The sequence below is a fragment of the Drosophila bipectinata genome, chromosome 3R (genome assembly GCF_030179905.1).
Source record: "Drosophila bipectinata strain 14024-0381.07 chromosome 3R, DbipHiC1v2, whole genome shotgun sequence".
In the NCBI taxonomy this organism is placed as follows: Eukaryota; Metazoa; Arthropoda; class Insecta; order Diptera; family Drosophilidae; genus Drosophila; species Drosophila bipectinata.
In genome coordinates this window covers 10,439,694-10,568,036 of record NC_091739.1, presented here as the reverse complement: position 1 = coordinate 10,568,036, position 128,343 = coordinate 10,439,694, and the positions used below count along the sequence as shown (strand labels likewise).

The window sequence follows — 128,343 nt, the reverse complement described above, 5'->3', positions numbered from 1 at the left end:
CTCTCATCATCGGTGGCCGATTATGGAAGCCCATCTCACTTTCTTCTTAGCCAGATTGCGCAATGCCAACAAAGGCATTCTGGGTGTGAGTGTATCTATCCGCTCAAAAAATAAATAGCCGCCAATAGAAATTTTACGAAGCCGGCGTGAGCTGGCAATTAGCATATTTATGAGTAAAAGTGAAATTAATGATTGGAATAAATGCAAAGAAAAGGTTCGCAAATATTGACAACATCCGAGGCACATTTGTGACCAGCCACAGTGTCGGCGCACACAAATTTGCCCAAGCCTCGAGCTCGGCTTCATATACTTTTTATGGAAACATTGAGATATAACGTAATAGTGTCCAGGGTTTTAGGCACTTATCTTAGGGCTGCCGTTGGACACATGTCAGCTGGAAATGATGGAGGAGATGTTGGCTGTCAGAGGGCTTTCTTTGACATCTTTCGCGCCGTTTTAATAGGCGCTAAATGAATTCGCTTTAAGCACTTTCACATGGAGATGGCCAATATGGGTGTTCGCAAATAATTCAACCATTGTCTGTGCATAGAAGTCGACCCCGTTTTCGGGCGGGTTCGCTTTAGAAAATACTTCTCGGACCATTGTTGCCGGTGATTTGTTACATTGCGCGTGGTTATTGATTTTGCGGTCTCATAAGCTGGCTTTCATTTCGATGTGGCTTTGAGCTTCTCAGTGGTTCACTGATTTGTGGTGCGGCTGGTGGCTTGGCGGGTCGGTGAGTGGTGGGTGGTGCGTTTCCGCTTGTTAGCCACAAGTCAATGGCAAAGTTTGTCACCAGAAATTAATAACAATGTGACGCTTAGTTGGCCAATTCTAAGCGAAGACTTTCTCGGGCGTAAACCGGCCATCGAAACCCGTTCAAAAATCAAACTCCGCACATAAAGTGAAAATGTGCCTGCTGCGTGCGTCAGTGAACTAGTCCAGTTTAAATATTTATAGAAATTGAAACTGCTCAGGCGATGCAGCTGTGCTCTGCATCGGTAATCCCGTAATCCTGCAATCCCAAAGACGACAATACTCTCGACAACTTGAGTGCTGCAAAAGCAGTTTCCTTCAGGCGTTATAGTGGCTTAGAACGGATGAAAATCGCATATGGAAAGCAAACTGAAGGGTTTTCTTAGAAGGCTTTTAGTTAAGTCACTCGACACCATTGGAACTTTAAATGAAAGTCATAGGATTGGAAATACATTAAATGAAGCCACCAATATTTTGCTCTCTCAAAACCAAATCATTTTCCTCAACAATTCATCTTTTATTGTTGTCCCATGCCCCTAAATAAATAAGGGGTTCTGTCAGGGGTCCGCTGGAAGCAAATTGAAACTTGCTTAACAATTTCAGATATTAATTATTTTTAATCGAGCTTAAATTGCGCGTGGGGAACCGCAGCTGCGAAAACTTTAACCAGAGCCGCCGGCCAGGAAAAACACAAACAAAGCCCCAAACAAAAATAAAATGTAGCAAATTGAATAAAGTTTTGTGGCAACTCTTGGCCAAGTTTTTGCAACTCAGTTCCCCCCCAGACTGCAACGCACTTGGGTAAACAAAATCGAAAGTTCGACTGATTCCCCGACCAACTGACTGAGTGACTAAGTGACCGCTCTCCGTTAGTTTAGTACAAGGTGACCACAATATTGCCCCATGACTCGGCGTATCTCCGACGATTCACGATATTCATAAGCATTCACAGAAAAAAATTGACAAAAAACTTCACGGCGACTGTTTTATATTTATTGCATTTTATGTGATGGCCGGAGAGGAGCATTTTTCATTAGCGACTAATTTTCCATGTGCAAGAGAAAATTGCAGTCTTTGGTAGAGTGTAAACACTGTAAAAAAATTACAAAATTAAAAACGGTTTGGATTTTACAAAAGTTAAGCTAATTATGTGATTTTGTATGTAAGTTTAAATTGTTTTGACCTATTTAAGGGATTGATTATTTGTGAAATTGCCTAAGAAATTTTAAAAATGCTTTATTGCTTACGAATATTAGCTGTGGAATCTAATTAAATTGTATCTTTGATTTCATAAGACAACAAAATTCTGAACACTCTTTATTCTCCCTTAATCTTTTTTTAAGAATTAAAATATTCAATTACCAAATGATATTAAAAATTCAATTATAAATTGCATGTCTAGAGTTTCCTGTGCAGTTGTCGACTTTGTCACTCTTGTTTTCTCCGTCTGGTGGAAATGGCTTTGGCTCAGCTCCCGCCTCAATGTCATGGTAACTACCTTGGCCAACTGGCTTGCTCTTAGCCGCTCTCCGCAACGTAAGGTGCTCGTACGTAAGCACTTACGTGAAACGAGGCACTCCAACTCAAAGCCAAACTGGTTGATCGCACCCGCCGCTTGGCTTTCGCCGGCAGTCCAAATCTACGCGAGCTGAGCGATAGACGCAGACGCGCGAGAAAGCCAGGAAAGACACAACAACTGGTTCGACGGCGGCTTCCAGTGCACCCATCGATTAAAGTAACTGCCAAAATATAGCCAATCATTGGCGTGTGCTGCCCCAATTGAAATCGGTGGCCATTCTTCGCGGATGCAGTGTGTTCAGTGGATCAAAGTGCAGTTAGAGTGAAACGAAAACGATCTGTGATTAGCGGAGAACGCAGCAACGGCACCAGCCGCCACAATTGCATTGACAAAGGAAGTGGGCAAAGTGAGTGAACGGGTTTCGGCCAGCATTTTCACCTGGCCAAAACAACGGTGCGGCGGTGAATGCAATTCCGATTTCGAAACACACAGAAACCAAACGAAACGAAAGTCGCGCGAAGAAAGTTCTCCGCGAATGCAGAAACTAAATTACCAGAAAATTGAATGAAACAAAACTCCTAAAGGATTTACGCTCGTCTCCGGTGTGCAAGTGTGCAAAGGTAAATTGAGTTGTAATTGATGGACCACAGCGAGGGCCATCATCAATCACTGGGAAAAGCAAGATGCTCAATAGTTTCATCCACGAGCTTTAATTCAGACAATTAATGAGTTATTGCCAGCGAATGAGGAAAGGTATCCGACCTGCGACGAAGCAAAAGAAACCGATTGTTAACATTTCACTGTCGACACTGTTGTTGTGGCTGCTTAAAGCCATTCATTTGGTTGTTGAACAGTATTTGTATCAGTGTATCTCAGCTTCTGGCTCTGTGTGGCCGCTAAGTTAATAGGAAAGCTCAGACGCTCTGGAGCTCCGTAATTAATTGTCGAGCGGTGTTACATAAGCCAAACAGCTGGCCTACCCCAACTGGCCGAAAGGGAATCGCTTTGAATCGTCTTCGTGGGCAATCGAAGCGTCGCCAAATGTTTAACGATACTTTCTTTTTTCGGCTCACAGTCCGTAAAAATGCGTCGAAGAAAGCCTCTTCGTTTCAGTCGATCAACTGCAAAATTATGAAAATAATACCAGCGGGGGAGTAAACGAATGACACATGAAAATATCTATTTCAAGAGGGCCCTAATGTAGATAGAAAATAATAGTGCTAATAATATTAAGTATACGCATATAATTATCTGACCTGATATATATACAAGAAGTTCCCGTAATCAGGTATTTTTTGCGCCTATACTGACATTGTAGTAATCCCGATCTTGTTTTTCCCTTGAAACTATCATTTCGCTTTTTAAATGCATCACAAACCACATATTAATTTCCAGTGAGCCGTGGAATTGTGGTTAGTGGTGCAGTTAAGTGAAATGCGAATGGGTTGGCAGTTGGGAAATGAAAGATGCAAGATGGGGAGCACATCCTCGTGAGTTTTGATGTGGCACTGCCAAGTCGCAAGCAATCTGCCCGACTCGCACTTTCATTTTGCCAGCTTTTAAATCCCGTTTGCAGACGTTGAAGAAGCAACTTTCTTGTCGAGAGCACTCTTATCATCCGACAGCGGCAGATGCAGGCTCAGACACAGATACATTTAGAGATACGGATGGAGATGCAGATGCAGATGCAAACACGGCCTTTTTCATATTTTCCATATGCAAGAGCTGCCAGTTGACATTCTTCCGAGATGCTCATGTCAAAATGGTTTCACGGCCACTTGAATTCAGTTCGGAGGGAAGTGTGAATTTAATTCCATTTTATGAAAGCACCGATTGCATCACTTTCCGTATGCCAGTGATTTTAATTTGGGTTTACAGCACCGACTTAATGACATAAATGCCCACAGACTTTCTAAAGCACCGCGAAATAACAGCCAAATAGCCGGGCCAAAAGCAAAGCAAACAGCTGGCGGTTCAGGTGCTGGCCACGCATGTAAATCACTTTATTTCGGGAGAGTGTTAGCCAGTTCAAGGGGGACAACGCCCCGAAAAACAATCAGAGCCTAATGGGCGCTCCAACATTCCGCCAAAATTGGCAGCTAATTGGCGAAAACAGCACACAATTAGACGCAACCCGGCGAGATTAGATTGCATTGCTGGCCATTTTGGGGAATCAGCCAAAATCGAAAGTCCTCCCAGAGTCGATTAAAGCCGAAACCATTCCAAAAAGGTCTGAGTCAAGTTCCTCACGTAGATGCCATTATTATGCTTTCGAGAGTGAGAGCAGTTAAGTCGAGAAATCGGCATGTTAAAGCCATTTAGGATTTGCCACAAATATTTATTGTGGGTCGATGAATGGCCTCTTCAAGCTGCCTTCCAAACATTAAAGAGTGAGGAAGGTCCTGGACAAACAGCACACATGAAATCAATACATCGGAAAGATGTTTATTGCCGTTGCCTTGTCTGGAAAACAGATGAGGGTTAATGCCGACTTAAGATCCACCCATTTCAGTGATTGCAAGTTATAAAAATTTGACAGGTTGCTTGAAAATTTATTAGTTATATACATATATACTATATATACGTATATAGTTTGCTCTTGAGACTTCTTCCACTTGAGACATAGGACTGAGCCCTCTCATTGTTTACAAATGGAAGTAGTTGACATTAAGTTTGTAATGATGTTCTGTTTGTCTTAACATTTAATTATTCCAGTCTGGTAATAAAGTTCATTCCAAGCAAAGTAGAATAAAGCTTGACATAAAATTATGAACTGCCGGACCAGCTGACCTTTGACACTGTACTTCATGTTATTATTCCGTCCTGCCACAATAGCAGAAAACATGTTTGGGTGAATGCACCTGCCACCCGGCCGCAACAGATGGTCAACTGGGTGGTGGTTTGTCCATCTCTTGGCCGAGTTGTTCTTGGCTAACGGTTATGTCACTAACAGTTCCCAGGCTGCCATCAAAGCGCGCGTTTACGAGCGCTGGCGACCGTTAGTAATAGACGTTTGTCAACCGGCCACCATCCGAAACTGGTTAAGAGCCATTGTCTAACTTTTGTACTTTGTGGCTTCGCAGTTTCCCAGACGAGCGTGTCGTAAACGATGATTGTCAGCTTATTAGCCGCATTACCCCTGAACCCGAGAGCTCCTGAAACCCAAGTAGGTGCTAATGGAAATCCAGAGCACACACAGACCCGCCCGAGACATCAGTTTGCATTAGATCAAAGGAGCGTGGACGTCATAGATGGGGCCAAACTTTTGTGACTTAATTGAGAAACTTCGTTTCGGATGAGCGCCGCTGTAGAAAACAGAAAACTGAACAGAACAGAAAAGTACAGAACACTGGGGAACAGACAGCATACACATAGAATAATATGGTAAAAGCAGGGAGGCAGAAATCTGATTAAACGCTGCCTCTGCGAAAAGTTGCCTCAACTATATCAGGGCGGAATATTAGAGCATGAAGGTAGACCGAGCAAAAACTATAGCTGAATCTCACTTGCGTGGAGCCCGTGGGGAAGCTGAGGCCGAGGAGGACGCCGTTGAAGGGTTTCAACTAATTGTAATGTTAAAAACTAATTTGCATTTGGTGCCATATTCATGACCCCGCAACCCTGTGCACTCTTTGAATAATTGATGCAGTGTATGTGTTGGTTCAACCTTCGGGGAGAGCATTAGGCTTAAATCGCCGGGCTGTAGATTTTAATGAAATATTTAGACAGTCCCATTGCGGCAGCAGCACAAAGAAATAATAGGCACCGATGTTAAAAAATTTAAGAAAAGAGCAAATGATAAATGAAGCTCCCTAATGGCCGGGCAATGATCTTTATGTTTCCATTAGGGGGTGGCATTATTAGCTTACTGTCTACCCAAATCCCCGGTGCATCTTGATGCATAAACAAAGCAATTTGAGTGAAGCTGCGGAGTGCGCTTTTTGAATAACAATCAACCGCCGCACGTCTTGGAAAATTTTCTTATATTCCCAGCAGTTAAGACAACAATTTTCAATCAGTCAGCTTCAGACAGCAGCTCAAGTTTTTATCGATTGGGCTGGATTTATGAGCTCATGATGGGCGCGAGCCTTGTCTATGGATTGGAAAGCCAATTTACAAATGGGGCTAGAATATGGGGCTAGAAATATTTAATGGGTCGAAAAACGAGAACAATTAACCTCTCCTTCATGATATACCGTTCTGTACTTTGCTTTTAATTTCCCTTCGACTTTAAGCTCATTATTTTGGCATCACTCCATACAACGAATACCTGCATCTGAAACGCTTGAGCTTCGCTCCTTGAATGGCAGCTGAAAGGCGGAGCAATAAAGCATGCCCCGCAGGATGCTCAAGTGTGGGTCGAATCCGTCGATTTTTCAGAACAAAAACATTAGAGCGGCGCGGAGATTAATTAAGATAAAGCACCCGCCAACATGCATTTTTCAATTAAGCGTACAATCGCTTGAACGCTAAACAAAACAAACAATGAAATGGCAAACAAGAAGCCCGCTGATTCGCTTTGTACAAAGCAATTTTCGAGTGCAGTTGGCGGTTTTGCACCAACACACTCGGTTCTGTAATAGTTGGCAAGGCATTCGACTGAGCACTGCTCCCAAAAGCGAAAGTGAAAATGCAACACGAAACTAACGTGATCTGGGCGTTGAGTCTGAAGTCTGCACTGAGGGGTCTGGGCGTAGTACCGACCGACGCATCTGAAACGCCTGGGATGTGTAAACACAAACAAAACTGTGTACATTTTCACTTTTCCCCGGCGAAAAAGCTCTGGAGCTGAAGCTGGAGCCCGTGAATGGAATAAAGCGTTTGGCGTGTCAGAAAAAGCAAGTGCGACGAATGGCAGAGGCAAATAAAAAGTTGGCGACGTGCTTTGTGTGCTGAGGAGAGGCTGCGACTGTTTTACATTTTATTTATTTTTTCTGGTTTCCAAAAGGGAGGTGGAGGTGGCCCTCGGCACGAGCCCTCCAGTTGAGATGCCCGCCAACTGGGTAGCAGCAAATCATTCACATTACCCGGCCTGATTAGCGTCGGGCTTTAAAACAAACGAAATTATTTCAAGTGCACTTGGAAAAATAAGCCGAAAATTCACGCTTCAAATGAGTAAGCCCTACTTATGTTGGGAATATATAATTGTCGGAAACTGGCAAATTATGTTTAGGGAGGTCTAACTTTGAGGCCATGGGCTTCAAATACTAGACATAAGGGCTTTAAACTATGACATCTAATTGATTTTTGGCGTGTATAAATGAAGTGTTTTCGAGTGAAAGCTCCTTTTTATGTAAATTGGTTTCATTATTTTTTTTATCAAGATTTTTAACCACCAGTTGGCATTTTTGGTGCACCTTTTCTTTCGATTGTACCTTTATCCTTTGAAGGACGCACGTAATGCGCTTATCATTCTGTTTGAGAATTTTTTCGGTTGCCCGTCACGTTCCATAACGTTATTTATTCGTGGGATTGGGGAATTGGCCACATTTCCGTGGAATCGAACAAAGGAAGACCCCTTTTCAATGTCGTAATTATTCATTACAGCGTACCGAACTACAACGAATCGGAATTGGGAACTGGGGAATGCAAGTGCAGCTTCAAGGCGCAGGATAATGAAAATGCGGAGCCAGGACATCGCCGGGACGAAATTAAAAGCAAACAGCCACAGAAAGCGTCGATGCAGCACGCTCCTCGTGGGAATTATGTTGCTCTTTAAAGTGGGAATGATTGCATCCGAGACCCCGGAGATTAAGGATGCTTACAGCCAACCCCTCACGACGATGGGGGGTCAGCCTCGTAACGATGACAACACTTTTCGACCCATCCTGCCCATCGACATTAGTCCGGAGTTCATTTCCCGCAATGTCTTCACCAAGTCGGGCCAGTACCGGGTCTTCCAGCCTGCGGAAACAGAGAGTGATCTCCGCCTGACGGTGGCCATGAGGCGCCGCAACTTTAAGCATTCCTCAGAGCCAACTGCCAAAGAAGAACCCAAGAGCTCAAAAGTCACTGAATTCAAGGAGGTCAAAAACGAGGTGAGCAATTCCACAGCCTCACTCGACGCCGAGCTGAAGGGCCTTGAGGATCTGCTGGTGGAGTATGTGGAGCAGTTCTTCAGCCAGGGGAAGTACGAGCCAACTCCGGGCTTGGTTTTGGCCTTGCAAAAGAATCACTCGAGTCCACAAAATCCGGAAAGTGCCAGACGCTCCGCACGTAGCCTTTTGGAAGACACCAACGTCGAGTTGAATATCCCAAGAGCCTTTGGCAGCGCACGTTTGCTGTTCTTCAGTGGTACGTAGAAGATGTGAGATTTAATTCAACACAATAAACTTATAAGCAATTTCTGCAGGCTTAAAGAAAGTAATGTGGCCCATCTACATGGGATTACAGGTGCTGAAGAGTGTGCTCCTGGCCATGTTTTTGCCCACTATCATAGGCAGCGTCAGTCGGCTGATTGGAAAAGGTAGATATTATAAATCAATGTTGAATGCTGACCTTCATTTAAATCCCCACCTCGGCTAGGCATCACATCCGGTTCCGCTGGCTCGGTGCCATTGTTCATCCGCCCCATGGAACCGCCGCAGGAACTAGACTTCCGGGACAACAGCATGAACTTTGATGACGACAGCAAGTTTTCCTTGGCAGACGACGGCAAAACACAACCTGGCTATGAATACAATGCAGGTGGGACATAAATATATATAATTTATGATTATTTTATACTTCTTATATTTATGTTCTTGGTTCCTTTAACAGAGGCATCCCAGCAGCAGGCCCAGTATGCTCAGGTGAACGGAAATTCGCTGAATCAGGCGACGCTGTCACGTTACGGGGGCCAGCAGATGATGCAGGATACATATCTCAGTGCCCTGCAAAGTATTGGGGCAGCATCCTTTAAAAATTCCCAGAGTCTCTCGGGATCTTCCAGCTCTTTAGGAGGTGGTGGAGCACCAGGAATGACAAAGAAGCCCGCTCCGGCTGTGATGAACACCTTCCAGAGTTTTCAGAAAGTGCCCAGTTCCTCGCTTCTCCTCTCCAACTATGATCCTTTCTATAGCCCGCTCCTGTCGCGACTGGATTCCGTGTTCGCCCAGCTGAAGCTCAATCCGGAGAACGAGGCCTGTCGGGAAAAACTCATCTGTTTGATGTACGCCAACCCCGCTAAATATGCTCCATACAGCAACCTTGTGTCCGCGCAACTGAGCAGGTGAGTCCATCAACGACCAAAAAGTATGCTACTAAAAGAATAATAAAATGGAAGTCAGAGTTTCGCATATTTATTTAAGTGTGTTGTGATATGAATATCATATAATTTTTATTATATTTTCATCCCTTCAAGTCTGGTTTCTTTGGTCTAATAAAATAAAATCTGAAACACATCAACAAAAGCTAACATGTTATCCAATCTATTTACAGAGAACTCAATGAACTGCGCAAACCGACCTCCGACAACCCGGACATCCTGCGCTTCTTCAAGTACATGAGGGCGGCAAAGGACGGCCAGGATGGAGTCGACTGCGACCAGTCCTTTGCCAAGTGCACGGAGCTAAAGGACTTCGAGAACCCGGCCATGCTGTCCACCTACAACGACATCAACAAACTGGTCCAAGCACGAAAATTGGCGTAGGGGTGCCCAGGAGAGTTGCGGGATCAGGGAGTAGATTGAGGGTCTTGAGGTTGTGAGGTGACAGCCAGCAAAGTTCGCGGGAGTCACGTCAAAAGTCCGTAGACTAGCTGTCTGTCTGTTGTGTCCTGCTCGGGAATGGGAGCTGTAATTATGCAAATTGTACTTTAGATAGCCTAGCCATATATACATGTCTATATATACTATACAAACAAGTTCGTTAGACGCTCCACCGGCGGCAGCTGTCAGCGGAGGGTTGGGTTTGGGTTTTTTCAAGGGGGCTTCATTATTATGTTGTAAATAGAAAAGTTTTTGGTAGTTTAATTAGGGCAAGCAACAATTACAGGATGATGCTGTTATTTTTAGCCATTTAGATGAATTTCTTTAGGTATTTATTTTTAGCCTATGAATATGTTTAATTTTAACCAATTTATGTTTAATAATTTATTCTGTTGTTGTTATCCAAGTAGTCAGCGAGCGTTGTTCATTGTCATTGAATAATCAATAAAATTATATTGTACCACGAACCCAACTGTCTTTATCCTTTACACATTATTCTTCCTGAGAAGCAGAATCCTTTAATTTCTTGTCCTTGGTCTCGACTTTCGGTTGGCGACACGCTTAGAAGCTCAAGTTACACAGCTTGTGACACACCTTCCCAGTGTGATTTCAAATATTTGCATTTCAAGGAAACCGTATAAGATAATGCAAGGACTAAATTAAAAGCAAACACCTATTATTATATTTTGCAAGCCGTTTACTAATTAAGTTGCACCTCTGGCAAGAATAATTTAATTAAAACCAAAGTGCGTTTATTTACGCATTATAAATGAATTTGTTAGACTTTGTTTGTATTTGGAAATGAATTTCAACTTTATTATTTGGTGATTGCTCATTCAAAGGCCCATTCTGATAGCACAATATATAATTTCCATTAATCTTAATCATGCATTAAATCAATCACGTCCAGCTTTTTCATAAATTATTAACATCTTTATTAAATGTTTGATTCTATTAACCGATTGGCAAGTTAATTGATTTAGGTGCAGATTTCCAATCAATTTGTTAAAAATATTTCAATTTTTTTTAATTTCCGTTTTTTTGTACTGAAAATATGCAGTTGATTCACATTAAACGAGTGTTATTGCTGTTCAAAGCCCTTAAAGCCAATCCAGGCAGATGATTCAATTACTGGCATGGTAGGATTGCGAATGGTAAACCAGACGCGACCCCGGCCCGGCTGGACCACGCCCACTTGGCCTGAAATCTCACAGCCCACAACTGAAATAGGGAAACAATTTCGCCCCAGGGTCCTCTGTTGTGGCCCCTTCGTTAGTTTGGTAAATTGTGCCAGTCTGGCGTTGGAAAAGCCCGCAGAAATGTTTCCCATTGCTTTGATTTTTGTGGCATCTGGCTTGTGGATTTTCCCCCAGTTGCAGCAACACCACTTGCCACTTGCCACAGAAATCCGAACGGTGTGCGAAACCTAATGCATGCAATTGCCCAGTTTGTTCACATTTTGCCATGACTTTAGCCAAAAGAGTGTGGCAGCTGCCTCGTGGGCGTTTCCGCAAACCAGTTCGCAGTAAAAGTAATAAGTGTCTGTGAGGCAAGAGGCCAAAACTTACATAATACCCTTCGGGCTGTGACGTACGTTTTCCCGGAATGACTCACTCACTTATCCAGCGGTGTTGTCTCTTTAAATCAAACTCGAATTAAAGCCAAGGCCTCGACGTGCGCCACAATAATTTTGGGATTTTCTCAAGGCACACGAACGACCGAAAGACCCACTGTCTGAGTGATCGCCTAGCCGGACGTACAGGTCGTTGTCTCTCGCCCACAGTTATAGCCAAGTTAACACCCGATCGGTGGTCGGTGGCGGATCGGCAGATCGAAGCCACAACCTACCGCAATTGCGAGCGTGTTGAGATCTCTGCTCTCGACCATCATCATTATTGTTGTGGGCCAAAAGCGACGACAGCCATTGTGTGCTGACTGTTTTATGTTTCGTGCGTTGTTGACTTCTCCTCTCGCCACTTCTCGAATTTCATATAAAATGTTTGCCGGCCAGCAGCCAAGGCACAGTCGCTGTTGAGCCAGCAGAAAGGCAGATCCGCTCGAAAGGATACCCAAAGTAAAAACCACATCAAGCATTTATAGGAAACAGCAAAAGGTAAACAGCGGAAAAAACCGAAAGCCCAAAAAAAAACCCAAATAAAACAACCAAGTGAAGTGAAGTGAAATGAACTGCGAGAAATTGTGTAATAAGCAAATGAAATGGATGTGGGGAAGACTTTGCCATAATATTGCCATTTTTAACGACCGTACAGTTGTGGCCGGGAACAAATCGACTCAACATGATGAACATGGAAAGTCGTAAAAAAAAGTTCTCCGAAAATAATTTAATGTTGTATCTGTTAATCTTAATGAATACATCAATGGATGCGATAATTAAGTCGGGTTCAAGGCTGTCTGTTTATGTTGACTCCCTAACGAGCCATCATTTCCATACATCATCATGGCCCTTTCGTAACAGCGACCATCGCCAGTCAACATTTCATTGACCTTCAATGGCGAATGCAAATTGGAATGAAAACAAAAGCAAACAAACACGACACAGTGACCACCACTTGCGTCCGCTTTCGAAATCCCATTTGGAGACCGTTGACTGCGCAAAATGTTCGCCATGAATCACTAATAGATTCGATTATTCATAAATCATCCATTCCCGTGTTATTTCGGGCACCATAAATTTGAGGACATTTATTTGTCTGCTTTTGGGCGCACAACTTGTGTTTGCCATAAACTTTCTACTTTCCCGCCATACACCAGTTTTCATTGCATACTGGGCGGCGCTTGAAAAACTTTTGCAATACTTTTGTCCAGTTCTTGTTCAATGGACATTGAACTTCCATGAAGCGGCCACGAATTTGGTCCAAACCACAAGCGGATTGCCAAACAATTGGCAAGCTAATGAGTCCGAATCAGGGTTTGGCCCAAATAGGAGCGAATAGAGGGTAAAAACCACTGGGCGAAAGACTCCCTCGAGCATAACGAACCAAACTATAGGGACAACCACGCATTTCCTTATAAGATATGAACTAGCTTTAATATTTTCCTTAAATATAAATGGTTATTTCGGCATATTTAATATAGAAAAGGCTTCGGATCCAATCCCCTTCCCCACTGTCCATTTATCAAGCACGCCCTATTGCATTTTTGGTGACGACCTTTTTAAAGCACATTAGGCCCGCTGTTTATGCTCTTAAGCTCCGGCACGAGATTCAATTACGTGCCTTTTTGCCGCCTCATTGCTGCCAAAGGGTTAAGCAAACCGGTCCGCCTGCATTTCACTTTGCTCACGAATCCAGCTTCTTGGCGTCTTTTATCTGGAGTTTTCGGCTGCAGAAAGCTCGCCCCGAGAAATTTGAGCAAACTTGGGCTAACAGTAAACACCAAACTGTTAAGAGCGCTACGTGCGGCTTTAAAGTTGGCCTGAAAGCGAGAGTTATTACGTGTGAGCGGCTAATTGCGCAGCCCGGCCATCGATGCCACCTGAAGAGAAGTGTGTCAGTTGCGAGCGCAGAGTCGATCCGTTAGGCCAATGAGCAGATAATGGCCCAATCGTAAAAGTTGCCAAAAAAGAGTTGTCTATAAACGTATAAACACATATATGCTTTTTACATTGCGCGAGGTTGGAATAATCTAGAGACAGAGAAAACTGTGCCATCGGACGTGTTTTAAGCCACTTCTTTTCCTGCTTTTAGCTTTTAGCCATGGCAATGAGAGCGCTTGTCTTACTGGCCGTTTTGACTTTGGTGGCCGGCGAAGGTCTCCGTCTGCCCGACCAGCAGTCGTCCAACAACGTCCAGCAGGTTTATGCGCCGCAGCCGCAGATCCAGCAGATTCCCCCGCCCCAACAGCAGCAACAGCAACAGCAGCCTGGAGTGGGCGAGGAGCGTGGTCGGTCCTCCATCCTGAGCATCTTCGGTCTGGGCAACGACAATGATCCTTACCTGTCAAGGACTAACAGCAACTGCCTGGGCGGCGATCTCTCCGAGTGCTTCAAGACCCAGGCCCTCAACACCTTCGATGAGATTTTCTACAGGGACTCGTACAAGTAAGAATACGTCTTTAACTTTTAATTTTTTGAGCTTAACTTAATTTTATAAACGCTTTATTAATGTTGTTCATTAATATTTCCACCTTGTGCCTTGCATTTTCATAAAAAGGACAACTGTAGAGTGACATTAATGAAATAATCCTGTCCATTTCCAGGCTCTCTGACTTTGCCCGAGTGGTGCGCCTGCCGGAAACCCAGCAGCGGTCCCTGCTCCAGGAGCCTTTCGAGTACTCCGAGGAGCCGCGTGGCGAAGACGATGACTGGAATCAGCTGGTGAAATATGCCCTGCGCCGGGCCGAACGGTAAGCTGTCACAATTAACCAAATGACCGCGGCTCGTGCCGGATGCAAATTAATTTGGGTCCCCCAGCTTATGCATAAAATATGAGATTTTTATGAAAATGTAAATGTCCGTTTTTGACACGTTTCTTGTATGTTTTGTTCTCCCTGCAGCTTCATCAAGTCCACGGCTCTGGAGGTTGAGTGGCCCGAGGAGCTGACCGAGGCTGGTCGTTACGAGGCCCGGTTCATTGGAAACGACATCGATGGTGAATTGGACGGTTTCGATAATGACCAGCGTGCTGGACATTTCTGTGAGTACCCTGTCTATTTTTACAAAGTTTCCAGGAAGCTAATAATATATTCGGAAAAGTTTAAGAAAGTAAATTGTAGCAAGACCATGAAAAATGTTTCGACTATAGAAGAATCTATTTTTATTTATCCTAAATATTTAAGTATTATTTTGACTAAATTGAATTTTTATTTTTATTTCCATTTACAGCCCGCAAGAAGCTGAAGAAGATGATCATTCCCCTGCTGTTGGTGCTGAAGATTTTCAAGCTGAAGCTGCTGCTCTTCCTGCCCTTCATCCTGGGTATTGCTGGTCTGAAGAAGATCCTTGGCCTGGCTGCCATTATCCTGCCTGGACTGTTTGCCTACTTCAAGCTTTGCCGCCCGCCAGGTGGCGTTGGAGGAGCCTTCGGCGGCGGATTGTCCGGACTCTTCGGAAGCAAGAACACCTTCCCCCAGTACAATCCCCAGGGCGTGGGCGCTGCCACCTACTACCATCATCATGAGCACTACGAGGGCGGTCATGGCGGTGCAGGCCCCTTCTACCGCCAGGAGCCTAGCTTTGCCAAGCCCTACACCGACTACTACAGCAAGAGCTACCAGGGCGAGCAAGTGCCACAGCAGCAGGTCGCCGGCAACTCAGTAAGCTTCGGAGATCCCCAGGAGGCTGCTTACAACGGCTACTACGGACGCAACTCGGGCAAGGACATTGCTGCAGAGCCCCAGAAGACGAAGTAAACATAGGGGCGTTGTCCATAACTATTTTGTTATTTATTTGGCCCTCGGCCTTGTTGCATTCCTATAAGAATATTTATTCCTTTAATTGTAAATAAAACAAGCTCAAATTGAAAGTCAATTATGTTTGTTCTACGGAGAAATGGGAGTGGCCGCCGGCCAGAAAAAGACACAGACGAAGAGGAGGTGAGGTGGCCATTTCCAATTAATGGCAAAAATTTCACTTCAAAATGTTTTCCAAATTCTGCACTCGCTCTGCTTTTACTCACTCGGAGCTGCTACAAATAAAATGCAGCTTTTAATTAAGGCAATGAAATGCCGAGGCGAGAAACTGGGAAAAAGTGGACTAGCGTGTTTGCTTGATTTTGCTTTTTCCACACGAGGGTCTCCTCAAAGTTCCCAGAAATGCTAATAAATAAAATTAAAAGTTAAACGTTCAATTAAATTTGATCCAAAAGTTGCTCAAGGTTTTCGCCAGCCTCTTATTGATTTAATTTGGGTTGGAATTGAGGAAATCAAATTTAAATACACGTGCCTAGGGCTTGGCCTTGTTTCCAAAAGGTATTTACTTTCATGGCAAATATTTGGCAAAAATGTTTCCTTTTTGCCAAAAATGAAATATTTATTTAATTTATTAACATGTTATTCAGGTACATTTAAATATTTTCGAAAGGGAAAAAGGAAATAAACATTTCTGGTTATTGTATTGTTTATTCAAATGGTATACTCTTACTAATGGAACTCCCCAGATTGGCTTGGCCAACTTCAAAGTCAATGCCAAAAGAGTGATATGGGAGGCTTAGTGGCTTAGTAGCCTGTGTCTGGCGTTGTCAACACCGTCGGAGGAGTCGACCGGCCTGGACCACATTTTCCGAAAGAAAGCGCACCAGCCACTACTAGTGTTGGGCTTCAGGCGGCTTGCTTGAGATTGAGAAATTGTTATGACTTTGACGGGAGCCAGTTAACCAGCCAAGTAGTACACTGAAAAAAATCGTATATCGTGAAACCTCCTGATCTAAGACTGAATCAAAAAAACTTTCTTAAAAAATGTTCTTTTTGTTTAAGAATGAAGAAATAATTAAATAACGAAACTATTCTAGTCCCTAAATAATAGTGAGAACCAAGACCTACAAACGGTGTAATTGTATAATTCTTTGGTACCATACCTAAAAATTTATATATTTTATTAAAAGAAATTATGTCTTTTTTAGTGTAGCGGTTGCCAGGGCGGACGCAATTAGATTTTGGTGTGGTTTGATTTGGCAGCTGCATTGGTGGAATCGGAGGAGAAGAGGCGCCGCGGATCACAACGGTTTATGGACAGATCTCCTAGCGGTTTTTTTGCGATCACCTGCACACACATACTACCCACCACACACACCTGTAATCCCCATTATACCACTTTCGTGGCCTGGCGTCCCACTTTTGTCGCTCAGTGTCCAGCCGGCTAGCCTACTTCCAGTTCTTTGGAAATTCGAAATTCGAACAGCCATTGCGGCTGGCCTCCAATTTTCGGTGTGTGTAATAACTTTTGGTCTTGGCGGGGAAATTGATTGAATTTCCCCGGTAAATGGCCAGCGGACGTGCAACCTGTTGGGCCGTCACGCCCCAAGAGAGGCGTTTCGGATCCGTAATAAATGCAATAAATTACACTTGCTCTTAATCTGTTCCGGCTGAAAGCAAAAGCCCCGGGACCCGCAAAAGGTAACCCGCTACAAGCCACCATGGTGAATGCAACTTGCCTCGCCGCAACACATCGCGTGTGGCAGAATGAAATTGGCTGGGATGAAAGGGCGTTCCCTTGGCTGTGGGAAAAAGAACACCAGTTTTCACAGCCCCACCGCAGCTGATATCATCAATGGAGCGTTGTCAGCGGGGTTTCCGAAAATGTATTACATATCGCCCAAGAACTTTGAGAAGGGGTAAAAGTTAAGCTTCTCCATAAATGCACATATGAGTTGGTTTTGGAAGTTATTATCAAATTAGAACAAAGGTTTCAGGCTCTAAATTATCAAAAAAGGTTATAGCATTTAAGTTTGAGCTAAAGTTTTTAGTTTTTGATGTGAACATATCTTCAATATTTATGTAAAATTTTAATTTTTCGAGAATACCCCCCTGTTTTCTAGTTTTTTTATGGAATGGAAATTAATTGGAGTAAGTAGAAAAAGCCATCTAGTTTGCATGCGTGTTGTCAATAGCAGTCTACCATGCCAGTTTCCCTACCGATGGCCACTTTTCTATCATCTCTTACTTTTCTCCGCCAGAGTCTGGGAGTGTGTGGGAAAATTGGCCTCTTTGCTGTTGGGAATTAGGTCTGTTGTTTACTTTCAGCTGGCTTTTGTTATTGTTGACGACCCACGCTGCCAAACAAAACAAAGACACGCTACAGGAGAATCAACAGAAGCATATACACGAGTATAAACAAGCCCATGGGTAGAACGGTGGCACTATGGCACGATGGTGGCAAGTTCGAAGACAAGGCCATAAAACAACAGCTTCCAAGGAGGCGACCAGCTAGTAGAATTTCCTGAAACTGGCCAAACGAGTGGTGCCGCTAGTAGGTTGTCTTTTCGGGACCAGTTGTTCCAGGGTGCTGCAGAAAAATCAACTTGAATTGCCTGCAAAAACAACCGCCGACTGCGCGGCCAACGTCGACGACGGCAGAGGCCTGTATTGTGTTTGCTGCGCTTTTGGCCGCTTTTCATATAAAATCGAAATCACTGGCGGAAAATTCGCATTAGGTTTTCTATCAAGACGACGATGTCAACAGCAGGAGCGTAGCATTCAAGCAGAGCGAAGACGCGGGCGTTTGTGAGAGTGTGTGTGTTCAAGTGCCGCAAGGATAAGGCCAGGATATACCAAATATAAATGTGACATTGCTCTAGTGACACCAAAACAAGTTCTTTTGAATAAATAGACAAAGGAGACCAAGCTCCAAGAACTGACAAAGCAACGGCCGAAATAAAAGAACATAAAAATCAACTATGCAAGCGTTTAAGGTCTTCTCGCTTCTGGCGTTCTTCCTCGTCTTTGTTTCCGCCCGCGGCAGCAAGCTACGGGATGGCCCCATAACGGTAAGCAAAAGTCCGAGCTGGAAAAAGTTTGCGATAGCACGGGCATTAATTGCCACCGACAAGGATACGGTCTTTGGCCCACGGACAGAACCTAGTGACCTTTCTCCTAAATGTCCGAATTTATTGTTTTATCCGAAAGTTCATCTTCAATGCTGTCAGAGGAAGTTCTCAAGGATTAGATAGCAAGGAAAAGGGATTGTTTACCTCATTTTCTTTTAACAGCGATTATCCTTCTTATCTAGCTCAGGGCAATTTCTTTACACTGGGTAAACACCTTTAAATTTTGACAGGAATTTCATTAATACCATAATTGCATTTTAAAATGTAGAATCCAATGTGTGTGAAATAAACTTTGCAATTTGTAGCTCAAGGAAGTAATTACTTGGAAATAGTTATTTACGACTTATAAATTCAAGGAACATAGCATACAGTGCCAAATATTAGCTGCTTAATAAGAGAGCATGGTTTAATCACTAAGCTAAAAATATTACTCACCATTCTTCAGATAAGTGACGACGAACGAAGAAATATCGAGGACTTCCTGTTGGCCAAATTAAAACAGAACTGCAGACAGGAGGATGATAGAGCCTGTAGGATGATTAAGATGTCGATTGTTATGAATCACCTGTGGTTGAATACCCGCCTTGACCTCGGCGACCGTGTCAAGGTCACAGAGAACTGGTAGGTAACCATTAACCAATTTATGATCAAAAATTAAAACAAATGTATAAATAAATGCAAAGAATATCTACATTGTTAGAATTCATTACATAATATTAAATAACTGTCTTAAATTTGTCCCAAAAATTCCTTCCGCAGGAACATCTCTATGGTACCCGATGAGCCGGAGGTAAACCAGCTCTTGGCCCGTTCCCTGGGCTCCGACGAGGAAACCTTCGCCCTGCTGATGGCCAACAAGCTGTGGAAGTTCATCCGGTCCCGGTCGCTGCGCTACAAGTTCTCGGAGAACGCCGACTTTGTGATGAACAGCGACCCCGAGGGTGCCCTTAATGTGGGCGTGTCTGTGAAGCCGCTGGAGGCGTTGCAGGAAGGCCGTGGCAAGATGAAGAACATGGGGCCCGTGCTGATGATGATGGCGGCCAAGACGGGCATGGTGGGGGCGCTCCTGCTGAAAGGACTCTTCCTGCTGGCTGGCAAGGCGCTGATCGTGTCAAAGATCGCCCTGCTCCTGGCGGTAATAATCTCGCTGAAGAAGCTGCTGTCCAGCAAGAAGACTATCGTGGAGGTGCCGTCGCACCACGACAGCTACAGCTCCGGCTGGTCGAGGGCCTTCGACGGATTCGTGGAGGGGCTGGTTGATGTGCCCGCCGACGTCCTCGCCAAGGAGCTGCAACACCAGCAGCAGCAGGAACAGGCCCAAAACCTGGCCTACAGCGGCCAGCAGCCGGGAAAAGTGGCGCAATAAACTTGATTCGACCTGTTATGTATGTCATTAGATCAGGAATGAACTAAATTGGGTTTTCCCCTAACAATTTCCTTCTGGCTTGGGGCTCTCACACTTTTTTATCGCTCTTTTAGGATCTCTAGCTGCAGCCACTTTCTCTACTTTCTTTCCTTTTCTCACTTACTCTTCTTCTCTCTCTCTCTCTCTCTCTCTCTCTCTCTCTCTCTCTCTTTCTTAGTATCTTAGGTCTTTAGTTTTCTACTTACTCACTTTCACTTTTCCATTTTCACATCTTAGCTCTTTGTCTCATTTGTAATTTATTTATTCATAAACGTACTCTTACACTTAATTTATTTATTTATTATTAACTATAATATTGCATAAATAAAAAGCAAATTTAATTTCTGAACAACTTTCTGCTCAATTCTTTAATTTTTTTTCACTTTTTGTAGCATTTTGTTTGCTAATTACAGAGACATTGAACTAGACTAAATGTGTGCGCTAGGTTTTACTAAAATAAGAACAATTCAATAAATAATAACAATAAGTTAGCTCATCTGGTTGAGCGCAGCCTGAAGCACTCGATTCCAATTCCGATTCCGATGTCCGGTGTCCCAAATCCGATATCCGATACTCGGTGTCCTTATGGCAGGAGGTGGACCTCCTACTACCCACGGGGTCTTTGGTAGCTGCTAATTGGCTAATCGTCGCCTCAGGAGCGGAAGTACGGCATGTGGGGTTGCACGTAGTTATATATCAGAGGACGCCGAGCTGGGGTTGCTGCAACACGAGATTCATGGTCAATTATTCGTGTCGTTTATCACATTTGGTGTATTTTGATTGGGGATTTGATGCGTTTAATAGGAGTGCCCAGGATGAATGCATACTGAGGGTAGGTAACTACATAGCCCTTTCATGGATTTATAAAATTCACACTCATTACGAATTCTTTCAGCAGAAAAGTATGCTATAGAAATGCTTCAATTATGCTATAAAATTGGTAAGTAGCCATAAAGATTTATTTAAAGATCATCTACCCTGTTGTTTATTCCTAATGACCCTGAGTTTGTATAAATGTTACCCCCTCTTAACTCCTAAGTTAGCTAGAGACCAGTCTTATCCTTTCTAGGTGACAAATATTTGTGCTTTGGCTTAGTGATGGCTGCAACGTGCCACAGACCGAAAACCCACACCACAAGAGTGCGTGCCAGGAGGCAAATCAAAGGCATAAATACTCTGCTCAGTCATCGTCCTCATAGTCCTCTTCAATGGCACCCTCGGACGCCGCTGCCGCCACCGCCAGCACGTTCAGGGAGTTCAACCTGGCCCGGGACAAGTGGGGGTAGGATGGGTGGGATTTGGGTAGTCTGGGTGCCCTATCTGAAAGATCAAGAATGCTGTGTCACTTACACTTACTCTTCGCTATCCAGGAATCCTCACGCTTGATCTTGTGACTTAATCCCCCGAGACCGCCTAGGGCGGCCAGGGCCGCCGTGTTGTTGCTGCCGTCGGAGGCCACTTGGGAAGAGTGCAGGTGGCTCTCGGCGCTCAGGCTCTCCAGGGCCGGATGACTAGGGTGTCCGGGCAATTGGCCGCCACCCGCCATGGCCAGGTGGTGCAGCGATGCGGGATACATTTCGGGTGACATTTCTGCGCCGTGCAGAGGATAGTCCATGCCGTAGGGCATCATGTACGGAGTCTGTTCTGGGAACTGGTACATCATTCTGTATACAAAGGACACAATAAAAAAAACAATGTATTAAGTGAAGTACTTAGCTATGATTTACTTAATTTACTCACTTCTCGCTGGCGTTGTCCATGAGTTTCTTAATCAACACAATGGCCGCCACCACAAAGGCTATTTTAGACAGAATCAAGGCCTTCAGGGTGAGCAGGCCCACTGCCTTTGCCGCCACCATCGTCCAGCCAAAGGTCGTAGCTGCCAAGTACATGGGTATGAACATCTGGAACTGTTTCTTATCCTGGTGCTGGTGGCGCCGCCGCCCGCCAAGAATTCCGCCTCCTCCTCCATTGTCGCCTCCACCACCGCCGCCGCCTCCTAGAAGACCGCCTCCTCCACCGAGTCCGCCTCCGCCATTGCCCTGCAGGCGACCTATAGTTGAATTTAGAAAACAAGACACGTTTTAAGGTTTTATGCCTCTAATGACAATGGTGCGTATACGCAATAGTGTGACACAGGCCGGGATTTGTTCGTCCCGCCTCTTTCGTGTTATGCTATGTTATGATTGATGCGCCACTGCCACGTATATCGAACGACAGATTAAACAAGGATAAATATTGGCAGTTTGGGTTCGACAAAGTCATTGATATGCATCATGTAAGAGATAGAAATGGGGGAAGACTTAAGCGGAAGTGTACACTTTAACTTAAGAACTTCGGGGAAACAAATTAGAGATTTTACAATAACAAAAGACTTCGTCACTCAATTATTAGTGAGTTTACAGCAAAATTATTATATTAAATGGGTCTGTCTATTCATATTCTTATTTTTTTGGCATTCAGGAATAATTTCCGTAGCAATAGTTACTAGTTACTCTATACAAGATGTCCTTATAACTTCGTTTTTTAAGTGTAGTTCAATCAAGACTTTGAGATATGCCAATAGAATTCCAAGCAGGAGCAGCTGGCTTAGAGCTGGGGACAGGATTAAATGCCTACCATCCTGATGTAGAACACATGTTCTTTTCTAATAGGGAACATTACCTGTTCCGCTGGAGGCCTTTTTGAGCAGGGCCACTTCGATGTACTCGCTATCGTCCTCTGCCCGCTGGACACTGAAGACCATAGGCCCCACGGGCACCCGAATAGCGTTCCCCGTGACAAAGTCCATGAAGCTGGTAAGCCCACGGCCTGTGCCCCATTTGTGCTTCAGCTTGGGGTCCACCTCGGGCAGCTTGACCAGATCAAAGAGGCCCAACTTGATGGTCTCTCCCCTACGGTAGGAGGCCATGATTCCGTGGGCCACTCCATAGAGGCAACTGGCATTATTGGCGCACTTCCAGCTCAGTTTGTCCAGCAGGTCCGTGTTTTCCACGCTGGCCGCAGGATTAGGTGATGGCTTGGATTCGGGATCCGATTCTAGGGTGTTGGCCCCACTGCGCTTGTGTATAGCCCCCGCACTAAGGTGGAGACTCAAGGCCAACAGCAGGCAGCTGGCAACTAGATGCTTTGGCATTTTAAATCCTCGTTAGTTGTGGCTCGTTCTGTTTTTGTTTTCTGTTTTTGTTTTAGGAACAACACTGCAGCACAACAACACTGGACAACACTTTCAAAAAGGACGAGAGCGCGGCGTATCCTTTACATGGATGCAATTGAACGCGATTCGATGGCTGCTGATGCAGCGCCTTGTGGAGACTAATTACCAGCCGTTGCATGCAACTCAGTTTTATTGGAGCAGCAACGCTAGCCGCGGCAGCATCCAACATTGGCTGCGTGTAGCACTAGCGCCTGCTGCAGCACCACCACCACCAACGCCACCACTAATAGCAAAAACAATAACATTGCCCAGTTTCTGCCACAGTTTGGATTTCAGTCAACCAGCCAGAGTGACGGCCATCGCTCAGCGGGCAGGCTTCGGTATCGAAGCACAGAGCACCGGAGCATCACGTCACTCACAGCACAGTGGTTCTTCCATATCAATGATTTTTATTTATTGCATTCAGTTAAGAGTAAAAAATGTTTTTATGAAATAAAATCAGAAGATATTAGAAAGTGAGATCAGGAGGATAAAATAAGAAGATGCTTTTCTTAAACATATTATTTGAAAGGTAAAGGTTCTCAAAGGATAAAGGATTTAGGGGAACATTTATCTCTCCTTTTAATATCTCACTAAATGAGGGTAATTCTAAGTAAAACACAATCAGTATTAATAAAATTTCAATTGATTTAAATTTAAAATTATCTTAAAGCCCATCCAAACTTGCCTCACTGTCAAACGCAAGCTCTGCAGCATACAATTATCAAGTTCATTTTGCTTTTAGCCTATTCCAAAAGATTCAAAGGGCGATTTAATTAGCAGTCATTTGATTAGCCACATGACATTAGGACCGAACCTGGTCGTATGCAAAGGTAGGCGGCCTATTCACACGACTCTTGGCCAGGGATGGGATTATGACCATGAAAATTGCAATGGAAATGGCAATGGCACTGACAGAATGGCCAAGTGGCCGTGGTAGTGACTGCAACGGCGCCCGCGGCATGTGGCCATTGTACTAATGCGGCTAATTTACTGCTCATTAATTTGCCCGCAATTTGAAGAAAACAATTTTCGCAGGCAAAAGTAAAAGCAAAGTAAGGCAAAGCACATACTAAGCGCGAGCTGGGGTACAATTAAGCAGACAACCTGGCGGGAGGTGGGTGGAAAATAGGGGCTAAGGCCTAACATGTGGCCACGCCTCGCCGCCTGTTCACAATAAATAAATAAATAATAAAAGAAAAGTGAAACGAACTATTAGCTCTCGTTTTTCATAAATCGCCAGCTCAGTTACATTCTGTTGAGCAGGCGAATGGATGGTGGATGGGGGATTGAGTGGTCGGGAGGAGGCTCTGAATGCAGCCAATAAAAACACTTTTCGTCGGTGCATGATGAGCGGGACTAATAAATATTCACTTTTCCAGCCAGCCGCCAGTTAAGCCAACTATCTGAGCACGCAGGTGGGAGCGGTAATTGTGGCAAATTTCGAGCCAGCGGCAATCAGACCTCGACCGTTCTTTTGCAGTGGCACCGATTCCAAGTGGCCATTCTGCGATCCAGTTGGCGCTCCCGATGTAATCTGCTACCGTAATGACTGTTATCTGGAGGATGGCCGCGGCATTCGCAACTTGACACCATCGGACAGTGGTCAATGCCACAAAAGCGCAAGTAATGCGAGGCGGTTCGCCAAGAAAGCCAACAATGTAACCGCATTGAAAGGAAAGTGGTGACGCGGCCCGAAAGTGGTAATCCGATGCCATCCGATCCTATTCAATCCACCAATCCAACAGTCCACCCATCCATCTGCGCCCCAGTTTGCTTTTGGTCTTTGGCCTACGTATGCCACCAAAGTTTAATGATCCTTGACTGCAACCGGATCCGGAGTCCGGACTGGGTGGAGTCCGAAAAGGCTGCTGGCGGCGACCTTGCCTTAATTGGCTTTGATTTCAATATTTTCGATGCACTTACCTAAGCGAAACTAAAAGTGGACGACATAAATTAAATTATATCGCTCATTGGTCAAAGGCTTTTTACTTTTGGCTGGCTTTCAAAAATGTATCGAACTTTATCAAGTCGAAAGTTCTCGCAGAACACAATAAAGCAGGGCGTGAACGGGGCTTTGCTTTCAATTTAAATCAAATCAAGAAGTTCGACAAGTGCAGACCGTAACTTTAGCATCCGAAAACTTCTTGCTGAGCAGCCTCCAATTGTGTGGATGCTTGTTTGCACTTACAAACTTTGTCTGCAAACAAAAGGAAGTATCAATGTCCTGGAGAGCTTACGAAAGGATGCTACACAATGCTACACTAAAAATGAATAATTTTAAACTAGAAATCGATTTTCAGAACCAATACAACTTTACACCTCAAATGTCAATAATAAAATGTTAAAATATTAATATAATCCATTTATATAATAACAAACCTCTCGTATTTAAACTAAAAGAAAAATCCTAAAAATTCATTCCCATCTAGTTTATGTTTTTCAAAGTGTAGAAACTGCATTGCATGTTGACTTCAAATGAAATTCAAGTTTTTAAAAAGCGAAATTGTTGCAGGCTTAGAGAAATGAACAAGGACTCTCATTTAGAGCTCTTAGACAAGACAAAGTTTGGCTTAATTCCCTGAGATGGCTCTTACCAAACCGTTCACCTGGATGTAATCCCACCCGACCCGGACAGTGTGTGTCGTCAGATAGTCTTAAGCTGGATTTAAAACACTCATCACACCGTGACCACCGGACTTGTCAAAGCTGACAGCAAAATTGACTCTTTGGCAGTCAATCAAAACGGAATGGTCGCGAGTCATGCGATAAATGTAAGTCGCCTGGAAACCGGCGCAATTAAATCCATTCCGAAAAGTTTTATTTACTGCAAGAAAATATAATAATATTATTTATTTGCCGCAAATTACGTGGCCTATGGACCAGCTTAGTGCTCCGGTTATTTGGTTTGTTTAATGTTGATTTTGTGGCGGCTTTTGGTTTGTTTTTTTCCTCCGACTGCCTTATTTTCACCGGCACGAATTTCGCTCGCGTTTTAATCGCACCGCATTGCACCTTGTTTATTTTCTTAACTTGTTTTTTTCTTCACTTGGTCAATCGATTGCCTGAGCCCAGCGATTCGTTTAATTTATTTTAATCTAATTGTTTTATAATTAAAACATATTTCTGTTTGATTTCACCAGTGCGTGTCATAAGCAAAAAAGCATGTGGTTTTTGGTCTTAGTCTCGGTTCGAGTTGCTTTTGCCAATTACCGTAGCCACAGGGCGCTTTAATTAGTAGCCACATTCTATGGTTGAACATTTTCTGCCCACAAAACACCGAAGGATGTCGACTCTGTGAGTTTATGCATTTAAAACTGTGGTCTTTTATGAAGGAATTGCATATTTTATGGCTGGTCTCGAGGTAAATAATTTGTGGCATCTTTTTAGGCTTAGAGCTTAATAGTGAAGCCTCGAGAAAGTAAACTGAGTCTCAGATATTTTTCGTTTAAAAATATTTATGTTGAAAACTATCTACGCGACAAAACGCTTTAAGAAGTATAACCATCCATCAAAAGAATATTATTATATATTATGCATATTTCGATATTTATTGGCAAGTTCTTAAAAAATTATTTCTTAGCTTTAGATTTTATATCCAATTTCTTTAGAATTAATTTCATTCCATGTATAATCTATTACTCCGGACAAGTACAATTTAATGAGGAGACTCTGGTAATATCTCATTACCAAAATCGATTCGATTCGAAATCTATTAGAGCTTTACTCTCACACCTGCTTACTCCCACAATTGCTGGCTCATTCAATCATTCAATCATCTGAATCCAAGGCACAATGTGCCTCAGTGCAGATTGCACATTTCATTGTAGACCTGATTGAAATGAGATTCTTTTATTGCAGAGCAAGTCGGCAATGATGATGCTGCAAAACAATCAATTATAACAAGTTGCAGGAGATTAAAAGACAGAGGCTGGGACTCGGATACGGGTTCCGATTCAAAATCAGATTCACGCTGGGGCAAACAACGGTTACAAAGGCCCCACTCAAATGAATCGAATCGAACTTTGTATGCTTTTCTCTGCCATCGAGATAAAGATGGAAATGGAGACCGAGACAGAGACGGTGATGGAGATGGAGCTGCTGATGATCTGCTGCCAGGGGGAGATACTTTCTTTTTATTGCCGACACCGGCACAAGGCAAACGTAACGAGTTCAGATCAATTTTTGGCTTTGGTTTTGGTTTCGGTTGACTCGATAGTGAACGACTTGTTTTGTTACCTCCGATGCTGCGGAGATGTATTTAATTTTTTTCCACAGTTTGGGGTTTCAAAATTTCCAGAAAACGTGTGAGTGTGAGCCGCAGTCTGTTTGTGTTGGACAACAATATGATAAATATAAAAATTAATACATTGAGAGTGAAAGTTATTGCTTTTGGAGCGCAGTCGATCATCATCGTCATAAGCAGCATCATCATCGTCATAATCAACAGTTTTGTCGATGGGAGAGAAATGGCGATAATGACCAACGAAACGGGATTTCGATGCCACCAAGTTGATTTCTTTCGCTTGCCCGATGGACCCCAGTCACGTTAACTTGATTAATAAGTTTGGCGGTATTACAAAATATCCCAAAACGGCTTACGAAATCTCCAAATACTGTTACCTCTTGCAGGGTCTAATTGAATTATTGGATAGGGAACCTAAATTTTATTTACCAAAAAAAAAAAGTATCTTACACTTTAATTAGTAACAAGCCTTATTAAGGCACTTCAAAATATATCCAAAACTTGTTATATCATTTTATTAAGGTCCAAGACATTCTGTATGCCGGCTCACTTTCAATTGCTAATTGAATTATGGACCCTTTTCACGGTCCGACAACCCATTTGTATGGCTATTGCATGATCTGGCCAACGCAAATTACTACTAAACGTCTTCATCGCTCATCTTTCGGGCAAGGTAACTTTCGCTTTTTTCGGCTTACACGCTTGCCGGCCAGCTAATGGAGTTGTCTGGCTTTCAGGAGAATCACAGCCATGCGAAGTGGCCTAGAAGAGTTGAGGTGTTGGCCGGGCCAGGAACATACCTGTACCTGCGTCACTCTGGCCACTTCTGATTTGTATAATTTGGCAGCGGGCTGTCGAGTTGAGGGATACGATATGCCAAGTGCTTGACGGGGGAATGGAAATAGGAAGGCAGCCAACCAAATCCCACGGCTGTCCCGTCCAACTGACCGTTGAAAATTGGAAAAATCGCAACGGCCAGTGAAGAAGAAAATTGCACAGACAGGGCTGAAACCAGAGAAACGCAAACCGAAAGCATTTTTCTTTCTTTCCAGAAGCACCATTGTTTTAATTTACAATTGTGACAAGTCGGTCTAGAGGATGGATGGTTGACTGCCCGCCAATCCCATTCATTTCCCCCTGGGAAAGTGCCCCCCATGGAAATGTGGTCTATAAAATATGACCAGGTAATTGTCAAGGCCTTTAGTTGAACTTCTACCGTTTTGGCAACATGTTTCGCATTTTTCCGCTTCTTTGTCTTCTGCTCTTTTCGGTAGTCCGATCGGAGAACTGCGATCAGGACTCGAACTCGACCACCTTATATTGTCGCGGCGAAAGGGCTCTGCGAAATGTCCTTCGTAATCTCAATCGCAGCGATAAGCCCTTGGTTGTGATAAAAGGTTTGGAAATAGTTCCTCTTCAGAACAGCTCTCTGGTTGAGGAGGAGGAGAATCATAGTCTGCTGGATAGTATGTCCTTGTACTTGCGAACCCACGAAGTTAATGTGAAGCTGGCCGACTTATTGGAGGATGAAAGTGGAGCTCAAGTTTCAGGTGAGGCTAAGTGTTTAAAAAGTGCTGAAGACATTATTGTTTTTTGGGTTTAATATGCACATGTTTTGAAGTGTAACTTGCTTGTATTCGATAAATTTGTTGTTGAAAATATTCCGGAGATATACCATTGAAAAATATCTCTATTACACAAAACAATTTGTTGTCAGAAATGTGTTAATGATTGTTGTTATTCAATGTTGAAATAATTCCTAGAAATCTTTCTGTTCGTGTCTGTAAAGTATTTTAAGCTAATTTCCTTTGCAAAGTTATTGAATTGTCATTTACTAACAGGTAAGGGAATATTTTTCTCAAAGGAAATTGTATTTTGGAATGGAAGTAATTGAATTAAAATTCCAAAAACTTGGCAAATGACCCAAAAAATAATAAATCCTTTTGAGTCTGCATTTTACTGCAGAGTTCCGGTCATCACATGGCTATAAATGAATTCTTAATTGTTTCAGAAGCTCGCAAAAAGGACAAAGGCCAGGGAATGCTTTTGGCCATGGCTCTGATGTTTGGCAAAATGATGGCCGTGATGGGATTGGGCGGAATCGCAGCTCTGGCCATGAAGGCTCTGGGCGTGGCCCTTATGGCCCTGATGATGGCCGGAATCGTTGGCCTAAAAACGGCGGCCCAGCACGGAGGAGAGACCAGTCACAGCATTTCCTATGTGACCGGCGAGGGCCACGGACACCATCATAAGCGGAGACGACGCGCCACAGGACATCAACCTTTGGCCTATAGAGGCTGGAACTGAGCTGAAAGCGATGGACAATGTTTTTGTTAGATCTTATGTAGCGTTTAAATAATTTAATAACTTATTCATCACGCAAAACATGTTGTTTTTATTCGAACTGCAATTGAATAGAGTGCATGGCCACTTGAGACTGCTATTGCTGCAGACACCGAAAAGTTGTGAGCTGCCGGGGCTGCTGCGGCTGCTGCTCTTCGGTTTATGAAATCGGTGAAAGTTTATTTGAGCCGGGCTTGTATTGTGTTGCCATCAGCATCAGCAGCAGCACAACACAAAAACAGCATCAGCAGAAGGCAACCTACACATGTTGAGTTTGTTTCTATACCCTGGCTTCGGATGTATTGGTTTTTGTGCAAACTTTGATATTTAGTTTTTATCCGAGGGTCTAAATAATATAATTAGTTTAATGAAATAGGAAGCTGTATTGAAATAATGAGGCCTTTTTTGGCTGTTGGTAATTTACGATATTTGGCCAAAAAAATATTCCTAATTGAGGGGCTTTTTAGGGCTTAAAAATATAGTTTTCCCACATCTCTTTTTTTTATATGTAAATTGTTTTCTTTCTTAGGAAAATATTAATGTTAAAATATATAAAAAAAAAGTGAAAGGGGAACCGTTTTTAAATGACACCAACAAAAAACAACAATGATATTTTCCTATTTCTTGAGAATTTATTACGCTCTATTTTCATGGAATTCAAAAAGAGTTCATAAATTAAATTAAATTGCTTTCGGAAAAGCAACGAGTCAGCAGCTTCTTAACATATGTATGTAGAAACCTTGTTTTCTTCGTCATTAGCATAAACCTGAAATGTTCATAAATAAGTAAAACTAAATAAGTTCAAATGAAGAGATATAGAAAAAACCCAGTTAAATTGTTTATTTAATAAGAGCATTAGTACTTCGGTTTCTTGAATAAAATGTATCGCATTTCTTCCTTCTTGTTCACTGTGTCGTCATTTGTCAGTCCGCTTTCTTGGAGTGTTATCGATGAAGTTGGCAGATACCGGATATCAGAGCTCAGATACTCTTCAGCGGGATTCTCTGCTGATCTGTGCTTCAGATTGCGACTGAACTTTTATTTTCTGTGGAATCTGGTACACGAATACGAATTTAGACAGACTGGCCAGCAAACGGACTGAATTTGCATAATGCGTGGCCAACTTTCACTGTATTTTGGCAGCGGCAACGGCAACGGTTCTTTCGACCACCTAAAGAGCCATGGGCAACAGTAACAACAAATTACGGCCATGACAGACCCCGAAAAAATGTTCGTCTTGGCCACGGTGCGTTCTGTTACACAATACCATTAAAGCCGTAGCACTTGAACGGCCAAAACCCGTTAGGCGGCCGGCAGGGATACCTCATTTCTTACTTTTAGCTTTACATTTACCCCAGAGCAACTTGCTTTACCTCTTTGCCCCAGACCCCTTTCTTTTAGCCCCTCATCGTAATTTTGAACCTTGTACCTTTCTGGCAAACAGTGTTGGCAACTTAAGGTGGCTGACTCAAGGTAAAAAAAAGTTTAAAAAATAAAAGTAGGTAACTTTTAAAATGAAAACTTTTTTTTATCTTAAAAAAATGAATTTCGGTAATATTATAAAACATATCATACATCTAAGAATAGTAAAAGTGCTCCAGAGGGGTCAAAAATAAAGTTTTAATCGAAACAAAGAAACTTATGCGAACATATTTTATTAAAGTTTAAAAAATTTGTATATATTTTTGTATCGTCATATCTTTAGAAATATTTTACCTTATAAGGTGTGACTCACACACCTCAGAGCCCGGCCAGATTCGGCTGGAAAATCGCCGCTTGAACAACACCTGTGCCTAATTGCTGTGTCTACTGCGACTTCTCTGGTGGCGGCTTCTTCTGCCTCTGCTGCTGCCGCTCTTATTGTTGTTGTTGCTAGTTTTGGCTTTTGGACGGATCGCTCTTCTGGTAACTTTCCCTTTTCAACGGCATTTTACGAGCTCGACTTGAGCGGAGCTGACTTGACCAAGCAGCGCGGCGTCTGCTGCCTGTAATTAAATTATAAAATAAGTTCATAAAAGCAAATTTGATGTTTTACAATTCGTATATGATCTGAGCAAGTCTGGCTTTATATAATGGAGGGGCTAATTTCCGCAGTTGCTCCGGAATTGATTTTCTAAACGGTTCGCTTTGATTTTTACAAGCATCCAGCAGCAGCAGCAGCAGCATTCGGTTGACAATAAAAGCTCCGCAGGTTTATGGGCACGGCAGTGGTCATGATGATGACGATGATGGCGGAGACGTGTGTGAATGCTGAAGCTGGAGCTCGGCTCGGCTCCACTCCAGTCCACTGCATAAATGAAAGTTCATAAAGAAATTAGCTGATTAATCGTCGTTCGATGAGCTTGGAAAATGACCAAGCCAAGGCAAGTCGGGCCGGGCAAAGTCAACTGACTGAAAGTGTCACGCAGCCTACATTTTAGTCGCTGCCTCGAAAATTTCACTTTTCAATGATGCTGCGCGGCGGCCATCAGCTCATCATCCCAGCCATTTAACGTTCCATCGTCCCAGCATCTCATCAGCTGAGCGTTTGGTCGCCCGTTTCACATGTAAATTAATATTTAACCCAAATACCGCAAATTCTTTTTTTGAAATGGTGATGCTGCTGCCGGTGCTGGCCATATCGGTTGCAGGTCGGTTTGCTCCCCAGCTGAGAAGAGTCTGTAGACATAATCTCTTTTCTGGTATTATTATGCAAATTTCGTATTAATTCAAATGGCCGTAAAAGGGAAAATGTGTTCTATTAACTTGACATTTTTATGGGTTTGTGAAATCTTTGGTCTTTGGTCTCTCTGGGCTGCCTTAATTTTAGGGTGTGTTTCTGGCGTCTCTTGTTAACTTTACTTTTACTTATTAAAATATGCATCAGCGATGGTAATCTTAATGGGAGCCGAAGAAAGTAATTAATGTTTATTGGGCACTCTTTTCCGGTTTGGGGTTAAATAAATAATATATTCCGCTGAACGAGTTGGCTTAATCCTCTCATAGCATTTCCAGTTTCGTTCTGGTCTGGTCCAGGGGCCATGCAAAATAAATTGCATCATCGCATTTCACTTTCCCTGATTCCTTGGCACCATTCAGCAATTTTTAATGCAAATATAGTATCTGTATTCCGTATTCCGTATTTATCTGTTGCCATGGCTGCTGCTGCTGTGTAAATGGCTTACTTCTGACCACGACTTTCACCGAAACATTTTTGTTATTTATTCATTAAATTTTTGCCGCTTATGATGTTGCCCTCCGAAATTGCTGATGCTTCTGTTGTTGTCCATTCTGGTTTTTTGTTTCTGTTCAATAAAACCCATACACACATTCACACACCTACTTGCCGTACACGAAATTCTTTTTGCATGACCAAGGCACAAAAAAAAAAAAATAACAGACGGAAAAAGAGCAAAATTGAAATGTAAAATCAACATGAAATTTTTTAGGTCCGCCAATACAAACACACCCACAAAGTGGCAATTGATTGGCAAAATACAAGCCAAATTGAAAAGATGTCAGCAAACAATGTGAAATTGTGCTACCAATTGGGCAGTGGTCGAAACTTTTGCTGCTCCCTCGTCCGATCGGGTACGGTACATTAACTGCACCGTTAAGATACTAAACCCGGCTGTCGTCTCCGATTTGTGGCCAGAATTCCGTAATGCACGCCCTCGATGCTTTCGGCGCTTATGCAAATTAGTCAGAAAATAAGAGGAAAAAAACTTTCACGGCTAAGCGATTTGGCTTTAATTTAATTCAAATGGCTAGAGGAAAAAGGGCCTCTGCTGATAAATAATACAGTAAAATGATGTCTGTGTGGGACACAACGGTCCCCATCGTGGTCGTGGTCGTTCGACTAATGAGTCTCGAGGCCCAAATTGATGTCAAGCAAAATGAAAGTGAGAATACGATGATATCTCCGCCGGCCCCAAAATAATCATCCATGAATGAGCGACGCGATGTTCGATCTTCTGCCCGTAGCCCACTCAGATATTGGCCTAATAAGTAGTGTAATTATTTGGAATTTCTACACGACGAGATTGGCCTTCAGTTTTCGATGCGTGTGGCCAACTTTCTTAACACATTAAATTGATGGTTTTGAAAGGCCATTAATTGCGGAAAGATGGTATATGATTAAGGAGTGTTCAGGACTACAATATTTTGTTGAAAGTTTCAAGGAAACTGAGAGTGTTTGCTTAGGAAACTCTTATATTGGAGATTATTGAAAATACCTAAAATATTAAGTCACTTAAAAACCAGATGCTTCAAAAATAATTGGATATTTTTCGTAGTTTTCAGAAAAGGTCAAACGGCAAGCTCTTGACATTTGGCTTAGTTATACGGCTTGATACACATGTTTGTAACTTCAAAACTTTGGTCAGCATAAATCGTTTTTAGTTATGCGAAAACGAAAATGCCATTTAAACCTGTAAAAAAGGACAAAGGATTTCTATGAGAATGGGAAACGCATGGCAACAGACATCCTTTCAACTCAGCCCCCTTGGCAGTGGCCGTTGTTAAGCTGACCTTTATTTTTGGGACAACGGAAAGTAAATATGAAAATAAAAATAACTATGTATTTTATGGGCAAAACTGTTTTTGTCCATTGGGTCAGTTGCTGATGTAATATGTCAGCAGCAGCAACAACACAAGCTGCACATTGTTTTTCATTTTTCTCCAACTGTTTTGAGGCACTTGACGATTTGTTTACCCTACTCTGCGACAGCCATAAACAATAACAGAAGTGGCAGAGGTAACAGCAACAAGAGCAACTCCCCAAACACAGCAGCAACATCCACAACAGCAACAGCAACAGAAACAGCAACTACATGCAAGGCCCAACTACCAACTACGAGCGAAATTCATTCATAAAAAGCACACACATTGGACACTTGGACGGCTGCTTTTCGCATGAATGGCCGTGCCTGTTGGCCATGCTCTTGGCCGTTGGTTATCCGTCTTTTTGGTAGTTTGGAGGTTGGCACATGCCACCTGCCTGCACGCTGGCAGTTGAAAATAGGAATGGGAGTGGAAATGGTAATGGAAACGAATGGAGGTCTTCACACCCGACGCGTGAACCAACATAAGTTGGACCGTAAAAACGGATGTGCAGCGGCAACTGAGTTTGCATGTTTTCCGCAGCACCTTGGCAGCTCTTTGAACCCATTTGCATCCGAATGTGTGCCGATTTGCAGGTGAAAATCGAAAACGGAATTTCGAGGCTCGAAGCCCGATACTCGAAGATAGCATCGTGCACCGTGTTTTGATTTTCTCCAATTGGATGCTGCACCCTTTTGGCGTTACGAAATGCTTCGTTGGCGCTTTACACTTTTACCATTTTACGCGGGGATTGACGTCACACGGCCGACTGAAAGCTGATTTAATTGTGGTAGCAAATTACACATACGCCCCATCGCCCATCGACAATTTGGCACCCATTATGCGAATGATTCAGGGGTTTCGTAAGTCGCACCGCCGCAGATCCGTCTGATAGTGTCGGATGTCGTCAGTCACAAACATTCACCTTGAAACGGGAGCTTGGATCTTTCCAAGAAAGCCAACCATCCATCTAGCCTAGTACACGAAGAGAAAACATTTTTAGCTTTATTTAACAAACTGAAGTACAAAATACTGTGAGGTATTTAAGAAGGTCCTTAAGGTAGTTGAGAGCACTCTAATAAATAAAGAAAAAATATATTTGTAAGGATAACTCTTTGTTTTTTCAATGGGAATTGAAGTACATTAAATGATTTCATACATTATTAATTTAAAATATACCTCCGATATATTTTCTGCTCTGTGTATTACGACGACCATCATCTTCGGCCATCTCACATCTTGTGCGCATCCGTTTTTGTTTGTTTTCGTGTAATTTCTCTTTCATTTCACTTGAGCAATTGAAGCGCGCTGTTATTTGCACTTTTGCTAAGCACAAATTGTTGACTAATGTGTCACAATTGCCGAGTCAGGCCGTTTCTTGTGATTATGCCCGCAGAGGAGGTTTCACCTGCTGCTGCTGATGCCCCAGGCCACAGGTGATACCGGCCTGGACGTGCCTATCTGCCAATAGATCCTGCTTTGTTTTCGTCCTTTTGGACGCCCCACACGCCCTAGTTACATAACTAATAGTGCGGTAAATCACAATTTTATGTTGCGTAATAAAAGCAGACCACCGGTAACAATGAAAACACGAAAATGAAAAGTAATTTCAAGGCGCGCACATGCGATAAACAAAACTATGTTTTGGGGTGGTGCAGGCGTGGTAGCAGGGGGGTCCCAAATGGGGATGACATACAGACCAGGGGCCAGAAATAACAGTAGTATGAAAATATAATACACACAACTTTCATTTCTTGCGGCCAAAAAAGCAGCAAGATCCGAAAAAAACAAAAGCGTTTAAAATTAACAAAAGCAGAAGAATATGTATGGCACACACACTGGCACATGCACTGCCCTGGGGGGGGGGTCAAGGGGGTGGTGCAAGAGTTAACCCAAGCGGCAGCACCTGTTTATCACCTCATGTGTTGTAATCTGTGAGGCTCCAGAAGCAACTATATCTCTTAACGTACTAGTGCGCCTATGTGTGTGTGTGTGAAGATGCCAGCAGAAGACTCTGCATAGTCTGGTGGAAGAAGCGTCTTCTGCGGATGTCTTTGGGTGTATTTGTGAGCCAGCAGACAACCTTGGCTCTGACTCTCTGCAGAAAACTTTCTCGCGCTCTCACACACAAGGTGCCCTGCTGCCAGCGTCGACGGCGGCGGGGCAGAGCCGCCACCGCTCTGCGGCAGCGACTTTCTTTAATGCGGAAGCAGACAAAAGTCGCTGCCTGCGCTTGCCTAATGCGTCTTCTAAGCTTGGAAGCTGCCTCCGCAAACGAAAGAGATGCCATGCTCAGACAGGGTGGGAAAGAGAGGGCCTGCTGGGGAGCTTCGCCGTGAGAGAGAAGACACGTGTGGAAGAGCCCTCTTTGGAGCCCTCTGCCGGGGTGTGAGTGTGTGTCCGTGTGCACTTTTTACATAATTTTACGTTATGCCGCTGCGAGGCGACCGCTACGTTGGAAACTCTTTAAAAACAGCCTGACAGCGGCGAAAAGTTATCAAACCGCAGCTTGTTCCATTCGAATGAACACACCAGTGATTTCGGTGGTGCCCAAGGAATTCAGTCGCAGTTTAATTACAAACCCAAAAACAGCTCCCAGCAGCATGAAGTTCTTCGTAGCCACCGCTTGTGTCCTGCTCCTGGCAGCAGGCATCTCCGCCGATCCCGTCAAGGCCGCCACCGAGGAGCAGTCCGGGGCCTTCGCCAAGTGCCTCGAGACCGACTCCATCTCGTGCCTGCAGCTCACGGTACGGATTAACTAAGCCCAAGGATTATTCATTACTCATTACCAAAAAAAAAAAAAAAAACAAATTCCAAACCACTTAAGAACATTTACCGAAAGTGGCAGAACAGTGAAAGTGAAACCAAAAATCTAAAATTATTGAACCAGTGCAAGCTGAAGTGATTCAACCCTAAAGGATCTTACCATAGTGAAAGTGTTGAAGTTCAGGGGTTGCTCAACTTTCTGTTGAATAATTATTGCCAAAAATTTAACCAAGCAAATCCCAATCATCTAAAATTAAAATAATTATAAAGCTTCACAAGTACTTTTAACAACTTGATTGTTTTTAAACAAAGTATTGTGGCAAAACAAAATGTTACATTATTTTTCACACTTTTTATGAGAGCTTTAAACCACACTCAGTGGAATATGATAAAAGTCTTTTAATAACCACACATTTGTTATCCAGTAGCTACAAATTGGTTCAATAATTGATTTACAATTTCACATAAATATTTCACAAAAGAGTTCATTGGCTTCCATGGCCTAAGTACTTTAAAACAACCTTTTCGTGCCACTCTAATACGATACTTACATTCTCCAATCCTCAGCTCTTCCGCAAGGCCAAGTCTGTGTTCGAGAACCCCCAGATCGAGCTCTTCGGCGGTGTCTCCCTCGTGAAATCCAATGAAGGACGTCAGGGCAAATCTTTGGACAACTCTCTGGCTGTTGAGGCTGCTCCTTCCGTTGAGGCCCGCACCGCTGAGATGGGCAACTACTTCATGGACAACGCCAAGAGCTTCTTCGCTGAGCGCTCCCTGAACTTCAACTTCGCCAACGCCGCTCGCAGCGTGGCTCGTGCTATCCCCGATGACATCAAGGCTGATCTCCGTGAGCTGGTCGTCGAGTCCCGTACCCGCAAGAAGAAGCTCCTGAAGAAGTTCCTGCCCATCCTCCTGGGTGTTGGTGCTAAGATCGCTGTCCTCGGTGTCGGCTCCATCTTCGGTCTGCTCTTCCTGGCCAAGAAGGCTCTGGTTGTGTCCGTGATCGCCTTCTTCCTGGCTCTGGCTGCTGGTGCTTCCAGCGGACTGGGACGCATTGGCGGCGGCGGCGGCGGTGCCGGTGGTCTGCTCGGCGGTCTGGGCGGTCTCTTCGGCGGCAAGAACTCTGGCTCCTCTGGCGCTGTCAGCTCCGGCGGATGGTCCTCGGGCGGTGGCTCCTCCAGCGCCGGATGGTCCTCGGGCGGCAGCTCCGGCTGGGACTCCCATGGTGCCTACAGCTCCCCCGTCGCTCAGACCATCGCCTACCAGGGCTACAAGCAGGCCAGGCGGTAAACTGACGTCCAGCCAGCTTCAAAGGTCTTTGAGAGAGAGAGGGAAAACATTCGCTAAAATGATGACCTATATTTATATTTACTTATAAATTATTTATTTTAATTTATTACTTGAACGAGAACGCGTACGAGACGAACAAAAAGTGCCTTCCATTAGACAAAAACTAAAAAAAAAAACAAACAAACAATCACAAATAACGAAAACAACACACACCACACCAACAACCTCCTTTCATCGCAAACCGAAAATAACCTCCACCCCGAATATTTTCACTACTTTTCACACTCCTTACTCTCTTCACTCTATCTTTAATTTCATGGCTGCGCCTTTGATTTATGGACTCCCAATGTTTGCAACCAACTAGTCGCGTCCATCCATCAAATCCAGCTGAAACCTCGCCCATCTAACTGTATCTATCTCTCATCTGTTCCATTTATCTCTATCTCTGTACACCTATCTCTGTATCTGTCTCTATATCTGTATCTGTATCTCAATCTGTCTCCATCTATCTGGGCTCTCCCACCTTACCGCCCGGGAAAGCCCAACCAAATGCTGCTAAATCAAAGAATCAAATAATAATTCAAACATAAAAAAAATATCCAACTATCTCGACTCTCATTTCTTCGCCACTTTTCCCTTTCAATTTGCATAGTAGAGAAGCCAAGTTGAACAGCCCTCGAAAGCATCACTCATACGCCTCGTTGTCTGCTGCTGCTGGCTGAGCAATTTGCATCCACAACTTTCATTTCATTCTGTATTTTTTTCTGCTATCAGCCGGAAAAAATCGAACTCTGAAAATGTTTTCTAAAATTTCACCCACTTATTTCACATCGCTTCCCCACTTTTCTGCTTCTACTCTGGCTGTGGCTCTGTCTCTGGCTAAGGCTTCTTCTTCAGCTTCTGAATAAACTTCATTTTCACTGCACTTTCTTTGGCGTCCGCCAGAATACGAACAAAAGCAATTTGCTAAAAAATAAACAAACATTTAGCTACGCGCATTTCGGCTCATTCAATGCAGATGCCAACAATAGGCACTTGTACTTTAATATTACTTCTTTCATGTACATTTTTTCACCTGCCAGACGCTGGCCATTGTTGTCGGTCGCTTAACACCTTTTGGCCAAAGAAAGTTCGAGATGGGCTCGGCTCAATTGGGCCTAAGTAACTGCAGTTGATGCTCAGTAAACCGGCAAAACGGCACTTACGGCCGCTGATGGGCGCCTTACTTATGAATATGACCCAGTTTAGCCGCTCCGATCTTGGCTGCTGGATGCTCGGGCACGTAGACGAATGCCATTGACTCTGCTCTGGCTTTCTTCAGACAAAAATACGTTAGCAATTAATGTGTCGCCGACTGCTTTTTGAGCACTTTTGTACGCTCATTTGGAACGACGCTGGAGCCGGGGATCGGGGCTCGGGTCTCGTGGCTTCATAGCTTCGGGGTTTTGTTGTTTGATTTGTTTAGCATCCAATGTTCTGCTTTTGCCGCCATTCACAGCTCACACACTCACAGCGATGGTGTTTTTTTGGTTTGTTTACCAAGTGAAACTTCCAAGTAGTTCTCCATCGGCGGTGTCACGCTTTAAATCAATCGCCATTGTCCAGACGCACTCGGAGGAACACGCCAAGTCATTCCCGATTGTCAATCACACGACTAGGGAGTGAAAACACACTCCCTTCCGAATCCAATCGTGTCGCCAATGGCCATTTGCTTAGAAAAAAGGGAAAGTGTCTGGAGAACCTATTTTTGGTGAGCTCACAAAAAAGGGAAATCAAAAATCAATAGACTCATTAATAAAAATTTTTAGCTTGAAGGGTCTGCTCCAAAATATAAACGGTCTATTTTAAAACTCATAATATAAACAAAAGTTTCTAAAAAAACAAGAGAGACAAACTAACTTCCGAGAAGCCGAAGATAATATGCCCTTGCAGTTAAAGCAGGATATACACGCAAACATCGGATGTAGTCGGTCGATCTTTAAGAGAATAATCTCATAACCTCATTGATTTTTTTTTCATTCTTGCTGATGGATCCCTTGAAAATGGGGTTTTCCCCTATAGGGTCCACAAGGTATATCTTCCCTAAATCTCATCCGATTCTCAAGCGGAGTACCTTAAACGATTTCTGTATCGATTCGCCACCATTCTGCATCAAAATCCTGAGACAAAATATTTTTTAGATTTTTTGTTAATTTTTTGTGATGGGATCCCTTGAAAATGGAGTTCTCCCCTATAGGGTCCACAGTGATGGCTATATTTTCCCCAATTCTCATCCGATTCTCGAACGGAGTACCTTAAACGATTTCTGGATCGATTTGCCACCAAAATCCTGAGACAAAATATTTTTTAGATTTGTTGTCTCTTTGTCGTGATGCGATTTCTTGAAAATGTTGTTTGCTCCATTTTCCTACTGTTCCTAATTTTTATTTCTTACAAGCTTAGTTTTTTCCATTATTAATACAATTAATGATTGATGCTTAACCTTTTTAGTCAATATTTATCTCAATAATTTAGCAATTTAGCAATTTAACTTTGTCGTAATATGTACATATATACCATACACCTACGTAACTTAAATTTCCATAGCCAAGTTTTTCCTATTTTCATAGCAAACTTTTCTTCAGCCGCGAATAAAAGCAGATTCTTTTATATGTTTCTGCGCCAAAAAGTATTCTCTTAAATACATTTAAGACTTTCTCCATTTTACCTTAAACTTCAAAACGGTCTTGACCTTGGAGTGGAAACTTGATCGTGGACTTTCTCTGAAAACTTGGCTTAAAGCTTCGATCGTTATCCAACTATGAATGTACTAAAAGCTTTCAGAAGAAATTTCGATGGCGCCACTTTCTTTTCCAAGTTTTAAACCTTAATTTATTTTTCCAAAAAAAAGTAAAACAAAAATAAATAAATAAAATAAATGAACACTATTCACTTTGTTGAAAAACATATTTTTCTTAATTAAAAAAAATGTATAAGCTTAGGGGGTTATAAAGAGAATCCAAATTCAGGGGCTTACCTGAAAAAATAATAAAATCTGGACATACAAAAAAACATGAAATATATGCACATGCTGGTTTTTATTTTCTTCAGCCTGCATTTTGTTTTTTTCTATTTAATCCACCAACAAGTGCCTTTGACAGAGCCTTTTACGGTCTGAAAAACAGGCACTCGCCGGCGGTGTAGTGCAGTTGGCTGTCTATGTGGTCTAATCCGACTGCCCCAACTCTGAGAGCTTTTCCGGTTTTGCGGTCGGCACTCGGCAGTTGGCAGTTAGCAGTTGCCATTTGGCGGTTCAGCGATGGTCCGGCGGTTTGGTGGTCTCGTAGCTTGGTGGCTTGGCGACTTGGGTCAATGTACACTTTACGGATTTGACGGCAAAACGCTGGCCATTTCACTGCGAAGATCAGAGATTCAGGTGGAGGGTGGCAACCGGCTGGCCAGGTGCAGTGTGTGAAAGTGTTGCAACTTGCAGATTGCTGTAGGCTGGACATGTTCATAATTCAAAGCGGCCAAGCGAGCTGACATTGAATAATACAACTCGTACAATCGCCAACGATTGGAAGCAAGCCATGGCCAAAGAAATGTAATGAAATGAAATGAATCTGGACCTGGGAATGGGCCTGGGCCTGTCCATGGGCTTGGGTCTGGGCCAAAAGCAGTAAAAGTGTCGTTTTCAAGTGGCATTTACAACTTTTCGCACAATGCTGAGCAGCAGATGTGTGAAAGTTGTCGGCCTGACACTTTTATATTGTCAACATATTAACGAACAAGGGAACCAAACCCGTTTAATGGAGGGCCGGTGAGCTGCTCGTTTCGGCCAACAAAAGAACAAAACGATGGCAACGAAAGTGAAATGCTTCCTCGCTCGATCATAATTACGATAATGACAAATTTTCGTAATGAAACGAAATTGAAGTGCCTTGAAAGTGAAACCTGAGCAATTAATACAGCTCTTGCCACGCCCCCTTTTTGTTACTCTTTCTCGAAAAATCAGTCGGTGGATTGCTTTCGGAGCTTTCGTTTTTTGTGTGGTCTTTCCCGAACCGTGATCTTTGGGCTATTACACAATGTAGGCGGGGCAGCAGAAAAGGCGCCAGATATTTGCATTTCATGATTCGGCAATTTCTGCCTTACAGTCTATAGTTGAAGGGAAAGACAGCCAGAAGAAAGAAAGAAAGAGGCAAAGTTGAATCCAAACCCATGCTTAAGCCCAAAGCCAAGGCAAATGGCAAGCCAAAGCCGCAGCCGCAGCCAAAACTGATTACGAAGTGGAAACTCTCACTTTTACGATTATTTTTCTTATGGCTTTCGGTCGGCATGATCATCATCATCTCTCCTCAGATTGTCTTCTTCAATGCTATTGTCTCTTCTGTCCCATAATGATTAGACTTTCAGCCGCTAGAAAAGCAGGCATAAAAGTCAATTTTATGCTCACTTTTTGCCGCTGATTGGCCAACCCCAGCCCCATCCTCAGATTTCGACTCCGATCGTGTCACGGAATTGTCTATATGTGTTTTGTGCCGGGCCTGTGATCTGGAGCACCACTAAATATCTCAATTAGAAGTCATTGTAGGGCTGCCAACCACCTGATGTAGGTCAGGCCTTTCTCTCAAAACTCAAATTAATTCCCCAAGCAGCCGAGATGAGCTGCCATCGATATCGATGTGCGACCCATTTGTCCAAGCCATCCCGGCCCAGCCCATCCATTCATTCAGCAAAATATCTAGCCCAACCCACTGACAATTAATTAAAGTCAAATTGTGGTTTGGCTCTTCGATTTTTTTTTGGGGGGGATTTTGGCCATCTGTAGTGACAGAAACGGGTCCCTGTGGCCGACACGCGCTCGAAGTCTCAAAGTCCGAGCCGAACTATTTTTATATCGATACCGGTTGCCAGTTGCTGTTGTTGCACTCCCCTTGAACCAACTCTTTAATTTTACATTTTCAGCATTTCTAAGGTTGCAGGTACACTACAAAAAATAAATTTAATAATAAAATTATTTTATATGTAGTAGAAAATTATATAAATCTATGTGTTAGCTTAAAATTTTAGAATCCCTTTGGAATGTTTCTAATACTTTTTGAAATTAATAAAAATATATGGTGTTTATAATTTAAAACTTATCTTGAGTACTGTGAACTTAAATATTCTGTCAGTAAAAAGTTTCTAAGTTGAATAAGAATTCAACAATTTTTTTTCTTAGTGGATCCCAACGAATCGAAGAAAGTGCCGGTGACTTTGGGCACGGCTCTGCTCGACTTTGACTGTTTTTGTCTTGTTTTTTGTTATTTTTTGTATTTTTAGTGCTACCCATATCCGTTTTGGACTCGATTTATGCCTTGAGGTGGAGCCAAGCCACCAGGCAGACAAAGCGGGGCGACTCACTCAGTTACATCGATATATCGATGACGAGCATCCCGGTCATGTGAATGTGATTGGGCAGCGGATGCCTTGGGTGAGGCGCAATATAAATCGGAAAGATTAAAAAAAATATTCAAGAAAAAAGTTTCACTTTCTCAAGAGTTTACAGTTACTCATACATAAATATGGAAGCTTATGGCCGGCTAAGTTATTGCTCTTTTGGCTGGCCACGCAAGACACCAGGCAGGAGAGATGGCCAAAAAGGATGGCTAAAAGGAAGTGGTTGAAACTGACTGAGAGGGCTTCGGGCCAAAATCGATCTCTCAGATAAAGCTTATTGGGTCAGCATGGGTGTTTATAACTTTGGGCTTTAAAATAATTTACTTATTCCTTTACTTTAGCTTTCAAGCCATTGAATTGGAATGTTTAGATAAGATATATGACAGCTGGCCAATTGAATATTATGCATAGCTTTGAATATCAATTGAAAGTGACAATTATTATAATGTCATTGCCTATTCTTGTCTATAAAATTTATTACTGCATTTGACACATTAAAGCAGGTGCATATAGGAATGCCATAAAATATTACATTTTTTCAAATGACATTCCATTATTGCCCATTTATTCATCCATAAATAAATTATTAAATTTGCCCGATTTCCCTAGTATACGATTAAATATTTAATAAGCAAAATCAACAGGATTGATGTGGAATTTATTGCAAAGTATGTTGGTCCTGAATCAACCAAACTGTGAAATGAATACCCAAAATGTAATCTCGTAATGTGATTGACCATTTTTGCTATTGCATTCAAAGCCACTCGATTTCGGCGAATAAACGACCCACATGCAAACAAAATTACGTATACGCCGCGTAGTCTGGCGCGTGTTCCGCCTGCCTCTGAATGTCAACTGATCCAATTTGAATTTCAGACACACAACTGCTAATGGACAATGACCACAGAAACACAGCCACCGCCGGGGCATCAAATTCAAATATGTGACATTGATAGAGCGCCATTTCGATTGGGTGCAGCAGGTGCAAACTAAAGAGTGGAGAACAACTTTTACCACATCCGGCGCCCTGGACACATTATGATTAATGGCCCGGCGATAAGTATTGGCTTAGGTCAGGTGTGAAATTTTCCCGTGTCAGTTTGGGGCACGAATCATAATCCATTAAGTGGCCCGTGTCAACCCCTTTCGAAGTGACACGGGGAACTTTCGAGCGAATCTCTTTCGGCACACTAATTACACAGGGGACAACAAGACAATGGCCGACAAGACAATACTTCAACATTAGCAATAACAATTGCAAACAACAACGCGGCCAAAGCATAATTTCTGGACATTGGACCAGCAGCTGGGCAGCTCTAATGGGATTTTTCGAGTATTTTTTGAGGGGCGCAGGTTCAATTCGCAGTCGCATTCGCACTCGCACTTGTGGCCATGGACATAAATACTCGTACTCGTACTCAGTAAGTGAGTTTTGTGGCCGTAGCAAAAAACTTTCACTGAAGTTGTTTTCGAACTGCTTTGCTTGTGGTTGCTGTTGCTTTATAGTTGTAGTTGTAACTTTGCTGCGGCTCCTGCCAAAAAGCATGCACATTTCATTATTAATATCGTCATCGTAAGCCGCAATCGTGACGAAAAGCCATCAAGTGGACTGTGTGGACTGGACATTGACACTTGACTTGGCCGCGGTATCATGCCGGGTACTTTCATTTGGCCAAAGCATGTACTGGTGTGGGCTTTTGAAGAGCAATTCCTAGGCCTTAATTATTGATTTTAATTGGCCATATCGCACTTGGCCAGGCACTCCAGTTGGCTTCACTTCGATGGGCGCCGCCGTTAGCTGTGTGCCTTAGTGATTTTGTGATTTTATACTTTTGTGGTTGCAGGTCAACCGGAAATACCGTTTTATCAATCAATTCAAAAGCCGGCCCGAAAGGTCTTTGATTCGGTTCGGCTCTGGCTTCATCATGTCATTATCACCAGCATCGTTGGCAGTCTTTGACCGAAATACCATTGAAAGCAAAAGAAGAAAGTTTCTCAATGCCAAGAAGCAGAAACACACTACGGCTCACACACATTGTCGGCTTTATTCACTTGCCAGCATTTCCTCCGCATTCATTGCGAACCAGTTGGTTATGCGCCTTTTTATTTGCCTTAATTTAATTAACAGCGTCGTTTTGAGTGGCCATAAACTAAAGCAAGAAAAAAGTCCAACCTTAAGGGGTAGAAGAGACAAAAGAATGACCATTGCCGCAATGATCATCCGCTGGACGAAGAAATTTCACTTTAAAGAATGCAATGATCGCATCGCATCACACGATCTCCGATCGCAAAGGTTGCCCGGCTTGGCCTGGGGCCTCGAAATCGATGCATTATTTATGCCTCAAAGTGGGGCACAGCATCCAGCAACAAGGGCGTTGCTGCTGCTTTTTCTGCTGCCGCAGCAATTGCGTGAAAGTTGCGGAAGCTGGAAGTTGGGAGGCCAAAAGCTGAAATAAAAAACCTCAAATCCTCGAAGAAAAAGCGAAAGGGCTCGGGGCCCGCCACACGTGCACCTCAATAAAAAAAAATGCAATTTCGGCAAGTTTCTCAGGCCGGCAAGGCAAAAGACAAGCAGGAAGACAGGCTTTCGGGCAGAAACCCTTTCTCTTTCAAAAGAAAGTGCCCTGTTTGTCGCATGTGTTGCTCTGGACAAATTTCGACTGCACTCGGGTGCCATAAAAGTTTTTCACGCGTTATATAATATTTTAACGCTGGCGGCGACTCCTGCCTCCCTTGTCCCATGTTGCGCCATCATTTGCTCACACTTTGCCATCAATTATTCAATATAAGCGGCATTTAACGGAAAACGAATTACATAAAAATGAAAAGAAAAACAAACGCTAATAAATTATTAAATAAATGCTGCAATAAACAAGAAATGGAACGAAATGAGCCCCCAAACGGCGAACATATAATACACTTCCAGACGCATTTAAACTGATTTATGGACGGCATCTTCCAAAATAAATGTGTCTTCACTAGAATGATTTCATTAATTAATTATACAGATTTTTTGATTGCTTTATGTAAAAACAAGTGTTTTCTTTAAAGCATGGGTATTTAATAATGGAATCAATGAAATATATTCCTTAGAGCCTTGATCCTTTTCATTAAATTGGAAGACACTTTGAAACTTTGTTGCGGAAGTATACTTGTATATTTGAAGACCAACTTAGTTATCATACATTTATCCATGTCTTACCAGTTTTATTATACAGCTAATATACTTCATATTGACTGTGATGTCGCCGCGACATCCGTGCTCCGATTTCGCAATGGATGCCATCGACGGCTTCATCGCGTCATCGAGCTAACTTTATGGTTTTGATTATGTTCGTCGAATTAGATAATTTCGAGTGTGAGCCATATCCATAAATGTTTTATTTTTGGTCTGTGTTTTTCGATTTTGCTAGATGCATATTAGTGCTCCACGCTCTGCGCTGGGCTGGCATGGAAAGTGAAAGTGATGCGGTCCATTCCGAGACCGATTCGTGCATTTATAATTTGTATCTCCAACGGTGGTTGCCAGGTGGGAAGGCTGAAAAAAGAGACATATTCAGCTCGGCGGTTATGCTAATGGGCGTGGCAGGTTTTTCAGCTAAATGATTACAGCACAAACCGCTAATTTGCGTCCCACTGTTTGCCACAGACTGCTTTGACCTTTCCCTGCGTCTGAGGGGCGATGCCGCAGTTCCCATGACAGGGCACCAACAACGGAGAAATGCCAGAGCCCAAAAGCCAACTCCCTATTATTCCGGCTGACAGTGGGCTATTAAGGCAGTCATAAGTAAGTAAGAGTGAGCTTGCATCTCTTGTTGCAAGACCCTAAAGAGACCCTAAAAGATCGGGCATTACGACTACGTCATAAACCTTCAGGCCCGGGGAACATTTGCATGGCCATAAAGAGCTAAAAGAAAGTCAATTACCACAATATTTGAATGCTACCTGCAGTTAGGAAAAGCATTCGGGTGCTGTTTATAGTGTATACTTTGTAAGGTTTAGTCAAGTGTAAATTATTTGTTGGAAATGGCTTCGTTAGCTTCATGTTTAAAAATTCATTATAAGATGATGAGTCACTCAACTCTCAAGAATACAAAGACTAACAGAAATTAAGATGCAAGTGGCTTTAATTGGTTTTAATTCGATTAAGGAAAATGGGCTCACTGAGAGCAAAGTCCTGAGACAAAAGCATATAAAAAATAAAGAAAATTGTAGTCCCTGTTTCCGAAACTTACGGTTACAGACATTTATATTTTCACCTGCTAGAGCAACTAAGTCTCGCTGTCTGAGGAATTATAAATTCCACTCATCTTCTGGGCTCCTAACTGGGCCAAAGAAATGACGCCCACTTTTTTTTGTTACCAACTGCAAGTTCAAAATAAAGCTATTAAGTGGCGGTTGCAGTTTGTTTTGCGTTTTCACTCCGTGATTGACTGCAGTGGCATCGGTACTATCATCGACATTGTGGGAGTTCGTTGCTATTTTTGTTTTCAGTGTGGTTGCGGCTGTGTCAACACCCACTCGACGGTAATGGCAACGCAAATGGTAATGGCCATGGCAATGGGAATGGCAATTGGGAGTGCTAGGTCCGGCACTCACTTCGTCATCATCCATTCAGTTGTTCATTCATGCCGTTTTTAAGTTTGTTGTTAGCTTACATTTTCCAGCTGCAGAGCTGCACGCGCCACGGCAGTGAATGTTGCTGGTGAAAAAGGAAAATTTAACCCGAACTTTCTTTTTTGTGTACTGGTGGACTGGTGGACTGGAGGACTGGCGAACGGGCGTACTGGTGGTGCAGTGTCAGCCACAATGGCAGCACCGATATAAATAAAATATAAGTGCATATATATTCATGCACTGCAGTGCTCGTTACTCTATCTATTTTGCTTACTTTTTCACAGCCACCCATTATGGCTTTGAAGCCCGTTGGACTGTTATGAGTTCACTCTTGTTTTTTACCAGACAAAAGCCAAAAGTAACCTGTTGTTAATGTGGTCGCCTCAACAACACAATAGAACAAAAAGCAGTTCACATGCCTTATCCATTTTCGATCCGATGCACTCCGAATCAGAGGTTGGCTCTTTGAAATGGGCATATGTTTTGGGCGGTGCTTGGATTCGAGGTCTTTGGGGCCAATGCAGTGAAAGCGTCGTTTCTCATGTTTCTGCCAGCCAGCACCACCCAAAGCAGCGAATATAAAAAATTAATTAAATGTCAAATAATTCAACATTCGGCGCCGTGGCAGATTTGCATCCCTACATGCACGCTGAGAAAAATTCAAATAAACCCATTTTTCATTTTATCTTAAGTAGAGGTTCATTTTATAACGACACTGCTAGTTTTCTGGCTAATTAATATTATAAATTCATAGCATCATTTATGTTTCATGGAGAGATTTAAATTAATATACAGACACACCTTTTCTTGTGATCCCTAAATATGATATGAAAACTGAAATCTATTAAGAAATGAAATAAAATAATGGGAATTTTGTATAAATCATTCTAATTTGGTTTCTTTTGACCTGTTTTAGTTATCAGAAATCTTAAATGTTATTGAGAGTTACCAAAAAATGCAAATCTAATATTTTGCTGTGGGAGAGAATTTGCAAACATTTTTAAATAAATCTTCTTTCACATACAATTATTTATTTTTATTATAGAAAATAAAAATGTAATGAATCATTTTTGTAAACTATTTTTTTTTTTTTTACATTTTTATAAATCTTTGAGACGCTGTAATTTTTTTCCAAGTGATCATTATTATCTGAGATTTACGCAATGCGTTAAATTCCCCTGGGCATCTGGACCCCTGTCCCCTTCCTCATCCCCTTATAAGAAAAAAGTGGACATCCCGCTGTCCCTCGCCGGAGAGATGCATATAAAATTCGCTTTCACTGAGACGATTCGATCCAAGCTGAGCTGGGAGCTTTGGCTGATCTGGAAATGCATTTTCACACCACACGCTTGGAGCCCAATTCATAAGCGTATTTTCATTGCATTTTCACACATTCATAACTCTTTAATTAACTATTTTCAACACTTTCGTGGGGTCTCTGCGCCACTGGCAGTGGCACTCGCATCCTGCTCGCGGTCATTTGCCGAGATTCGAGATTCCAGATCCACTCCGATCCACATACACTCGCATTTCGCCAACTCTCTCGCCCCGGGGATGGGATATTGCGAGGCAATGCGATGCGATGCGGTGACTTTCATTTACTTGGGCTCCTGGACACTGTCTATTTGCGTACTTTTACCCTCAACTCATAACCATATCCATACGCATACCCAATACCCAGAGCCCATCCAGTTGTCCGGTCCGGCATGCTAGTCACTCACTAAGTTAGTTATTTAGTTAGTCAGTCAGTGTGGCGGGAGCTGGGATAGCTGTGGTCCGCGCTACTGGTGTTTGCCAGCCGATAGATCAGCCTGCTGGACGCCACTTGGCGGTCGGGCCTGTTAGCCATGACAGTTGTTTGTTTTGGCCGCATCTTATTTGACAACTCATAAAATTTGCAAGTCCGTCGCCAATGCTGCAAAATGAAGAAGGGCAGAGCGCACATACCGCATACCACACATATCTCGCAGATGTATCCGCAACTTTCCCTTTTCTGAATGGGGTTATGATTATTATTATCGGCACTGTCACTGCGGTTGGAATCTGGTCTCCGGGCTGGCTTTCGACATAGACTTTTAGCAATCAGAACGTGATCGTTGTCAGCAGACTTTTTGAATTCAAATGACCATAAAGTTGAATGAAATTGTAAATGTTAGGGTTTCTTTTGAATTATTCTTTCAGATTTAAGTTTTCTTAAACAAATGTGTGTCAAGCTGAGTTATAACTTTTATAATTCTACTTTTAAAAATTTTAGACCATAAAGCAAAAATGAGATTAGGCCAATATCACTAATAACTTAAACGAATATACATTTTGAACAACGTTCGATCTAAAATAAATTTTTAAAAGATTTATTTCACAATTGAATGAAATGTTACACTTTCTTTTATTCACATTTGTCGTAAGTTAAATACAAAAATATTTATACATTCATTTAAAAAGAATACCACTAGCTGTAATGAAAAATATCCTTTAATAGAAACATTTTTGAAATAAATTTTTTAAAAATTTATGCAGAAATGCCATTTTGCACACCTGTACCATTCGAACGGGTCGCCCGACTGAGCTTGAAAGGGAAATGCTTTTACTTACTTTTACAAAAACTCATTTTCAATTAAAGCCCAGACAATTAAGATTACGACTACGATTTTCGGCATTTTTTTTGGTCCGTTCTCCGGCGGGTAAAAGTGGCGGTGGCTTGTTGTTTTTCTTATTATTGGTTTCCCACAGGCAGGAGGCTGCGACTGTTGACAATGTTACATGAACTTCAGGCGAAAGCAGCGCAGCAGCAGCGACAGCTTACAAATTACAGTAACAATGCTTTTCCAACTGCTGCCGCTAATGCTGCTGCGACTGGTGGCGCTGCAGCGCTGTAGAAGTCGACGGCGCTGCCGACTGAGCATTACCGTTGGCTGGCCAAACGAAAGACTTAAGCGAGAAACTTGCGCGACTAGTTTGAGCGTGTGGCGGGGCAGAGAGGGGCGGAGAAATGCTTTCGCAGCAGATGAGCCGCCATCGCTGCCTCTGCCACAGCCACTGCCACTGCCGCCGTATATAAATTGTCGTGTGCGGTGGAAAATTGTATCATTCAATCCTTACCCGTCTGAGCAGCTATACGGCAGCAGCAGTCAGCCAAAAACAGAAATAACCAAAAATCAAAGTTTTCCACTCGATTGAGAGAAAGTGCGTTCGCCGCGTGAAAGTGTGCATAACAAGGACTATCCCACATAATATAACAGAACCGTGCAAGAACAAAAACTCACAAAAATGGCAAGCCATAAAGTTACTTTCGGTGTCTTGTGTCTGGTCGCCTTGAGCGCCGCCCTCCCCGCCGAGGAGACGCGCGGCCACGCCCGCAACGCCATTGGCGGCGAGAACGACATTATGGATAGCATCTACAGCGACTGCCTGCGCAAGGACTCCGTCTCGTGTGTCAAGTACAAGCTGTTCAACTTCGTGGACAAGGTTCTCGGAGCCCGCGACCAGTTCGCCCTGACCGAGGGTGTCACCGTGGTCCGTTCGCCCGACGCCCCCCAGCAGGAGGCCGCTCGCTCCATTTCCGGTGACGAGTCGTTCGAGTCCCTGGCCCTGAACCGCATCAGCAGTTTCCTGAACTCACACACCATCAAGGTTGAGCTGAAGGGCGCCGACATCGTCCAGGCCGTCAGCTCCACTGGCCGTGCTCTCGAGGATGCCTCCGAGTCTCTCTTCGGCTCCAACGACCCCAACGCCCCCGAGGAGAGCCGCGGCAAGAAGAAGAAGGCCGCCAAGATCCTGGGACCCATCCTAGCTCTGGTTGCCCTGAAGGCCGCCGCCCTGCTGCCCCTGCTCCTGGGAGCTATCGCCCTCATCGCCGGCAAGGCTCTGTTGATCGGTAAGATCGCTCTGGTCCTCTCCGCCGTCATCGGCCTGAAGAAGCTGCTGTCCCAGGAGAAGCACGTGACCTACGAGGTGGTTGCCCACCCACACCACAGCAGCAGCCACTCCGTCAGCCACGACTCGTACGGCAGCGGATACAGCGCCGATGCCGGAGCTTCGTCCGGATCCTACGGCAGCAGCGGACACGGTGGCTGGGGACGCTCCATCGATGCCCAGGACCTGGCCTATGGTGCCCAGAAGCCCGTCCAGGCCTAAGTCAATCCAACTCAACAACCACAACATCAAGAAGAGATCCAGAGGAATCTGAGGAATCTCGAACCAGAACCAGACTCAGAATCAGAACCACGAACACAAACGACTTGAGCGATGCAGCTCACCTGAGACTCTTGAAGAGGAACACATTATTTATCGTTCGTTTTAATTAATTTATTAATTTAATTTATTTTATTTATTTCTCCAAGCAAGAACACACCCGAAACAAACACAGAAACATGAGCATGATTATGAATGATCACAAAGACAGAAACAAGAATCAGACCCATATGCCGAGTGTACGTGCATTTAGTTGTTAAAACTGATAAAGCTAAAGTTAAGTTTGTAAAGAGTTTTCCCCGAACATGTTGCAAATACTCAGCCTTAAATCTAAGCATGCACAATCGCTCTATCATCCAATCCAACGCACTCTCATTCACAACTATCGCTATTCCTATCTATCTCTTTAACTATCCATCTATCTATCTGACTGTCTATCTGTCATCTATCAGACTATCTGTCTTTGCTGCCTATACCAAAACTTTGTCGATTGCTATGCAATCGGTTCAACGTACAAATCTACGCTACTCTACAATCTATATCTGTCTCCTCTGTTCTCTGTACTCTGTACTCGACTATATCTTCACATGCAATTCTAGTCTTACAATACAACACCAGCAAGCATGCCTACTATTAGCTTTAACTCTTACTATCTAGCTCTAACTATCTATCTATATCTGTCCTGTCACTATCCTTTCCAACTTCAGTTTCCAGTGAGTCACAGTTTTGGCCAATTGCATGCCATCACTTGCCATAGGTTTTCAAAAACATAAAATCACAAAAAGGGAACATACACCACACCAAACTGAACTCATTTTCCGACTCTACCGCTATTTCCTCACGCGACTCTTCAACTCGACTTCCACTTCGACTCTTCAACTTTCTCATTTCACTGGGCACCTCCATCAGGCTATCTGCTGTCTCTTTCCGCCGTCTCTCTGCTGCTGCCTTCTGCATCTGTCACTTTCTAGCGCTCTACTTTCCCGAAAAAAAAAACAGCACACACACAGACACACGCCTAGTTCACTGTAATTTTTAAAATATTATTTTTTTTTAATATTTTAACTCCTTAATCGTACTTAATGTATCCGTGCGACTCGAGCCACTTGTCCAGCCCGGTCTCTGGCGTTTAGCCTGTTCCCCTGCTCGGTGGAACCAAACAGATTTTTAATACTCAACTTAAAAATGGCTTGTTTGGCGACACCCGGACTGGGGAGCTCTCTGGCCAACGGGCGCAAGTTTCGGGTCGCCAGCACGTCGTCTACTTTAATTTAAATATTTTAAGCAAAGTCGTACGGCGCTTTCACAACTATAACTCTCATCCAGCAACCGTAGTAAGAAGATGATCAAGAGAAGAAGCGTAGAAGCTGCAGATGTGGGCAACTCACACAGAACAAAAAATATAATCACACTCACACTAAAACGACAAACTACAAAATACCAATCACAAAACTCACTCACAAAAGAATGTAAATTCCATAGATTACAATATTCTTTCTCTCTGTCACACATGCATGTCATTAAAATACACAAAAAAAATGAGAAAAACAATATACAAAAAAAAAAAGTTGAAAAAATACAAGCAAGGAAGATTAATAAATAAAAAATCAATGAAAAATCAAGACAAGTTTGTATAATTTATGGCATACCATCGGGTGAAAGCGAAACGATTTGGCTTGGCTTTATGCATAATTCCAATACCGACGAAGACGAAAACTTGCCGTTGACAAGTCCATCTTTGGCTGAAATGCTTTCATTTCAAGTGAAATTGATTTGCGACCCAGTTGCCCCAGCGAATTTCAAATCTTGCCCGTTAATAGGTGTAAATAATTATTATGAGTCGGGCCTGGAGCTCGGCCCGGGGTCTGGCCAAGACAGGTTAACAAAAATCTAACAAACTGTTGCCCGAAGCGTGCCCCGCTGGCTTCCGACAACGACAACGACATCACAAATCCCAGTAACAGCAACCGACAGTGAAAGTAAACAGTTAGGAAACCAAAACATCAGCCAAACCACCACGATTTGATGCTGTTGCTCTGGGCCTTGTTGCTGCTGCTGCTGCTGCCACTGCAGTGAAAAGTCTAGGAAACTGTGGCACATGGCCGCAGCCACGAAAAAAAAGCAAGTCGCTCTAAATGCGGTTTTTTGTAACAGGCCAACGAATGCCAGGGCGAAAACAAAAGACGAGTTAATGCGCATTAATGTTAACAACTCATTTGAGCAGCTGCCAAGCTTGAACAAACATTGACTGACCACTGCCAGTCGCTTTCTGGCGCTCCAGTCGCTCACTTAATCAAAAAGAAATTACGAAAATTTCTTAGATGCGCTCTGCTGGAAATTATCCCAAAAGAGGACGGCACTAAATGTCAGCAAGCTTAATGAATTTCTCATTTTTGAAGATTAAAAAGTTAACACTGGACTTGGCTTTCAACTGGGTACTTTTTTATAAAGATCATTAAGGTTATTAGATTTGATAGTTGTAAGTTCCTAGAAAAAGAATTAGAACAAACCACGAGTAATTTCTTTAACTTTATATTATTTATAAACATTAACGGTGGGTTTTGCCTTTCCTGAGAATACTAGTCTTTAGACTTCCCTAAACCTATTTTCCCTTTTATTTTTAATGTAATTTATGCAAATGCTGCAATAAACTATTCTTACAGCCTATACTTAATTGATCTAAACAAAAAAATAGGCAGCTAAACGATTTAAGATTCTTAGCCATCAGCCTATTTTCGATTCTGATAAATTTTGTTTATGGAGGCTGGTAGACATGGTACGAGCATATGCAAATCGGCTAACCAAAACGAAAGCCTGACTCAGTGATTTGGAGCGAGCAACGGTTGTGCCGCTAGAGAAATGCCGCTCCGATGGCAGCCAAACTGGTGCAGCATCAGCAACATTACCCTGCACCACCACCACCAACACTGAACGATTCCGCACCACCAGCTGCAATTTCACATTCTGAAAAACCAGATAAAAAACCACGAAATTTGCAATAATTCATAAGCCGGCGTACACCAGAAGACTTAATGGAGGGGGAGAAAAATGCGAAGGAGAATCGTGCAGAGTGCCCAATTTGAAAGCAATTTCACTGTCAACCAGCGGAGAGGTGTGGCGGGGAATGGCGCTGAACCACTGCGCCGCTGTACCACTGTACCAGTGGAGCCAAGTGGATCCATTGGATGCCTGCAAGGGCGTCGTCGCCGCCGTGCACAGAATGTTCAACGAAATGAAAACGAGTTTTGGCCCGGCTCCGAAAGCAGGTCACCAGAACGTAGACAACTACCAGAGGCGGTCCCGAAGCCAAAGTTGATTGTCGGCCTTGCTGCATTGCGCTTTCCAGCCAAACATGAACGAGTAACAAAAAAAACCAGGAAGGATGACCAGAACCAGGAATACCCTTGAAGATATACATAGATATGCACATATGAGATAGAAATCTTGTTTTTAAATTTGAACATCTCAGTTTTAGAAACTAAAATTTAAGTACTGTATAATTTTCTTTGTAAAATTAAACCAACAACCATTAATTGTTTTAATACCTCTTTCGGAACAATTGCAAAAATACGACAACACGGAAAAAAAGCAAGAAAGCCTGCCCGGCTAATAATATTATTAAGCGCTTTGCATTACTGCTGCTGGCATAATTTTACGCTCCGGCACGTTTTTCCCACACTCGTCATACACTAACCGAAAACACAAAGCACGCATCCAATTTGTGATTACACCAATTGCCGTGTAGCAGTAGTTTTGCTCACAGCTAAGCGTTTTTATGAGCTTTCATTGCTTTTGATTAATTGAAAGTTAATTGGCCACGAGACCCGCAAAGCCGTGAAACAGTTTGGTCACTGGAGCGTTGGCCCGCCACGCCTGATTTGCTTCTGTATCGTTGGTGGTCAATTTAAATTACGTTAGGCAGTTAGCGTTGCATCGTAATTATCAAACGGTCGTCGCCGGCATGGGGCAGCGGTTGCATCGCCATCACTAGGCGGTTATGTTGCACGTTGCGTGAGGACTCTGATTAGCAGCTCCATTTGCATCAGGCGAGGAGTGCCTAACTTCCTACATCGCAATGTTAATGATCGATAAACGTCAACTCCAGCATGTTCAGCTTGTAAGCTACCATGGCACTGAACGAGGCCTAATTTTTTAAAATTATGCACTTATTATCTGTCGGTAAATTTTAGGAAAATGAAATTTTTTACTTGAAAGTATCTAGAAGTGAATTTCTAAACGAATTCAATTTCATTTAAGCTAGAGTAGTTGAAAAAGTTCATAAAGATAAAGTATTTAAAAAGTTTTCTGCCTGTCCGGATTTCATCGTCCGCTACTGTAGTATTTTTCACTTATAACTTACTAACAAGATTAAAAAAAATAGATATTTTCTTAAAAACAAGATATAGTTTTCCGAAGGTAGTCTACCTTGAGAAAGGTAAGAGAGGAAAGATAATAATTTCTTTTAGCACAAAAAATACAAACGTGTTAAATATTACAATCGTTTACTTTCCATTTTCATTCAATAACCCTTTTAAAGTTTTTCAGGTTTCTTATGTGTTTACTAATTAACGACAGACAATTTTTTAAAATTAGCATAAGTCAAGACGCCACCTGTTGGCCATTTCCCTTTAATAAAATGAATAAGTTTTCAAGCTTTCTCCAGCTTTTATCAAGAAAGACCAAGTTCGTGTCTTAACTCTTTTGTTTTGCAATCTCTACTTTTTCCTGAAAACACCCAAAAGTATGCAATAAAAATTGTGAATGACAAGCGATTGCGAAAAAAAAAGAAAAGTTTTTGGACCAAAATGGGCGACGACAGTGAATCTGCCCCAATGACTGAAAACCGAAAATGCATCTTGCATGGCTGCGGTCTACTAAGTTAGACAGCTGCAATGCCACAACAATCACAATGCCAGGGGCAGGGGCAGTCACGCACGAGCTCAATAGCTTAGAACGAGCTGCAAGTGGGAATTTCATTGCAAATGAAACTAAACAGCATTTCGGCGCCTTTCGCAGCGAAATCACGAAAGCGCAGCCCCATTGCCCGACAACAGCATCTGGCTAATTGCCGTGATATTTAGACTAAGACAAAGCGTGAGTTTTTTGTGTTTTGGATTTTATTTAATTTTTTTCTTTTTCAATTTCAGCAACCGCCCGACATGCAATTGGCCACCAAGTATAAAATGCATACGGTCCACCGGCCAGCACTCAGTTGAGCGCCCAAAGAGCAGTGCCTCACCTCACGGATTGCCATCGCCCAAGGAGCAGCTGCATCCCAGGATCAAAAACCGAAAATCACCATCGCAGACATGATCAAGTACGTGTGGCATGTGGCAGCTCTCATGATTGTCTTCTGTTGGCTCTCGAGTGCCCGGAGTGCCAGCTACCAGCATCAGAGCCTGAACAGTCTGAGTTCTGGATCCAAGCCAGAGGCCACTAATACCCTTTTGGGCTCCACGGGCATCTGGAAGGACATGTCGATGGTCTATCGCATTTACCAGCAGTGTTCGGGAGACAATATGTCTGTGTGCCTGAAGGTCAAACTACTAACTGGCCTGGAAAAGGCCTTCCGATCCGCCAAAACACTCCCTCTAATGGATGGCATTCAGTTTGTAAGTTCCGGTGGGGAGAGTGAGGAAATCAAGAGGGCACCTATCAATGAACAGGATATTGAGGCCGTACTGCCGCGGAGCCTTGAAGCCAAGGATCAGGTGCTGAACAACATGATTCTAAAGCGAGTGGGCAACTTCCTTCAAGATCACACTCTGCAGGTGAGTTTCAATATAAATAGCCTTACCTCTATGTTCCTAATTTACTTGTTTCCATAGATCAAGTTCGACTCGGAAGCGAATACGGTGGAGGGTCGCAAGAAGAAGGAAAAGAAGGGACACGGCGCCATGATCATGATCCCCTTGCTGCTCGGTGGCACGATTGTGCCCCTGGCCTACGGAGCCCTGGCCATGTTGGCCGGAAAGGCGCTGATCGTATCCAAGTTGGCCCTGGTTTTGGCTTCGATCATTGGCATCAAGAAACTGTTGAGCGGAGGTGGCGGCGGAAAGGACTCCCACGAGGTGGTCGTCTCCTCGGGCAGCCACTCCGGATGGGGTCGAGAACTGGACGCCTCCATGGCGTACAGCGGCTGGAAACCGGCAGCCAAGGAATCCGCGGGCAGCGCCAAGAGCCTGTGAGGTTAATATTGCATTTGCGAGCTTGAAGTGAGATTGACGGAGAGTGAACCAAACAAACGATCGCCGCAGAAACTGTCTGACTAATGTCTAGTATAATTCGAGAAATCGATCATTAATTTAACGAACTAAATGTGTGTGTTAGGTTTAAGTAAGCGCTAATTAAACATAGTAAAATTCTGCTAACCGAAATATGCTTGAAAATAATTGTTTCCTTTCCCGAGACCACACCCCGAACATGCATTTATGATAACAATTACACTTTAAATGAAACGGGCATACGTGCGTGCCAAAAAGTGGCAGAGGGAACTCCCTCGCTTTCTACTAAAGTGAAAAAAATGCTTGCAAACACTATAGCTGTCAAAATTATATGTTTTTTCTTGATTAAAATGATTTTCGAACAAGAAATAAAATTAATTATTTTAAAATAATGGCAAGCTTTAGCCAGAAAAGCCTTCATTGTTGTAAGGCCAATGTACCCTTTTTTATGATTTTAATTAAAGTTCCAAAATTGTTCCTAAGGCTGTAGAGTCCGCAGCATTGGTTGCACATAAGCCCCGATGAAACATTCATAGATCAAATATTCCCAAACACTTGGCAGGCTTCTCTTCTCTGCCAAAGTGGCTTCTTTGGTATGCGACAATTTCACTTTTGAGCTTCTGCCTGAAATATTAATGAGGAGCACAGTGTAGAACACTGAACCAGGGTAACGACATACCCGAAATGCCCCTCCCCTTCGCATAGTCCCTCGGCTATAATGTTGTGGGTGCCCTTTACGTGAAAACTACTGACGTCATCAAGTTGGGACTTTCATTAATTGAAAATTATTCAAGCGTGTTCAAGGTAAGCTGAAGCCGGAGCCGGAGCTGAGACTTCGCACCCGGAATCCCAGCCAAGCGGAATGAAAGTGAAACTTTGAAAAGGTGTCAATTCGGAAGATGCCACCGAAAAGGGTTGGGGCATTAGCGGGTTGGGCCGAAACTGGGGATTGTTTGCCTTCAACGAGAGTTGCTTTAAGTTTGGCCATTTCTCTAGAGCGAATATTTCGCATGCCGATTGAGGTCATCTTGCCAAATGGACAGGGCGTGGAGGAGGGGCAGGCCGGCAGGAGATAGCTTGCAAATTAATTGGGCATACACTCAATTAAAGCGAAGTGGGCAGATTTATGGAATATACTAAGCTCGTAAACTCTGACAAATTGCATTGCTTAACTGGACATGCCATCATCAAATTAAAATACCATTTCTCAGCAACGATAAGCGCATTTAAATTTTGGAAAATCTCTCTAGTTCCGGCTAACTGTGTTAGCCATGTCTCGAATTCTCTGATTATTTCTATATTACGTCATACTGTGTGTGAAGTGCCATAGTTTAAATTGTGTAAAAATTTCAGAAATGAAATTACTTTTTCACTTTCATTGCGCACGCACTGAGTTAATGTTTGTCTCGAATTTGATATAAAGTTAGTGAGTTACAGCCGACCTATAAATATCCTAAATGATTGTTTATCTAGTAAACAAAAAGATTTCATTACCTATTCAGTGAAATAAAGAAAAACAAAACCCCTTTCTTTTTCTGAAATAATATTATGTTCTCTTATTGATTGAAAGTTAAGTTATAGGATATTTTAAGTGCTTTCTTTTTATAGGGTATTTCTCGGTTGAGGGGTCTTCAAGGGAACATGTCACAGAGTGACAGTCGCAGTCACATCCATCTATGTCCACGTGCAAGGCATTTACATATTCCATCAACGGATTTTGGGCTCATGTTGCCGCTTTGGATAATCGTGTACGAAACGTTGAGTGGCTTTGCATCTAGATGCGAGTGTTTCTGTCTTATTTTTCAAATGTTTATTTTTTTTGGTCTGGCCAGCATGCAAATCTCCGGCGTAGCTTTCTTTCGGGGCACTTGTCTAATGCGTAAATTACCCGGTAAAACGATGAGACGATGAAACGAGAAGCAGTAGAAAGAAACAGCAGCTGAGACGTGTGGCAATTTTCGAGTGCTGCAAATTAAAGCGACATAATGCCAATGAAACTCTCGTGTTCGACTATCTGCTATCTGGTCGCTTCGCTGTATTTGTATCTGTTTCGCTGTCTGCGGCTGTGCAACTGTCGACGATTGGATTGGCATACAAAAGTGCAGATACATTATGCGAGATGCTTGCTGGAGGCAAAAACAAACACATAAATAAAAAGCAAAATTAAAGTGAAATTTTTTCCACCATACCGCCGCGGCACAGCCAGCAAACTAGTTAATTTTCTATTTTACTCCAATTCGAGTGGCGGTTGCTTTCGACCAGCGGCCGCCATCTTAAATGGTGCTCTTGATTAACCGCCCACCGCCCACCCCCACCGTCACTGTGGGCAGGTGTTGTTGCAATTTGAAATGAAACCACTGCAGCAGCACTTTCTGCACCGCCTGAAACTAACTAGCAGCTGAAAGTGTGCCATCATCATCAAACTGCGGCGCCGCCAAGGAGCCTTAAATTCTTAAAAAAATATGTAATTTAACGCTAATTAATTAGCGAGCTGAGAAAGAAACTTATTTTTATTTTCATTCATCACGAATAGGGTTCAACAGGGTTTCTTTACAAAGTATTGGATGGATTATGCGTTCATTTCTTATTATTTATTTTTGTAGTTTGTAGAAATGGATTAAATAGCTTTTTAAAATTATCTTACTAAGATCTTAACTCATAGATATATACCCCATAAACCCTACTCTTTTTATTGTAAGCCATATAAAGTAAATTATGTGTGTATTATGCCCAAACAATAAGCCTTCTCCCTCTGACAGGCAAACAGCTAACAGCCCCATAAGTGTGTTGACAAACAACAACTGCCAACAAGATCTGCCGGCGCTAGCGCTGACTGCACTGCCAACTGCGACTGCGGCGCTCACCTGTCCAGGTGAGGCTAAGCCCCAGCTTCGGCTGCAACCTGGCCTGCCGGCCGATGCGCCTCCTCGTCTTCGCACTCGCATTCGCACTCGTCGGTGTTTATTTAAATTCTAAGCTCGGCTACCGTTTCTCTGGGGGCAGGGGGCCAATAGAGAGGAGGCAGCAGGCTAAAAGGCTGGCCAGAGCCGGGGGGCAGTGGGGCCTCGCTAAAGCGACAACAACAAGATTGTCGTCGCTGCTGGCCAGCGCTGCTCAGCTCTGCTTCGGAATAAAACTCGATCCGCGTGCGTCTTCTAGCACAGTTTACCGGTTGCCTTCTGACCGACAGATCGAACTTACACCAATCGAGCGCAGTGCACTCAATCAAACGATTATCCTCCAGTGCCAGGAAGTGGCAGGATACCAGCAAGTGAAAAGTGTTTGTGTACAGAATAAACTCAAATCAAAAACCCAAATCATGTTCAAGTTCGTGTGTTTGTTCGCGCTGATTGCCTCCACGGCAGCAGCCGCTTCGGAGGCCGACAGCCTGCTCACCAGCGCCCTCAAGATGGTCAAGGACTGTGGCGAGCGTTCGATGGTCTTGTGCATGAAGGTAAGACTTTAGGGAAGTCAAGCCTAATCACAGAAATAAAATACTTCTAACCCCTAAAAGGAACGCGCCTTGCACTATTTCGATAACGAGAACGGAGATGTGCGACTAACCGAGGGCATTGCCCTGGTCAAGACCGACGACATCCCGGTGGGCCGTTCCCTGAACGACGTCCAGCTGCCCGAGGAGGTGGAGGCTCGCGAGGCCGAGGTTGACTCGTTGCTGGTGGAGCGTGTGGCCCGATTCTTCGGCACCCACACCCTGCAGTTCAAGGTGCCCAAGGACTCCATCCAGGATATGCAGCGCGCCCTCGAAGAATGTGAGTATCTCTGGGGCTGGGAAACGTCTCGCGATCGATTAGATTGCGCATAAATCATGGTTCTGGTTTGATCAACTCGTTGCCAATTTGGGTTAGTAATGCAGGCGACCAGTTTTTGTTGGCTGTTTGATTTTTTTAAGCGGGCAGATGGCTCGGACTGAAATCCTGTTTTCACTGTTAAGTCGCTGCCATATCGAGGTCATCCTGTAGCCATGTAGCGGTGCATTGGCAGCCAGTTGGCTATTAATTGCACTTTAGTCAGCTAGTTAGGCTTACTTTCTTTTTGTGGCGGCGGCCGCGGCCAATTTCCGATTTCTAAACGCAGCCACATAGAAAGCGGTCGATCCTGTTCGCCACTAATTATTTGTGCTCCAATTGCTAATGAGCGGTCAGCTATGATTAGCCAGCGAAAGTACTAAATGCAAATTGCTTTTAAAACTCAGACTAATGTATGAAACCTTTTGAATCCTTTTTATTCCCCCAGCCCGTGGCAAGAAGAAGGAGAAAAAGAAGTACCTGATGCCCCTGCTGATGCTCTTCAAACTGAAAATGGCCGCCCTCCTGCCCCTGGCCATTGGCTTCCTGGCCCTGATCTCCTTCAAGGCCCTCGTGATCGGCAAGATCGCCCTGCTGCTGTCCGGCATCATTGGGCTGAAGAAGCTGTTGGAGTCGAAGAAGGAGAACTACGAGGTGGTGGCGCACCCCCACTACGAGCACGAGCACAGCTACGGACGATCCCTGCAGCAGGACTCCCAGGCGCAGCAAATGGCCTACGCGGCGTACAAGCAATAAGCCAAAAACGCAACCGCAGCAGCAGTAGCAGCAACCATCAGTGCAATACTCGGAGGGCCGTCTAATTTATTCTATTTATTTAATTTATTTGTATAGCATAGTTCATGCCAGGCTTAAACACATAAGGCGCCATCAACGATTTGAGACACAAACTAAAGCAAACTTACAAAAATGAAGGAAACCAGAAGCACCCATAGTGTATAAGTTGAAACAGATTGCAAAAAAGAAGGGGTTGAGCGAGAGGGGGCAGCCTAAGCCATTTAATTTTAATCTTAATCTCACAAATGACTGCAACTTTTGTATTAATACTCAGAGCTTTACTATTGACTACAGCTTAAAAACTCTACTCTTAAACTTAACTCAACTGCTTAACTCTGAACTGCTGAAAGGCTCGGCCACGCCCCCTTAGCACTGCCACGCCCCTTTCTACCAAACAGAAATCCACAATAAAAGAAATGCCGCATTTATGTCAAAAAGATGTTTTAATTTTTCAATGAAATATCGCTCATACGCCGCGTGTGCAGCGGAATGCTTTCACTCTTTCACCAAAGACGAACGGGGCCAGTGATATCAATTGCATGTGCGACACACAAAATCATGGAGTGAATTTCACTTGAGTCAGCGAGGCGTGTAGAAGCCTCGGTTGGTCAGTTTGAGGCACAACCACATCCCCTGATGCCCACATCGCCGCATACATCCACCGGCTATCCAATGTCGCTCCAGAAAGCACACACATAAAGTCGCACATCTCGGGAAAATCTAATGAAAGTAGCGACCTGGTTTTTAGTTTTTGCATTCACAGTGCAACACGTACGCCCAGTAATCCCCCAATCCCCAAACCAAATGGGGTGTGTGATTACAGAGAGAAAAGTTTTTTCATCAAAAATGGTTGCTTTGTTTACCAAAAGTTATATAGTTCAACATTTAAGCCACAAAACAAACACTGAAAATAAAAGTAAAGTTTAAGAAAAAATGAAATAATTAATTTTTTTTTACTTTATTTCTTCAAGTGCTTAAACAGTGTCAATGGCTTGGATGTGGATGCAAACATGTATTCATGTTCCAGACTTGGGAGCACGCCTCGCGGCTGCAATTTATGGCCGTCGGCATTCGGTATTCGGCATATAAATGGCCAAAACCGACAAAACGGTCAAAATGGCCAAAGGTCTACTTAGCCGCCTCGTATATCTTCTTTTTTTTTTTTTGTAACTATTTGTAAACAACTGCAGGCAACTGGCCGTGAATTTCAAGTATTGGCGGTGAAAGTGTTTATTAATACAATTTCTTTTTTGTCGCGGCGCATTGAAATTGGAAATTTATTGGTCGAAGGCCATTTACTCGAAGTCGAACTCAGACTAAGGACTCCTGACATGCACACAAATGGCAAACCATTTGTGAAGCAACCGCCCAGGTTCCACAGCTAATCCAAAGTCAAAAGTCCTTGAAATTTTTCCAGAGGGGGTCTGACTTTCCATGAAGTTTTCCTCTCTCGACTGTCTGCACAGTTTTATTATTTTCCAAGTACTAGACAAAGTCCCTGAGGTGTCTTAGGGTGTAAAGGTGTCTGAAACGTTCATCAGGGAGTATATTAAAAAGCGCTAAGACCGCAAATGACCTTGATGTTGCTGGCTTGGAAGCTGTTGACGTAATGGCAACACTAAACTTTTATTGCATCTTTTTCAGTCAGCGCCTGAAAGTATTCAGCGACTTTCGACATAAACTGCAAGAGATTATTTGAACAACTTTTTAATACCCATTAGCTTGACTTGAATTAAACTTTCTTTGAACAGGGATTTCGTGGCTTTAGAATTCCAGTATTCTAGCTTTTGGGGATTAGATTAGAATCAAGATTTTATAGTGATTCGATTAGAAAATCTTAAAAGTTAATGAAGAAAATCCAAATTATTTTTATAAGATAGTAATTAGTTTTTCCATGGTCGTGATGCACTATTTATTTGAATTTCTAACATTAACCAAATATTTTCCACCCATTTATCTGCTTGTTTGTTTTCATGATTGACCAGCCATAATTTTCAAGTTTTGTGTGTAAACGATGGAACATTTCTGGTAATTCTTTAAATCGCCTCCGTTTATTTAATTGCCGTGCATTAGACAAGGTAATTGTAGATTTTCCGAGCCGTCCGTACTGTGGCGCCTGCGGGAGTTTCATAATTTCTGTGGAATAACAATAACCCATTACATAATGGCCGAGATGTGCGAAAAATTGGCCACCAGTCGACGCAGCTTGGGTCGTGTGCACTGACCATGACCATGCCGGCACAAGCACTGCCAACAAATGCCACAAAAATAAGAAGTCGACGAAGACGAAGACGAGGAGCCGCCACTTGGCGTTGATGTAAAACAATTTCCGTTATTGGGCCATGTGCAAAAAGCTGCGCGTTAACTGAATGGGAGCAGATTTGGCCAAAGACCGAGTTGATTATTGTATAACAAGATGAGGTCCGGCGGCCGGTATATAATCCAAGGGTCAGCTGGCGAGCGGGCTCAGTTCAGATCCATACATTTGACCATCATGTCGCCACTGGATTTAGTCTTCCTCCTACTCTGTTCCCTGCAACTAAAATCGGTAGTTACAAGTGACTTATCCGCCGTGAGCTCGGAATTTAAGCAATGTGTTCGTGGAGCTCAGAAGCCAAAGTTAAGTGAATGTCTGGGCCGGTCTGCTCTGAATTTCATCCAACGCTTGGACGAAAGTGATAACGTTCGGTTTGTGGAGGACTTCGCAACGGTGAAAAGTGAAACTGCCGCAGTCAGATCTTTGGCAAATGTCCTGGATACAGATCCTGTAGACTTTCGGGGCATCCTAGAAAATGCTGGAGCCGTGATGGGTCAGCGTAGCTTGGAGTGGCACATGGATGGATTGTATCCGGGTCTCATGTTCAAAATTGGACCCACGGCTGATGCAAATAGCGTAGCAGAATTTGTTTTAGATGGAGCTGGCCAAGGAGAGAGGCAATTTGGTTTCGAGGAACCAACCACGGGTAGGAACATTTAGCTTAATAATCTTAGTGGCTTTTTAAATACCCAAGACGATAATAATTGTCGAAATAAATTTAGAATTTCGTCTAGACAAGTTCTTGCTTCACTTCCCCAATTTCTCTCAAAAGTTTGATTAACACCTCATATTAATTTTACTTACTTATTTTATTTTTCCAGGCCGTCTGCTGGCTAAACAGTACCTACTTCCATTCCTACTCGGCCTAAAGTTTAATCTAGTGGCCCTCGTTCCCCTGTTATTCGCTGGAATTTGTTTGCTTCTCAAAAAGTCGCTATTTCTTGTCAAACTGGCAGTCTATGTGAGCAGTTTCCTGGGACTTGGAGGAGTTTTTGGATCTTTGGGCGGGCTGGGCGGCTTGGGCGGAGGATTTGGAGGCGGTAATTTTGCCAGCTTTGGTGGTTCGAACTTTGGCTTTGGTGGCGGTTTTCCCGGGCCCCACCGACCAGTAGGTCACTTTCCGGGGAAAACCACCGTATTTGGCCATGGTGATGAGCTACACCACCAGTATGATGTTCACGAGGCATCTCCATACCGGCGCACCGAGCGGAAAGTTCGATTTGAGCAACCACGAGCCGCAGAGTTACCTGCCCAAGCACCACCCACTATGGGCCACCCGCCTATTAAGCCACCCACCGAAGACCGTTTCTATGACTTTGAAAACCAGCGAAGGCCCAGCAACAAGTTATTGACAGCCAGTTTGGAGCAGGAGGGTGGCCTTCTGATGCGAAACTTTCAGGATGCCAGTGGCATGAAAGGCTGGCAGGCAGTTGACGTGAGATCTTTGTAAGACATAACTTTGCTACACTCTAAAAAAAAATAAGTCAAATATGTAGGAAGTACCTACCTTTTATTTAAAAAACAAAGTTTATATCACAATCATTAGTCAATGTTATAGGAAAGTAAGCTAGACTATACATATAATAAAATATTAACAAATATCAGTATTAAAATATTATAATAGTATTTATCTAAGTGTGTCTATTAGCCAAATTTGAGTGCTTTCCAAAACGAAAGTTAACTTAACCGAAAAAAGTGCGATTCGGTTTCAGTTTTCGTCAAGTCAAGGTTCAGCAAGCAGGCTTCTGAAAACTTTTCTATTTGATTCCTATCAAGAGTGCAGTGTCGTGCTTTGACAAGCGATTTAATTGCTAACCCGCATAGACCAGAGTATTATAAATACCGGGTCAGACCATTTTCCGGGGTTATTTGTACTTTAAACGGCGTTAAAAGAGGTTTTCCTCAAATTTAGTTATAGAACGTTCAAGAAGATGTGGCGTGTTCTTTGTGTTCAACTTGTACTTCTGGGAAGTTCGGTCTTGGCTTTAAGCCACAAAGTCAACGAAACTTTCGGAGAGGCACAGGCGTCCAGCTGGAGTCCACGCAGTCTGGGCAGGATTATAGCCCACTGCCTGGGTGGATCGGAGATGTGGGATTGTCTGGGATACGAGAGCGAAAGGCTGCTGGACTTTGCAGCCAAGGATAATAGCACTTGGCAGATCAGTGACTACCTGAGCATCGAGCCGTTGGATGGACTGGAGACGCAGGAAAGAAGACGCATGGACTTGGGTCTGGCTGGGAAAATAATGGGGTTGGTCCAGGCAAAGGCACTACGCATTCAGATGCCACGGCAGTTGACCATTTCGAATGCCATCGACGATTTTGGCAGTGAGCTGGGCTTTGATCAAGGTACTTATTCGAGCGTAAATGATAAGGTCGATAAGCTATTCGGTGGATTCGGTAGTTTCGAAGTGCATGCAACCACCACAAGTACAGATTCAGATAAAGATAAAGTTAAGCTAAAGAAAAAGAAAAAGTCTAAAAAAAAGAAAAAGTCTAAGAAAAAGAAAAAGTCTAAGAAAAAGAAAAAATCTAAGAAAAAAAAGAAAGACAAGAATAAAAATAAAAATAAAAACTGCTCCAAAAAAACAGGTCGCAAAAAGAAGGACAAAGACAAGCACATGGCCATGATGGGCGGCATGATCATGATGGCCACCTTGGCCCAAATGTTCCTGGGGAAGGTCATCCTCATCGCCGGCTCCGCCTTCATTATGGCCAAGATCGCCCTCGTCATATCGCTATTGGTGAGTAGATCCTGAGATTCCAGAACAGTTCTGTCCAAATTGTTGGCGCTACGCCTCTCTCCGCAGGGCAGTCTAAAAAAGGGTACGACTGGACACAGTGGTAGTGGTGGCGGCGGCGGCACCACCGAGCATGTGGTGGTGCACTCGAGCCATGAGAGCGGCTGGCACCGCAGCATGCCCACCCACGACTACACCTCCATCCAGACAATGGAGCAGGTGGAGGAGCCGCCCATGGAGTTCTACCAGGCCTATCAAATGGAGCCCTTGAAGCGACGCCTGCATCAGCCGGAGACTACTGCCCCACAGCTCCATCCGGAAACCACAAAGCCGACTCCGGGATTTCTTTAGACCTTCGAAAATATGAAGCTCATAGGGTGTATCTTAACGCACTCTTGTATTATACAATGCCAATAGGTTTAGGACAAAAAATAACTTATTTTATTCCCCACCATTTAAAAATCAACTCTTGAATTTTTTCTTTTAATGCTCGTTCTGTGGTAACATATTAACTAAGATAACTAAACTTAAACTGGAGGGCTTTCGATAGTATAGTAAATACAAATTCGGATAGATTGGTCTAAGGTTCCTTGGGATCTTTGGTTCTGGAGCCGCTGCTGGCCGGTGGTGGATGCTGTGCGGCTACTTATCGTGACCCCTTGGCATTGGGCGTGGCAGAGGCACCCACCTGGGGCATCCAGGCCTGGTAGGCCTTGTCCTGCATCATCATCTCGTCATCGATGCTGCGGTGGTAAGAGCCTCCGTCGTGGCCGCCCGTGTCGTACTCGCCCTGGTGGCTGGAGGAATAGGTGTGACTCTGTTGCACCTGAGGATGCTTCACGATCTCGTACGTGGTCTTTTCCCCGCCGTCGTGTCCCACCAGTTTCTTTAGACCGATAATGGCGCTGATGATTAGCGCTATTTTCCCCACTATCAGCGCTTTTCCGGCCACAATCGCAATCGAGTGGTAGGCCATTTTAAGAATAGCTGTCTTCAGAAGAACGGCGGCAATAAACGGTCCCAAGTACTTCTTGTCATCCTTCTTCTTGCGTCCTTCACTGTCGCTTCCAGGCAGGAAATAGTTGTAGATGTTCTGGAGCCAGTCCTGGCCATTCCTTTCACCAAATTTCAATAGCCTCGGCAGGTTCACTTGCAGCTGGTGGGTGTGGACAAAGCTGAGAAAACGTTCCAGCAGCAAAGCGTCCAAACTTTTTCCAGACATGTGCTCCAGATCTCGATTGCTTAGCTGGTTTTCGACCAGGCTAGAACGACCACTTCGCGTATCCGCACTGAAGGACTCTCGACGCACCAAACTAACTCCATCAATGATGCCCAACTGCTGGACTTTCAGAGCTCTTCCCAGAAGGCGGGCACCCTGGACTTTGCAGCACCAGAAGATGTCATCGCTGTCGGCGCACTGGCCGTACACGTGCCGCACTGTCCGCAGCAGGCCGCTCTCCGCTGTGGTGGAACTCGGGTTTGTGGTGGTTTGCGCCTCCAAGGCCGAAAAGGCTTGAAGGGCTGCCAGCAGCAGGGCGATTAACAGACCCAGACGCGAATCCATTCTTGGCGTGTCCCCAATCCTTGCTTCACTATTTCTTTTCTCTCCCGATTTGCAGTTGCGGCAGCTGCTCGGATTCCTCTTGGCCAACTGATCTTGTGCGCCAGTTTGTCCGCCAAATTTATACACTTTACCTTGCCACAATTAGCCAGGCAGCCGTTGCAGAGAGTTTTGCTTTTCTTACAAAAGTGCAAATGCACAGGGAGAATTGCAGAGCAAAATGGTAGTAGAGGTAATAAAACTTTCAAGTAACATTTTATGGCCTTTTTATGGCAAGAGAACCAAATTACAGTTTATGTGAGCTTTAAATTTGCGCTTTATTTGTCCTTAAATCTAGATATTGAAAACGATCGGTTCATTGTATAAATATTAATACTGAATAAGAAGTTTTGTTTTCTAAACTAGCACGTTCCAAAAGTAAGCCAATTTCTTACCCCATTGTGCCTTTTTTGATCATTTTTTATATTAGTATGTTTTTTAAAGTGCAACAATACCTGGTGGCTATTCAGAGCGTAGTATGCATGATGAGTGCACCCAGCAGCTGCTCACAACCTGCCGGGCAGATAGTAAAGCAAAGCTTGGCTGCAGATTTAGTGCAATTTCCAGGCCAATCCAGCTGGAGGGGGGTAATTTGCCGTAATTAGCAAATCTTGGCAATTATTTTGGTATTTATAGCACCGGCTCGGCTTGATGATATTTCCAACCACCTCCAACGCCCACTTTCATCGGCAGACTGTGAAACCAAGGCGAATGCCAAGATCTTCTCTAGTCTTTCAGGCTTTCGTTTGCACACGCAAAGATTTTGGGCTTACATATTTATTAGGCGAGTGAATCGAAACCGAAATGAATGCTGATTGGGTAGAAAATTATAGAATTGCAGTGAGATCTGTCGCCGTCAGCAGGAAAGCTAATGAAAGTGCCAGAGCAGTCGCTAGCAATTGTCCTGATACACGTACCAATGCGAATAAGAATGGCTTTGGATGTGAAAATCCAAATTTTAAATTATGCGAGGAAAGCATGAAATTAGTACGACTTATAAATAATTTTTTATTTGCATAAAATTAGATTTGAATTGAATATTTGATAAAGGGTTTGACTAAGTATACATAGTAGGGTTTTGAAATAAATAAATAAAATGAACTCTTTAAATAGATGCGGAAAAAGACTTTTATCTTTTCATCCACTTAAAATAAGATAACTTTTTTCCAAATAGCATAGATTCATTCAATTTACAAAGCAATCAAACAATTTTTTATTGTTTAACAAACAAATAAATTCTTCAACTCGCAAAGTACTTGTTTGCAGAAGGATATGAAACGGATTTGATTGAATTTGTTTATGCTGGATAAACATTGTCAATACATATTGTCAATATTTTGAATATAAATAAAGACTTTTGTTATCAAATCATGATTTTCCTATTAGGATTTTTATTTATAAAATGAAGAAAAAAAGCTAAAAACTAAAACTAAACACAAGAGCTTCACTTTAGGGAAATAAAAGAAAGGCATACTTTTTGGCTTCAAGGAGAAAGCCAAGCTTTCTTCGACAGAAGCGCTACCATTTCGCTCAGTGAAGCACTGAAACAACAAACAGAGCAACACCTTAGCAGCGACTCATGCATAATTTATGCTTGGCGCTCTCCATTTATGAAATATTAATTAAAAAAGCCGCCTGACGAACATCTAATGATGGGATTTGCAAGTTTATCGCGCCGAAACACGCCGACTCGAAAAGTGTTTTTCTTTTCTAGCGGGAAAGTGCATAACTATCTGTCTATCTCTGCATAAGTTTTGGATGTGTTCTACATATTCAGCCGGAGGACAAACACAACATCCACTGCAAAAACTGAGAAAGACTTGCCGCCGCATAATCCGCCGGCGATAATTTATGATAATTCACGTTTGGCTCACACGCAATCCGACTTTCGACGGACCATCCGCCGCTAATAGGCCCAAATCTGTGGGCCAACTAACTTGGTGGCTGAGTTGCCGCTGCTGCAGCCCACAATTTGCAGTAATTGGCATTTTGTGTTAACAGAGAGCAAACAACCCAACGCTTAGTGATCGAAGACCAATCTGCAATTGCATATAGTGCACTTGAAAAAACATTCTTAAAAAAAATAATATAGAACTAAATTTTAATATATCTCATACATTAAAAATATTAATATTTTATCCAAATATTTGCTAAAAGAAAAAAGGACAAAGCCCAATTAAAGGACTTCAATACTTTTCTTCGACTGAATAAGAAGAAACACTCTAGCTATAAACTTGGCCAAGATCGACACGAAACTTTTCCCCATCCCAGGCGATTTATTTGGCCTTTGTCTTGGCGTCTTTGAGTCGAACTCCAATACACAATTCTGTGGCTAGCCGGCTGGGAACTTTTTCGCTACCAAACAATTGCATAAAGGAAAAGCTGTGGGGTTTTGTTTTGGTTTTTCATTCGCTAGCAAATTTTTCACTTTCACTTTATGTTGACATCTAAGGCGCCCCCGCCAAGAAAAGTAACCAAGCCTGAGAGCTTTAAGCCAAGATGTGGTGGTGGGCACAGGTTGCCTCCTCCTCCTTCCCCGTTCTCCGCTCCTCATCATCCACCCATCGTCCCACAATCAAATTAAGTGCCGTGGGCCAATTACGTTTCACTCTGACCCCTCGACAACTGATGAACTGCACCATGGATCCGGAGTTGTGTGGAAAGCCGGACCGTGACTATCGGATCTGATCGGAGTGACTTTCTGCCTTCTGACTGCCTGGCTGAGGGCCTGACTGCCTGACTGACTGCCTGCTGCCTTGATGAATTTATTATACGCTTGTCTTAGCCATTTCCCCCCAAATTATACGTTTGTTTATTTGTCTTGGCTGGCCCTAAACAAAAACCATTTTCACTTGCCCTCAGCTGAGGGAGAACTGCGAGTCAATTCAATTTTTATGTCTAATATTTCGCTTAGTCCCAGGGGCCACGTTACAAATCTTTTTAGCAGCCCGGAAAAATGAGAGTATTCTGTGGCGAATTTCAATTTCAATCTGCCCCCGGCCTGCAACAGGAACTCACTTGACATGCCACATTTATTTTTGTTTTGCAAATTCTGCTTTGCATTTGTTTGCTGTCAAAATTATCCGTTTTACCCCCTGAGGCATAGGCTTTATGTTATGAAATACTTTGAGCACAGAGAAAATATTTATAGTACTACCAAATCATAAACATAACGCCACTGACTTATTTATAAAAAATTTAAAAAAGAAAGCAAATTTTATGCTTCTGCCTGTTTAAATTACAATCAAAATCAATATCATATATTAAAGCAATACCCTTTTCCCTTAGTGTCTTTTTCCATTTTATTTTAAGACCATAATATATACGTGTTCGGCATTTTTTTTTTATTGCCGCCCTCAAATCTAGGTGTTTTTAAAAATAGCTCTCATTCAATTTAATTTGCATAACAGTCAATTAAGGCGGCACCTCAAGGATAGACCCCTGCGTTTAGTGAGTTTCCGAACAGACATTTTTGAGGTGAAATTTCGAGGTTCGGCCAAGGAGTCCCATATGAATTGCAAAGCAGAGTTCACAGCAATGTTAAATGCCAATCAAGATGGCAAGATGGCCGGGCCACGGCATCGACGTCTGAAGCTGGAAAAGTCATCTGGCATCTGCTCATCAATCAACCTGGCGTGCCGCATCTCGCAATAGGCCGCAATAACAACTTTGACATTGCCGGTGCTGATGCTGATGGTCGGTGCTGGTGAAGAAAGTGCTGTCTGTATGGAAGGCAAGTGATTTTCCAGACATCCCCAAAAGCAGCCGCATCGCATTAAGCACTTGCGTATTTTCGTTTTGGCCACATTTTAGTCGATTTTAATGCCTTGGCATTGTCATTTCCAAACCGGGCCACAGGCAAAGACGGTTTCCTTTACTTTGGCTTTGGCTCACATCGCATCACCGGACCGTAGACCATGTCCAAGTGTCAGTGCCTGCTGGCCAAAACAAAATTTCATTCCATTGTGCGCATTATTATAATTTAGCGGCAGACAAATGGCGCCCGGGGCGTATACTTAATCCTTCGTGCAAATCTCACTTGAGGAATTTTCGCAAATAAATCAGTATTTGAATATTGTTTTGGGGTGGGTCAGAAAGGGATGGCCAAGTGCGGTTTTGTTTTTATTTTGTCGTGTTTTCTGCTTTCTTGTGGATGGCCCAACCAAAATGACCAGGCTTAACCCCATCGCGTACCTTTTGGGTTCACAAAAATTTTTCGTCTACGGTTCAACGGCCTGACCATGGCCATGGATGATGATAAATTGAATGCCAGGCGAACGTGACAACAACCAAAAAAGTGAAAGCATCGGAAGCTGAGTCGGCGGTGAAAATGCTGGCCAAGGAATGGAGGAATGAATGGGCCAGGCCGCGGCAGGCAGGCGGCGTTTTCAGCAACCTTTACCATTGCCACAGAGATCCGGACTCCAGAGTTTCGGGAGCTTCAGAGTTCACTGCACAGACCGGTGCATGCAAACATGTCGAGTGAGATCGAGATATATGCCTGCCGCTTGTATCTTGTATCTGAAATTTCCATCATGGCAAGGTAGTGCTTGAGATTCGGGTTACTTCTTGCCTTCCCCTGTCTCCTCCCGAGAGTTAACAGGAAACTTTCGCGGTTCAGCGGCTTAGGGCGGCATTCGAACTTGACTCTTTTAATTGTCTGACAGGCCGAGCTGCGATTTGATGGCTTTAATTAGAGTCAGCCTATTCGGGTCGAGTGCTCGACCATTACGCACTTTCGCGTTGTAATTTGCGACACCGAAGAATTTAATTGTCAGACCAGCCACGGCACGGCACCACCGCAGTGGTCATCGGTCAGCGGTCAGCCTCTGAAGACGGGGTCTGACGGGGGCCGTACGGTCAGCCCCCGGACATCTTTCAATTGACCGGAGTTGGGGAAAAGAGGCGCCAAAGAAAGCGAAAAGCAACGCATAATAAATACTAGCGGTAAAAGTAATGAGAAAATGCTTATTCGCAATCCACTGAACTCCATAGACTGCCTGCTGTATCTGTATCTGTATCTGATTGGAGTTGCATGGTAACTAAGACAGGTAATGATGTAAAATCGTATTAGACTTGATTACAAAAGAATGGAAGTCAGTGAAGAAATATTAGATGTTAGAATACAAACTTGAATCTCCCTTCTTTTGTATAATTTTTGAGCCCTATTAGTTGAAAATTTCTCTCTGAACATAATCACATTTATGCTTCCTTTGCATATGTATCCAAGCCCAAGAAATTAATCAACGTGACCCATGAAAGAAGGATAAATGATCATTTATCACACAAGGTGCTGCCACGCGACGTTGGTGAAAAATGTCGGCAAATTTTTTCTTGAAACCTCGAAGCGGGAATAACGCTTAAATAAATTGTTCGCGAATTAAATGAAAATCAACAGCTACAAAAGAAACATTGGCTCGTGACTGTCGTGCCGGAGCGGATGTCCAACTGGCTAGCTGGACGCCTGGACAAGTGGATGCGGTGGGGCAGATGCTGCTGGCCGCCGCTGTTGAAAGCTGTCGGCTTATCGCACCCGTCGGCGCTGATCCCATATTAAAGTTAATTAGCGTGAGATTTGTGCGAGCGCCTGGCGGTTAACTTTGATTAACGTCAATGCGGCGTCAAAAAGCCAACGATAAAAACCAACAAAAAAATATCAAATAAAAAACCAAACCAACTGCGCTAACAAGCAAATAAAAAATTGTTCACGCACACATAAAGACACGATAAACATTTTCTTTTCGCTTTCTTTTGTTTGTGAAAATTGCAATTTTTATTGCACAGACTCTGGGAAGGCGAACAACCCCCATGCCCCAATCCCCATTCCGCATGAAATAGAAAGTCGAATCGGGTTCTAAATGAAATGGAGAAAGAAAAATTAAAACCGAAAGTTAAGTGGCCACTAACTTTAACCTGTGTTACTCGCCCAAAACTTTTTCGCTCTCCAACTTTAGAAGAATTTAGAATGAACTTTTGCTGTTTGGCTGCTGCCTGGTTAAGGTAGGTTGTTGTGATTTTTGTTGTGTTTGTTTCTTTACTTTCTCTGGTGCGGGCTGAAAAATTTCACACACACTTAAACCGCAACGACTTCCATGAACCGAGTGCAGCTGTTGCCTCCTTGTTGCATTGTGGTTGTTGTTTATTAAAACGCAGTTCTTCGCTTAATTTTTGTTGCTAGTGTTTTTATTTTGTTTGGACCGCGACCGCAAAGTGGCACAGAAAAACTGTGAAAAATCTTTATGTCGGGGAGGAAAGTGCAAGGCGTGGCGACAGCACCAGCAACACCAACAAAAAATTGCCACGGGGCTGAGGAAGCAGACTGTGTTGCTGTTGCAGCAAGTATTGCTGTTGCTGCTGTGGTTACTACTGCTGCTGATGTTGCTGCTGCTTGCTGCTGTCATTTGGCCTTGCCAGTGGAAGCACATTGGCATGCCCGAGGAAGGAAGACAATCGGAATTGTTTCACATGCTCTTGCACAGCCGGAGAGATATGGGCGTTTGATATGGATACATGTCTGGCGTTGCACATTGCACATTGTACACATATTGGATGCGGATGTTTTCGGTTGCAGCTGCACACCCGCATAATAATATGGAAAATCATCTGTTGGGAGCTTGAGCCCCAGGGCCTGATGGACATTTTGACAGCCCGACTTAGACTGGAATACAAACAATAATGCACATTAGTCGAATTGTTCGCCGCCGAGTGGCATTTGGAAAGGCGAGGAAAACAATTTGATACGAAAGTGTCCAGAGAAAACAAGCGACATGAGAGCGTGCCAGAAATTTTCGATTTTTATCTGCTCTTAGGTATGGGAAAAAAAAATTAAAGCAGATTGATAATGTTTACTTTTGTTTAAATCAAATTAAGAGCCCACGAAAATTGATGTTTGTTTTCCCATCCTAACGTAGACCCTTCCCCACGAATTTCGTGGAAAAAATATATAATCATTTGGCAGGACTCCTTCTTCAGGTTCACTGCCTCTGGGGAAAATCCCATAAATTTCCATTTGGCTTGAGACATTTATGAAGGCTGCCTGACGGACGGTCCGGCGGCCAGTGAACCCAAAACGCTTTAGTTCTCATTGTTCATCAAGCACCTAAACGGAAACAAAGCTGTGTGCAAATAAATACGTACTTACCGCGGCACTTGAGAAGCTTTATGCAGATCGATGAACTGCCCCTGGAAAATTCCCCCGGCTGCCTTCGGACGTCGGGCAGTGAAAGTGCCGTGAAAAAAAGGCGGCGTTCAACTAAATCAAAAGCCCGAATAAGTGGCCCAGAAAAAAAAGTAACGAGTAGCCCGGTAAAAGATACCTTGCCGAAGTGCCGACTCTTAAAGTATGATGCTGGCCCAGAAGGCAAAACTTGGTAAGTACTCGTAAGTTGGTAAGTAGCAGCCAGGGGGCCATTAGTCTTGGATCTTTGTGGCCGGCGGGGCATTAATTTGCCACTTTATTAGCTAAAAATCATTTTCGACAGTCAGGGAGCGGCTCATATTCCATTTTATGTCCGGTTGCCACATAAATCGATCCCAAAGCGAAAGCTTCCAAAAAGTAAAACCAGAATGCACTAAAATTTGTTTTTCTCTTGTTTTTATTTTTTTGTGAAAACTAACCATAATTATGCAGTGCAGCTTTCCTTTCCCTTCACCAGTTGCATGTTGGGAGGCACGTTCTATCAAATGCATGGATGCAGTTGCAGATTCAGATACAGATTGCTATGTCAGCACATTTCAGTTTAACATTTACGCCATTCTTGGGTGCAGGGCAAATGTCGATAGCCCGAAGGCATTTAATGCACTTTAACGTGGGATGCTGCTACCCACCTGAAAAGCCCTAGTTTTCACATTGGCACCCTCCCCCGGCATTTTGCATAACACATAAAATGGTATTGCCATTGGCCACTGTTTAGTGGCTGGCAATGACTTTCTTTATGGCCAAAACTCGAATGGCGAAAATTGCTAAAAGCCAAATTGAAATTAAAGTGTCAACGGCAACGGCAGCGGCAGTGGCAGCCAGTTACAGAAATGGTCAGATGCCAAAAAAAAGTGAACTCCTACCAAAAACCACTAATGCAACTAATATGTTTGTCCATAAACAACGAAAGCTATGGCTGGAAAAACTAGTCGAAACTCGTTGGAAATGTTTTTGGCCTCGCCTTCGCTTCGCTGCTGGGCTCTTTGGTTCATTGAAGGCTACGACTACTACTGCCAATGATCATCAGGCCGAAAGTGGTGTTGCCAACTTGGTTATTTTCCAGCCATTTTCGAACAATTGGCAAAAGTGAAAAAAAAGACATTTTCTTCTCAGGAGCAAGCCATAAACGAACATTTAATGAATGAATAAAGAAATTGCGATTTGTTTTTCATACCATTTCGTGGCCCATTTCTTTAAATTTATTATGATATAAAATTTGTATAATACCATGTACAAATAGTTGTCTTAAAGTTTGAACATTTATTGCACAATAAAAACTTAAAGAAACCATTTGGCTTATATAGTTGTTGGATACCATTAACTAATGTTTACTTATTGAAAAATAAATACAAAAAAAATCCCTCAACCTCTTTTTTATCATGATCTGATCCTCTTTTCTTCCTCTACTGAAAATTAAAATTAATAGTAATTTTTTTGTGCTTACAAGTTTGTATTTAACAGCCAGTCGTCAACACTGGCGCACTTTTCTTCCCACAGCAATGGAAAACCGAGCGAAGAAAAGAGCCAGCTCAGGCTGAAGGCCCGAAGACGGCAAACGAAGCCGAGGAAAATCAAATTGCGATTAAGTCGAAGCCGAGTTCGAGTGCTGGGAGACTTGGAGCGAGCGAAGAAAGAAAGGTCTATAAAAGAACAAAGTGCGCCAAGGCTGGGCATCAGTTTGATTTGAGCCAGCAGACGGCAGCCACTGCTCCGAACTGCTCCAGTGTCCAGTGGTCTACAGCCTTAAGGATCTCCAAGGATTAACAACCACACAAACACACACACTTAGACACACAGGAAGCACCTGCCGCGTGGTGTCCCGCGAGTGTTGTAACTGCTGCTGTTGGTGTTCCCTCGAACAGTGAAAAGTGAAATATTTGAAATGACATTGAAACAGAGGGGTTGGCAGGCTCTTAGCCTGCTCGCAGTGCTATTCCTCGCCAGCAGTTGTGAGGCGGCCACCGAGCAGTTGAGCAATCCGCCCAGCCCGTCCGTCCAAAATGCCGGGGCCCGGACCATTTTACGGGTCTACGACGAGTGCACCCGGGCCGAGGCCGGGTTCGTGCCATGTCTGAAGAAGAAGGCCATTTCGTTCATCGACCGTTTATCTCCCATTGATGCCATTAACGTGGCCGATGGCATCAAGCTGGTGCGCCTGGAAAATGCTCCTGCCCGCTCGCCGGTGACCAGCGAAAATGAACTGGAGTCCTCGCTTCCAAGGTCGGGCAGTGATCGCGATGCCAAGCTCACCCACATGCTCATCGAAAGGCTGAGCCTCTTCTTCAATGGTCACTCGCTGCAGGTCAGCTTCCCCAAGCTGACATCCGATGAAATAGGCCGGGGATTAGAAGAAGGTAAGCAAAGAAATCCAAGCTTATTTCCCTGCAAATTTAAATTCCTGCAAAGAAATTATCATTAGCTCTGTCTTAAAAGGATAATGTTACCTGTTGTGGTTGCAATCCATCCATCCATTGATAAACACACAGATTACAACCAATTCTTTGACAAACAAATCAAGCCAGCAAAAAAGCATACAATCATCACTTTCTGTGGGCGGTCTAATTGCGGTTACCGCTAATACCCCAGTATCGTATCCATTGCGCGTAACAGTGACATAATTTGACTTTATCCACGACTATGGCTCCGGCCAGTAATTGCCAGGCAGTTATTAGAGCCAAGAGAGCCATCAAAAGTATATCTTAGCTGGCAATGACACTGGAAACTGCATAGCTAGCTGGCCCACTTCCTGGCTTATCATACTGCATTGTATGTAAACCGCGGGGAGGCGGCTGCTCATGTCTCTGCTCTGGGAAAATGCGCAATTGTTTTTATTTTTTCCTCACCCATAACGCACACACGAGAAAACCCGTTGAGCAACTCAGGAATGACCCAGAAACCTTAACAACGACATCAGCCAAACGGTAGCGACAACGTCGAAAAAATGTCAGGCCAGAATTTCGTGTTGTCTGAATAAAAATAAAAACTGCCAAAAAGCATGTTATTTAGTGTAAGTTTCACATCACGAAGAAGTGATACTCTATATTAGTTTTGATCATTTAAAGAAAGCTAATCTTTTTAAAGAGATTTAAATAGTAGTTTCAAGAAGTGTGAATAAGACTTAAAACAATAATGCTTAATTAAGTGAAAATGTAGTGCTTATTCTAGTACTGACTATACTTTAACCTTAAAAGTTTTCATTTTTTTTACAACTCTCTTGTTCTCTAGTGGATAAACCCTTTTGATGTCTGTATAAGGGAAATAAAAAGCAAAAACTAAGCCACGTTCAAATGTCATGACCATGTCAAATGCAATGAAAGTGGTGACCACGTTTCTCCACTGGGGCCACGAAAACCAACTCCTCGACCAGGCCGGGCTGAGCCAGACCAGGCCGTTGGCATTTTCATTTCCATTTTGAGCGCGAGCTGTTGTCGCCAGGCCGCCTGCATCAATTACAAATTTGACACAAGCACTTACTGCAACATCCACATCAAGATCGCAGATCGCAATGGAATCCAATGAAAAGTGAACTTACTTTCACGCCACATGAAAATTTTCTTTTACTTTCAAATCATTGATCAAGATTTTTAATCGATACTAGCGTAGTCAGTTACAAGTTGGCCAACACTTTCCCAATGGCCTGGCCATTTTTGGCTAATGGCCTCCGATCGAGTCTGATGCCTGCTTAGAGCTGGTTATGACAGTCCGATCATCAGTCAGTCTTTTGGGGAGCATTAGTGCCCATATCATTTTCCACTTCCACTTGCATTTCCACGTCCTCATCCGCGTCCCTGTCCACATCCCCTTCCATATCCAGATACGTGGACGTGCCCATATCGAAATGCATTTTTCACCTGGCGAGGCTGGCAGGTGAAATCGCCTGGAGTGTCCCTAATGAAGGCAGCAAAATGAAAGCCACACACGCTGCTATGTTGCCAAAACAAGGCATTGCCGCGGAAAATATTCTCACACAGCCTTTGGTTAATTGAGCTGGAACTTTCACCATCTTTTCCTCGAAGCCACATTCAGAGTTGGGAAATTTTTCAGAGGTTTCATTTTCAATTATGAGGAAAACTGCAAAGGGGCTCAATTGTTTACATTCTTGTGGTGCTAATAATAGTTAATACTGAGTACTGAACTCGTCTCGTAAAGTACTCTTTTACTCTTCTAATAAAGTTTACTAGGAAAGAGGTTTTTTCAAAAGATTTTGGTTTCTTCAACATCAACACTAGTTTTTTTTAAATGTTTGTTGGATAAACATAGCTTTGAATATTAGTATCCTAAATCATTAATACCTTCTTGTTTCTATTACAGGTCGCGGTAAAATGAAGAAAATGATGGGAATGATGATGATGGGCATGGCCATGAAACTAATGGGAATGATCCCGATCGCCATGGGTGCCCTGTACATCCTGGCGGGCAAGGCGCTGATCATCTCCAAGATTGCCCTGCTTCTGGCAGGTATAATCGGTCTGAAGAAGCTGATGTCGGGCAAGTCGTCAGGCGGCAGCTCGGGATGGTCCTCGGGCGGCGGAGGCGGTGGCGGCGGATGGTCCTCGGGCGGTGGCGGAGGCGGTGGCGGCGGTGGCTGGGACAGGCGATCGCTAACCGAGGCCCAGGAGCTGGCGTACCGGGCACATGGACAGCAGCAGGTCCACCAGCAACTCCAACAGCAGCAATTGCATCAGCAGCATCCAAAGGCCAGTGCACCACAGGTGACCCAGTCATAGGATGGAGGTAGATCTTGGATCTGTCGAGTGTCAGATACAAATATGCATTTATCTTGTGGATAAAGCTCGGACGACGGCGGACGGTCACAGATTGTAATTAGATATACATAAACACTCTTTTTGCACTTGCACTGCGGGGCAGACAAGAAGGCTTGATGATGCGTTTCCAACGGTTAACTCTACGCGCAGTGGCACTTATGGATACATCGACTGAAATGTATCTAGAACGTGCGTTCCCACTGGGCAATGCGGATGATTTTTTTTAATGATTAGTATTTGCTTTAATCGATTATGTTTTGTTTGTAACATGTGGCGCACTATCCGCTCTGCCCTGCTCTGTTTACTGTTAGCTAATTCTATCTTTCTACCTGTATCTGTATCTGCTTCTGTATCTCAATCTGCATGTGCACTCTGTGCTCTTCACAACTTCTCACTTGCTAACTGCACTTGCTTTTTCAATTACTTCTCGTACTTCCGCTTCTCCAGCTCCGTTTCCAACTCACTCCACTCTGCGCACTCACATTAACTCTAGATTGCCTAACTGTATGTAGCCACTAAGTGTATTAATTTATTTAAACTATTTATTTATTTATTTACTTATGTAGTAGCCATAAGTGTAACTCGCATGTAAGCAGCAAAGTTTTCAAAAAACAGAAAAGCAAAAAAAATGTATACAAATAAATCATTGATACCAATCGAAAGGACGGAAGTATCCCATCTAGTAGCTTTAATTTTGTGTGTAAAGGTCAAGTCAACATTAAAGATGTCTGCATGGCTGGCTGCTTTGCTGGTATTTATAGAAGGCCCTCCTTGCTCACATCTGAACATCCTGTATCCAGTTACATCCGCTTCCTTTTGGCGAAATCCTAATAAAACTTGTGCATCTCCGGCCCCATCTCCGGCTTCCATAAATTCCACTTGTAGTGTCCCAGGGTGTTTGTCCCATATTCGGCAACCTTATGGCCCACGTTTATTGCTCTCTGACTCGAGAACCTGCAAACTCACCCAGCCAGACAGTTGCGTTGCCGAGAGATTTAAGCCACGAAACAACTTGGACCAGGGAGTACAGCTGTGTAAATATTTCCAGGCCATGAGCACGAGGAGCAAAGTTAGTTATGGCCAAAGAAAGTACCGGAGCTCCCACAGAATTTAATCATAACAGAACACACTCCGGATGGTGCCGGAGAACAAGGGTGAAATAATGAATTACGTCAAATGAATCATCATCCAATTAGTTGGGTTCAGAGTTCAGAAACCAGGGATAATGGTTCAGATGCAGATAAAATTCGAGGCTTTGTCTTTAACAAATTAAAGCTATTAACTTCGCCAACTCAATTTAGCTAGTAACATAAGCGAATTAGCTCCAAACTCTACACATCCTTCGGATAAATTGTTTTTTCAACACGGAAATTCGCCATTAATATTTTTATGAACAAAAAATATTTTAATGGCTTGTATAAATAGAAAGAACAATTATCTTTTTGTTTTCATTTTATACAAAATGGTATTTTGGCTTCGATTTGCATATAATATGCATAATTTGAGTGCTATCTCCTTATTGAAAGCCAAAAACCTGAATTGGTTTAAACTGTCTGCGATTTGTATTGAACCGCCAGATCATTTATAATTGGAATTTTTTCAACATTTTGTTACAAGTCATTAGAGTAAAGGGCCGCTTATGGTAATTAAGAGATTGTAGATTTTACAAATAAATAAATTACATAGATAAATCAAATCATTATTCAAATAAATTAAGCTGCTTAAAGCAATTAAATATTTTTAGATAATTCTAAACATATGCCAAAATTGCAGTTTAGCCACGGCTTTTTATGGCTAATGTTATATAATTTAATGCGATAAAATCACCTCGTGCAGCTTAATAGCTTTTATTTCAAACAAAAAAAGGCTACTTTTTTTATTCTTTTTATGAGTTAAATGAAAAAGAAAGGCAAAACCAGAATATAATTAGCAAATCATCTATATTAAAATCTAAATATATAAAAAACCAATTTATTGGGTTTAAGCCAATTAATCTGCTTATAGATCAATTAGGGTAGAAAAGGACACTTACAAGGTAAAATAAGACTAACTTTATTTGGTTTAAATTGTATTCACTTTCGATTTTATTTGTGGGTTCGCCAAGCAATCTGCCGATCATCTTAAACTTGTTTTTCTAATTTAAATACAAATTAATTTAAGAGTCTCGCATGGCTATGGAAGTTTTTCTAAGTTTTATTCTTTCTGCAGGTACGTAAACAAGTTTTTGTCCGGCTTAAAGCTAAATGGTAATGAGGTAGTTGGGTACATGGGTGGGTGGGCTCGTTACAGTTTCTTACTTCTTCACTTTCCACCAGCCGGACTGGCCGCCATAGCCGCCACCGTAGCTGCCACCGTAACTTCCTCCGTAGCCACCTCCGTAACCGCCACCACCGTAGCCACCACCTCCATGGGTGGTTGTGATTACTTTGTAGACATCCACGCGGGAACCGCCGCCGTAGCCACCGCCGCTGTAGCCACCGCCGCCATAGCTGCCGCCGTAGCTTCCACCACCATAGCTACCGCCTCCCCAGCCACCGCCTCCGTAGCCACCGCCTCCGTAGCCACCGCCTCCATAACCACCGCCTCCGTAGCCACCGCCTCCATGTCCTCCCTCATAGGTATTGATCACTTTGACGACCTGGACTCCTCCGCCGCCACCGCCGTAGCCACCTCCATAGCCACCACCGTATCCGCCTCCATAGCCACCGCCACCACCACCACCACCGCCTTTCAGCAGACCCAGTAGTCCTGCGTTGGTAGTTGCCAGTGTGGCGGCCAGCGCCAGAAGACAAACGAACAGCTAAAATTAAAATGGTTAGCGATATCCTTTAGAAATCCTTTTTGGCTTAGAGCTCACTCACTTTCATCGTGGATTGCGACCGCTTGCGAAGCACAAGTAGAACTAATGCCAAAAGCCACAGTCGCCTTCGGTTTAATAGCCGTCTGACCAAACCCCAGCAAAGGTGGCTCAGTGAGTGGCTAAATGTCGCACACGCTCCGCTCCTCTCCAAAAACAAGGTCTTTGAATCATCACGGCTGCCTTGTCGTTGGGACAACTCTAATGCAGCGCTCGGCTAAAAGCCGGTGTTGCCTGGTCTATTCCCGAAAGTAAATTTATGATTTCCATTAAAGCAGGGCGTAGGAAGAGTTCTAAGCTGAACTAGTTTTGCTGCTAAATTAGACAACTCGAAAACAAGGGAGTCCAATAGAGTGCAGGCTATGACATAGCACAAAAATCAACAATAGAAACAAAAATAATCGTCATCTATTATTATGATAAAGCTAATAAAAAAGCTAAAAAGGTTTAGAATTGAAAACATCTTAAGATCTTACCAAAAAAAATATAAATACATACATTAAATAATTAAAAAACCTTGAACATGCCTTGAAGCCTTGAACATTATACCTAAACTTGATAAGTTCATGATAGATTATAACTGAAAGTTCATAATGAATCCATGATAGATTATTTGATCTAGATTGAAAATTGCTTTTTTTCCTTTAGTGTATCAACTGCACAATAGCAAGCACGAGGAGTGTGAAAACACAAAAAACAAAAATGCAAGACAGCTTGTCCCAGTTGTTAGCTCATCAAAACTCATCTACAGCCACAAAAGCAGCAACATGCAAATTTACGGCAATAAAAAATAAATGGTTTAAATGTCTTAAGCTAGCTTGATTCATGTTTGATCTGATGTGACCAGTATGCTCGCATGGGAAGACAAAACAATGCCGGCTAAAATACTGGTTTCAGTCCGTTCAGAAATGGCCAGAAATTAGAAAAAATAATCCCCAGTCACTGTCCATTATGGTCCTAAGCTCTCCTTTGGTCACTATCAATCATAGCCAACTGTTAATGGCCATGCTCTGAAAGCAATTTCAATTGCCACCCAAGCCACAATTTGAGCCTGGCTGTTAAACAGGCCTACTTTATCCCCTTTGGACCAGCTCAATTGCTTAGTGCCTTAAGTCTTTCCCATACATCACTTGAAATGGGGATAATGGAATCAAATCCGATGATATTTAATAAAGAAACGTTGAATAGTCAGAGTGCAATTATTTTTATTATTTAAGTAAGGACCACCTTTAAGCACTTGACTACCTTCTCTATGAACCCTTTTTGAGAGTGTAAGCTGTTAAAAGACTATTTCTAGAGTAGCTCTTCTTTCACTCACTTTTTTCCACCACAAGCCTAAAAAAAGCTTAGCTAAAAGGTTGGTTGCTTGAAAATATGCTGAAAAGCTGGCCGTCTTTTTTGTACAAAAACCATATCACACTGCTGGCGCCAAAGAGTATGTGACAAGAAACACAACAGAGTGAATGAAGTGCCATTATAAAGTAAGACAACAGAAGACACCTAAACTCTGAAGCTGTGGCTATGGCTGTGGCACCTGGGAAGCCCGCCCCCTGAATGGCAAGTTGGAAAATGATTAAGCGCATGGCCAGCACTTGACGGGCGCATTCAACGGAGCTGTTGCAAAGTGCAACCACGAGCAACAAGTGGCAAGTTCAGAGAGCCAATTAGCACGCACGGAGTTGCAATTATTTGAATTTACCCATTGGGCACACTTTCCCAGGGCCCGAACTTATATAGAACCGTGGCATCAAGTGCAAGGCCATCAGTTAGTCTTTCAACCTGCAACAGGCAACAGGGCCAAAAAAGGCGCTAGAAAGTGAAAACTGTGAAAATACTTAACAGGTCTTTGTTTTCTAATTAAAATGGTCATGGTCCAATGGTCAAAGCAGCACGTGTCGTGCTCCTTGGAGCGTTAATCTTCGATTTGCCAATAAGGCAGCCACTTTTCGTCTGTGAAAATTTACATGGGTGGGATCTGGGAAGTGGTTCAGTCTCCCCACCCAATAAAGTTCCGCCTGACGGGTTACCCTTCAGTATGTGTGCACAGTGAAAAAAGTATCTCAATAAAGGAGAAGAAACCTGACATCTTCTAAAATTAAAGAGTCACATTTGAATCAAGTCGACTGGCCAAACTTAGACCTATCTTTAAAGAGAATTCCCCACAGGTTAGAATGTGATTATTCAATTTAATTAAAGAGTTTCACCTACATTTTAATTTCCGTGTATTTGCGGTAAAAGTCGTGGATGTGAAAAGCTATCTGGGAGATCAACTGGTCGCTTGACCACAGGCCCAATAGCCGCAGCACTTTTCGGCGAAAGGCCGTAAAATCGCTCAACCAGATAGCGCCATAAAATTTCGAAAATGCCCCAAAGAATTTGGTCTGAATAGATCTTGGAGCAGTGACTACTTCAGTTCGATTCTAAACGGCGTGCGGAGTGCGTGTTAAGTGGAAATCTAAACCGAAGGATCCACAAGACCGACAGCAATGTGGCAAGCGGGGCAAGTGTTGGCTTTAGTCCTTTATGTGTTCGTAACAATGAGAGTGGCACCGAGCGGCGGCAGTCGGTTTAATGGCGCCACTTCCGGCAACCAGAACTCGCAACTGAAGGTGCAGATGAACGCGTGGCAACCATTCACGCAGCACAACAATTGGCTCATCCTCCAGGCCACGGCACCCAGTTCCCAGGACATAAGAGAGCGTCGAAAGGAGCAAAAGCAGGAAGTGCAGGGGCAGGAGTTGCAGCACCAAGGACTTCCTATCAATTACTACGCCTACAACCATCGCTACAACGACAGTGTGGCAAGCTCCTTGACGGCGGGCGGAAATTACAAACAGGTTCCTCCAGCCATCGATCCAGCCAGCTACGTTTTGGCCATAAGCCAGCAGATGCGCCGCGGCCCAATCCAACGCCAGTTGCCGGAGGCCGAGGAAGCCAAACCGGAAGTCAACGAGCTGCCTGCGACTCTAACCAACCAAGTTAATGGTGATGATGATGACGATGAAACCAATGCCATTGATTTCGATGCGGAGGAGCATCTGTCGCCTCGGGGAATAGAGTCCTACTTGGAACCCTTCGAACGGGCGCTGGTGAAAGTGCGGGACTTCTGCGACTCCGTAAGGAGCTTTATTTCTGACGAGCCAGGTGGGAATTTTTCACATGAATACCTTAATTCCTTATATACTTTTTTTCTTTAGGTACCTTACAGGTACTTAATTCTTAAAATGTATAATTTTAATTAATAGGAAATTATCTTTTTCCTCACAAAGAGTTATTATAAATTCCTAAATTAAGTTCCTTAGCAACAATCCTTTGATAGTTTAAGTCTTTAACAACTTTAAAGCTTTATAAAAACTTTTTCTTAGTGTAGATCATGACCTTGGCAAGCGGCGCCTGCGATTGACCATTTAATTAAGTGTCTAACTAATACTTCCGCTCCTCCCCGTCCACCCGCAGATGTGCCTGTCTCAAATAAATTGGATGCCGCAGCGCCAGGTGCAACATCAAAGGAGCTGGTGGCCCAAGGTCGCCGCAGCCGCCTGTCCACCGCCGAGTGGGAGGGCCGCAAGCTCAAGAAGCTGAAGAAGAAGCTTCAGAAGCTGTTCCTGCCCCTCCTGATTGCCTACAAGCTGAAGTTCCTCACCCTGATACCAGTGCTCATCGGTGGACTCACCCTCCTGGTGGGCACCACGGGTCTGGCCGGTTTCTTCTTCGCCCTCTTTACGGCCGTAATGAGTCTGAAGACCTCCGCGGGCGGCCACGGCAGCAAGGGGCTCGTTTTAAAGAAACTCACATGATCTGGGGCTTAGATTTAAATTAAAGATATTCGGCTTTGGTGAGCCAACATCGATTCCTCGATTTTGTGTCGATGTGCTGTAAAAATGCGAAAACGCGCCCTCGAGTGAAATAAAGTGTGTACATAAGAGTCAAGTCCCTCGAAAGCGATAAACAACTTTAAAAAATCTTTAAGCTTTATCTAGCCGAAGGGTAATTGCTCTTTTTTATTTATATTTAATTTTCATTACAAATTTTTTCTGCACAAATCGAGAATGTCTTTTTCAACAAACTTTAGTTTAGATGGATTTATTTATGGCAAAATATATTTTTAATTAATTTTCAGTAATATATTTCATAAGAATAAGTAAAATGTATATTGGAAAGTACTCTCCTAACTTGCCAAAAGTAATCCAAAACTTCTACAAATGTTTCCAAATATTTTAGATAAGTAAAGATATTATAAATATTATTTATTTATTTTTTAAATAAGAGGTTTTGTATTACAGGTATGCCAGACAATTTTCTTGTTAAAAAAATCACTTTTTTTTAAATTGAATAAGAAATATTTTCATTTTTACAACTAAGCCTGAAAGTTATATTAAATATATTTAAGTTTTAAGTTGAAAAAACATAATGAAAACAAAAATGTTCCCAAATTCGGCAGATAAATGTAGTATGACTAAAAATTACTTTAAAATTCTTACTAAAATTTAAAACTTTGTTCCGAGTTAGGAGTAGGAGGATGGTTCTAATCAAGTACTCCCATCTAAGAGTGTCGCCGAAATACTTTCGAGATACAGTGTATGTTTTAACACCAACCGGATGCCAAACAAATGTATCGCTGACACCCAGGCACCCATAAATTCCACAGACACTCTGTGTTGCTTTTGCTTTTACTTGCAATACTACTGCCAGATTCAGAGTCAGGGTTTTGGGCATGAAAAGTGACGACAGCAAAATGCGTTAAAGTTGGCGCTGAATGTCGGAGTGACTAGTGCGATTAGTTCCGTGGCACGCGTGTGCATTTGAATGTGTTTGGGCTCGGATTTTGACTCGGACTGGGACGCCAAGTGAATATATATGGCCTGCACATAAAGTCACAGTTACATACGGGCCGAGTCGGCTGAGTCGGCCGAGATAAGTCCATTTGTCTCGTCTGGGCCACACCTAATTCGGTTTGGACATTATTCAATTTCCCAGCAAAACACACACGCACTCCCAGCCATTCGGCTTGTATAATTGTAGAAGCTGATTATGTTTGTTGCCCTCTTATTGGTGAAATTTAATTAATCCTATTTCTGTTTGTAGCCTCGTGGCATTCAAGTAAATTTACATAAACATCGGTCCAGGGAAAACCATAAAAATGGAAGCGAAAGATTTTCATGGCTATTCAGGTTAATGGCAATGTTATTAATGAATTTTTAATTAGGACTCCCACGGTTTTCGTTGAACTTTGTGGGGCAGTAACACTGGGTCAGCATGAAATTGGAAATTGATGTAAGATTAATGAAATACCTAAACATGATTTTCCAGGAATTCAGGACGGATTCCATTTGATTAGGTCCGTTCAATTTATTTTCAAAATATTTTATAATACTCTTTAATAAACTATATTAAGTAGAAATTGATATAATTATGCAGTGGTCTTTCTCAGAGCTCCAAATAAATTATAATTTCAAAGAAATTCACCTGTGAGTGACGTACACAACTTTTAGTTTAGAAATGGAAAAACGCTGTCGGGCCAAAACAAAATGGCAAGTGAACCGAAACGGAGCCAAACGGAGTAAATACCTGCCAACGATAATGAAGAGTTTTTACTTGTTGATGGCTGGAGCAATTGACCCACGACAAGTGTGGTGCACACAACCACAGTACCAGTAACACAATAATGGGTAGCAGTGAAATGTCTGCGGTGAGCCATTCATTAAACCAGGGAAAATTTAATGTGTCCGTTCACGCTCAAGTAAAACTGAATCGCCGGAGCAAAACAAAATCAGCGAAAACGAGGTAGAACCAGAAGAAGTGCGGCCACCATTTGGCCAAGAATAAACCACCGATTGCCAGTCTGAATATAGTTTAGTACAGGTATGGTAAAAAAAAATGCAGTCGAGTGCATCGAGCAGGCTGAAATGGGTGCCTACTTTTGCTCAGTCTGGTGGGAGCTCTGAATCGGTTTAAACATGCCAAGAATTTCGATCGCATTTGCAATTTACCTCCAGCTCTGGCTGGTGTCCTTCGGTGGTGCGAAGGCCCTTCCACCAGTGGTGCAGTTGGGTGGTGCCATAGTGGCAGCCGTAGAGCAAAACGCCGAGTTGGAAGCTGCTTCCGAAGAGCAGCAGCGAGTGGATCGGGAGTGGCTAGCAGTGGCCGAAACCCAATTTCAAAGGATTTTAAAAGATGATCTAAGTGCCGAAGAATTGAACAAAATGCTTGAAAGATGGAAAATCGAAGGTGGGTTCAAACAATAATTTAAAGCGTTGAAAGGATCCCTTCTTTTCGTTGAAAAGGTCACCTTAAAAAATGGGATGAATGTATAGACCGACCATATGGCGCTCCGCGAGGTTTGCATCTTTACCATAAATCTATCGGTTCTTGGGCGGGTTCTCGATTCGTACCTCAACCAAATTGTGGATCAATGAATCTGGACCATAAAAAATGAGCTAACTATTGTGTCCATATATTGTCAAATTTTCTAAAGGACCCCCATAAAAATCTAAGAAATGCATGAGGAGGAAAATATGACTTAGTAAGTCAGACTTACCGCGAAGGCCATATCTTTGCCAATACTCATCAGATTCTTGTGTGGAATACCTTAAACGATTCGTGGGGCAATTCTGCATTAATCTGCATCCAAATCTAGGAACAAAATATTTTTCAGATTTATTGTCAAATTTTCTGAAGGATCCCCTTCAAAATGTGGGAAATGCATGGGGAGGGCAGTATGACCCACCGCGCAGGCTATATATTTGCCAATACTCATCAGATTCTTGTGTGGAATATCTTAAACGATTCGTGGAGCAATTCTGCATTAATCTGCATCAAAATCTAGGAACAAATTTTCTGAAGGATCCCCTTCAAAATGTGGGAAATTCCTGGGGAGGGCAATATGACCCACCGCGCAGGCTATATCTTTGCCAATACTCATCTGATTCTTGTAAGGAATATCTTAAACGATTTGTGGGGCAATTCTGCATTAATCTGCATCAAAATCTAGGAACAAAATATTTTTCAGATTTTTTGTCAAATTTTCTGAAGGATCCCCTTCAAAATGAGAGAAATGCATGGGGAGGGCAAATGACCCACCGCGCAGGCTATATATTTGCCAATACTCCTCAGATTCTTGTGTGGAATACCTTAAACGATTCGTGGAGCAATTCTCCATTAATCTGCATCAAAATCTAGGAACAAAATATTTTTCAGATTTTTTGTCAAATTTTCTGAAGGATCCCCTTCAAAATGTGGGAAATCCATGGGGAGGGCAATATGACCCACCGCGCAGGCTATATCTTTGCCAATACTCATCAGATTCTTGATTGGAATACCTTAAACGATTCGTGGGCCGATTTTGCTTTAATCTGCATCAAAATCTAGGAACAAAATATTTTTCAGATTTTTTGTCAAATTTTCTGAAGGATCCCCTTCAAAATGAGAGAAATGCATGGGGAGGGCAAATGACCCACCGCGCAGGCTATATATTTGCCAATACTCATCCGATTCTTGTGCATCCCATTATTGAGCGGAATACCTTGTTTACGTAAAAATAAATAACTATTTGTTCAATTTTGTGAAAAATTGACTGGAGGAAGCCTTCAAAAATGTGGAAAATGCATAGAACACTAGTATGGCTTCCAGCGATCTCCATATATTTGGCAATAATAATTTGATTCTAAAGTAGAATACATAAAACTAATTTAAATTGAATACATTTATTTATAAAACAAAAATAAATAAATCGTCATCTGAATCGATTTCTTATCGCATTTTTGATAGGCTATTTCAAATAAACTAAACATTCTATTTTTACAGGTCGTGGCAAGCACAAAAAACAGAAAAAGCTGATGAAAATGATATATCCCATGCTGGCTGCTGCTGCTTTGGCCAAAATAGTTATACTACCGCTTATATTGAAATGGCTGACGGCACTTTCGACGTCTTCGTTTGTCATGGGGAAAATTGCTTTGGCCACTTCCGGTCTATTGGCCCTAAAGTGGATAATGTCCGGCGGCCATGCACGCGATCGATTAGAGATTATTCACTCCTCAGCACCGGCCATTAAGGGATTCCATGGAGATCTTTCAGGAAGTGGCAGTAATTGGATGCCCATTCGACAGCCCTATATACCATTGGGCTTATCGAAAGATCACAACTATGACAATTTGTACAAACCATTTTTATAGATTAGAATATTAGGAAGATAGTAAATGTGTTTACATTTAATTCAGAATATTTATATTTTTAGCTAACTAACTTTAAATGTGTCTTGTTAGCTTTAGTTTAGAAAATCGATTAAAAAATTAGTTCAATTTATTATTTGTTGCCGTGTGGTGTTGGCCAATAGACAAATAGAGCCACGTAACTCTTAGCTTCATCAACGATTAATTAGCACATGGCTCGCCCGACTTTGACGACTCCACGTTACGTATACGACCCGTTGTCAAATCAGCTGCTGCCGCGTCTGCGTGCACGAAGCGCAAAAATTAACAGCACTGCGGCGGTGCCGTTATGCATAAAACGGTTTATTGCGCATGCGCACCGTACCGCACCACACCGTCTGCCCAAAATCAAAAAAGCAATGACCAGAGCCAAGCCATCAATGTCGCCGCATTGGAAGCGACACTTCCGCAAGGCCTGTTGCAATAAGCGCCGACAAACGACAACGGCCTGTAAACGCTTATGTAAAAAAAAAAAAAAAAAAAACCAAAAGCCCAAAAGTAAACAAAACAGGTCGACATAAATCAATCAGCATGCAGCAGCCGCTGCAGCGACTTGGGTGGGCACTTGGGTGACAATACTTAGCAGGTGTGACACCTGGAGAGAAAGCCCTAAAACTGTAGAATATTAGCCAAAGAACTAAGCACTTTTATTTAGTTATGTCAATTAATCTTGTTTTAAATAAAATTCTTTAAATGAATTGAAATATGTATAATTTGAGTCGTTTGTTTATCAAATATGTAACTAAATCTAATAAATGAAAGTATGATGAAAAATATTCTTAACCGAATTTAAATATGGAGTTCATATTTGGTAAATTTATGGTGTGAAAATGTATTGATAACACTTAAAAATTTCTTAATTACTTAAAAAATAAATAGTTTTTGTATGTAACTTGGAAAAAGATTAAATAACTGGATTGGATTTCAAGAGTTACTCAAAGAATGAAAACGAATGAATGAAAAGAATGATTCTCACCTATTCTAAGCTATATAGGAAAACCTAACATCTAACTTTCATAAATGTTAAGGTACTTCAAAAATATGTAAAATTTTATTTAGAGGATACCCAATTATTTGGGCTTGCGTTTTCGGTTGGTTGAATTCAAATTAGCTGCCTACGCACCTAACACCGCAAGTGAAAGTTTTAGGGCGCAAACAGCAAAGAGACAATTGCAAGTGTGGCTTGGGTGGGGCAGTCACAGATACACAGAGACCGAAACAGATACAGGTACAAGTACAACCACCGGTGAAGCTACAGCTGCGAACTACAAGATACAAGACTACGGTATGCTGGCCGCGTATCTGACAGATCGATCAACAACAACAGGGCGTATCTTTGTGCGGCGACTTCTTTCTAAGTGAGACGTTGAAAGTGAAGCTGAGTCGAGCTTGGCAATTAAGTTGGGGAAAGGCGTGGGGAAAGGGAAGCCAACCGTCGGCGACACGGCTCTTTTGTCATCGCATCTACGGCCAGGGCTATTAACAACATTCTCAGCATTGCCGGTGGTTGGGCTTTTCGCCGACTGCGCAATGTTTGCGGCTCTCACGAGATTACTTAACCTGGCCATTTAGCATAGACATCGCTTCGTATTTGTTTTCTGTGCATTGGTGTCATCAATTTCACTTTCTTTTGGGCCCCCAAATGGGATGGGGTTAAACAAAGCGATGGTACTTAGACCTAAGCCAGACCCTAAACTCATCCCTCAGGCACATTTTATCATTTTTGTTTTACCCAGAAAAATATGAGCAAATGAAGAAAAGAAAAGGCCTAAAATTACTCTCATAGAATGGTATACCTACGCTTTAAAGGTTATGTTTTGTTACATAAAAGCATAATTGAAATAACCTGACCTAGAACTCAGTTTTTTCATAAATTTAAAAGTGATGAAAGCATGATTTAATTCTCAAAATACAAAGGAAATACATATTTTTACTTTGACAAACATGAATACCTGTTGAAAGTGTATCAATAATATATAACCATGTCACTGAAAAAGGCAATTGCTCTCCTAGCACTTTGTGGCAAAGTGTATTGAATTTGTTTTGGGGTTGAACTGGAGTGTGCCCGCAAGGTAATAACTATGAATTTTTAACTGCAAATAGCTTAACTAGCAACGACCCCAGCCACACAGCCAAAAATGAACTGAATGAATTGAGCCAAAAAGGGGGGAAAAATACAAATTTTATGGATATCCGCTGAATGCATGGAAACCCATTGGCGTTGGCACTGCACTTTCTCAGTCCAGCAACAATGGCCACAAGACTACGCACAATATTGACATTTCATATTTGCACAAATGAAAAGAAAATCAATTTCACCTGCTGGTATTTCAGCGTTTAACCCAAAAAGCTTAAAAAGATACAAACCGTTGAGTTGTTTTTGTGGCCAATGTGGATGATTTTATTTTTTTTTTTTGTGCAGCAGCTTCATGGAATTTGTTTGGGTTTTCGGGGTCAGGATATGAGAATGATTGCAGTCAGAAATGTAAAAATTTTCTTGGTTTTATTTACACAAAATGTCAACAAGTTTGTATATTCAGAGCAATTTTCATTTTGTAATTTGATTCTGTTTAAATAGACTATACAGATTGTATAAAATATTTTATGCTTTCGAAGGGCTTCTATTTACAAAATTGTTAGCTTTTTTCAGTTTGTGGCTACAAATTCAAGCTATTTCTATTTTGAATGGTATTTTTATCGGTTTGGATGAAACACATTTCCAGCCCTTAACCAATAAACATTCTGGGAAAACTTCGGCTGCTCTTTTAGTTTCGTTGGAATTCCAATAATGCCGCTGGCATTCCATTTGCTGATATTCGATGAAAACACACGCAAATGGGTCAGTAGAACGCACGCAGCCCAAAAATACTCAAAATACAGGCAAGTGGCAGTCGGCAAAGCCTCGAAATTCGACTGCGAATCAAGCCAGGCTAATTTGAAAAGCAAACCCTAAGAGAGCTGAGCCAGTCAGCCAGCCACACCCACAAGCGGTCAGTTGGCCAAGGGAGGAAAGTGAGCCATCGATTTATGGCAACTTGTTGCCGGCTAATTGAGCGACGCCCAGCAACAAATCGCAAATCGAAAAGCGCACAAATGAAATGGAGCTAATTGATTTTGTGTAAATAATGAATTCCAACCAGGCTGCTGTCAGAAACGCATTACGTGAGAGGCTGGCGCGAAGAAAAAAAGTCTTGAGAAAGGTTATACAGGAAAAGGGATCACGGACAGAAATATAGTTGTATTAAAAAAATTGTGAATACGTTTTACCATTCCTACTAAATAATATTTACAATTTGATCATTATCCATTATTGTAACCTAATATCCCAGTCATAATAAATGACCCTTAAAAATATGTTTCCTTTATTATCATATTTTTCTCCTGTGTAGCCTTGACAGTTCTTGGGAGCAGAAACCTAAAAACCGCAACGAAGAAAAGAGAAATTGTTTATTGATTGGCATTTAGAAATTTTGTTTGATTTGACAGTTAGGCGGGTAATAAAAGCCGTCACGTTATTGGCTGGGCGTTGGAGGTCCCAGCCATCCGGTTATCCGGTTAAACAGTTCGCACTGCAGATTGCAAAATTCACCGAAAACATTACATAACTTTCACTCACGAAAACGATGACGCGAACCGTGGACCTGTCGGCAATATATGAATGAATGAATGCTAAAAACTGGATCGCATACTACGAGTATGAGCCAGGCCAATGGTATTCGGGTTATCAGCGGTCTGAACATCATGATGATGCGATGATGGTTTTTGGTGAATGAAACCCAGTGTTGCAATGTCGTGGAATCCAGGGAACTATGCAAAGTGGTGCGGCAAGTGAATCATTGGACAAAATGTTCAATAAGGCATACCTAGCACACTTTCTTTTTCTCTTGGCTAAAACAATAACCGAAAATAAAGGCGCGTCACTCATACGCAGCGTGTGACAAGCCGACGCCCGCGGCTGAATTTTATTTTTTTGGCCAGCAACAATCAGTTGGCTAAAAACAACAACATGAAAAAACATTGAGGGCAGCAACATTTAGTGTCGCATTTCGTTGTAATATAAATGAAAGTGAGTGAGGCAGTTTTTTCTTCTTTTCTTTGGCTTTTTGAATGGGCTGCCTTTAATAAGCGGCTGGGAACAATAAAAATACAAATTTTGTTGCTGCCAAAAATTGGAGTTGTTTCGATTTTATAGAGATCTTTTGTACGAAACGCCAGATTTAACGATGCAATGCCGGCAGAGAAACTCGGATGGCAACATAAGCCGTCAATGCAGCTGGAAATACGGGCCGTGATAACAGAACGTGACTGGGAAAAACATTGATGGATACTTGGATAGATGGCTGAATGGATGAATCATAAAGTTCACAGCCAGTTGATAGACTTGTAAAATGTGTCTCAGGTCGCTAGAGAAACTCTTTGACAGCAAATCGAGTGCAGATTTAGACGTTTGATAGCCAAATTCTCAGAGTTTGTCTGGAGAATACAAATACTTGGCTAAGTTTGAAGCAGGTTCCCATGCTTGTTCTTAATTTAAAAAAAATAGTGAACAAATTAGAAACTAGTATATGTTATATAAAACCCACAATCCTGACAATCATTCCATTCTTCTCCAGCATTATGCATCAACCACTTAACTTTCAATTATTACCAAATAGATACATTCGCCGCACAGTCCAATTCAATCATCAAAGTGCTAAATACTATTTCACCATACCCCTTATCCTAACAATAATAGCACCAACAACACTAACCACAGAAGGGGCAAATACAAATGACCCATTTATGCTGGGGAAAGAGAAAAAATATACATTTTTGCGTTCATAAATGGGCAGCGTGAAATATACGGCAACCGGATCGGTTAAGAAGCGTCAATAAATTAGCAAATATGTGACTTGGGTATTGCGAGAGTCGAATGAAAGCTGGGCAAAAGCAAACGCAGACTCAGCCGCAGACTCAGACCTCTGGTAAATACCGGGGACCCGGCCTCATCGAGGGTGTGAGTGCTTTTTGGCCCATTGCCCATGCCCAAACTAAATTTCAGGGCGCTGATCAAAGACACCGAGAAAAATGTATCACATTTCCCAAATTTCTAATCTAAAATTGAAAATTTAGCTTAACTTCTCATAAATTAGAACTTTTTAAGAAAACTAACCTAAGCAACAAAATATCCTTAAATCCTATCCTTAAATTGTTTCAAACCTAAATCTTTTTCGAAACAGAATATGTAATGTTTTTTTCGCTTAAATCCTATATGCTTATGGAAAATAATTATAAACTTTTGTCTAATAAATTTTAATATTTGGTAAAGCGTATTTAACCCAATATATAAACATATTTGTACTAAGATAGGTGTTTTTTTAAGATTCATAGGTTTTTTTTTTGTAATGCTATATATCGTATTAAATGACGAACACTAAAAATAAAAATATCGATTCTCCATACACAACGTTCCAAAAACAAATAAGGCAAGGATAATAGCTTATATCTTTAAGAGAATTTGAAGAATCTTTTTCAGATTATGTTTCTCGATGTCATTTAAGGTTACAGGTTCTGTAGTTGTTTTTTTTAAAGCACTGGGCTCTTTAGCACAAATGTTTTTTTATATTTGGGTACTTTTTCTTTCTGTGTATAGGCCTTAGCCAATGATGCCGATTGTTTACACGAGGGCGCCCCTTTTCGCCCAATGGCCAAGTCCAAGTACAAGTTTCTCTCTCGATATGAAGCTGAAACTGAAGCTGAAGCCCGACTTCGAAGCTGACGTTGACGTTAACGTTGACGGATGACAACCACGACGGCGACGGCGCTGCCGAAAAAAAGGCAGCCCGGAATGAACATATTCATTTAACAAACAAGTTGACTTTATTTCCCCTCCGTTTTCTAGATTTATGTGGCTGAGACTCCAGAGTTCCGAGTGCGCTCTTTTCGCGTCTTTGGCTCTCCGCCGGTTGGCTTGTTTTTTTAGTGTCGTTTTTTATTTAATTTACTTTTAAATTGTTTTGTAATGCGCAACGACTGCGACGCTGGCGGCGACAGAGCGGCTCAGCTGCTGCAGCCGGCGGCCGAATATAAAAGGCTAGATGCCCCGAGAGGCATACATCAAACTCATCTCAGCACTCCAGGAGATCAGCAGATCTGAGAAACAGTCAGCATCTTAAGCAAGGATTAACCGCGTCAGCTTCCTCGAAACGAAAATGAAAGTGTTTGCCATCGCTTGTGTTACCATTTTGGCGGCCAGCTGCGCCTTCGCTGCCCCCAGTGTCCAAGACAATCGGGTCGAGGGGGACAACACGTTCGGCCGGGCGGCCCGCTACCTGGGCGCCTGTTTCGACAGCGATGACATGGCCACCTGCCTGGCCGTCAAGGGCATCACAGCCCTCAACCGCGCCGCCAGGAGCAACAACATCGAGTTGGGCAGCGGAGTCACCTTCCAGAGGTGTGTGTTTGTTTACAGTGAAAGTGAAAGAAAAGCCTTGAAAGAAATTCGAACATTAAATAATCAAACGTGCCTGGCAACATAATTAATTATTACTTTAAAGTTCAAGTGCTTGCATCATAAAGTTAAAAAAAATTCCATCACATTCTACTAACAATGCTAAAAGTGGTCCACAGCCATAGCTGCAACTGACAAAGTTTGTTCATATGTAAACCATACGTTTACTACATTTCTACATAATGAACTTGTTACATTTATTTGGCTCTGAGACACAAACTGAAACTGACAAGCTTTAATTTGGTTTTTTCAATTAACAAACAAATATGTGACTGTCAGTGCCCTTTTCAAAAGAATTTCTTTGTCTACCTCTGTCTAAAAACTGAAATGAAATGTTTTTTTGCCATTATTTTTGCAGAGATCCTGCTAGCCCAGTCCCTCGTACCGGAAAATCCTTGAGCGAACAGGATGTCTACGCCGAGTTGCCCCAGAATGCTGATGAGCGTACCGGCCGCCTCGTGGACTTGGCCATTTCCAGTGCCACCGAATTCCTGAGCAGCCACAACCTGGAATTCAAACTGCCCGCCGAGACCACCCAGCAGGTTGCCCGTGCTTTGGATGAAGGTAAGAAAGTGGTGATTAATTAGATAACACGGCAACGTTTACAAAAATATATTTAATTTTAGGCCGCGGCAAGATCAAGAAGATGATTGGACCCCTCGCTCTGGCTATTGGCGCCAAGCTGTTCGCTGTCATTCCCCTGGTTCTCGGTTTCCTTGCTCTGCTCACTTTCAAGGCAGTGATCGTTGCCAAGATTGCCTTCTTCCTGGCCATCCTGGTTGGCGGATCCCGTCTGCTCGGCGGATTCGGTAACAAGTTCGGAGGCAGCTCGTACGGCGGCTACAGCTCTAACGCCTGGTCGGCACCTGCCAGCACTCAGTGGAGCTCGGGAGCCTCCTCCTCCTACCCCTATGCTCGCAGCATCAGCGATGAGGCTGATGCCCAAGAGTTGGCCTACGCCGGTCAGCAGCAGCAGTAAGCAGCTAAAGTAACAACAAAGTTAGAAAAAGCTGGAGGAGCTCCAGAGCCACTGATGTGCCTTCGTTTTGAAACCTTTAGCCTGTAGTAATTTATTCGAAATGTAATTAACTAATTTATTGCAACACACACATTCACCACACAGTCAAGTTGTATGTTTGAATAAAACCAAGAGTATTTCACCTGAAAGTCCGAAAATCCGAGCACGTGTTGGCCTTGTGGAGGGAGCCGGGACCGAGACTTTCCCAGGGCTTAATTGAAATACTGACAGACCTCAAATAAAAAAATTTATCTGGAACTTTGTCGTCAGGGCGGCTGCAACAAGTTTCCGTTGGCAATTAAAACTTGTGGCAAAAACAAACAACGTTCTCACAAAAGACAAAACTCGACTAAAAAGAACCAATGATAAGCAGGGAATTTAGTTTTTGGCAAGTTTGTGGCACGACTCATAATTGGAGTTTCTAGTGACCATGTGATGGCCGCTTGGCATGTTAATTGTTAACCAGAAACTTTCTACTTATGCTCATAAAAGTGTCGCTTTGCGATTGAAAAGATATATGCGACGATGTGCTACAATTCAGCTTTCTTTTGGAAATAGATTTAGAAGCAATTGAAATAGAAAACGAGCGGCAAATGTCACTTGACAATGGGAGAATGAAATCGAAAGCGTTGAAAGCGCCAGAGCAACTAACTGGGCCAAAACGAGCATTAAGTCACCACCGCTGGGGCATACCAAATACGGGCGGGTCTCCGGCCTCTATATATCTCTCTTTTCTATTTCAGATCCACCCACCAGCAGCAATCTGGAAGCCCTAATCGCATTCAATGGCACGCCTAATGAGCCAGGTGGAGGAACACCGGCCAAGAATCTGGCACAGGCACTCCAAACACGTCCGAACACAAAACACCAGTGCATGCCAATTACGATTCAGCTAACGGTGGACCCCAGAAATTGGGCCACTTGCTTATATAAAATAAATATACAAAAATCATATTCAACCGGCAGACTGCCAGCCAAATGGCTAAGAAATCAGGCAGGGAGCCGGGGCGAAGGCATATAGCCAGGCCCAGCCGTGTGGCCACTTCCCTTTCGTTGACATCGCGACGTGCGTGGAAATATGGTCAAGAAATTGCCGGCCAGGTAGCATACGCATATGCTTTGCATAAATTGTTTTTGGATTTTTGGATATTCGGTATTGTTATTGCAGTACGGTGCGTTTTTGCTTTTTTTTCTCTTCAGTTTTTGGACGGTGCGCGATTTCTAGCCACTAAATTGGTCAATCGACGACGGGCACGCATTCGATTCGAAATGCTATAAAATGCGGGGGCAGTGCATACAATTAATCACAAAGCGATTCCCGTTCACAAAGCCAACACACCAGGCAGCAGTCCGCCGACCAATCCAAGGATTATTTTCTACCAAGTTCTAGCCAAAACCCAAAAACCCAAACCCCAAAATGTGCGCGAAATACGTATGTGTTGTGCTGCTGGCCAGCCTTGTGTGCGGTGCTTTGGCCCTGCCCTCGCAGGACTCCAGTGAGCGGGACCTGGTCAACATGCTCAACCGCCTGGATAGCGAGGAGTCGGTTTCTCTCTTCGGAGGACTGCGCATCGACAGATCCGAGACCGGCCGTAGCTTCGGAGCTGGCAACGCCGTCGAGTCCTTCGAGGATCGTGCCGAACGCTACCTGGAGACCCACGAGCTGAACCTCTCCTTCTCTGGTGATGAACAGGAAGAGAACTCTGAGAACGAGTACACCGGACGTGCCATGGAGGGTGAGTCTTTAATTAGCTATCGAGATCAAAAAGGACTTCCTGTTTCTCAGATTAAAAAAAAAGTGGAGTGTTCATTATTGAATTTTCCATTTAAATAATTCATGTTCCCAAAATTGTATTGATAATTGGAAAACCCATTATCCAATGAGTATCTTATAATACTCCAATACTTAAGCGGTAGCTTTTTGAGGAATAATCCCAAAGCCTCTCAAACCAAAACTCCTCAAACGAAACGAAAACAATAGCACATTTTATTGCTTTGATGGAAAGAAATGTAAAAGCTTTCACCGCACAAACAAGCATTGAATACTTTTGGGAGCTTCGCTAAATCAAGCGCTTTCTCTTTACTTTCTCCAGAGTCTCGCAGCAAGCGCATGAAGAAGATGCTCCTGCCCCTCCTGCTGGCCCTGAAGCTGAAGAAGGCCGTGGTCGTCAAGGTCCTGTTCACCATCATCAAGTTCATCTCCCTGAAGGCTCTGGCTATCTCCTTCCTCGCCCTCATCCTGGCTGGTAAGTTTCATTAGCCGTCAAGGTTACTGTGACAATTATATCTAATCGAATGGTTATTTTTAGGTGCCACCTTCTTCAAGGATCTGTTGGCCAAGAAGAAGGAACACATCACTACTGCCTACATCACTGGCAGCCCCCTGAACGCCGACATCGTCCACTCCGACTGGAGCCGCAACGGTCAGGCTGGTGCCGCTGATCTGGCCTACAACCATTACGGCCTGGCCCAGCCCTTCTAAGCCGGACCTTGAGCTCACTTGATCCATCCATCCCACGCTAAACTATCTGCTATATCTTACCCTACCAAAGCTTCACTATCCTTCTTCACTCTCACCTTTCACCTTCGACCTGCCCACCTCTTTCCCCAATCTAAGCTATCCTGATACTTTCCCTTCATTCCTCTAAGACTTCACCCTGAAGAATGGCTTAATTCGTAGTCAATAATTATTTAGTTACATTTAGTTAGTTAGCTGCGACATACCAAAAACAAAACAAAAAAATTACAAAAAAAGAGAACAATTGTAAAGGTCCCGCGACCCATGGCTAGCTCAGGACAATTCTTAAGGATAAAAAATCAATCACGATTGCGCCATATTTATTGCACATTTCCACAATCCACAGTCTCTTGGCGGATGTTAATGTCACTCAGGTTTATCGAAAGCAAAAACAACGAAGATTATGCCTGCTAAAGAGCTTACTTACTAAGTATTTATTCAGATAACTTAAAGCAATTGAATAAAAATGATTCATCAAATGCAAAAACAACTGCCCCTCGAAACTTTTCTTGCTCCAGCCATTAAAGTAAACGGAAACATGAAAGCGAAACAAGTATCATGGGACTACCTATTAATATCATCAAAGCGTTGAGCCAAAAAACTGAGGGCCTTCTGCTATCCTGATATATGGCAAACATATTTCCCGACCTTTTTTTCAGCTTGACAAAAAGTTAGTAGCCCAGGCCATGCCCCGGTCAACAATATTCGACAGAGGTGAAGATTAATGGTTTTCCGTCAAATTGATTTATTTTTCCTCCCTCTGTTGACATAACTACAATCAACAACAAATTCAAACAAACCGAATTAAGGGCTCGAAAAATGAAAATGAACAAATTTAATAAAGTTATATATCCAATTTCAGGTTTAACATACTTCCAGTAGCACTTTCAATTTATTTTGCGTAAAAGCAAAACCAAGTCAAACACATGGCCGCCTAATTATATTAGCAAATTTAATTGCCTTGTCGTAGGCCCAATGGCTTTCTTTGCGCCAACTTCCTAATTGCCATTTAATTAAATGTCCCACATAGACTTTGCATATATAAGTCAAAGCCAACTTTCAGAAATTAACACAGAGTCAAGATGAACGGCTTCAACAGCAAACTCTTCGGGTGTCAGATTTATTTCGCCCTCATCCTCGCCCTCTTGGTGTCCTTGGCCTGGACACTTCCGGTCGAAAACTCGGAGACAACAGTGGCTGTCCAGGATGAAGCCACAAACACTGAGGAATTTATCGAAGGTGTTCCCGTCATAGAGGAGTCGTCAAATCAAGGACAGCTGCGATTCCCTCCTTTCAACAACAATGAATCCGGCGGATTTTTCGAAAGGTTTGGTGAAAAATTTAGAAACAAATGGAACCCATCCTCGACCACTACCACAACAACTACTACCACTACAACTACGACCAAGGCTCCGGCTGGTAAATAAATTGGGCACTTGAGGAACGTACAAAGATTTATTTAATTATTTATTTAAAAATGTATATATTGAAAAAAACAATAATAAAGTAAAACAAATTGCAGCAATCTAAAATCTATGTAATTCTTGGTACTAGCCATTACACTAAGAAGTTATTGAAAGGGCCATTAATATAAAATATGAGTCACATCTATTCTTTTTTTTGCCAAACACTTCATCACTGTCTTCACTTAGATTGACTTGAAGACTTTAATAACTTTTATGGAAATACCAAGGTAGACCAATAAATTGGTCATTAGCACTGCATGTAATCTGAATATAAAGCAGGCAAGGCACGGCGAGGAAAGATATATTACCTCATGGGCAAAAATGAGCAAAGAAAGTAGCCCAACGAGGCTAGACCGAGCACAAATGAAAATGTAGTAATAATTAACAATGAATTGTTAGTTAGTCCCAGTTAAGCAGGCAAAATGTTGGGTCTTAATTTATGGAGGTCCGAGGCACGCGACTTTTATCTGGCCGGCACTTGTAATTATCTGACTGTCTCCGAGTCTGAGCCTGAGAGTTTTCTTTATTTCATTCGGATCTCTGAGGGAATTCATTAGCTGGAACTTTTCTGTTTTTGGTGACAGAATTAGCCAGTCTGGGCCGTTTCGCAAGACTAACCACCGCCACTGGCCGCAGAGGAAAGCGAAAGTGCCGCCCAGTTGGACGCAGCTGACTGACGCTGGGAAGAATTTCGACCACAAATCGTTTTGGGTAATTAGAAAAGCACAAGGCCCTCCAAGAGTACAGAGCCCATGTTTGGTGAAAGGGAAATGGGAATTGGAATAGTAGCCGTATCAACGGCAGTGGCAGTGGCAGTGGAAATAGCGAAGTGGCAAGTATAAAAGGTAAGGCCATAAAATTGAGATGTTGCAGTCTAGCCAACGATCGCAAAGGCATTACATTGTATATCGAAGATGTTGCTGGTCAAGACCCTGGAATATTTATTTTACCTGGCCCTGTTCGCCTTCATGTGCAAGTATTCCCAGGCAGCGAGTGTTCAGTCCACGGAATCACCAATAAGTCCCACGGAAACTCTCAAGAAACCCCAAAAAGCGGATAGTATTCTAAATGGCTGTGAAGCCTCATCATTTAGCTGGATGTGTCTCAAGATCGAGTTTGTCAAAATCATGGAAAAGCTAGCCGAGCAAGAGGAGCTGCGGGTCCTGCCAGGTGTCAGCGTGGTAAAGGACGAAAATGCCACAGAACTGAAGACATCTGAACTTATGGCCGGTGGGTTGGATCAATCTTTAAATTGGCAATGTCAAAACTGAAACTCATTTTATTTTATAGAAGTAGCTCGGAGCTATCCTAGTGATCCCAGCACTCGATTGAACGGCTATATTGTTGCCAAGTTGGAGAATATCCTGAAGACCCGTTTTCTTCGCTTTCGCCTGCTGGATGACCAGTCTTTGGTAGAGGGCCGAAAGCATAAATTCGGGAAGAAAGGTGGCCTAGAGGCACTCGTGGCAGCAGGGGTCATGATGAAGGGCATGCTGATGGCAATGGGCTTCGGTGCCATCGCTCTGATGGCCGGCAAGGCTCTGATGACAGCTCTGATGGCCTTGACTCTCTCGGGAGTTTTGGGTCTGAAGAGTCTGGCTGGTGGTGGCGGAAAGTCCACAACCTACGAAATAGTAGCGAAGCCCATTTACACCTCTAGCCACTCTCATTCGGTGAGCCACGAAGATGGTCACGGGCACTCTGCCCACTTTGGTGGAGGAGGCGGTGGTGGTACTGCCAGTGGTTACGGTTACGGAGGATACGCTAGGTCCCTAAAAGTAGATCAGGCAGCCAACCAAATCCAGTAACTTGAGTTTAACAGGAATCTTGTTTTTATTGTTTTATAATCTTGTATTATTATATCTTGTTTTAAACCTATTTATTTATTCTAGTTTAAGAAAATTAATAAAAGTAAGCTTATATTAAATAATCTGTAACAGGAATTGCTTTTGAAGACCATGGCTATGAAAATATATATATTAAAGATCATATCCAAACATGTGAAAAGAAATCCCCCAATGTCCCCAATTAGCAAAATTATTTTATATTGATTTCAGTTTCTAACAAACTTTCTAATCCCAGCTAATTTTTTGCACTATAAAATGCCAAAGCTGAAAGCCGAAAGGCAGTAGTTTAAACCACACCATGGGGTCGATTTGCATAGGTAGGTCTAAAAAGATCAAGAAATTACAAACATTCTCAATTTGTATTTTTTACAGCTTTTCTTTCACTTCTCTGCTTATCTGGAGTAAGCTTGGGACTCAGTGTGTTGGAAGATTCTTCCATTCAACACAATTCAGTGAAAGAAATTCCTAGTTTAGTCAACAGAGAATGGCCGATTCCTATAAAAAATCTCTTAAGACCTCCAAATAGTGAATTAGAGAGACAAATTGCTTCCCAAATAAATGAAATAGAGGCCCAAAAACTAGGAAAATTAAGGGATTATAATGATTCTAACGATTCTAAGCCATCCTCACAAACAAAGTTTTGGGGAAAGTGGCGTCGAAAGCACCGAAGAACCTCCACAAATGCACCTCCAACAACCAGTAGAACAACTCCGGACCCTGGCATATCAACGGATAGTCCTATATCTACAGAAACCCCTTCAATATCCACAGCAATCCCAACGTCCACCGGAACCGCATCAACGTCAACAGCTATTCCGACTTCTACTGGATCTGCAACAACATCCACAGCTGTTCCAACTTCAAGCTCCACAGCTACAACAACACAAGGGACAACGTCTACTGCGATTCCTACTTCCACAGATACTGCCACCACCTCCACAGCGATCCCAACTTCCACTTCGTCGACAACGCAAAAGCCGACCACTTCGACGGCAATTCCTACCTCAACAGATATCACAACATCCACAGCCGTTCCGACTTCAAGCTCCACAACTACAACAACACAAGGGACAACTTCCACTGCGATTCCTACTTCCACAGATACTGCCACCACCTCCACAGCGATCCCAACTTCGTCAACAACGCAAACACCGACCACTTCGACGGCAATTCCTACCTCCACAGATATCACAACATCCACAGCTGTTCCAACTTCGAGCTCCACATCTACAACAACCCAAGGAACAACCTCCACCGCGATTCCAACTTCCACAGATGTGACTACATCTACCGCAATTCCAACTTCAAGCTCGACATCTACAACGACATCGACTACAACACAAGGAACCACTTCCACTGCAGTACCTACATCTACAGATACTGCTACCACATCTACAGCGATTCCAACTTCCACAGATGCTGATAATACATCCTCAACCCCTCCAACTAAGCCTTCTGAAGTAACAGAAACCCCAACTACTTCCACGGCAATCCCCACCTCGACAGAAAGCCAAACAACATCCACGGCAACTTAGAAACTCATTTTTTTAAACCAACTATTAGAATCTGTAGTATGAAATTAAAATTTTAAAATACACTAATAAATATTTATTTAAAAATTAACACATATAAGAACATGTGGAAATGTACATTTTGGAAGAAGTCTCCCTAAAATCGTACTCTTTTCTGTTACTAATTAGCGATTGATCAAACCACTAACCCACTTTCAAATTTGCACGAATCGCTTTGATATAAAAGCCAAATTCATTCCCAGAATCTTAGTTGTTTGGACACTATCATGGAGTTCATTTATATAGGTAGGTGCACAGGATTCGTCAACAAAATTAATTCCTATACTTCGTTTTGTTTTCAGCCTTGATTTTTTGCTGCATAAAAAGTCAAAGCTTTAGCCAGTCCGATGGACTTAAACAAATCGAGGATGCAGTCAAAACCAATTTACCTATTCCCATATTGCTAAGAAATGGTATCCAAGTAAATGAATTAAATTCTTATCAGTTCGAAAGAGAAAATGAAATTAAATTTAATAACAAAGAGCTAAATAATGCAGCCGTAAATGAAGATTTATTAAGCGATGAAGAATCCCGCTCACGCCACGCTCTTAAAAAGTTTTGGGCTAAATGGAGACGTAGAAGAACTTCAACGGCCTCACCAAACGTCACACAGACACCCTCAGACCCAAACAGTTCAACTACAGGACCAACGAATGAGCCAACTACTTCCACTGCGATTCCGACTTCAACAGGAGATCCAACCACATCCACTGCGATTCCGACTTCAACTGGTGATCCAACCACATCCACAGCGATCCCGACATCTTCTCCAACCTCCACTGCTATTCCAACATCAACGGGCGATCCAGCCACATCTACAGCAATTCCCACTTCAACCGGTGATCCAGGCACATCCACAGCGATTCCAACATCTTCTCCAACCTCCACTGCTAATCCAACATCAACTGGCGATCCAGCCACATCCACAGCGATTCCAACATCATCTTCGTCGGCAACAGAAGTTGCACCAACCTCCACTGCTTTTCCAACATCAACTGGAAATCCAACCACGTCTACAGCTATTCCGACTTCTAGTTCCACCTCAACACAAACCGGAACTACTTCCACAGCTATCCCCACGTCAAGCTCCACGTCAACTTCTACAGCAATCCCCACGTCAAGTTCCACGACAACAGAGGCAACAACATCAACAGCGATCCCCACGTCAAGCTCTACCTCAACTTCCACAGCAAATCCCACCTCTAGTTCCACGACAACAGAGGCAACATCCACTGCGATCCCCACGTCAAGTTCCACGACATCAGAGGCAACAACATCAACAGCGATTCCCACGTCAAGCTCTACGTCAACTTCCACAGCAATTCCCACCTCTAGTTCCACGACAACAGAGGCAACCACATCCACAGCGATTCCAACGTCAAGCTCTACGTCAACTTCCACAGCAATTCCTACGTCAAGTTCCACAACGACAGAATCGACAACTTCCACAGCGGTTGACACGTCAAGTTCAACGACAACAGAAGGAACCACCTCCACCGCGGTAGCAACAACAAGTTCCACTACTTCAGACACGACAACATCCACGGCGGCCCCCACCTCTAGTTCCACAACAACAGAGTCGACAACTTCCACAGCGGTTGACACGTCAAGTTCAACGACAACAGAGGGAACCACCTCCACCGCCGTAGCAACAACAAGTTCCACGACTTCAGACACGACAACATCCACGGCGGCCCCCACCCCTAGTTCCACAACGACAGAATCGACAACTTCCACAGCGGTCAACACGTCAAGTTCCACGACAACAGAAGGAACCACCTCCACTGCGGTAGCAACAACAAGTTCCACGACGGCCCCCACCTCTAGTTCCACAACGACAGAGTCAACAACTTCCACAGCGGTTGACACGTCAAGTTCCACGACAACAGAAGGAACCACCTCCACCGCGGTAGCAACAACAAGTTCCACGACTTCAGACACGACAACATCCACCGCAGACACCACCTCTAGTTCCACAACAACAGAGTCGACAACTTCCACAGCGGTCGACACGTCAAGTTCCACGACAACAGAAGGAACCACCTCCACTGCGGTAGCAACAACAAGTTCCACGACAACATCCACGACGGCCCCCACCTCTAGTTCCACAACGACAGAGTCAACAACTTCCACAGCGGTTGACACGTCAAGTTCCACGACAACAGAAGGAACCACCTCCACCGCGGTAGCAACAACAAGTTCCACGACTTCAGACACGACAACATCCACCGCAGACACCACCTCTAGTTCCACAACAACAGAATCGACAACTTCCACAGCGGTCAACACGTCAAGTTCCACGACAACAGAAGGAACCACCTCCACTGCGGTAGCAACAACAAGTTCCACGACAACATCCACGACGGCCCCCACCTCTAGTTCCACAACAACAGAGTCGACAACTTCCACAGCGGTTGACACGTCAAGTTCCACGACAACAGAAGGAACCACCTCCACCGCGGTAGCAACAACAAGTTCCACGACTTCAGACACGACAACATCCACCGCAGACCCCACCTCTAGTTCCACAACAACAGAGTCGACAACTTCCACAGCGGTCGACACGTCAAGTTCCACGACAACAGAAGGAACCACCTCCACTGCGGTAGCAACAACAAGTTCCACGACAACATCCACGACGGCCCCCACCTCTAGTTCCACAACGACAGAGTCAACAACTTCCACAGCGGTTGACACGTCAAGTTCCACGACAACAGAAGGAACCACCTCCACCGCGGTAGCAACAACAAGTTCCACGACTTCAGACACGACAACATCCACGGCGGCCCCCACCTCTAGTTCCACAACGACAGAATCGACAACTTCCACAGCGGTCGACACGTCAAGTTCCACGACAACAGAAGGGACCACCTCCACTGCGGTAGCAACAACAAGTTCCACGACAACATCCACGACGGCCCCCACCTCTAGTTCCACAACGACAGAGTCAACAACTTCCACAGCGGTTGACACGTCAAGTTCCACGACAACAGAAGGAACCACCTCCACCGCGGTAGCAACAACAAGTTCCACGACTTCAGACACGACAACATCCACCGCAGACACCACCTCTAGTTCCACAACAACAGAGTCGACAACTTCCACAGCGGTTGACACGTCAAGTTCCACGACAACAGAAGGGACCACCTCCACTGCGGTAGCAACAACAAGTTCCACGACAACATCCACGACGGCCCCCACCTCTAGTTCCACAACGACAGAGTCAACAACTTCCACAGCGGTTGACACGTCAAGTTCCACGACAACAGAAGGAACCACCTCCACCGCGGTAGCAACAACAAGTTCCACGACTTCAGACACGACAACATCCACCGCAGACACCACCTCTAGTTCCACAACAACAGAGTCGACAACTTCCACAGCGGTTGACACGTCAAGTTCCACGACAACAGAAGGGACCACCTCCACTGCGGTAGCAACAACAAGTTCCACGACAACATCCACGACGGCCCCCACCTCTAGTTCCACAACAACAGAGTCGACAACTTCCACAGCGGTTGACACGTCAAGTTCCACGACAACAGAAGGAACCACCTCCACAGCGGTAGCCACGTCAAGTTCAACGACAACAGAAGGAACCACCTCCACTGCGGTAGCCACAACAAGTTCCACGACTACGGAGTCCGACACCACATCGACGGCAGTTTCCAGCAGTTCAACAACTGAAAACACCCTTTGTAAAAACTTTCCGCATCTCCCTATATGTCAAGATGATAATTAAATCGATTGTTTTGAGAGAGAGGATTCTTAAGTAAATCTCCTTATATCCCCCAATTTACCCTCCCTCCAAAATAATTCCATCAAATATAAACGGATTTTTATTACAAATATATAGGCTAAATAGTTTCTGCAAAATAATAGCAACAAATACAGAGAGTGGATGATATCTATAGTTTTAATTAGCATGTTGAGATATAGGCAAAATATACATTGGTACTAATTAGCAGAATTAAAGCTTTATTTGTTCATTAACCTACTTTCTATTCAGACAATGAGTTGAAGGTATAAAGGCAAGAATTTATCTCAAGAACGTTAGTAGACTTACCATCACGATGAAGTCAATATATATTGGTAAGTGCATATGAAGCTAGTAATACAAAAAATGTTATAAATATTATTTTAAATATAGTTGCAGTGATTTTAGCATGTCATTTAAAAGTAATTGTTGCTCAAACCAATGACGCGCAGCCGGTCCTTAAAGTTCTAAAGGGTGCCGATGACCCAAAAACACCATTAATTGTGCTGGCAAACCCTAGTTCAAACATTCATACGGAAGTCATGTCAGAGCCAGAGATCCAGAATCCTGATTTGGAAACAACTATAGCCACACCAACGGACACTACAACATCTAAAACAGAAAAGCCATCTAAAAAGATCCGTCCGCCACAAATTAAGAATCCATCTTTCAACCAGCAGCAGCGACAAAAACTTGGACTTCAGGAGCTTCTCTCTATGCCTGGTGGCTGGGAAAGCATTCCTATAAGCAATCCTGTCTCATTGGTTGCAATGTCCCAACAGGCACATATTCAACCCATTTTCTATCCAATGCCAGTTTATATTCCGTATCCGATTAATCCGTTAATGCTAAGTCACCAAATGAATACAGTGGGCCCTTTGGAAAACAAAAATCTTGAAGATCAAATCAATTTTAGATTTAATGAATTGATGTCTGCCAAATTACTTAGAGATGCCTTCAAAGGTGATAATCCTAAATGGCCAGAGATGAACAACAACTTTGTAAGACCAGGCAATCAGAAATGGAGGGGAAAATTTAGGAAAACCACATCGACGACTACAACAACCACAACGGATTCCCCAGTAACACAGTCAACAGAACCTACACGAATTTCGGTTGAAAATAATAAGGAGACTGTCGCCGAACAACAAAAGTAGATGAGAACAAAAATGTATTTATTATATGTATTTATTTATGAAAATATATTATATTAAAACAATAAACTCAATAGTTTTTTAAAAATTGCTGCATACTTTTAGGCACTTTAGGAATTTCACCTTTCTCCATCTCTCTCCTAAAGTGTGATTGTGTTGGTAAAAGTATCTGTATATTAAAACTCACCTACCAACACCCAAAGTTGGCCGCATCTTGAGCACCTCGGTTCAGATATTCAGTTGGTCTTCCACGCTTGCCGGTCTTCGACGTTTATCACGCCTCTCCGCTAAAAAAAAAAAACGAAATAAAGCCCCCAAACAGTAAAAGTGAAAGACGCGTCGGGCTTTTGGGGTGATGGATTCTTGAAATCCAATCTCCCGAATTTCTTCTTGTGAAAACCGAGAGCGAAAGTGACCAGTGGCGGAAAAACAACAACGACCGAATATCACGCTAATTAGGCGTCACATCACAACAACAAATTGCGTCCCAGAATTATGACGACGAGTGTGCGAGTTTAAGTGTCAGTGCGTGTTGTCCAGTGCTAATTGCTGGCGGAACATCTCACCAAGTTAGTAAGTTGGCGGCCGAAAAGCCAAACAAATCGGACCCGATCGCCCGTGAATGCGAATATGTTGACCTAGTTTTTTTTGGCAGACCACTCAAACAAACGGCAACAGCTGCTGGCAAAGCCGGTTGCAGATTTTGCCTCCAGCTTATCAACCGAAAAAATGAAAAAACCAGTTTACAGGGAAATGTTCATGTGCATGTGCATTTTCCAGTTGGTGAAAAGTGAAATTTCCTGTGGCGTTTCTAGCGCCAGCAGCTGGCTCTTCATAAAGTTCTTAAAAACCCGCCCCAAGAGGGCTCAGTCGAATTATTAGCGCATGCCAGATGGGAATCTCAACGCGCTCTAATACACATTAGAATCCCAATTAGTGCTTTAGTTGGCGTGTCTACTGGTTGTAAATTCTCAAAGCCAACCAAACTGAGAAAGGTTTTTACAAGTTCCCCCAAATTAAGAGCTACAAAACGAACATGTCAGAGGAAAGTAAACAAATGGTCATTCCCTTCAATAATCAAGCTTAATTGAAATGGAAACCTTTTAGCATAAATTGCAGGCCATAAACCGCAGATATGTATGCAAGCCAATGACAGTCCGAATTATTTTTATTCGCAGTTTTTATGGGCTCGTCGCAATAATTAGATTCAATTTGTTGCACTCCCTTGCAGATGGATCATAAAAAAACTACGTTGAATCCGATCTATTTGGACTTAATAAGCCATTAGTGAGTCAAGTTGGTTAACCGCAACGAAAGTGAATTTGTTTTTGGTTCGCCATGGTTATAGATTTCTCTGACGGCTAAAAAGAAAAAAAACGCAACGCAAAAGACAGACTCTTTAAAATATTTGCACGCTAACACAAATCGCACCACTTTGGCCAGCTCAGATACAGGCACGCATAAAGTGAAATTAGTAATCTATTAGATACATTCACTAGGCGTTCGACTGAAACCGAAAGTTGGTTATCTCAGGAATTGATACAATTTAATGAAATGCAAATGCTTAAAGCTTTACGTAACCAACGACGACTTAGATGCGTGTGTCCGTCCGAGAAATTGTCACATAAAAATGCAATAAAATCTTTCGGAAATGCTGTGACTGACAGTGCCAAAAAAAACGACAAGAAACAAACACATTTTACAGGGAAAGCTTGTTACCTTCCGAAAAACGTAATCTGAATTGCTACCGAGAGCTGGCCATTTTCAAGTGCCATTACGGTAGATGTAATTGAATCATTATTAAAATAAGAGCAGAAAGCATACAAGTGAAAGTGACAGCGACAGAACAACAGGTTAAATATATGAAGCTCTAGAGTCTTGCATAAGTTCCATAAAGTAATTTAGAGTACTTGTCACAAGAGCTAATTTGAAAACACATGTCAATAGATTTAGTGGGAAATAATTTTTAAGATCTTTCTGTTATTATTTGAACTAGATACATCAAATAGATATGAAAACTACAAGATGATTTGCCTTTTTCGGGGTGCAGTATCTGAATACCTTTTTTGTGTGCCGCTAACCCTTCTAGTCTGCTAACGGTCTGACCTGGGTCTACGACTCGTCTTGAACCCGCCGTAGAACTTACATCACTTGAGTGCTTTATTTTTGGGCAGGGACCGAGTTCTGCCACTGGCCAGTGTACTGACCAACTTGATTTAGTCAACCATTATTTTTGTGGCATTTGTGTATTCGCTGGTTTATGGCCATGTTGTTTGGGCATGACATAAGTCTCCATGGCACTTTAATAGAATGGATTTAATATGAAAAGCCATAACAAGACGACTCGTTACATGAAACATATGTCGTTTGTGCATACGAGCCGCCTAAGTTGCTTGGGAGCTCATTAAAAATAATAACCATTAGGCGTGATTCGCAGTGCAGCTGCGTACGTAATATGCTGTAATTGATTGCACTGGCAAGACGATTATAGGCGGACAAACAGTTAATATCAAGACGTCTGAAATGTCATCTGTGAATATCTAAGCCATCATCAATGAGTACTTGCAGCTAATTAGAATGCTACAAAGGAATCAAGGACCTGCGTAAATAAGGTTAGGTTCAATCGTTAAGATTGATGTCTTGATTATAGACGATGGCCCTATTTGTTGCTTCAAGTACCTTCAATGGCCATGAACGACAAAAGCTACAGAATATATATATCACAAGTATGCCGGCATACATCTTTTGTTGTTCACCAGAAGTGGCTCAAGTAATTCTAATTTTATTTGACAACTTGATTGCTTTCTATTGTCACCAAGAACCGCTTTTCAAATCCGCTCTTAATAGTCTGATAGAAACTTCTATTTTTTAGCAGCCAGCTCACTGACCCAATTTTTGTAAAACGTTATAAATTCGAAAACCGGAAAAATGCATAAAAGCAATGCAGGCTTGTATAAAAAGTTTGGATAAAATACTACCAATTTATTAAATAGAAGTCGGTCGACTTATGACCCATTTTCTCTTTAAACTCAATTTTGAGTTGCCGGAAAAAAATCAAAAACTCACTAACCATATTGGCGCCATAAAAACATAATAAAAATCGTCGCTTTGTCTTTGCAGAAAACTCGTTTGTGGTTGGGGGATCCTAAATGGCCGTGAAAAGAGCCGACTGAGAGAGGAAAAACGACAAAAAGCGGCTCGAACCGGGGATAGCAGAAACAAGAGGAATTAACGTCAAACTCGCAGACAAACTGAGCTTGAAACAATCTAAAGCTAACTGGAAAATGTATAAACAAACATAGGAGCAGAGTGCAGAGCAGACGAAACAACTTTCAGCGTTGGTCGGACTTACAGTTAACATTTTGTGCGCGTCGGAAGAATCTTGCAGATACCACAACGTGTGAATGCAGAGGAAGATACTTCGGTCAAATACCGCGGATGTTGCAGTGCAAAAATTGAACGACTGAACTGAACGAAACCCAAGATTGAGAGAGCAATAAAGTCAGAGTGAGAGAGAAACACAAAGAAAGAGAGAGATACCGGTCTGCTTTTAGCCTGGCCAAGATCATGGCCAGCAGTGTGAGCCGCAACAAGCTCAGTTGAACGCCAGACGCGCACGCATGCGCACGCGAACCGCGCTAACAGGTGATTTGCATATCTGTCAGATACGAGACACAACACACCAGATACACGAGTAACAAGATACACCGTTACACCGTAGGTGTGCCGCGCGATGAAGTAATTGCTGGCCGCTAGATAACACAAGCTGGTAAATAGAAAACGCGCTAAATGCGGCAGCGAAATTCCAAACAAACGAGTCCAAAGTAAATATTCAAGAAGAAAGTACTGCCAAATACAAAAAATCATAAAAAAAAGAAAGAATCGAGGTGGTGAACAAAAACAAATCAGAGCCATCACCAATCAATGGCATTGTGTTTGCGTGCTAAGCCCCAGTGCCACACAAATTGATTCCTCAATTGGCTAACGATTTCGCCAATAAAGCCGGCCATTGTGTCTGCCAAACTCGAAGTTCCTAGCCACGTTACTTTGGCTAAATAAACATTTTGGGAAGCGAGAAAGACACAGATTGCACGGTGCAGGGCTGCAATTGCAGGTTGAAGGTGTTAATTACCCTACAGTCCGTCACAGTGCTAACTGGCTGAGTGAAACCGAAATCGGATAGCCCAAAACGAAACTGAAAATGCTGGAAATCTCACAAATCAAGCAGCAAGTGCCCCATAATTGGACCTCGGGTGAGAGCCGGCGGCAGAGTACATCCTCCAAGACAGTGGCGGACAGTAGAAATCGCATCGGGAAATCGCGTCTAAATCGCAGCATGCTCAAAACAGGCCTGTTGGTTTTCCTCTTGATCTGCCTAATAAACTCGGCCGTCCAAGCGGATGAAACGGCTAGAAATGGTCGGCTTGGCCGCCACCTTTCCACCACTCCGCTAACTTCCCTGGAAACGGAGGAGTCATCGGGCGAGGAGGCGGTGACGGTCACCACCGAGCCGGGAACGGAATCCCCCATTACGGAAGAATGGCAGCCTGTCGTGAATGCCACACAGGCTCCGGATAAGCTGGAGAAGATTAAGGGTAGTGACTCACTTCTGCTGCGTCTGGCCAGACGATTCTCCAGCGGAAACGAACTGTGGGATGGCCTGGTTCGCGACTGTTATCTGAAACCGGACATCTCGTGCTTCCAGAAGAACGTCTTTAGCTATCTGGATGGCGCCCTCGATGTCCAGGATGTGAATGTGACACAGCGACTCAAGTTTTTCAAGAATCAAGTTGAATACGAAGTTGAAAAGGATAAGGAGGATCACTCTCAAGCTCGGGCCGGTAAGTGAAAATAATTAAATAATACAGGATTGATGAAGATCGATTGACGCCCCTTCGACTTCGCCTAGAAGTCGAATAGTAATGAAGAATAAATTTCACTGTCTTAATTTTTTTAATTTGGAAATTATAAAGAAAAATATTTAAAAATAATTTATTAAAAAATAGCGCCCTCCTCCTCGATTCTCATAGGTTGCAGTTAAGCAGGCCCAAAAATTAAATTTTTTTTCCTTGATTTAAAATAACTTCTTCACGCCGAATAAACGTTTAGCTAATAGATGTATCTTATGTAAGAGCCCTTGTTGTGGATTTTTCGTGTGTGTGATCACTTTTCCAATCTGTGATTCTTTTCTTTGCTTTGTTCACCGATACCTGAGCACGTCCACACAAAAAATGCCGATGCCGATGCCTTTGCCGCTACCAGTAACTTTCACTTGCTCGGTTTTGATTTGATTTTTTACGTATTTTGCTTCTCCGCCAGAGAGCAGAAAATAAATATCTACCACGGCAACGATCTTTCGTTTATATGAGTCACGGCGCTTTGACTGCGCTCAATTATGCGGCTTTTTAACAGCCATCCGATGTTTTCTTTTGCTCATAGTGTGGCAAACACTGTAACAATCGCACATTAGCAACAATCAAGCTGGCCAAGAATTATGTAAGCCACTGAACTCGGTTCAGAATTAGCCAATAGTGTTTGAGAATTCATAACAATAATTTTCTATTAAAGGTAATAGATTCATTGTGACTTAATACGTTATTTAATATTTAATATTACTTCTTGTATTCTGAAGGCTTTCCAACCTTAAGTCCCTTAAATCCTGCAAGAACGCCTCCCTTTAAGCATTTTCAAAATTAAACAAGGATGTTGCTTCAGTGGAAGTTGTTCCATAAACGGAACTCTCCCACATCCTTTTACTTTTTTACTTCCTTCCAAATTGAAAATTATTTATAGGCATTGTGTCGAGTTTGCGGAACGAGGATTAGCTTTTACGCAAGAACAACAGAGCATCCTGTAGGCAGGAAATCGGCACAACTTTCGTTAACCCAAAAGCGTCACTCAGTGTTCATTTCAATCCACGTCAGTGCCACCATTTCTAATGCTTTTTTAATTCCCAAGCAGCCAGCCCGGAAACCCCCATCGAGGAAGTGACCAATGCTCTCTACGGAAAAAGTATAAAATTCGCCATGACACACGATCTGGAGGTGGATCTACCAGAGGTCATGTTCAATGGCGCCACTTTCCGCATCTCGCCGCGAGCAATCGAAGGAAACGGGATCATTGCCAAGCTGGAGCTGATACCCAAACAGGTTGTCAAGGCCCGACTGGCCGGGGCTATAATCCAAAAGAAGATACGTAAGTAATACTCGCGATTTCTTGCTTCATCACGCACTCTTCCAGATATACATGCATATGCATATGCAGATGCAGATGTAGATGTAGATGCGATTCTGCATTCGAAAGCGCTTTCACTCTCCGCCTGTGCATTAACAAACTTTGATTCGTTTGCTACTTTCGTTTGTCCAGAAAAATTTCTACGCAGCAAACTGGTGCTGTCATTCCTGGCCTTGCTGCTGATAATCAAGATCATCAAGATCAAGCTGTTCTGGCTGCTGCCAATCGTCATCGGAGTCGGAGCTGCCAAGAAGTTGCTTCTCAAGTTCCTGCTCTTCCTGTTCCCGGCGCTGTCGCATCTCTTCAAGCTCTGCTCCTACTACCAGCAATCCTATCACGCTCCAACCAAATACCATCATCATCATCATCTCATCGATCACCATCATACGGTAAGCAAAAAATGAATGGGGGAATGACGGGGCAAAGTATTGATTTTCTCTAAAGAAACCGCAAGGTTTGGGGGAAGCTTGTGTCAAGGTCTCGGAAAATAATTTCCAACCAGCCGGTTTTGTAGTTTTTTTTCGAAGTTATTTTTAACCTGCTTTAGTGGGTTAGAGTAACAGTAACTTTTCTCTAAATTATTCTCCATTTCTCAGTTTTAAATAAGTTGTTAGAGAAGCCTTACCTTAGCTTACATCTTTGCCAAAGATTTATAACTTTTAGATTTTATCAAGTGAACCAAAACAACATTCAAGATTTTTAATACAAGATTATTTTGTTTGTAGCATTTTAGTTCATACAACCAATGACACCGAAACATGACATTTGTTTGAGCTTTCTTTTACACCTCATAGTGTGGCTAACTGGTTTTTGGGTTGGGCCGATTATTATTTTCACGTTTTAGATTTTTCCCAAAAATTTCATTAATAAACTTGATGAGATTCGAATATGTCTGTATCTGTGCCGGTCGGAAGTTTCTTTTGTTGATATGTGAGCACGCTCCCGGAAATTCAATTAGAAAAGTCTAGAGTCGTCACCATGAGACAGGAGTTGAAAAGTATTTCATTGAGAGATTCCCGGCTCTGAGTTAAAGTAGCACGTGCCTATGCCATGAAAAATATCTCACGCTGACACAGACAGCCCCCAGCAGCTTGACATATCGTCAAATGAAATCCCGTCTTTTGAATTGTGCCCGTAGGTAGGGATTATATCTGTTAGCCTCCTCTTCAGACCGCCTCCTTGGGGCCCTCGACAGTCCTTCTCGTAGCTTTCGCAATGGCTGTTTGCTTGAAAAGACTGCACACGCGTAGATACTCGTATTTATGAGATATTTATGTTCACATTCGTAAATGTCGCCGGGAATGCTATTGAACGAAGACCAGGGCCTGGCATTCCGCCAAAGCTCGCGGGATAATCCGGGTATCTATGTCTGCGCGAAACATTCCCAGAGACTGCAGACGATGGGGATTTACATGAAAATTGATTCAATAAACACACAGTCAATCTGGCAATTATAATCCTTTACAACTCTCATTTAGTCGAGTGCCATTGAGTTGGGCTCCAGGCCAATTCGAGGAAAAGCGACAATCAGAGAAAGCTGACATCCATGAGGACTATATGCATTTAAACTTGTTCTCCCCAGGAATAAATAAATAAATGAATCGCTACCAGGGAAAGCTAATAGACACGGAAAGAATGTCGAACAGGGAGTAGTCTAATACATTTATGAATTCACACCCAGGTGGCCACTATTATGTGCATAATTTTTACTCCACTTTAAGTTTAAAAACGGCTGCCAGCCCTGGCTGCTTTCAAAGAAGGTGGTAATGAATTTCACTCTAAAAACGAATGTCTTTCCGGTCGCAAGGATGTTGAAGCATCCACTTATCTTGTCATCTGTTTATGAGCGTTTGTCACCTCTTTACTAGGAAAGTTTTTCGGTGGCACTGAGCTTGAAATACGATTCGGATAAAAAGCACACATAATAGGCAGAGCAAGAACCTAGAAAGCCCAATTCCAGGCAATGACACAGTCGCATAGCTCGGTATGTTTGATTCGATGTTTACGGCTATTTGGCAGTCATTGAACTGAGCCAGGGGGAGGCAGCCACTAGACAAAGTCGTGTGGCATAATGCGTATTATTCGGTCGGTTCTAGCAATGCCATTGGCTATAAATAGCCAAAAAGATGTCGCTATAAGAGCACTCCAAAGAGAAGCCCTCCAGAGCAAGAACTTTTCTGCTATTTTGAGTTCATTAAATGTCAAGCAGAAGCCTTGCAGCCTTGACTGTTTTCAATTTACGCTTATCATTGCTTTTTTCTATGCCTTTAGCTCGATTGGTACACAAATACAAAATTCGATGCACTTTTAATTCTTTATATTTAAGTTAATAACTGTAATAAAACTTTAATAAAGTTTTTAAATAAAATATTTTTCTCTGTGCTTTTTTTTTTTCTAGGTTGTGCCGCCATGGCACAGTGGAGAGCATCATTCGGTGCCAGAAATTATTTACACCCATCCACCGAAAGGACATCCGTCAGCCTATCTCCATGGAGCCCCTATTCACGAGAGCCACGGCCCAGGATTCGAGCACTTCGAGGGCGCCTGGGAGAACAGTGGTCCTGGCCTGGGATCTGAGTAAGTTTTGTTCCTCCACCCCTGCCAGCATAACTCTTTCCATATCCGTATCCGCAACTGTTACTGTAACTGTCTGTGTATCTGTCTTGTCTCTAAATCACACTCACACTCATCACCCACGACAAACGACTGCAAATCACTATATAGATACATAGGCGATATAAATCGCGTTGCACAAATTGAGGAAAATGCGCATTACTTTAAGCCCGACACGGCGAAAGACGCCGACGTCCTGCATGCTTGGGGACTGGGCGGTACACAGGGACACCAGCAACACCAGACACACCAGCAACATGTCACACAGCAGCAACACCAGCCGCAACGCTGGCCCGTATCCTCGCAGCAGCCCAGGCCGCCAACGTCGCAGCAGAAACTCCAACTGCCGCAGCATCAGCTAAAAACACAGCTGCAGCAACATCAACAATTAAGTGCTCAGAAAGTACATGCTTCTAGTCACAGTTTAAACCCATTTCAAAGTCAGGACAAACAAAGGTACCTACCTGCCAGCTAAGGGCTTCTAAAAACCAGCAAAACCAACACACACGAAAATTCACTTGCACCGGCACTCGAGCACTCTTGGCCACAGAAACACGCACTCTCATGAATATAACGTCATAAATTACTAACCCGATTCTTAAAGCCCTCTAGATACAATTTACCTTTTTGCCAGGTCACATGGTGTATATAAGCTACCCGAACATTTTTCCTTTGAATATAGGCGTATTTAATATCACAAATTACACAATGCATATTAAAAATTTTTCAAAAATTGGTTCAGGTTGATCGGACTGATGGAATTATAATGGAATTATTAAAAAAATTATAGATTAAAAACATAATTGAATATTTTACATCAAAACTTTTCAATCAATTCAATTTCAACCCAAATGTATTTAAGTTCTTCTGTAAATTTCGAAATTTGCCTCACTTATTTAAACTATTGAAATATCTTTGAAAATGGGAAATTTACGGTGTCCTTTTATTTGTTTTCCCAACATTACACATGTCTCCCCATGGCGCAGGCAAATTTAATTACATTTTTTGTTAATGAAAGCCAAACAGCACACTGTTAGTAATTTTTGCCAATTAAAAAGAGCAGCGAAAAGGAAATTTGATTCGACGCTCCAATGAAACTATTGTGGGTCACCTACTCGGTGCACACTCGCTGCCCGCCCCTAATTGTGTCCCTGTTTTTCCAGCTCAAGGCCGGCACACTCCCAGCACCACCCGGTGTTCGTTCCAGGACACTACCCACCGCAGAGTGGGCCAGGACTTACGGCAGCAGCACAAATTGCGGCGCAGTATGACCCAGCACGGAACAATCAGCTCCAAGCCCAACAGCCACAGCAACACCAGCCACTAGTTCAGCAGCAACCTGAGTCACAACTTTCGGTGAGTATCGCATTACTTTCCACAAAGGTGCACAAATATGTATGTTCTAGTTTAAATTATGCATAAAGGTGCATAAAGCTAAACACATGATTATTAAATAATTCGTTTAATAAAAGAATTTCTAATGAACTTGTTCCACAACTGCAAAAGTGAATTAAGATTTTACGCGGCTGGTAAAATATGTTTAACTTCAATAACTCTCTAGTTTCACTTTAAAGAAGAGAGTTTATAATACCTATTTACGGATTATTGGATATTTTTGCAGTGGGCTTAGTTTCCGTGTGGGTCATCGGGCTGTCAACCATCCTCTCCGCCCTTCATTAGTGACACACTGCCGGCTCCCACAGAAAGATTGCATATTGCATATTGCACATTTGCGCAGCTAAGCAACAAGACAACACAATCAATCAAGCTGCTGCAGTTTCACTAACAAACACACAAAGAAACGTCCGCAACCGGCACATGGCACATGGGCAGCATTTATTGACACTTTCCTCTGAGTGCAGATACTTGTTTTCCTTGGCTTCCCAGTGCCCCATGCAAATTGTTGTGTTATGTTTGACTCGGTGCCTGTATTCTTTTCTCTTTTTGTTTAACGACACCATTCAAATTGCAGGGCCGTGCAGGGTGAATTGGTTGGCAAACAATTTTCCAGACTGACACTCAATGACAGTTTTCACTTTCAAGTGCTCAAGCCCAAGACCAAGGAACGGACAAATGTGGGCTGTGCTTTTAGGCACTCGGCTTGTTCACTAAGCCATAATTAAAATGCACTTTGCCATTGCCATTACCACTGACATTGCCATTGCCATGGCTATGCATGTATATTGCACTGCCGGCAAAGCTGACAGCAAAATCCGTAAGCTTTCAAAATGCCCCGCTGTTCACCTTAATTAAATAAGCACACCTTGCCAAAGCCACCCGAATATGATGGGAACTTGCTTTGCTGTTCCCTGTCGGGAAAGTGTGCCAGCGGCTCTAAATTCACTCTGCTAAACTGTCCAAAACAGATGGCTTGCAACGCACACTCGACCCTTTTGCAACCGAAAATTTCATTGCAAAAACCACCGAAATTGTGACAGCAACCATGTGGGTTTCAACAAAACAACATTTCAAATTAATTTTCATAGAAAATTAATTCTCTGATAGTCATGTTTGTGCATTAAATTTCAGACTTAGAGAACTCAATGGGATTACAAAAATACGGAAAACAGTTTCCCATTATTACACAATTTTAATTTAATTTAAACCCTTTTCTAGCCCGAACTGGCTGCCCAGCTGAAGGAAGCAATTCGCATTCAAGCCGAACAGCGAATAATCCAGCAGCAACAGAAAATACTCGAACATCAGCCTTTTGTGCAGGACGGACAGGTTTGCCACAAAAAAAACCCTTTTTAAATCTCTGTTCACTGTGAATAATTTGCGCCTTTTTCTACCATTTTCAGCCGCTATATCCGCTTAACTACGATCCATTCTACAGTCCCATTCTGCTGAAAATCGACAAAATCGTCGAACAGCTGGGAGTGAAAAATGACCTGTGCAAGGAGCGAATTGTTTGCAGCATGTACAAGGACCCGGCCACCTATAGTCCTCACAGCAATTTCGTTTCCGCCGAATTAAGTCGGTAAGTCATTTGTTAGAGCTGGTTCTTCAAGGAAAGTTTTATTTTATGAAGTGCCCTTTTTGACAGTTTTCCTATCCAGACTTTCCTTTTTATTGACTTTAATTGTCTTTAATTTTCAATTTTTTTAATATTAGTTTTCAAAGAGTGTCAAGTACACTAAAGCACATTATGTTTGCTCTAATTGTTCCCTGGCCAATGTCAAACTGCAATTAGTTTCCAACTTGCCAAGTTTGATGCGTTTTGTTGGGTGAAAACCTGAACCTGAACCGTCCCCCATCATCGCCTATCAATTAATGGGCAAGAGCGTGAAAAGAAAGTGGAGCTCTGAGGTTGAATCTCCGAGGCAAGCTGTCTAAGTGCAGTTTGTCATTTTGTCATGGCAAGTTCGTAGCTGTCGCATCGCATCGCGTCTTCTAATTGAGCTGCAAACTGCGCACTGCACACGGGAAGCCGAGTGGAACGCTGTGGCACATGCCACACGGTGCACGTCACATTCCCCGTCAATGGTTCCACCCACATCGGTCACTCTGGACTCACTCGAGCATGCCGACGACCAGATAAACTCGCATTTCGCATTCATCATATTTCTCATGGCTCATTATCTTTCGTGGCATGCCCAGGTTTTTCACGCTGACAACAATGAGTGCAAAATTGTTTTCGGCAACTTTTTCCTTGCCTCTTGAGAGATAAGTGTCTGGGTTGACAAAATTTTGACTGACAGCGGCAGTCTCCCGCCAGAAGTCCAACCTAGTCCTATTCCCTACTCCCTGGCATTGTGTGATTTATGGGTCTGCGTGGCCATGACACGCCATTCATTAATTGGGTGGCCCAAGTGTGCCTAATTGTCTTATCGAAGCTTCAAAAAAGAGGATTCTTGAAACTTAGGTTTTCATCCTTTCTAGCTGAAAATTAATTAAAGTAAATTGTTCTAATGAATGCTAACTTTGGTTTTAAACGCCCTTCATATTTAAGCAGCGTTAAATTATGAAAGCCCTTGTAATTAATTGAAAAAAAGTCTAGTAGTGAAAAGTAATTATAATTGAAATTGAAAGTCATCAGATGCTAAGTGGAGCTCGTTTTAAAACTTGTTTGAAATGTTTCAAAATTACTTTTCCGACCTATTCATTAATTTTGCATAGCCTAGGCTTTTATCCTTCAATTCTCCTAACCTCATGTGAGAATAAAATGTAATTCTAATGGAGCGCCAGAAATTGTTATGTATTAGACACTAAAAGTTAAACAAGATGTTCTCTGGTCAGGTCACGTCCTCCTGAAATTCAGCCAAAGAGCATAGGAAATCAGTTTGGCCTTGGCTTTTGTGGGTGCTATTTTGCCACCCATCCCCCTAATTCCCAGAACTCCCCAGGTCCCACATTCACGGCACGACTCACTAGTCACATGAAATCCATTAGCAACACTCCGCCCCCAGAATCAATTGCTTCAGACGCCTCCAATTGGGGCTTGTTGAATGGCTGAATAGGTTCCTGGGTTCCTTGGATGGTTGGTTGGGAGTTTCCGGATGAAACACGGCTGTCTGGCACACAAAAGACGCGTGCTGGTAAGCCCGAAAGTAAGTCCAAGTGATTCGACATGCCCTTTCCAAAAAACTTTAGTGCGCCGTGCCGAAATTGCAAAATTAATTAGCTGACTTCCTAGCAGCTCCCAACCGTAAAAGTTTATCTAACCGCAAAAAGAAGCATCTGCTAGAGGCGAGAGGCTTTATCAGAAAAAAATATACCTCTACTACATACATAGGCACTTAATTAAATACGCGAAAAAGTTGTTTATTATAAAAGTTAACCATTTGTGTCTGTTGCAGCGATACCAGCGAACTGGAGCCCGTAACGCATGCGAATGAGGCTGTGCGGCGTTTCTACCGGCTAATCCAGGCTGCCCGGGATGGCCAGGATCAAAAGGACTGTCAGAGCCTGTACCCACAGTGCAATATGCCGGCCAAATGAGCCAGAGGGTCGTTGTGGTCCAGACCAGGTCCAGATTCGCGAAACGAGAACGAGCAACTTTAAAGTCAATTTTCCTTGTTAAAACCCGAACTGTAAATAAGATAATTACTCTAACTTATTCCTAATGTATTTGTTAAATTCTTATTATTTATTTATTTATTTATATTAGTCTAATGGTTCGCCTAGTTTATGCTAATCTACGCCCATCTGACACTCGACCGCTGAGCTAATATTCATTCTGATTTTGTTGAAAATAACTCACAAATAATTCATTAGAATTGACTGCGGTCAGTGCACTTTTTAAATTGTCATCCCACAGTGAATGGCTTCTATTTATTTAACAAATAATTCGATAAAATACGAAATAATGAAATCAGAATATTTATTAATAGCCGGTCAGATGGTCGCCGCTAAAAATTCAATTAGTCAATATGCAAAAATTGTTATTAGAAGATTTATTTATCGCCAGTGCACATAAAATGGAAAATAAATTGAAATTGTGTTAAATATTAATCTTGTCGGCATTAGGTTTTATGGTGAATTGGATTTCTGGGAAACTTAATAGTCTTAAAAAGTATAGACAGTATCGAATGATGGATTATCCTAGAAGGGGTTTGCAAATATATAAGCAAAATATAATTAAACAGAGTGGTCTTAATCCTCATAAGTAAGTAAACAACTATCTGACCCTAGAATTTAATTACCGAAATACATTACTGATAAAAGTCTAGGGTACTCACTTGAAAGCCAACCAAACCACCCAAGGCGAAGCCCAATTTAGCACAAATGTGCTTCCTTGATTCCTCATGTCTTTCTGGAGAATCAATGCTGCTGGATTTACTTTGAATTAATCTGCTTGAATATTTTAGAAGTCTATATCCAGACCAGCAAACCCACATGCTGGGAAATCACTCACTCAGACCAGCAGGTTCAATAATAACACATTTTCTTTGCATAAATCATGGCGCCACAACTCAGCAGGAATGGCGTGCCAATATGTCGCCTAATTGTCGTTGGCAAACAGTCGAAATGGAAAAGAACTCATTTGCATAAATATATTTATTAGGCAGCCTATTGGGCGGCTTTGATGTCTCCAGGACGAGCTCACGAACTCATCTGAAATTAATATTTATGTAAATTCCAGGCGCAATTAACACGCAAATGGCATGGCTTTCACTTTTCGTCCCCCTCCACTAACAAAAAACAAAGGAAATATAAAGTAAAAACAAAAAATAAATATATACAATTACAACAAAGGGCGGAAGCATAAGTAAGACATTAAGATTCGTGGGCTCGCTGTCTCGGCCCAGCCAACTGCACTGACATCAAAACACCGATTGCCAAATTGGCAGCTCATTAAATGCCAAGTACTTTGAGAAATGTCAGCGTCACGAAGCTCCAAATTTTTTGGCCTACGAAAATATTTCCGCTATTCGAAACCAAGAAAATATTTTTAATGAAATAAAGTAGGCACCACGCCCACACTTAATTGATTCCAATGCTACTGCTTCTTTTGTGGACAGTATCAGACTACAAGGACAAGAGCTCATTGAGACAGAATGGAATACGAAGGACACACCAGCACCCTCCTAGTATAAACAAGCCTAGAATTATTTGTTTGGTCAAGAAATACCTAAACAATGTTGGAATATTACATTACATTGAGTTCATGTTGCTGGTTTATTTAAGAAAAATAAGTTC

At 42.9% G+C, this 128,343-nt stretch overlaps 23 protein-coding genes across 32 annotated transcripts; 20 read left to right on the top strand and 3 right to left on the bottom strand.

Annotated features, from left to right (window-relative positions):
* The first annotated feature begins 2,399 nt into the window (after positions 1 to 2,399).
* On the top strand, positions 2,400 to 10,106 carry Osi24 (Protein). Of its 3 annotated transcripts, none has more exons than XM_017248432.3 (6): positions 2,400 to 2,681; positions 7,823 to 8,569; positions 8,628 to 8,741; positions 8,801 to 8,962; positions 9,035 to 9,485; positions 9,695 to 10,106. In XM_017248432.3, exons 2-6 carry the CDS (start codon positions 7,891 to 7,893, stop codon positions 9,903 to 9,905), a joined length of 1,617 nt encoding a protein of 538 aa, XP_017103921.2. In that variant the 5' UTR covers positions 2,400 to 2,681; positions 7,823 to 7,890; the 3' UTR covers positions 9,906 to 10,106. The 3 variants fall into 3 exon arrangements, with proteins under 3 accessions (XP_017103921.2, XP_017103920.2, XP_070137846.1); XM_017248431.3 differs by having other exon boundaries at positions 2,400 to 2,895; XM_070281745.1 differs by lacking the exon at positions 2,400 to 2,681 and adding an exon at positions 7,371 to 7,390.
* A 1,863-nt stretch (positions 10,107 to 11,969) lies between these two features.
* Positions 11,970 to 15,445, top strand: Osi2 (DUF1676 domain-containing protein Osi2). The gene is made up of 5 exons (XM_017248430.2): positions 11,970 to 12,075; positions 13,670 to 14,022; positions 14,181 to 14,327; positions 14,478 to 14,617; positions 14,806 to 15,445. The coding sequence occupies exons 2-5, from the start codon at positions 13,679 to 13,681 to the stop codon at positions 15,330 to 15,332; spliced, it is 1,158 nt and encodes a 385-aa protein (XP_017103919.2). The 5' UTR covers positions 11,970 to 12,075; positions 13,670 to 13,678; the 3' UTR covers positions 15,333 to 15,445.
* Positions 15,446 to 18,080: 2,635 nt separating this feature from the next.
* On the top strand, positions 18,081 to 20,183 carry Osi3 (Osiris 3). 3 transcript variants are annotated; one of them, XM_017247371.3, is made up of 3 exons: positions 18,081 to 18,403; positions 18,909 to 19,084; positions 19,223 to 20,182. In XM_017247371.3, exons 1-3 carry the CDS (start codon positions 18,314 to 18,316, stop codon positions 19,827 to 19,829), a joined length of 873 nt encoding a protein of 290 aa, XP_017102860.1. In that variant the 5' UTR covers positions 18,081 to 18,313; the 3' UTR covers positions 19,830 to 20,182. The 3 variants fall into 3 exon arrangements, with proteins under 3 accessions (XP_017102860.1, XP_070137446.1, XP_017102863.1); XM_070281345.1 differs by lacking the exon at positions 18,081 to 18,403 and adding an exon at positions 18,515 to 18,669 and having other exon boundaries at positions 19,223 to 20,183; XM_017247374.3 differs by lacking the exon at positions 18,081 to 18,403 and adding an exon at positions 18,723 to 18,777 and having other exon boundaries at positions 19,223 to 20,183.
* A 311-nt stretch (positions 20,184 to 20,494) lies between these two features.
* Osi4 (Osiris 4) lies at positions 20,495 to 23,004 on the bottom strand. 2 transcript variants are annotated; one of them, XM_017247437.2, is made up of 4 exons: positions 22,533 to 23,004; positions 21,609 to 21,921; positions 21,219 to 21,532; positions 20,495 to 20,588 (listed from the first exon to the last, which is right to left on the bottom strand). In XM_017247437.2, exons 1-4 carry the CDS (start codon positions 23,002 to 23,004, stop codon positions 20,521 to 20,523), a joined length of 1,167 nt encoding a protein of 388 aa, XP_017102926.2. In that variant the 3' UTR covers positions 20,495 to 20,520. The 2 variants fall into 2 exon arrangements, with proteins under 2 accessions (XP_017102926.2, XP_017102927.2); XM_017247438.2 differs by having other exon boundaries at positions 21,225 to 21,532.
* Positions 23,005 to 28,538: 5,534 nt separating this feature from the next.
* Osi5 (Osiris 5) lies at positions 28,539 to 29,792 on the top strand. The gene is made up of 2 exons (XM_017247385.3): positions 28,539 to 28,860; positions 29,322 to 29,792. The coding sequence occupies exons 1-2, from the start codon at positions 28,539 to 28,541 to the stop codon at positions 29,615 to 29,617; spliced, it is 618 nt and encodes a 205-aa protein (XP_017102874.2). The 3' UTR covers positions 29,618 to 29,792.
* Positions 29,793 to 36,723: 6,931 nt separating this feature from the next.
* Positions 36,724 to 38,496, top strand: Osi6 (DUF1676 domain-containing protein Osi6). The gene is made up of 2 exons (XM_017248389.3): positions 36,724 to 36,981; positions 37,568 to 38,496. The coding sequence occupies exons 1-2, from the start codon at positions 36,757 to 36,759 to the stop codon at positions 38,288 to 38,290; spliced, it is 948 nt and encodes a 315-aa protein (XP_017103878.1). The 5' UTR covers positions 36,724 to 36,756; the 3' UTR covers positions 38,291 to 38,496.
* A 12,913-nt stretch (positions 38,497 to 51,409) lies between these two features.
* Osi7 (Osiris 7) lies at positions 51,410 to 54,146 on the top strand. The gene has a single exon (XM_017248119.3). The coding sequence runs from the start codon at positions 51,596 to 51,598 to the stop codon at positions 52,460 to 52,462; it is 867 nt and encodes a 288-aa protein (XP_017103608.1). The 5' UTR covers positions 51,410 to 51,595; the 3' UTR covers positions 52,463 to 54,146.
* Positions 54,147 to 57,325: 3,179 nt separating this feature from the next.
* Osi8 (Osiris 8) lies at positions 57,326 to 58,882 on the top strand. The gene is made up of 2 exons (XM_017248120.3): positions 57,326 to 58,290; positions 58,348 to 58,882. The coding sequence occupies exons 1-2, from the start codon at positions 57,829 to 57,831 to the stop codon at positions 58,705 to 58,707; spliced, it is 822 nt and encodes a 273-aa protein (XP_017103609.2). The 5' UTR covers positions 57,326 to 57,828; the 3' UTR covers positions 58,708 to 58,882.
* A 3,010-nt stretch (positions 58,883 to 61,892) lies between these two features.
* Osi9 (DUF1676 domain-containing protein Osi9) lies at positions 61,893 to 63,783 on the top strand. Its single transcript, XM_017247279.3, has 3 exons — positions 61,893 to 62,197; positions 62,258 to 62,513; positions 62,998 to 63,783. Exons 1-3 carry the CDS (start codon positions 62,063 to 62,065, stop codon positions 63,303 to 63,305), a joined length of 699 nt encoding a protein of 232 aa, XP_017102768.1. The 5' UTR covers positions 61,893 to 62,062; the 3' UTR covers positions 63,306 to 63,783.
* Positions 63,784 to 65,833: 2,050 nt separating this feature from the next.
* On the top strand, positions 65,834 to 67,111 carry Osi10a (Osiris 10a). The gene is made up of 2 exons (XM_043212082.1): positions 65,834 to 66,307; positions 66,483 to 67,111. Exons 1-2 carry the CDS (start codon positions 65,839 to 65,841, stop codon positions 67,109 to 67,111), a joined length of 1,098 nt encoding a protein of 365 aa, XP_043068017.1. The 5' UTR covers positions 65,834 to 65,838.
* A 268-nt stretch (positions 67,112 to 67,379) lies between these two features.
* On the top strand, positions 67,380 to 68,847 carry Osi10b (DUF1676 domain-containing protein Osi10b). 3 transcript variants are annotated; one of them, XM_017247363.3, is made up of 3 exons: positions 67,380 to 68,010; positions 68,254 to 68,405; positions 68,472 to 68,847. In XM_017247363.3, the coding sequence occupies exons 1-3, from the start codon at positions 67,593 to 67,595 to the stop codon at positions 68,751 to 68,753; spliced, it is 852 nt and encodes a 283-aa protein (XP_017102852.2). In that variant the 5' UTR covers positions 67,380 to 67,592; the 3' UTR covers positions 68,754 to 68,847. The 3 variants fall into 3 exon arrangements, with proteins under 3 accessions (XP_017102852.2, XP_070137417.1, XP_070137418.1); XM_070281316.1 differs by having other exon boundaries at positions 67,380 to 68,405; XM_070281317.1 differs by having other exon boundaries at positions 67,380 to 68,405; positions 68,477 to 68,639.
* A 56-nt stretch (positions 68,848 to 68,903) lies between these two features.
* On the bottom strand, positions 68,904 to 69,971 carry Osi11 (Osiris 11). The gene has a single exon (XM_017247450.2). The coding sequence runs from the start codon at positions 69,964 to 69,966 to the stop codon at positions 69,049 to 69,051; it is 918 nt and encodes a 305-aa protein (XP_017102939.2). The 5' UTR covers positions 69,967 to 69,971; the 3' UTR covers positions 68,904 to 69,048.
* An 8,917-nt stretch (positions 69,972 to 78,888) lies between these two features.
* Osi12 (DUF1676 domain-containing protein Osi12) lies at positions 78,889 to 82,621 on the top strand. The gene is made up of 2 exons (XM_017247328.2): positions 78,889 to 79,554; positions 81,512 to 82,621. The coding sequence occupies exons 1-2, from the start codon at positions 79,083 to 79,085 to the stop codon at positions 81,925 to 81,927; spliced, it is 888 nt and encodes a 295-aa protein (XP_017102817.1). The 5' UTR covers positions 78,889 to 79,082; the 3' UTR covers positions 81,928 to 82,621.
* Positions 82,622 to 84,049: 1,428 nt separating this feature from the next.
* LOC108129444 (eggshell protein 1) lies at positions 84,050 to 84,923 on the bottom strand. Its single transcript, XM_017247423.3, has 2 exons — positions 84,828 to 84,923; positions 84,050 to 84,766 (listed from the first exon to the last, which is right to left on the bottom strand). Exons 1-2 carry the CDS (start codon positions 84,831 to 84,833, stop codon positions 84,260 to 84,262), a joined length of 513 nt encoding a protein of 170 aa, XP_017102912.2. The 5' UTR covers positions 84,834 to 84,923; the 3' UTR covers positions 84,050 to 84,259.
* Positions 84,924 to 87,036: 2,113 nt separating this feature from the next.
* On the top strand, positions 87,037 to 88,800 carry LOC108130068 (uncharacterized). Its single transcript, XM_017248425.3, has 2 exons — positions 87,037 to 87,967; positions 88,280 to 88,800. The coding sequence occupies exons 1-2, from the start codon at positions 87,310 to 87,312 to the stop codon at positions 88,618 to 88,620; spliced, it is 999 nt and encodes a 332-aa protein (XP_017103914.2). The 5' UTR covers positions 87,037 to 87,309; the 3' UTR covers positions 88,621 to 88,800.
* A 1,905-nt stretch (positions 88,801 to 90,705) lies between these two features.
* Osi13 (Protein) lies at positions 90,706 to 93,746 on the top strand. The gene is made up of 2 exons (XM_017248426.3): positions 90,706 to 91,051; positions 92,627 to 93,746. Exons 1-2 carry the CDS (start codon positions 90,781 to 90,783, stop codon positions 92,995 to 92,997), a joined length of 642 nt encoding a protein of 213 aa, XP_017103915.2. The 5' UTR covers positions 90,706 to 90,780; the 3' UTR covers positions 92,998 to 93,746.
* Positions 93,747 to 99,115: 5,369 nt separating this feature from the next.
* Positions 99,116 to 100,699, top strand: Osi14 (DUF1676 domain-containing protein Osi14). Its single transcript, XM_017247298.3, has 3 exons — positions 99,116 to 99,466; positions 99,882 to 100,087; positions 100,150 to 100,699. The coding sequence occupies exons 1-3, from the start codon at positions 99,225 to 99,227 to the stop codon at positions 100,500 to 100,502; spliced, it is 801 nt and encodes a 266-aa protein (XP_017102787.2). The 5' UTR covers positions 99,116 to 99,224; the 3' UTR covers positions 100,503 to 100,699.
* A 1,135-nt stretch (positions 100,700 to 101,834) lies between these two features.
* Positions 101,835 to 103,549, top strand: Osi15 (DUF1676 domain-containing protein Osi15). Its single transcript, XM_017247246.3, has 3 exons — positions 101,835 to 102,277; positions 102,635 to 102,787; positions 102,851 to 103,549. The coding sequence occupies exons 1-3, from the start codon at positions 101,959 to 101,961 to the stop codon at positions 103,021 to 103,023; spliced, it is 645 nt and encodes a 214-aa protein (XP_017102735.1). The 5' UTR covers positions 101,835 to 101,958; the 3' UTR covers positions 103,024 to 103,549.
* Positions 103,550 to 103,652: 103 nt separating this feature from the next.
* Positions 103,653 to 104,489, top strand: LOC122321573 (uncharacterized). Its single transcript, XM_043211978.1, has one exon. The coding sequence runs from the start codon at positions 104,142 to 104,144 to the stop codon at positions 104,484 to 104,486; it is 345 nt and encodes a 114-aa protein (XP_043067913.1). The 5' UTR covers positions 103,653 to 104,141; the 3' UTR covers positions 104,487 to 104,489.
* A 921-nt stretch (positions 104,490 to 105,410) lies between these two features.
* Positions 105,411 to 106,333, top strand: Osi16 (DUF1676 domain-containing protein Osi16). The gene is made up of 2 exons (XM_017247416.2): positions 105,411 to 105,755; positions 105,816 to 106,333. Exons 1-2 carry the CDS (start codon positions 105,440 to 105,442, stop codon positions 106,331 to 106,333), a joined length of 834 nt encoding a protein of 277 aa, XP_017102905.2. The 5' UTR covers positions 105,411 to 105,439.
* Positions 106,334 to 106,670: 337 nt separating this feature from the next.
* LOC108129250 (mucin-2) lies at positions 106,671 to 111,685 on the top strand. Its single transcript, XM_043211606.2, has 8 exons — positions 106,671 to 106,689; positions 107,144 to 107,891; positions 108,955 to 109,356; positions 109,411 to 109,697; positions 109,737 to 110,088; positions 110,323 to 110,789; positions 110,829 to 111,065; positions 111,105 to 111,685. The coding sequence occupies exons 1-8, from the start codon at positions 106,671 to 106,673 to the stop codon at positions 111,683 to 111,685; spliced, it is 3,093 nt and encodes a 1,030-aa protein (XP_043067541.2).
* A 331-nt stretch (positions 111,686 to 112,016) lies between these two features.
* On the top strand, positions 112,017 to 112,857 carry LOC122321522 (uncharacterized). The gene is made up of 2 exons (XM_070282048.1): positions 112,017 to 112,035; positions 112,124 to 112,857. The coding sequence occupies exons 1-2, from the start codon at positions 112,017 to 112,019 to the stop codon at positions 112,855 to 112,857; spliced, it is 753 nt and encodes a 250-aa protein (XP_070138149.1).
* Positions 112,858 to 113,188: 331 nt separating this feature from the next.
* Positions 113,189 to 127,110, top strand: Osi17 (DUF1676 domain-containing protein Osi17). Of its 3 annotated transcripts, none has more exons than XM_070281852.1 (10): positions 113,189 to 113,423; positions 115,975 to 117,695; positions 118,816 to 119,049; positions 119,221 to 119,477; positions 121,487 to 121,665; positions 121,813 to 122,157; positions 122,865 to 123,057; positions 124,318 to 124,428; positions 124,503 to 124,681; positions 126,501 to 127,110. In XM_070281852.1, exons 2-10 carry the CDS (start codon positions 117,056 to 117,058, stop codon positions 126,640 to 126,642), a joined length of 2,280 nt encoding a protein of 759 aa, XP_070137953.1. In that variant the 5' UTR covers positions 113,189 to 113,423; positions 115,975 to 117,055; the 3' UTR covers positions 126,643 to 127,110. The 3 variants fall into 3 exon arrangements, with proteins under 3 accessions (XP_070137953.1, XP_017103836.2, XP_017103839.2); XM_017248347.3 differs by having other exon boundaries at positions 113,189 to 113,427; XM_017248350.3 differs by lacking the exon at positions 121,813 to 122,157 and having other exon boundaries at positions 113,191 to 113,427.
* The last annotated feature ends 1,233 nt before the right edge of the window (positions 127,111 to 128,343 follow it).

Coding starts and splice junctions, on each gene's coding strand:
- Osi3 (XM_017247371.3), top strand. CDS start 18,314: ATGCAAGCGTTTAAGGTCTTCTCGCTTCTGGCGTTCTTCCTCGTCTTT. Junction 18,404..18,908: donor TACGGGATGGCCCCATAACG/GTAAGCAAAAGT, acceptor ACCATTCTTCAG/ATAAGTGACGACGAACGAAG. Junction 19,085..19,222: donor GTCAAGGTCACAGAGAACTG/GTAGGTAACCAT, acceptor TTCCTTCCGCAG/GAACATCTCTATGGTACCCG.
- Osi9 (XM_017247279.3), top strand. CDS start 62,063: ATGTTCAAGTTCGTGTGTTTGTTCGCGCTGATTGCCTCCACGGCAGCA. Junction 62,198..62,257: donor CGATGGTCTTGTGCATGAAG/GTAAGACTTTAG, acceptor AACCCCTAAAAG/GAACGCGCCTTGCACTATTT. Junction 62,514..62,997: donor GCAGCGCGCCCTCGAAGAAT/GTGAGTATCTCT, acceptor TTATTCCCCCAG/CCCGTGGCAAGAAGAAGGAG.
- Osi8 (XM_017248120.3), top strand. CDS start 57,829: ATGATCAAGTACGTGTGGCATGTGGCAGCTCTCATGATTGTCTTCTGT. Junction 58,291..58,347: donor TTCAAGATCACACTCTGCAG/GTGAGTTTCAAT, acceptor TTGTTTCCATAG/ATCAAGTTCGACTCGGAAGC.
- Osi16 (XM_017247416.2), top strand. CDS start 105,440: ATGTTGCTGGTCAAGACCCTGGAATATTTATTTTACCTGGCCCTGTTC. Junction 105,756..105,815: donor GACATCTGAACTTATGGCCG/GTGGGTTGGATC, acceptor TTTATTTTATAG/AAGTAGCTCGGAGCTATCCT.
- Osi13 (XM_017248426.3), top strand. CDS start 90,781: ATGCCAAGAATTTCGATCGCATTTGCAATTTACCTCCAGCTCTGGCTG. Junction 91,052..92,626: donor TGAAAGATGGAAAATCGAAG/GTGGGTTCAAAC, acceptor CTATTTTTACAG/GTCGTGGCAAGCACAAAAAA.
- Osi5 (XM_017247385.3), top strand. CDS start 28,539: ATGTTTCGCATTTTTCCGCTTCTTTGTCTTCTGCTCTTTTCGGTAGTC. Junction 28,861..29,321: donor AAGTGGAGCTCAAGTTTCAG/GTGAGGCTAAGT, acceptor TAATTGTTTCAG/AAGCTCGCAAAAAGGACAAA.
- Osi11 (XM_017247450.2), bottom strand. CDS start 69,966: ATGGATTCGCGTCTGGGTCTGTTAATCGCCCTGCTGCTGGCAGCCCTT.
- Osi10a (XM_043212082.1), top strand. CDS start 65,839: ATGTCGCCACTGGATTTAGTCTTCCTCCTACTCTGTTCCCTGCAACTA. Junction 66,308..66,482: donor TTTCGAGGAACCAACCACGG/GTAGGAACATTT, acceptor TTATTTTTCCAG/GCCGTCTGCTGGCTAAACAG.
- LOC108130068 (XM_017248425.3), top strand. CDS start 87,310: ATGTGGCAAGCGGGGCAAGTGTTGGCTTTAGTCCTTTATGTGTTCGTA. Junction 87,968..88,279: donor CTTTATTTCTGACGAGCCAG/GTGGGAATTTTT, acceptor GTCCACCCGCAG/ATGTGCCTGTCTCAAATAAA.
- Osi7 (XM_017248119.3), top strand. CDS start 51,596: ATGGCAAGCCATAAAGTTACTTTCGGTGTCTTGTGTCTGGTCGCCTTG.
- Osi6 (XM_017248389.3), top strand. CDS start 36,757: ATGAACACACCAGTGATTTCGGTGGTGCCCAAGGAATTCAGTCGCAGT. Junction 36,982..37,567: donor TCTCGTGCCTGCAGCTCACG/GTACGGATTAAC, acceptor TCCAATCCTCAG/CTCTTCCGCAAGGCCAAGTC.
- Osi15 (XM_017247246.3), top strand. CDS start 101,959: ATGTGCGCGAAATACGTATGTGTTGTGCTGCTGGCCAGCCTTGTGTGC. Junction 102,278..102,634: donor CACCGGACGTGCCATGGAGG/GTGAGTCTTTAA, acceptor TACTTTCTCCAG/AGTCTCGCAGCAAGCGCATG. Junction 102,788..102,850: donor CCTCGCCCTCATCCTGGCTG/GTAAGTTTCATT, acceptor GGTTATTTTTAG/GTGCCACCTTCTTCAAGGAT.
- Osi17 (XM_070281852.1), top strand. CDS start 117,056: ATGCTGGAAATCTCACAAATCAAGCAGCAAGTGCCCCATAATTGGACC. Junction 119,050..119,220: donor TATAATCCAAAAGAAGATAC/GTAAGTAATACT, acceptor TCGTTTGTCCAG/AAAAATTTCTACGCAGCAAA. Junction 124,682..126,500: donor GTTTCCGCCGAATTAAGTCG/GTAAGTCATTTG, acceptor TGTCTGTTGCAG/CGATACCAGCGAACTGGAGC.
- Osi12 (XM_017247328.2), top strand. CDS start 79,083: ATGACATTGAAACAGAGGGGTTGGCAGGCTCTTAGCCTGCTCGCAGTG. Junction 79,555..81,511: donor AGGCCGGGGATTAGAAGAAG/GTAAGCAAAGAA, acceptor TTTCTATTACAG/GTCGCGGTAAAATGAAGAAA.
- Osi2 (XM_017248430.2), top strand. CDS start 13,679: ATGGCAATGAGAGCGCTTGTCTTACTGGCCGTTTTGACTTTGGTGGCC. Junction 14,023..14,180: donor TTCTACAGGGACTCGTACAA/GTAAGAATACGT, acceptor GTCCATTTCCAG/GCTCTCTGACTTTGCCCGAG. Junction 14,618..14,805: donor CCAGCGTGCTGGACATTTCT/GTGAGTACCCTG, acceptor TTCCATTTACAG/CCCGCAAGAAGCTGAAGAAG.
- Osi10b (XM_070281316.1), top strand. CDS start 67,593: ATGTGGCGTGTTCTTTGTGTTCAACTTGTACTTCTGGGAAGTTCGGTC. Junction 68,406..68,471: donor CCCTCGTCATATCGCTATTG/GTGAGTAGATCC, acceptor CTCTCTCCGCAG/GGCAGTCTAAAAAAGGGTAC.
- Osi24 (XM_070281745.1), top strand. Junction 8,963..9,034: donor TGGCTATGAATACAATGCAG/GTGGGACATAAA, acceptor TTCCTTTAACAG/AGGCATCCCAGCAGCAGGCC. Junction 9,486..9,694: donor GTGTCCGCGCAACTGAGCAG/GTGAGTCCATCA, acceptor ATCTATTTACAG/AGAACTCAATGAACTGCGCA.
- LOC122321573 (XM_043211978.1), top strand. CDS start 104,142: ATGAACGGCTTCAACAGCAAACTCTTCGGGTGTCAGATTTATTTCGCC.
- LOC108129250 (XM_043211606.2), top strand. Junction 109,357..109,410: donor ACTTCCACAGCAATTCCTAC/GTCAAGTTCCAC, acceptor TGACACGTCAAG/TTCAACGACAACAGAAGGAA. Junction 109,698..109,736: donor CACAGCGGTCAACACGTCAA/GTTCCACGACAA, acceptor CCACTGCGGTAG/CAACAACAAGTTCCACGACG.
- Osi4 (XM_017247437.2), bottom strand. CDS start 23,004: ATGCCAAAGCATCTAGTTGCCAGCTGCCTGCTGTTGGCCTTGAGTCTC. Junction 21,922..22,532: donor AAAGGCCTCCAGCGGAACAG/GTAATGTTCCCT, acceptor ATTCAACTATAG/GTCGCCTGCAGGGCAATGGC. Junction 20,589..21,218: donor CTGGATAGCGAAGAGTAAGT/GTAAGTGACACA, acceptor CTCGTGTTGCAG/CAACCCCAGCTCGGCGTCCT.
- Osi14 (XM_017247298.3), top strand. CDS start 99,225: ATGAAAGTGTTTGCCATCGCTTGTGTTACCATTTTGGCGGCCAGCTGC. Junction 99,467..99,881: donor AGCGGAGTCACCTTCCAGAG/GTGTGTGTTTGT, acceptor TTATTTTTGCAG/AGATCCTGCTAGCCCAGTCC. Junction 100,088..100,149: donor TGCCCGTGCTTTGGATGAAG/GTAAGAAAGTGG, acceptor ATTTAATTTTAG/GCCGCGGCAAGATCAAGAAG.